The 121896-nt window shown below is 36.8% G+C and overlaps 17 protein-coding genes across 39 annotated transcripts; 15 read left to right on the top strand and 2 right to left on the bottom strand.

Annotated features, from left to right (window-relative positions):
• The first annotated feature begins 3696 nt into the window (after positions 1–3696).
• LOC113714631 (uncharacterized) lies at positions 3697–9702 on the top strand. Of its 20 annotated transcripts, none has more exons than XM_072069161.1 (4): positions 3697–6152; positions 8219–8270; positions 8791–8923; positions 9009–9702. In XM_072069161.1, exon 1 carries the CDS (start codon positions 4601–4603, stop codon positions 5957–5959), a length of 1359 nt encoding a protein of 452 aa, XP_071925262.1. In that variant the 5' UTR covers positions 3697–4600; the 3' UTR covers positions 5960–6152; positions 8219–8270; positions 8791–8923; positions 9009–9702. The 20 variants fall into 20 exon arrangements, with proteins under 20 accessions (XP_071925262.1, XP_027094385.1, XP_071925259.1 ...); XM_027238584.2 differs by having other exon boundaries at positions 8378–8923; XM_072069158.1 differs by having other exon boundaries at positions 3697–7794.
• A 2583-nt stretch (positions 9703–12285) lies between these two features.
• On the top strand, positions 12286–14102 carry LOC113713615 (ethylene-responsive transcription factor ERF011-like). The gene has a single exon (XM_027237373.2). It carries the CDS (start codon positions 13300–13302, stop codon positions 13744–13746), a length of 447 nt encoding a protein of 148 aa, XP_027093174.1. The 5' UTR covers positions 12286–13299; the 3' UTR covers positions 13747–14102.
• A 15261-nt stretch (positions 14103–29363) lies between these two features.
• On the top strand, positions 29364–30747 carry LOC113713617 (WUSCHEL-related homeobox 4-like). Its single transcript, XM_072068373.1, has 3 exons — positions 29364–29648; positions 29805–30104; positions 30405–30747. Exons 1-3 carry the CDS (start codon positions 29430–29432, stop codon positions 30549–30551), a joined length of 666 nt encoding a protein of 221 aa, XP_071924474.1. The 5' UTR covers positions 29364–29429; the 3' UTR covers positions 30552–30747.
• Positions 30748–34576: 3829 nt separating this feature from the next.
• On the top strand, positions 34577–39377 carry LOC113714569 (polyadenylate-binding protein 2-like). The gene is made up of 9 exons (XM_072068957.1): positions 34577–35178; positions 35828–35946; positions 36477–37133; positions 37278–37355; positions 37437–37526; positions 38128–38265; positions 38403–38570; positions 38646–38846; positions 38925–39377. The coding sequence occupies exons 1-9, from the start codon at positions 34890–34892 to the stop codon at positions 39159–39161; spliced, it is 1977 nt and encodes a 658-aa protein (XP_071925058.1). The 5' UTR covers positions 34577–34889; the 3' UTR covers positions 39162–39377.
• A 2972-nt stretch (positions 39378–42349) lies between these two features.
• On the top strand, positions 42350–46251 carry LOC113713308 (NAC domain-containing protein 72-like). 2 transcript variants are annotated; one of them, XR_011822456.1, is made up of 4 exons: positions 42350–43047; positions 44286–44552; positions 45325–45724; positions 45808–46251. XR_011822456.1 is itself a non-coding variant. In XM_072069337.1 (3 exons), the coding sequence occupies exons 1-3, from the start codon at positions 42580–42582 to the stop codon at positions 45397–45399; spliced, it is 810 nt and encodes a 269-aa protein (XP_071925438.1). In that variant the 5' UTR covers positions 42350–42579; the 3' UTR covers positions 45400–46251. The 2 variants fall into 2 exon arrangements, 1 of the variants encoding a protein (XP_071925438.1); XM_072069337.1 differs by having other exon boundaries at positions 45325–46251.
• A 527-nt stretch (positions 46252–46778) lies between these two features.
• LOC113713506 (uncharacterized) lies at positions 46779–51673 on the top strand. Its single transcript, XM_072069556.1, has 9 exons — positions 46779–46917; positions 47066–47251; positions 47343–47407; positions 47612–47738; positions 48420–48568; positions 48944–49051; positions 49141–49260; positions 50358–50531; positions 50990–51673. Exons 2-9 carry the CDS (start codon positions 47176–47178, stop codon positions 51089–51091), a joined length of 921 nt encoding a protein of 306 aa, XP_071925657.1. The 5' UTR covers positions 46779–46917; positions 47066–47175; the 3' UTR covers positions 51092–51673.
• A 3586-nt stretch (positions 51674–55259) lies between these two features.
• On the top strand, positions 55260–60908 carry LOC113714562 (probable E3 ubiquitin-protein ligase RHG1A). Of its 3 annotated transcripts, none has more exons than XM_072069095.1 (7): positions 55260–55396; positions 56046–56146; positions 57261–59115; positions 59468–59524; positions 60077–60175; positions 60260–60400; positions 60527–60908. In XM_072069095.1, exons 3-7 carry the CDS (start codon positions 57349–57351, stop codon positions 60656–60658), a joined length of 2196 nt encoding a protein of 731 aa, XP_071925196.1. In that variant the 5' UTR covers positions 55260–55396; positions 56046–56146; positions 57261–57348; the 3' UTR covers positions 60659–60908. The 3 variants fall into 3 exon arrangements, with proteins under 3 accessions (XP_071925196.1, XP_071925197.1, XP_027094268.2); XM_072069096.1 differs by lacking the exon at positions 55260–55396 and adding an exon at positions 55511–55892 and having other exon boundaries at positions 59471–59524; XM_027238467.2 differs by lacking the exon at positions 55260–55396 and adding an exon at positions 55511–55892.
• A 2696-nt stretch (positions 60909–63604) lies between these two features.
• Positions 63605–67319, top strand: LOC140004441 (uncharacterized). Its single transcript, XM_072069170.1, has 6 exons — positions 63605–64221; positions 64643–64735; positions 64821–64886; positions 64996–65061; positions 66569–66877; positions 66956–67319. Exons 1-6 carry the CDS (start codon positions 63892–63894, stop codon positions 67040–67042), a joined length of 951 nt encoding a protein of 316 aa, XP_071925271.1. The 5' UTR covers positions 63605–63891; the 3' UTR covers positions 67043–67319.
• A 2206-nt stretch (positions 67320–69525) lies between these two features.
• On the top strand, positions 69526–73136 carry LOC113714996 (probable serine/threonine-protein kinase At1g01540). The gene is made up of 7 exons (XM_072069169.1): positions 69526–70499; positions 70850–70954; positions 71237–71359; positions 71445–71615; positions 71704–71833; positions 71932–72141; positions 72706–73136. Exons 1-7 carry the CDS (start codon positions 69829–69831, stop codon positions 72871–72873), a joined length of 1578 nt encoding a protein of 525 aa, XP_071925270.1. The 5' UTR covers positions 69526–69828; the 3' UTR covers positions 72874–73136.
• Positions 73137–75611: 2475 nt separating this feature from the next.
• On the top strand, positions 75612–78352 carry LOC113714635 (subtilisin-like protease SBT3). The gene has a single exon (XM_027238596.2). The coding sequence runs from the start codon at positions 75972–75974 to the stop codon at positions 78264–78266; it is 2295 nt and encodes a 764-aa protein (XP_027094397.1). The 5' UTR covers positions 75612–75971; the 3' UTR covers positions 78267–78352.
• Positions 78353–80450: 2098 nt separating this feature from the next.
• LOC113714573 (subtilisin-like protease SBT3) lies at positions 80451–83588 on the top strand. Its single transcript, XM_027238481.2, has one exon. The coding sequence runs from the start codon at positions 81037–81039 to the stop codon at positions 83305–83307; it is 2271 nt and encodes a 756-aa protein (XP_027094282.1). The 5' UTR covers positions 80451–81036; the 3' UTR covers positions 83308–83588.
• A 4075-nt stretch (positions 83589–87663) lies between these two features.
• On the top strand, positions 87664–90207 carry LOC113714995 (subtilisin-like protease SBT3). The gene has a single exon (XM_027239143.2). The coding sequence runs from the start codon at positions 87749–87751 to the stop codon at positions 90008–90010; it is 2262 nt and encodes a 753-aa protein (XP_027094944.2). The 5' UTR covers positions 87664–87748; the 3' UTR covers positions 90011–90207.
• A 4730-nt stretch (positions 90208–94937) lies between these two features.
• LOC113713818 (subtilisin-like protease SBT3) lies at positions 94938–97770 on the bottom strand. Its single transcript, XM_027237605.2, has one exon. The coding sequence runs from the start codon at positions 97358–97360 to the stop codon at positions 95039–95041; it is 2322 nt and encodes a 773-aa protein (XP_027093406.2). The 5' UTR covers positions 97361–97770; the 3' UTR covers positions 94938–95038.
• On the top strand, positions 97406–100916 carry LOC113713820 (2-hydroxyisoflavanone dehydratase-like). The gene is made up of 3 exons (XM_027237606.2): positions 97406–97521; positions 99770–99818; positions 100553–100916. Exons 1-3 carry the CDS (start codon positions 97406–97408, stop codon positions 100877–100879), a joined length of 492 nt encoding a protein of 163 aa, XP_027093407.1. The 3' UTR covers positions 100880–100916.
• A 4920-nt stretch (positions 100917–105836) lies between these two features.
• LOC113714854 (uncharacterized) lies at positions 105837–107694 on the top strand. Its single transcript, XM_027238973.2, has 3 exons — positions 105837–106655; positions 107044–107229; positions 107364–107694. Exons 1-3 carry the CDS (start codon positions 106158–106160, stop codon positions 107649–107651), a joined length of 972 nt encoding a protein of 323 aa, XP_027094774.1. The 5' UTR covers positions 105837–106157; the 3' UTR covers positions 107652–107694.
• A 3213-nt stretch (positions 107695–110907) lies between these two features.
• LOC113713293 (protein RALF-like 34) lies at positions 110908–111345 on the bottom strand. Its single transcript, XM_027236986.2, has one exon. The coding sequence runs from the start codon at positions 111343–111345 to the stop codon at positions 110908–110910; it is 438 nt and encodes a 145-aa protein (XP_027092787.2).
• A 4185-nt stretch (positions 111346–115530) lies between these two features.
• On the top strand, positions 115531–117836 carry LOC113715185 (probable BOI-related E3 ubiquitin-protein ligase 2). Its single transcript, XM_027239428.2, has 4 exons — positions 115531–115701; positions 115782–115888; positions 116000–116358; positions 117268–117836. The coding sequence occupies exons 1-4, from the start codon at positions 115622–115624 to the stop codon at positions 117793–117795; spliced, it is 1074 nt and encodes a 357-aa protein (XP_027095229.1). The 5' UTR covers positions 115531–115621; the 3' UTR covers positions 117796–117836.
• The last annotated feature ends 4060 nt before the right edge of the window (positions 117837–121896 follow it).

The raw sequence follows: 121896 nt of genomic DNA, 5'->3' as shown, positions 1-121896 counted from the left end.
TAATGAAATTGATGATTGAGATAGGAAAAAGAACTAAAGATGTGAAAATTGTCATTTTTTGTTTGTTGTCACAAAATTTTTTTATAAAATGTCAATAATTATATATGGATTTCTTTCATTGGATTAGATTTTTTATTACGATTATTATGGAGGTAGAATTTATTCTCTACTTTTGAGATATTAATAATTTTAAAACTATAAGATGGTTGTAATGACGGTTTTAGGTCAGATTAGCTTGTATTGAAAAGGTATTTAGGTATTGATATATAATTTTTGGTACAACTGATTGCCAAATAGGTTTGTGTGCGTGTTTTTTTTTTTACGTGGCAAGTATTGATATTTTCTGTAATTTAGGATTTTTTGAACAACTACTTGATTTCAGAACTTATGCTTGGATGGTTGTTAGGAATTAAGCTTGTTAATTTATGTAAAGTATGGAAGAAAATGATTGAATATACTATATTTTTCTTTCTTAATTTTGTAAAAAAAAGGGCAATTTAGGATTTTTGTGAAAAAATCTATCTTATTGGACCTACATTGTTACTAAACATTAAAAGTAGGGGAGGTATATGTAATTTTTAAAACCTGAGAAGAGCTATTTGTAATTGTTAAAAATCTCGGGGAGGTTTGTGAAATTATCCCATAAAATTAACACCAACAGCAATTAAGCTGTATAAGAAATACTCCATTGCATTTATATATTTATTATTATCCTCCATTGCATTTATATGCTTTTTCCTACCGAATCTCACTCACCTTCCCTTATATTTATTTACTTTTTTTAAAAAAAAATTAATTTTATATTTATCAAAAATATAACATCTGAAACATATTTTAACGACGAGGGCACCCGTTAAATAGATCCAAGCATCAAGGTTCCAATAGTAAAGTTCATAATTTAACACTCAAACCTTCTTTCTTTTACCATATTCTTTGCAAAATTTAAAAATCTTCCTTGAAAGAGAAGGAAAAAAAAAGGATGCTTATATTACCAGATTTCTTCTTTTTTTTTCTTCACTTTGCTAAGATGGTCTTTTAGATCAACTTGTGGGTAGATGTAGATTTTTTTTAATTATTATTTTAACTTTAACGAAATGGCGTTTTAGTTCAAGTTGCGAACCAAGTTATCGCTTTTACACAGTTGCATGTAAAAGAAGCAACCGGACGACTAGGTTGAAAACCTTCAAGATAATGCGTGAAAGTATTAGTGGGGCGCCGTGGATTGTTGATTAACTTCAATTTCATTTTCAAAGGGAAGAGAAGTCAATCTATCAATTTTTGTGCGAAGCCAGCCCTTCTAGAGAACCAAACCTTGGTCAGGGTCCTCAAGGACAAGGAGAGATAGAGATATAGAGAGAGAGAGAGAGGCTGAAACATTCTTAAAAAGGCGTGGATTACTTCTAACAAAAAGGGGATGAACCGATGGAGACAAATGTTAAAAAGGGAAAAGACAAACGAGGGAAGAGCAAAGATTTATCGCAAGGGAAGATGGTTGGGTGACGGTAGTTTTTTGTCGACAGCAGTTAAATCTATTTGAGGTTAGAATAATCAATCTATTCAGGTGGTGGGGCCGGGGGGCCAGTGAAAGCAGTAATCATTTTGCTTAAGCCTGGAAACAAAAGGCGTGAATTATTCTCTGTTCTTTTTTTTAGTGCAGGGAATTTTGAAAATAGTTAGTTTTTTGTCTTGAGGCCTCACAAGTACATCAGGTCTCTTAAATTTGCATAATATTCCTCGTGAATGTGAAAGCAACTTTTTCTGGGGGAATTTAGAATTTTAGCAGATGGGTTCTTTTAGTTAATGGAGTAGTTAACATACATATGATTCTGTTTGATTAACGCATGCTGTCTACTTCAAAAAATATAAAATAAAAATCTTGGCCGATAACAATCAATAGACAGGACCGAAATATTTTACTTTATAATTTTAACGTAAGATATTTGATGCCTTTTTTTTTTGTTTTGGCAATGGTAAATATTTGCGTGCGTTTCAAGATTTGATTTGAAACATCTTAGGTTGTGTTTGGATTGCATTTTCCGTGATTTTTCATGGAAAAATTACTGTAGCGATTTGATGTATGTGAGGGAAAAAGGTAATAGGGAAATGTGATCACAGAAAACGACGTAATTTTTCGACGGAAACCGGCAATCCAAACAAGGCCTTAATCTGGAATGAATAAAGGACGCGTTGCAGCTGCCCCATTTCTTGAAGTCTTGAGTGAACCTAACTTTTTTTGTCGTTGGGTATTGCTGGTTCGCAAGAAATTTCACTTAGTTACAAAAGACAAAAAAAAGAAAAAATTAGCATCACTAGAGATTCTTGAGTATAATATTAATTATTGTCTAATCCACGTTAGGCTAGTATAAGCCTGATTTTCAAATTCAATCCTGAAAAAAATTTGGTTGACTAAAATGTGATTTAATTAAAGTAGTAATGTATTGTTGGGAGGTTAGAGAATAATGGTGGCGTCAACGCCATTCAGGATCCAGACAACCTGTAAATCCGAGAATCACAATCATAAATGATCCACATCATCTCCCACCAAATTCTCATCTACTCAAATTATTATTATTATTAATCTAACACATCATCAGTATGATATTATAAAAGCACAGAACAGTATGAAATTCTCCTCCATAGAGCACCACTATAATACACTACTGACTCATCCATCCTGCTGTCCGTCCCTTGAATAATTATCCAAAAGTAAGAAAGTGATGTCATCAAACAGTGCAATCAAAGCATTTAATTTTATTATTATTATTTTTTTGGTGAGACGGGAAACTTGCTGTGAGAATGAAAGAAGTCAAGTGAAGCGCACAGGCAAGTCCGAGCACTTGAACCAGCCAAGTGAACAACGTTATGTTATGGCAAGTTACAAATGCATTTTTTTTTTCTGATTATCATGAAAAGTTTGAGTGTGCTCGATTTCAATCATCGTTACCGATCAGAGTATATCTCTGAATCTATAGATCGCTTACAGAAATCCTTATAAATTGCACACCAACACAGTCCTCATATTGGGACCAATTTTTGTGAGGAAGTGTTACTTTTTTATTAATTGAACCAACCTGTATTGACGTCAAGTTGAAAAACAAAACTTACAAATGGTTTTGACACGCTTGCTCCCTTCCAAATGCTAGTCACTATCTCATCCAGAGCTCAGTAATTAATTGTATCACTAATTTGATATTTTTATGTATTTGATATTTTACATTAATTATGTGTGAATTCAATTAAGCAAAGGACCTCCCCTTTCACGAAGCACGACGGTAATTTTGGCTACGACAAAAGCGCTGCTCTGCTGCAAGATGAAAAAAGAAAAGGAAGAACAAGAATCCCACCAAATAAACAAATTGGATGCTGCAAGCAAAGCAAATATTGGAAACTGAGTCATATGGGGTTAAGATAAATATTACTACTACTGTGGTAGTAGTAGGCAAGCAAAACCATCTAAACAGGAGCTTGTCCATCCCATTTTGCCTCTTCCAACCGGACAAAAGTATCCCGGAGAATGATTAGAGAAGTAAGGCATGATTGAAGATTAATCTCGGACATCGCAAAAAGTATGTAGTATTTGAGATGTCACTCAACGTCACCAATGTGTCAGCAGACAGACACCTGAATAATGGGCTTTTTACATCCACTTGTTAGGTTCTACTAGTACCTACTACCTTCCTCCTTTATGCTTATGGGCTCTCTCCCACATTACCACTGGTCCATCTCAGCTCAGGACACCAACACCTCTGCTCGACTGGTAAAGTGGTAATGACTAGTTTGGACCACCGGCAAATGAAAATTGTTTGGCAGTTCTGCGCTTTTGCCCGCCCTACAATCCAGATTAAGTTCCATTCCTCCCATTCGTTGGTTGGTTCCACTCTCCAATTGTTTTGGATCTCAAATCCAAAACAAAACGGTTATGGACTTTTCAACAGCAGGAGGACGCTGGGCAGTTGAATGAATGTCGCAGAAATGTCAATAATGTTTTGGATCGTTCGTTCTAATATATGAGATGGCAGTGCATAATATGTAGGAAGTCTTTTGTCAGTAATATGATAAAACCTGCTCATCCTTTTGAGCGTAAACAATTTGAGACTTCACTTGGATTGCTACAGACTTGTGATTTGCTGACTTGAAAAACGGGAAATGCCCAAGGCAACTTGGTCGCAGCACAAAACATCGATCCCTTGAACACCATACTCACTCCTCCAAGTTCATATTCTCCCAATTTCGCAAACCTATATATGCTTTTTTTTTCCATTCAAAACCTTTATATATATATATATCATGGCGTAATCATTGAGCGTTTTTCAGCTATACATTGATCCAAGAAAAAAAAATCCCCCAAATGAAAGGCAAAGGCGCAGAACGGGTATGATATAAGACGAAGCGCGTTCATGTTGAAGACGTGATTCAGAACCAACAAGATTCGTGCACCTGCATTTCCCGAACATTCAGCTGCTGCTATTGGAGGCAGAGAATATTCTCATCTCCCTCCTGAAATTATCTCAACTTCCACAAGGTCTCCTTCCTCTTCCCTGCGACCACCTACACAATCCCGGAATCCCCCGCCAAAAACCCATAAGCTATAAAGTTTACCATGATTAACTCCCTATGCACCTCCATTGAATTCATCCACCTAAATTCTCCACCATTCTCCCACTACAGATTCCCCAAACCCCTTTTTCTCATTCCGCAATTCGCCCCCCAAAAACCCCCAAAACCCCTCTCCCTATCCGACCCCAATTCATCTGGTAAATGGGCCAACATCAGAGCCTGTGCAGCAGCAGCAGCTGCAGCCGAGAGCGAAATCGATATGGTGAGAACCAAAGAAGGCATCTACACAGCTAAGCCTAAGAAAGTAGTGGTCTTATGGGACTTAGATAACAAGCCCCCTCGCGGGCCGCCGTACCAGGCGGCGATGGCCTTAAAAAAAGTGGCCCAGCATTTCGGCGACCTGGTTGATATCTCTGCTTACGCTAATCGACACGCTTTCATTCATTTGCCTCAATGGGTTGTTGAAGAACGCCGAGAACAACGGCGTATGGACATTCTTGAGAGGAAAGGTGTTTCTACCCCTTCTGAACCGTATATTTGCTCTGTTTGCGGGAGAAAATGTAAGACACATTTGGATTTAAAGAAGCATTTTAGGCAGTTGCATGAGAGGGAGAGGCAAAAGAAGCTGAACAGAATGAGGTCATTGAAAGGTAAGAAACGACAGCGTTTTAAAGAAAGGTTTATTGATGGCAATGAGAAGTATAATGAAGCTGCAAGGACTTTGACTTCGCCGAAAGTTGGGTATGGATTAGCCTCCGAGCTTAGTCGAGCTGGGGTGTTTGTGAAAACGGTGGAGGATAAGCCACAGGCTGCTGACTGGGCATTGAAAAGGCAAATGCAGCATTCTATGAGTAGAGGGATTGATTGGTTGCTTTTGGTTTCGGATGATTCAGATTTTTCTGAGATGTTGAGGAGGGCGAGGGCGGCCAATTTGGGGACTGTTGTCATTGGCGATGGGTACAGAGCATTAGGGAGGCAAGCGGATTTATGGGTGCCATGGAATGATGTGGAGAATGGGGAGATTAAGGAGGATGATTTGGTGTCGCGGATAAAGAGGAGGAGGGAATCTGGAGGGAGGAGGACTGGGAGGTTTTCAGTCAGTGAGTTTGACGGGGGATTAAACGGGGAGGGGAGTGTAGACAGCTTGATGGATCAGCTTGTTGGGACAACGGAATTTGATGGAATGAGAATTTCGGCATTTTCTGAAGGGGAGGAGGAAGAGGATGAGGACAGGGAAGAGGAACAGGACTGGCTGAGGGAGAATCAAAGAGGTTATGTTCAGATTGGACTAAAAAATTCTATTGATGACGAGGAAGATCCTGATGAGTACACTGAGGAGGAAGATTATGTTTTAGACAGTGAGGAGGAAGGGGTAGAAGAGGATGGTTTGCAATTCTGGTAAACTGTGCTTCTGTAAATGGTTCGGTAGTGTGATATTTTTGGCATGGCCTGATATGAGATTAACGCTGATTTGTCTGCTTCATGCTAAGTATCAATTAAGGGATAATAATGGGAACAAGAGTTAATTCCTAACTGCACATGGAATTAGCTGCTCGGATTCTTGATTTGCCAGACAATTTTGTTGAACTTATCAGGTCATTTTCTGTTCTTGCTCGGGGATATTTAACTGCATTTTCCAATGCTATGTGTTTAAGACAGGACACCAACCTTGTACATGACCGTATCCTGAAGGTTGATGCTTTTGGTAGTGTACTTTTCAAATCTTCTACCGACAATATTCCACGTACCTTGCTAGACTTGCATGATCGTTTCGTAAAGATTTAATTATTTCCCACTGCGGATATGTGATTTCAAGAAAGGTTATGCTGTGCTATCTATGAAAGAGATTTTTCTGTTCCCCCCTCTATTTGCCATCAATGAGGTGTTACTTGAAATTGATGTATTTTAGCTATTTCAAGGACTGTTCTGTGTTTTATCTTCTATTTGCCATCAATGAGGTGTTACTTGAAATTGATGTATTTCAGCTGTTTCAAGGACTGTTTCTGTGTTTTATCTTGTATGTGGCTTCAAAGATCTTATTGATGTACTTTGATCCCTCAAAATAAGTGTATTTAGGCTATACTTCAAAACCTTGGCGACTTTGCTTCTTTTATGTGACTTTTGTCTAGAAATGTATAACTGTGAGCATTTTTTCCCCCTAATGCAGATTAATCAATTGATTATCTCTAATTTTTTTAAGCCATCATTTGCAAATATGCAATAGTTTTTTTCATGAATGTTGGGAGTTTTGCAATGCATTGACTCTTCTTGTCACCTGAAATCACTGTTAGACAGGTGATTGTCATTAAATTAGTAATATTGCATTTCATCAGTCATATTAACACACTAGTTGGTTATATAACACAATGTGGTGATCCACCTACATAATATGTTCTGAAGTGGAAGTGCTATGGATTTTAACCTTGATAATTGGAAAGGTTTTGCAGTCATCTCTGCCTTTGCTCCAGGCTTCTTTGGGTGACATGTAGAGGTTGTTCAGTTTGTCTTCTTCACATAGGAGGACCTGTTCTGTTAATCCACCGGTAAAAAAGATTCTTGACATGAGGATCAGCATCGCACTGACTTGAACCACATCCTCTAGAATGAAAACAAAACAGGGGTCAGAATTTTCGGACCCCACTAATGGTATGAAAACAAGGAAAAAGATGTAAGAGATAAACAACATACTTTTGCTGGTATTGTAAGACCAAGGTACAAGAAGAAGTAACTAAGTCATTAGAGACGCATCAGGCACACAGCTAAGTCATTTTTGACAAAGCTGGTTATTATGTATATTGAATGCACGTTAACTATAATAGGGAAAAATTAAAAAGAAAAACAGAGAACAAAAGAAGGAGAAGAGAAGCACACTATATGCGTAATCTAGTAACATATCAAAAATGCATCAGCCATCTTAGGAACAATTCTACCAACTGACAAGCTTTGTTGTAAAAACTTCATTAGGCTTCAGCAAAGTATATTCTTGAATATCTAGTTCTTATGTGTTTGAATTGCCTATTACTGAAATAGCTATATATATCATTCAGGACCTCTATTGGCTTTTGAAAGGTCCAATGTCTTTTCACTTGTTGCAATATAAAAGTGTTCTGTGTCTTTGTTCAAAATAGAGCAACTATTCAACATTTTATATGGGTCTTAGCCTCTTGATCTGTACAAAGAGATTATAGTAGGAAATATCTGATCATATAGGCATTAATTTCCCGGTGCCATGCTCTGGTATGCAATCTTTTTTCCTTTTTTGTTTGAATATTTACAAAGGAAAAAATTTTTTTTGGGGAGCTTACAAAGGAAGTTATATTCGTGAATAGTTGGCTTTGGGTGCTGTGATTTGAGATTATGATTGGTGTGGTTTAATGTGCTTATTTAATTTATCTGGGGTATGCATATCGAGCTTTTGCGAGTCTGTTGGCCTCTATAAATAATTACCTATGCCTTTTTCTGGAGAAATAATGTATTAATCTCTGGAGCATCCCTTGCATTTCTTTGAAAGTGGGATTACGATGGTAATAGTGGTTCTCAACTTGCATTTTTGGCTCTCCAGTGCTATTGCAGATTTGAGTCTTACTTTAGGTCCTTGATGTTGTCTTGCTTTTCCTTTCATTCTGGGATGTTGAGGATTATAGTGTCCGTCATGTTGCAGAAATGGAGGTTTATGTGTTTCATCATTTCTCACTTCTGGTCTTATGCACGAGGTTAGTTATTCTCCCATTTGATTCTATGGCATGTTGTGGCAGACAATACTTCCTCCAGTTATATTTTAGTTCATCGGCTGTCTTAGGCCCACATTTTCTCATTGCAGGTGACGCACATTAAAATCCACCACAGTTTAAGAAAGGAACTCCTAAAAGCTACGGATAGTAGTAACAGAATCTTTTCTTTCTTTAGTTGTCTTGAACATGAAAGATTTGTTGGCACAGCTGAGGGGATGATAGTTTATGATTTTTGGTCGCTACAATGTTAGATAGGATAAAGCATAATGGATTTGTTCTCACTGGTTGGCCATTAAATTATTTGCCATGACTTGGGTTTCTCATATTCTTTATTGCGGTCCATTATAGTTTGGTGAAATATGGGTTTGTCCGAAGCCATGCTAAAACTTGAATGGCTATATGTTCGTTCATTGAGGATTTCTGTTCTATGGGTTACTAATAGCTTCAAAGAAATGCTTTTGTCAAACAGAGTAAGATTCCAACACTCTTTTGTCGGATACAGAAATTTCTATGCCAACAAAATCTTCGATGGCTAGATGCGGTTGCTTTGGTGCCAACGCAGGTCTACACGGCTGCCTTAATTCATATTCGCATTAAATATCTTACCAGTTTGGACCATTAAATTTGGAGGCTGTGTAAGTAAGGAAAGTAATTCTTTTATACCACCTCTTTGAAAAGGATGCTTCTAAAGTAACTGGCTTTTGAACTCCTTGCTTGTAGTTGCGTACCTGAATGCCGGAATTGCTTTTCTTCGGTCCAGACTACTGATTTTGAGGCCACGCTGCTGAGATTTTTTTCAATCATTTGTCTGCAGTAACAACAACAGCAGCAGCAGCAGAAGAAGAAGAAGAAGATTTGCCTATTATTTGTGTGTAATGGGATATTAATGTAATTGCACAGCCAACATGGAGTACCATACCACATCGTAAAATTGTCGAGGATGGTAGTAGGTCTCTTGTCATGTTTTAATAATGCAGCAGGTTCCTATGCTTAGAGCTTCTGTATCGACACACTTGCCATATAAGGAAGGATGCATCTTCGGCTGGTCCCCTTGTGGACTCCTGCTGATGCTGAGCATGGCCTAGTTGAAAGCATGCCCATTTGCTGCCGCTATCAAGTGCGTAAAAAGGCATAAACAGATTTTTGGAGGCCAAGAAAAGGAGGCTGACGGTTGAAAGGGCGCCATCATTCTCAATAATATTAGCAGCCTGTAGTGTAGCAGCGGCTGTGGCTGCCCATAGGCCGTAGCCTTAGAATGGACCGACCTGTCGGCAACCCCTATTTTGCTTGCTGACGCAGGTGGCCAAGCTTTCAAGCTTTATCTCTAGTCAGGCTACATCCCCAAGTTTCAGCTGTTTTTCCGTTCTTGTCACTTTGTTTTACTGGTCACGTTGTGCTATTCTCTTCTATCTCATATTGGAGAAACATGCCTCTGAAACCCAAAAAAAAAAAAAAAAAAAAAAAAAAGGAGGAGGAAAATTCAATAGTGGCGTGATCGGTATAAATTGGTTCAGCACAACATCTCATCCTACCAACAAAACCTGACCAAACACAAAATTGCCGACTTAAAAATTAGGTTTTGGAAAAATTGAAGTCGTAAGACCACTAGAATAGAATAGAAATCGAACGGAATAGATGATTCTCACATCTTCAATTTCCAGTTTCTTGATTTGTTTATTGCGTGGACGGAAAGTCGTATATTCTCAATTCTCAACACACTACTGAAATTTCAATAGTCATCCACCACCGACCTACTTTTACCGTTTCTCCCTCGTCTCACCTCATGTCATCCATCATGTTTGTTTTCTGAATAAATTTCACAAAGTATAAAGTATAAACCACAAACTAATATGAATTTGTGAACCCTTTCTAACCTATACTCCTCTTAAGAGAATACGAAAAACCCAAAAAAAAAAAAAAAAATTTGTAAACCACTGTCAACATGCTGTAATCATCATCATGATCACTTGGACAAACCCCACAATTTTTTCTCAAACCAAGTTCATTGTTCCTTATACCATATAGAAGTGTGTACACACCCAAATACATACATATATGTATATGTATATGTATACGCACACCCTTTCTTGATAACATAATTCTACTCTTATACGAGTATTATTGGTAATGTTGACAAAATGAAACCAGAGGGTTACGTCATACGTGATTTGAGCTTGCGTAGTAGAAGCGGAACCCAGCCCCATCCACGTCGGCAGATAGCAAAAAGCTTCCCCCCGCTTCTACGTGGAGTAGGAAAGAAAGCAACGTAGGCCCCATACCATACAAAATCGCCCACGGTTGTGGATGACTATCATTCTGGAGAATCTAGACTTATGTTTAAGCAACATTGCACTCCCCTTGTACACAATATCATAACTGCAGCGAACGAAGATCACTCTAGACTATGTTAGGAAAGAAATAAATCCACGCATCTTGATCCTAAATCGATGAAAGGAGAGGAAAAATAGAAAATAGGTAACGAGTGGAGATCATGCAAAGGTGATCTGTGTCTTGACAACTATCATGACATGCAAATTAAATCATTTAAAAGATTGATGAGTCACGAACTGACTATAAAAAGGTTGAGCAGATTTCAATTTGACATGTTATCATGAGATCTCGATCTTGAGGTCTCAACGTGAAAAATTGTGCAAAGGTAAATAAAAGTAGTAGGTCGCCAAGGAAGAGAGGTAATGGTGATTTCGGAACCTCTATCTAAAAACTACTTTCTTTGTTGGAACTTTTCTTACTTATAATCATCAGAATTGATTCCGAGGAGATAGCCTAGCCTTCTACAGATTTTTCATCTCAAACAAATTCAAAGAGGTTCGATTATACGAGCAGGTGCAAGGTTTTACTTTTCCAATCGACGAACTTAAGTGTACATTGTCCAAGAAAAAGATGCATTTGTAAAATTGTATTCCAAATAAAAGTCATAACCCCAAGATTTTATGCGAGAAGAACACATTTTTGCCGCTTTGGTTTCCTTAAGGCCTTGTTAGCCAGTTTAGCATGGGGAAAATTGTTTAAAACGTTCTCACATTTTTTTTAAATAAATTTTTTCGTTCTTCACTTTTAAAATGCTGACTTTATGTTCTTTGCAAAATTAAGTCAGGCTAAATTTGATCCTAACTTAGGTTTTCGATTACATTTTAATCTGAATTCATCACATGACCCACATGTGATTATTTTTTTTTTAGGTGTAAAAAGATCAAGCGTCATGTTTTTAGGGGTAAAAATAGTTGTGGATAAGGTAATTTGATTAATTGCACATTTGTTAGGGACAAAAATGAACGTAGGTCGAGTAATAAGTTTAAATACAAACGGGATCTGACCTTTTTGAACCTATAAACATTATCACGTGTACATCACATGGTTGTATTTAGACTAAAAAGTAGTAAAAAACTTAGGGTGAGATCATATTTGACCTACTTAATTTTATAAGAGATGTAAAATAACATTTTAAAAGTGAAAGATAAAAAATTCATTTGTCGAAATATGAGAAATGTTTGAACGATTTTCCTAGAGTTAAAGGAAAAGAAAAGAAAGAGCAAGTTATGAGGAAAAAGGACAAAAGAGAAATGATTTTCTATATCTTTTTTTTTTCTGAGTTTTTTGAGAGTTTAACATATAAAAAACTAAAATGTTGTAATATGTTTTTACATGTTTGCCCCTTCGGTTGAGAAGATTTGACTTTTTAAAGGACAATAGTTAGGAATAAGGTGCAAGTAAATTGAGTCGAGTTCAAGCACTGTATTATTAGAGTGCAACTCAACCTAAAATACTTGAACTCTAGTTTGAAGTCAAACTATTTGAGCTCTTAAAACTTTAGTTTTAGCTCGAGTTAGATTAGATTACAAGTTATTCGTGCTCAAATTGGATCTAGCTCTACAATCGAGTTCAACTGATATAAATTAATATTTATACACTTTTAAACAAGGACATGATAGACATTTTACACTAATAAATATGAAGAATTCAAAAAAAATATACAAATTTAAAGTTTGATTGAGTTCAATTAAGTTCAATAAACTTGAATGATAAGTTTGGAACTCAAATTCTCAAACCATTCGAGCTGCTCACACTTTAATTTTGACTGCATAAACTCGTAAATAAGTCGGATTCAACTTCTGAGAGCTATATAGTTACATGGAAATATTCACTTATTGCCTTCCCTATCCTTTTCTTTACTTCCCATTCATTGTAAGAAGACACCTTCACTGTTTGGAGCGATTTGGCATCCCTCCATTTCCATTTTTTTCCCTCTAGGTTCGCCTCTCAAATGAGATAACGGATGCAACTTTCTCCCTAAATCAATTTTCAGCTCTCCAAATCTTCACCTTTCAAACGAAGCGTAGAGAATTAAAGAAAATCTAAAAGGAGAAAAAAAAAAAGGCTCTTGCATGAGGGAGGGAGAGGCGACCCTAAAATAAGGAAAAAAATAAAAAAAAAAGGGAAGGAAGTGAATGAAGCGATGGACTATGTCGGCCAAATTTGTACTTATCTTTAAGGAAGATCAATCAACGTGGCGGCCGAGCCCAGACGACAGACTAGCAGCCAAGTAAGAAATCCCCCTCTCTAATGCGTGCTGTTGATGCACTCCTTCCCCTCCTTTCCTCCTCAATCATAACTCATCATTCCTGCTTTCTTCCATTCATGATTCGCCAGTCGCCACCCCCTGAATTCATTTCTCTGTCCACGTATATATATGTATAAAAGCTCTATACAATATATATTTCATCATACTTATAATAACTGTGTCTGTATTCTCTCCCACCTCCATATAAATATGATTGGCCCTCCTAAGGCAAGCTTTTTCCTTGGACAGTTGTTATCTACCTAAAACAGAATCTTCTCCTCAATTCTTCTTTCTTTCTTTCTTTCTTTCTTTCTTTCTTTTCGGGTGAGCAGGTCACCCACAGACTGATAGCTGATTTCTTCAAGAACAAAAGAAGAAAAAGAAAAAAAAAAAGGGTTCTTTTTCTTCTTTCGTTTTTACCTATCGGGTGATATGGAAGGAGGGTGTTGTTCAAGCACAGAGAAAAGAAAGGAAAGGGAAAATCATCACCAACAGGAGAAACCCTACAGAGGAATAAGGATGAGAAAGTGGGGTAAATGGGTGGCTGAGATTAGGGAGCCTAACAAGAGGTCCAGAATATGGCTTGGCTCCTACTCTTCTCCGGTGGCAGCGGCGCGGGCTTACGACACCGCCGTCTTCTACCTTAGAGGCCCTTCGGCGAGGCTTAACTTCCCTGAATGCATAGTTGAAGATGATGAGCTGCATGACTTGTCTGCGGCTGCTATTAGAAAGAGAGCTACTGAGGTCGGAGCCAGAGTTGATGCGCTTCAACAAACTGCAGTGCATGCTTCTTCGACAAAATCCAATTCTACTCCTCCTCGCCTGGAGAAGCCTGACTTGAATGAATATCCTAGCCCGGAAACTTCTGACGACAACTGAAAAACGATGTCGAGGACAACTACTTTGATGGCTTTTCTGTTTTCTTGGCGACAAGCAAGATGATCAGGAACTAGAGATGACCTCCGAAGGGAGACATAGAGCTGTAACGGGGCGAAAAGACGATGGACTAAAAGAGAGTATGCTATATTCTTGGAGGGTAGTGCGTGTAACTTATGATTTCGCGGCTGTTAGTGAAAAGATTTCTCATTGGAATCGATGTTTTGAGATGTATAATCCAAAGGGATTATATGTTGCTTAAATTCTATTACATATAGTTGTGAAATTTTATGAGGATTAAAGATGATAAACCATCTATATAGCCTAATTAAGTCCTGAATGAATCATTTACTAATTAATTCCCTCTCTGATGAAGTTCGATTTTCGTTGTTTATTTGATCTGGGAGGTGGATCGCTTACTTACTTTTTTTTTTTTTTTAATATATATATATATAAATTCAGGACACCTGGTTCTTGAATTCTTTGACAGTTTTCATGATTTTTTGTACTGTTTCATTGAAAGTTTTTTGTATGAGGCTTGGGTGATAATATTGGAAATTAAGGAGGTGCCGAGGATGGAGACCATCGGAATAATGAGATGATAAAGGAACAGCAGCTATGGCCTACATTCAGTTGCCATACGAAAGAAAAGATAAGAAGAAGATAAGGGTACAAGCTTGGCGTCCCAAGCGCTACCTGTGACGTCCTGTGGATACTGCAGGATGCCACCAGCCACGAAAAAACACACACTTACCTAAGACTCTCTGAAAGGGTTAAAAAAAATGGGATCGATTAAGCATTGCAAGTAGTAGTGGTTTCATGTTTCAATCGCTTTCAAGAGATGGTGGAAGCTTTGAAAAGGCTTGTTTGGTAGTGGAGCATTGCATGATGGGGAGGTGGGCGGTGAGCAATTTACTAGTCTTCTTTCTTGGCTTTTTTTAATCTTAAAAAGTACAAATGGCAACTTAATATGTATGGCATTTGTTTAGATGCCTTTGGCCACCCTATGAACTGTTGTATGTATGGACCGACCACCCAAATAATAAAAAAAAAACACTAAGTTCATAATCTAATTCAACATTTAAAATTAATGAATTCAGATCTTAACATATTCAGACATTTTGATAACATCTGAATTAATTAAATGACATTAGATTTGTTAGGTAAAACTTGCTTCCAAGAAATAAGCAATAAGTTTTTCGCTTATCACTTAATGTGATATATACTCAAATATATCAGATTTCAGTTTTCAGTTTTCATGGAAACAGAAAGGAATCTGGTATTTTTGAGAGTCAAGCTACCCAAAAAAAAGAATAAGAAAAAAGGGTTGTTTAGACGTTCCCTGTTTTTGGCGGTCCTTTTCCTATGTTGGTATTTTATTACTTACTATGTTGCGCAAAGCCGCCAAGGGCGTTCCAATTAAATATTGCCGCCTTTGGTTTTATTTTATTTGGGTAAGTAAGGAGCCGGGGGTGCTTATTTTTGCTTGCTTTTGGAATTTTTTGTTTGATTTGTACGCGATCTAAGTTAGTACGACTGTTTTTGTCCGGCGGTTAGGATTTGCAGTCCCTGAACTAACTCATAAAATGAGGGAGGAAAAATCGATCTTAAAAGATTTTTGTCCAGTTGCCTGCTCAACTGGCTGGCCGGCCGGCTCCTCGGGTTGTCCTTAAAAGACTGTACACTTGGGGTTACGACCGTAGACAGTCTTTATGGAAGATAAATTCAAGGATTATTAGGATCCACACACGCGGAATTGGAAAAAAAAAAAAAATCCTAAAAAATTACAATCCAAATGGAAATCTTGAGAGTTTTGATGTCCTCGAATTTCATAGTTTTTGTGATTACACAAATCCTATGATTTAAACGTCCTATGAAAACGACAACTTCTCATTTACCAGCCCAAAGTCGAAACCAAAGGTAACCCTGCAAAAGTTGCAAATTGCTTCCAAGCAAAACTCAGAATAAGGATTGACAAAGAATCTGACACGGGTCTGTTTTCTTGCTGAAGTGATGGCCTCTAGCTTAAGCAACACCCTTCGATTTTGATTTGGTAGGTGCAATGGAGTATCCCGGGTCATTTGACCGTGGTTATGAAAGTGAAACCCTTTTTTTTTTATATATATATATATATAGTTTTTTTTTTAAAAAAAAGAAGGAGTTGAATTTAACTAAAATATTTAAGATGTGGAGATGAAATAGAGGGACATGAATCGAAGACCTTGAGTAATGACACATTCTTTTTATTATTATTATTATTGTTGTTGTCTTGTTATTAAAGAGGATGAATCCCACTTATTGAACACGTAACCCCTCAATCCCGAGAAAAAAAGTTCTATCAATTACAATGCACTTTATTGTTCATGAGAATAAGTGAATCCCACTTACTGAAATCATAGCTTTTCAATCACAGATGAAACGTCTTATCAATTACACTGTAGACTTCACTTTCAATAATAATACCTTCTTGATTATCAGGTTGCAGTAAATTCCTAGACTTGAAAGCAAACTAAGAAAGGTTTGGCGTTTTCCCACTGCTGATTTTGCATGCATTGATTGAGTCCGTCCGTTGAATATTTAAATTGGTCCTGCTCCTTGGGCGACAAAATGTGTTCCAATGCTGCCTCTCCTACTATTAAAATATGATCAAAGTGGACCCAATATTATAAATCGAAAAACACCAAGAAAATAAATTGCTTGATGGACTCAATTCAGAGCATTTAACGTTTCTGAAAATTGGTTTTGCTGGGCTTTTATAGGCACATCTTGATATTGTCTGTTGAATTACCAAATTTAATCCAATTCCCTTTGTAGGCTGTAGAAAACTGGGGAACTGATCAGCAATAAATTTGGTGGGCACATCTTCAAGAATTGAGATGAAAAGCAGATACCCGTCCCCAGGAACAACATACCAGAAGAATGGTGTAAGCTGTCCCTTTAATAAGATTCAATAACCGGGACCATCATAACTTCGAAATCCTATCTGCATTAATGTACACTGTTGCTAACGTCCTATCCCGTTCGGTCGTTTTCCAATCAATTGCTAAATCATTTGTAATATTGCTGCAGAAATAATAAGATGAAATTCCAACCAAAGATCTCCCAAAATAATTCTGTGAACTGAAGCGAGGCATTTGCCAGATAGTACTACTAGTTCAATTTGCAAATTTTTTTTTTTCGGTTCAGAGTGGTTTCTGGGCTATGATGTTCAAGATCTGATCTCATGCGCCAATCCATCGACATTGATAGAAAATGGGATACCCATGATGACTTCCTCGTTCTGAAAAGTACCCATGCTTAGTCCAATTGGCCCAAACAATTTAAGCTTTTCTTATCAAGTCCACTAAGTTTGACATAAATTAGCTCACTTGATATAATTGATATCAACTAGTACCTTTTTGTATTTTATGTTAGGGGTGGTGGCGGTGGTGGTTGTGGTGTGTGGAAAGCAACAACTTCAATTGAACCCGACAGAAATTGGTAGAGATGTAACATATCTATCTTCCTATAGATGACTGTCAAACACTTGCTTACTTTAATGGTTTGAATCGCCTCATCTCCTATAGTCACTGAATGGTGCTAAACAGACCACAAGTGGATGGATAGCTCCAAATCTTGACATTGAGAATAAACGTATCGTAGGAAAATGTACCGTAACAATTTGACGTATGTTAGATTAAAAAGTGATCAAAAAATGTGTTCACGAAAAGTCACAATCCAAACAAACAAACAAAGGTGTCATTCAGACAAGTATAAGAAATCTTATGCCAAAACTGAACATATCCTAGTTAAAGTTCCATACCCAAGATTAACAAAACCAATTATGGCTATGTTGTTATCGTTGTGGTGCCCAGTGTGCCCACCTTGATCTTCTTTTCCTAGGTTGGGCATTTAACATGTCAAACATTTGACAACCCTTCCATTTTTATGCACAGCTTCTTTTAATTTCCAAATTAATTGTGTCTTTCAGCTTCTAGTCTTCTGAATTAACATGATGACCACATATTAAAAAATAGGTGCCCCATGACGCTTGATGTGTATAGAAATGAAGGGCCACTTGACAAATGCAGTTTAACAGAAGACTGCTAGAGCACTTCTTGCTATGCAAATAAACGCATGCCACCAGAACATTCAATGTAAAAAGCGGGCAGACATCAAAATGATCCTAGTTAAAAGTACCTACAAATTCATCGTCAAGTAATCATAATCCTGTAAATGTATGATCAACATTTTGTTCTGGTGTTGAAGAAAACAGTCTCATTACCATGGTGAATGCGCTGGAATGATGGAAGGGAAAGTTGTTTTGGGTATGCTGGAGAACCACTAATTAGAACTAGTAATTTAGAAGTTTCATTTTAAGATACTAATTTTTTTTTTTTAAGGAATAAAGCGAAAGCACAGGTTCGTTCTCAAAAAAGATTGTTGTTCGTCACAGAGACTGGCAATGATCCAGAGCAAGTGATTCTGCTTTCAAACCTGCAAAATTACATCTTACGGAAAATGACACATTTGAGATCAAAAAATGGCAACCCGGGGGTGTCCAGAACTTGATCCTGGGCACTACAATACTTTGTTTTCACTCATCATCTTTTCTTTTCTCTACTTAGAGAGTAGGCAAATCAAGTGGTCGTTAAACCAGGAAGTTATCTTTGTGCATAATGTGATGCGAATACGCGTTGGTTCAATTATGAATCACTTTCTTGCAAAATATCGTATATTTAAATTTTTGTTTTTAATGTCAGAGGTGTATTAGCGGATAATCTATATATATATTCCTATAAATAATTTACGATCTATTAACATGTTGTCGCCCATAATAGTTACTGAAACTTAAACAGCTCAAACTTTTATTTTGCCAATTTGACAATTTTTAAATAGGAACCTTTTTTTGTATGTTTGTGTGTGCAACTGTGCAATATACGTGTCAACATATGTATAGGCATGTACATATGTATCAAAATTTCATTGTTCATGTACATGTATATATACTATAATGGCAGTAATATACTAATATAGATATAAATACATATATTCATATAGAGGTGTTTTTATATTCAGATAATCACATATACACAGGCCTAAAACAGACTACATTGGGCCTAATGAGGCCAGTTTCAACTTTCAACAAGTCCTTCCTAGCCCCAGAAACCCCTATTTTGTTGGCTTGGGATGGGCCCATTCAAAGTTCACGTTCTATTAGGCCCAATTATGTAGCCCATATATTTGAGCCAATCTGAATTGTTTGGAAAATAATTACACAATTTTTTACGTACGCGTTTTCAACAATTACATAAGCACAAGAAAATATCCTCATATAGTTACTATAATTAAAAAATTATTAGCAAAACGTGCCCAATTGTTTCATAAAACTTTGCTAATTTTAAACATGGATAATTATCATAATGTAAACTATTTATGTAGTATTATTAAATTGATTAATCTTTCCTGCACTGACAGTATGTACACTGTCAGTCTTGAATAAATAATAAATATGTAAAATTTGAATTTGAAATCCAACTTTTATACATATGTCATGAATCTAATGATGATAATATATACACTATTAATGTATATAAAATTTACCCTTATTAAATTGGTCGACCTTTAATTGAATTGAGCCTAGTTTGACTGTTAGTGAATTAGCTTCTTCTTTTTTTTCGGGGGGAGGAGGGGGGTGGTGTGGGTTAGAAGTTAGAACAAACATTTGACAGTGAGAAATGGAATATTCTGATATAAACGAAACCAGGATGTTTTACTAATTTTATTCACGTGCACTTCCGAGTTCCTAATCAAGAAATATGTGTGGATTCGTTTGGTTCAAGTTTAATCTTCATATCCATAAGAATATCTTTCGAATTTCTGTTTTCTTTTTGACTAACTCGGAGTAGAGTATGGGATGTTGTCTGGCTTGATGGTAAATGATGATTTATGTTGACTTCGATCATGGTGTGTTACGTTCTAGGAAAGAGCCTTGAGTTCATTTGGCGGGAAACCCTCTTTCCGAGTTTTTTTTTTTCAAAAAAAAGAAAAAGAAATAACAAATGTGATTGGAGTGTGATCTTTTCTGCACTTGGTAGAGGAGTGGGGTAGAACTTGGGAATAGCATTTCATAGTGGGAAATGAAAAGGAAGTGAAAGAGACATTTGGACTTTGTAGGGAGTCAAGATTTAACTCTTTTGAGTTTGTGCAAGCGCCACAAAGGGGTTAAAAAAAACTCAGATAGATGAATAAAGAAAAAGGCATGAAATGAAGCAGCAGCAGCAACAAAAAGCAAAGCAAAGGAAAAAAAAAAACAAGAGAGAATAAAATGAAAGAAAGGAGAGAAAAAGTTTGCATTGGGAGGATCTTTCAGTGCCATCAATTCACCAACTTAATTGTTTTTGGACTGTCATCCATTTACGCCCTTCTCCTAAGAAAAATCCCTTTCTAAGCACATTTGCGCCCACTTTCCCTTACAAGACATGACATCTGATCACTGTGCCCTCATGTTACTCATCCATCCATGAGTACACATGATACATTCTTTTTCTCTTTTTGGGGGGGAAAAAGTGGAAAGGAAGAGGAAAAAGAGGGAGAAAAGAGACTCACTCCATGGAACATTTAGGTCACGAACCAAACTCATCATATGATGAAAAGATGCCCGTGTAAAACATCTAACTTGGAATGAATTTCAATCAGAGAAATGATGCCCTCTCGCATTAACTTTATCTGGCATATACTTATGACATGATTTAGAATCAATGGTTAGTAGCAATTGCATCGGTGATTGTTTTCCATCAATTCCCAAGCTAAAAAGGTTTCCAATCAAAACGAGAACCAGGGTATGGAAATATAAAGTCATTGGCAAAAGTGACTGAAGATGGCATCCTTAAATCATTCCCTTTCTTTATTTTTTTCTTTAAAAAAAAAATTAAACTAGAATACTAATCATGTTTATGATGAGCCTTTTTTTTGTGTTAAATCTTACCGACAGCCTTGAATTACTTCAAATGGAAAAGTATATAGAATCCTGATTAAACATTAATTCGAGAATACATCATGACATGGATAAATACCGAGAGGGTTTTTCATCTGCGTATACAATATACTAAAAGGATCTGCAGTTTTTCCTGAATTTAAGTGAAGCATGTTTTGGTGGCCGGGCATGATTAGGAGCTGAATTTGATTCTCATTTCAACAAGTAAAGTTTTTACGTCTTTGTCTAAAATCTGGATAAAACCCTTAAATATTCAAGAATATCAATCAAATTGAGGGGAAGACCCTTGAAGCGGTTCTCCAGTACAATCAAGATTGAGACTGAAACTGCCACCTGCTGTCAATTCTTTTCTTTCCTCGTTCCTGATGTTGCCTCCGGTCAACCCGTCTCATAAATCAAGGGTATGCCGTAGTTCTTAAACCTCCCGAGTTATTCCATGTTCATTCAAAAGGTCCATCGTCCCTTCTACCCTTTTCAATTCTAAGTTGTAAAAATCGTCTGTTGCGTCAACCATGCATCCATCTTCCTTTTTTTTTACTCTCTCGTTTCTTTTTATAGTTTCCTTATTAGATGATCAAGAAACTCGGAAATACTTTAAAGACATTTGTATATTGGAATGCTATATAGGTCGAGACAGATCACAATCTAAAGTAGGTTAATAAGTGTGGGGTACATGTGTATCATAGATGGTCTCCTGCAGAATTCTGCATGCACTACATTCCTCAATTCTTGGTTTGTGGTGTTCGTGGCTCATCTAGAGCGTGAAACAAAAGTATCCAGACGACCATAACCTGAAAGAATGTACCGTTGATCAAATGCTACAAAAAAAAAAAACATTCTCTGTGGGATTCAGATATCCTATCATGAAAGCTGAAATCTTGACTGTAAAGCCGTTATCCGCCGTACTTAGAAACAAAAAAAAAAAATGCCTCTAGATCACATGGCATAATGTTGGTGAGACGTAACAAAGGCCTCAATACGTGTCTGATAGCACTGATGGAACCAGAAGTTGGGACTTAGGGACAGGACTGGTGAAGAGGTATACTTAGGAGGCACTCTTATATTCTTGTAAAAAAAAAAATTGGGGCTAAAATGTAATATTTACAAGGATGTAGATGAGAATTTTTAACATTTTAGACAGATATAGAAGGATTTTTGAACTATTGGAAGAACAATTGCCCTCCCCACCGGCCGTTACACTCTTTGTGTGTGTGTATGTGTGTCTATATATATATATATATATATATATATATATTCTTACGAGTATCTAGCTACTGTACTTCATAGTAATTCTTTGTAGGGGAGGTAAATTAATTTGGTATTGTCTAGTAAGTGTTTCAGCAAGTGTTAGGTGATGTTTGAATTGCTAGTTTTTGTTAAAAAAAAATGAAAATATTTCTTAACACATTTTCTAATTATCTTTTTATCTCATGCAAGGTTAAAAAACAAGTCATACTACTCAATACTCAAATCGAGTTCGCCTCGACAAGAGTTTATTCAACTAATCAAAGTAATCTTGAACAATATTTTACTTTCGATAATTTTCCAAACTCGGCTCAAGTTTGGCTCGATTAGCATAAAATTAAAATTTAAAAGTAAAATATTCAAAATATTCGAACTCAACTCCATAAAATTCGTTTGAGTTCGACTTGATAGATAAACAAACCAAGTTGCAACACAATTTCAAATTCAATAAAATAATTAAAGAAGTTTAAATACTATGGTGTTCGGTTTGATTATGTTCGTTCGTATCCCTAGTCTCACATACATCAAATTCATTATAATACATTTCTCTATAAAAAGTTCTAAAAAATAGTAAATTCAAAAAGGATCTTAGTTTTAAAAAATGTAAAATTAAATCTGATAAGTGTCTAAAGTGAAAAATGGACGTAATGCAATTGATTATATATTTCGTACTCTAAACGTACATCAAATCTTAATGGGTAAAACACTTTTTGGATGAATAACTCTAGAGTGTCGAACTGAGAGTGAGTTATCCCTGACCCCAAGTCCAACTATGACGATGGAAATCGGAGGCGGAGGCCCTACGCGGCGGTGCCAGCCGAAATGTTGGTGACCTGCTCTTTCTAGGGAGCAGGAGCAAGAATAGGATTATGAAACGGAGGACCCGATGAAGACGGGGAAGAGGAATGGGAATTAGGAATTGGGGGGGAATTGGAATGGGGAATGAAATCAAAAAAATGGTGGTCCATGGGACACGTGCAAATGATGACAATGTCCTCCCTCCCTCAATGATGGTTTTCCACCGTTTCTTCCACTGTGTGGGCTCCCACCTCATGTCATGCCACCACCCAACCCCAACTTCCAGACTTTTTCTTTGACCGACAATTAACCCCGTCAAATCACCCATTTCCTTCCCTTCATTTCGTCTTTTCTACTTAACCAAATGCTTCTTAACCATGGAAAAAAAAAAGGCTGTCAAAAATTATTTAATTTTTTTCATTTTTATAAACGAGAGGTATTGAACTTAAAACTTCCTACTCATAATCTCTTCTTATGGTCCAATCAAATCCTCCCTGCCCTGTTCAAAATTATTTGCATTTGGAGTTGGATTGCATGTTTGTTGCTAGTCTAGCATAGATCATTGCGGACTGTTTTTTCTTTGAATTTCGCGGATCAGGTTAGAAACTTGCACCACTTATATTATATGTCCACTTCAACTTTCATCGAAAACAAGTAATATTATTGATAGTGTGTCTAAAAAATAAAAATCACAAGTACTTGCTTTTCTATTTTTATTTCTTTTAATGTTTTTGAAAGAGTGTGGATATGGATCAACAGTGAAACTTTACTCATGTTTGGATAGCAAATTTTTCCAAAAATTTTTTTCGCTTGCATCATAAACACATTTTCCAATTCACTTTTTTATATTTTCAATCACCTTTTTATCTCACATACATCACATCACAAAAAGTGCTACAGTAATTATTCCAAATAATTATTTGAAATAATGCTCTATCCAAACATAAGAATGTGAGGAGCGAGGGATTATAATTAGAATATTTTTTGTTCAAAAACTCCCACTCAAAAAAAAAAAAAGAAAAAAAAAGCTCACAATCCGCATCTAATTCTGCCATTTTTTAAGTCCTTAAAAACGGCAAAAATCAAAAGCAGGTTTTCTCACGCATAATGTGAAATAGGAATCCCTAATTTTTCGGATCTTTAAATTTGTTTGTTGGTTTTTTTATTCCTCTCCTTTTGTAAAAAGCATAATACAAATTAAATTTCAGGAGAAAAGTGATACTATCATAGGGATCAAACTCGTGCAAATGAGCCCCTTTGATCATTAGGATATGTCCATGCATCCTTAGATTCTTTCTTCGCGGTTGTAATCGAAAGTTGGAATTTTTGTACAGTGGCCTGTGGTGGGCAAGATGTAAAAGAGACTCGGAACACCCAAGGTGTCATGATTTGGTTCGCAATTGAGTAGTAAAAACAGAAAATGTTCACAGTTGGAATTTGGAATCAGGTTTCTCCATCCGGTCTCAAATTTCAATATCTGATTGGTCATGGATTACAAATATTCTAGCTATTAAAGTATGGTACCTGCAAAACACCGCACATTTTAATGGAACTAGATTCCTCTCCATTGCATCGGACAGAATTTCAATCCATTATACCTCAACAAAATTAATTTAACCATTATTTTTGAAAATCAACTCCATTTATATATATATATATATATATATATATATGTAATATGTTTCAGTGCTTGTGTTAGTTATATACAAAAAGTTTTGCTGTTTGATTAATCATTGTAAATTTTGTCACAATTTTGATCCATTTTTCACCGTTCAAATGTTCCACGTAAACTCAATGTCAAAATATTCTCCAAAAAAAAAAAATCATTTTTTGGTATATTGATCCAAAAATTAAAAGAAATATAATGACACAATTGCATAATTTTATAACATTATATTAATTTGGACGGGAATAAATGGAAAGAAAAATAAAGAGAAATTCAATGAGGAGGATCGTAATTAACCGCAAAAAAATGTATTAACCGTGAAGGCCAAATGCGCGATAACGTTTGGAGCAAAATGAAATATTTTCCGAAATGAATAATTATTTTTTTCGTAGCAGCCAGCCTACCCATGACAAGTAATAACTTTTTAACCGCCAACGTGTTAAATTCAGGTAAAAATGAACAGAACAGAACAGCACAGGAATGAGAAAAATGCACCGCCGGGAAATTTATCTTACGTACGGACAAAATTGAACAGTAATTTAAAACAAAAACCATATGAAGAGAATTCAAATGGGTGGTACCGACATATCATTGGGGCGTGTTTTTGGGACCGAGGGACAGAGAGCAGAGCATAACATGCATGGACAAAGACTTCAAAAAATAGGAAATGAAAAAAAAAAAAAGAATTGGAAATGAAAATGGAAAGCCCTCCTAATTAGGTATGTATATTCATTCATGAGTATTCTCTACGTTTTGATTTTCCTAAGGCACTGGTATTGACGGTTTGGCTGGACATGGAACAAAAGCTGATTGTCCAAAACCTTTCACGTCATGGTGGAAAAAAAATGAAAGAAGAGAAAACTCATAATTCTTGCTGGAATTTCCATAATAATCATTCACTTCACTTTTTCCCCACTGGCCGGAAACATATAATTATCTCTCCCCCACGTTTTCATCTTTTATTTTCATATCTTTTTTCTCTGGGCGACTGGGACCGGAGGGCAGATGTTGGGGATGGTTGAGAAAATTTAAAACCAAAAAAAATAAAATTGGCTTCCTCATTTTTTCTTTGAAGTGCCGACGGATGTTGTCTCAAAACAGCAATTTCATCTCCTTTTCATTGGAAAACCTTCTATGAAGTCTTCGCCAATTGGCCATTTTAGAGACTTCATGCCTTAAGGTTATCAATTTGTATGTTCAACTCTTATTGTCTCATCGGTTCAACTTTTAGCGACTTTTAGTTAGCTCATGATGGATCCATTGATTCAGACTCTCCAACTTTTTCTTTTTCTTTTTTTCTAAAAAATAAATTATAGGATCTCTTCTAAACCTAAAAAACACCCTTATCCTCCGATCAGAGAACATTAAAGAAAAGTAAGCTATTGTTTAAAAACTCAATTCAGCACTTAAATGTAATATGGATTCAAATTTTAATATGTTTAGACGTGTTTAATAACCAAAAAATAGAACGCCTTAAGTGATTAACTGATTTTGATTTAATAAGTAATAAGTTGCTCACTTATCATTTAACGCAAAATACACTCAAATATTAAATACTTAATATATTTAAATTTTAAATTTCAGATTTCAGATTTCAGTTCTTAATTTTATCAAACTCACTCTAAAACGAATATGCCTACTCCTCCTCGTGCCACATCTTCTTTTGTACACTAGCATCTTTTTGTGAAGGGAATCCATCAAAACTTGAGAGCATATGTTGTAGTAATACTAAAATGCGTGCAAGATTAAAATGTTTTTTCGCTAAAGTTAAGATTGGCTTGACAAGCATTATTCTTTTTCGTGACAAGAAGTCCTAACAAACATAGACTAGGTACAGAATTATGAAGCCCTAGGAAACTAGGTTAGAGAATTTTGTAAACGACCATAAATTATCCTGTCGCGATTGAAGGTGTTAGCATTACTGTCAACTGTGATCTGCAAACTTTTGGCCGGGAACCGCAATGTCAATATTTGGCATCATAAAACCCATGAAATATGATCGGTCATGGTGTAGATTGACCTTCTGGATGCCAGGACTTGTACTAGAATACTAGAGTACTAAATTATTTTCAATCTTTAGAAGGCCCCCTCTCCCCCAGTAAATTATTCATATAGTAGTAGAGTGTCTAGTAGGTTTTCCGTTTTACGCAGTACATAATTTAATTTTCTTAAATTCTTATGCGGCTGAAAGCCAGGGTTGGAGAAAGTTTTAGTGCAGCTAGCATACAAAACCAATTTTGGTCCTCACAAGGTTTTACATAAAATTTAAGGGCAAAAAATCGCAGCGGCCACTAAACTATTGGTAAGATCATGTTTTGGCCATCAAACTATTTTTCGTCAGTAATTGGCCACTAAACAACTTAATCAGTAAATCCGTGACCATTTAGTCGATAATTGCTCTAAATTTCTGAAATTAGCAGTATACGTGACAAAGTGCGGGGTAATTTTATCCAATAACTACGCAATTCTAGGTTTTTTACCCTAAAATTAATGTAGTTTAAGTTGAACAAAGTTTTTGTGTAGGGATGACAGATTTACGGCACTTTTAACTAACTAGTTTTACTTTGTCACTGACTTCTATTTAGGCATTATGCAATATTCTTGGGATTTTAAAAGTCCGAATACTGTATACATATACGTGTTATATATATGTGTATGTGAATATGGAAACATATTTCCAACAACGACCTATAGAAGTTCGGTGCTCGTGAAGTACCGTGTTTATCTCTCCCAGATTTGGTGTTAGCTGGAAATTAAGACCCAGTTAATTTTTTTTTTTTTTTGTATATTTGTAATTGGTTAGTTCCTTTTCTCCAAAAGAAAAAAAAAAAGAAGAAGAAGAAGAGTGAAGTACAGTAGTGTTTAGAAATTGGAAAGAAAGGGATAATAAGGTGCCCTTTGCTTAATGTCAACACGCTAAGAAGTATCTTTTACAAAAAAAAAAAAAAAAAAAAGAAGAAGGATATTCCTCCATTTCAAGGCTGGCAAGGTGCAAATTCAGAACGCAATCAAATGCTTGAGATCATGAACAATTTCATACTTCCCAATCCCCACATTGCAGTGCAAGTTCGAGGGTAGGAACAAGACAGAGAAAACTTGAACATTTGATTAGACATTAAGGTCCGAGGTGTACTTGTTCCGGCCACATGTTTAGATTCTAATGGCCAATTTTGAATTATGAACACAATATTAATTTTTTTTTGTTTGTTTTGTGATTGTACCATGCCGAAGGAGATATTTAGAAGATCGAGTTTTGAAATTATACCACAAATTTGACTTAATGTCTCGTGGGCAAATCTATGCTGAGGACAAGATTGCACATGCTACTTTCAAGGATATATATATTTTTGTGAAACTCAGATCTCCATCCATTTCTTCTCTTGAAACTTTATTGACCGATCAGTCTTCTTTTGCTGCTAGAGCAGAGTGATGGTGCATTATTGAGTTTTGGATACCTGAAGCTGAAGCCGAAGCCGCTGTCATTTGATGGAAGGCATAATTAACAAGGCATGACGATATCTGCATGCACCTTAGAATTCTATACATATATATATATATATTGGTGTTTTTAGTAACATTCTAAATCTTGATCATCAATTATATATATACATATATATATTTTAGGGCAGTACGTAGAGTCCTTCCTGATCATCTGTTCACTGGACTACGTATGGGAAGAAGAAAATTGGCAAGTGTGATTAATTTAAACTAGATAGCTAATCATATCAGAGTCAAGATCAGTGGCAGACAATGATTATTCGATAGAAAATTGGCAAAGTATATATAGCAGTACGTAGTGGCTAATTAAACAAGGGTGCGAAGGTGTGTGTTTGTTTGAATCATGCATGCAAGAATTTGTGATACAACAAAAGAGGGATATAAAGTGAGTGAGATCAGAGATGGTGGTTTTATACTATTTTGGAAATTGGAACTACAGTTCCCAAAGAAAAAGAAAAGGATTTGAGTTGAGACTTGAGAGAGATGGATGGATATTGGATAGATTGATAGATATGGGGGTTATCAGAGAGATAGATAGATTTGGTTTAATATGTTTGTTTTTTCAACATGCTCTACCACTAAAAGACGGCATTCAGTTCTTCTCACACCACGACCATATCCGTATCTTAGAAAGCAAATTAGAGTTCCATTTTCAAGTTTTGGGATTGGAGGAATCTTTTTCCATTCCCTCCCTCTTCACCTTTTTTTAGTGATAAAGTTTAGAAGAGAGGCCACCGAAAAGCATACACACCTTATCATGAAAGCAAGAGAGAAAGAATACCACCCGATCGATTAGACTACCCAACACACGCATATATATATATATATATATATATATATATATATACACACATACCATCAATATCTTTAAATTTTAGGGCGCTCAGAAAATCTAAGTTAAATTAGCAATTAAAGAGCACAAGTCCTTGAAATACATGATTCTTTTGTCCTAAAATTACCAATCAATTACAGTGTGTAAATTTCGTTCTTGGAAGTGTTGATTAAAAACACCTCCTACATCTACATGGGCGTCCATCTATATGTACCATACTTCTTCAATTTTGATATGTGCCAGAATAATATAATATGGAACGACAATCATATAAATATCACCAGTCTAATTAAATTCAATATAGCCTCCCGTGGGTAACTTGGCTGAGACTGATCGTACAATCAGTCTTAAATACAGAAAATTTTCTGATACTACAAGACCAATTACAACAGCTAGCACTCATCCACACGCTCAATGCACTAATACAATGATAGCACATTTTTCTACATCACACACTCACTCTCTCTTTTTCTCTGCTCCAGATCACTTTTTCTTTCTTTTTTTGAAATGGAAATCCCAAGTCAACCTCACCTCATCATTTGGTCTTGGTTCTTCTAGGCACCACCTCATTTCCCACTTTCTTTTCTTCCTTCCTTCCTTTCTTTCTTTCTTTCTTTCTTTCCTTCATCCTTCTATATAATTGCTACACTTTCATCATCAAATTGGCACCCATGGGAAGCATGAAGGTGCATCAGTTTGCACGTGGATTTTGGGAGCATGAACCATCCCTCACGCTTGGCTGCAAGCGTTTACGCCCTCTTGCGCCCAAGCTCTCCAACACCGACAGTACTCCCACCACCGTCCCCCCTTTCGATCTCAAGAGCTTCATCAGACCTGAAAGCGGCCCCAGAAAGCTTGGATCCTCAGACGACAAGAGAGAAACTGCCCATGTAATTTAACAATTTCAGACCCTCAATTAATTCACGTACATGTATTGCATGGCAGTAACTTACAAAGGACGTCAAGCATGTAGCTAGTTTCGGCGATGAACTTGTTTAAGGATACTGGAAATATAGTTGCTGAGCTTATGATGATTTGACATGCAGGTGGATACACACCCGGGAGGGACGAGGTGGAATCCAACCCAAGAGCAAATAGGTATACTAGAAATGCTGTACAGAGGGGGCATGAGGACTCCAAATGCTCAACAAATTGAACAAATCACGGCACAGCTGGGAAAGTATGGAAAGATAGAGGGGAAAAATGTGTTTTACTGGTTCCAAAACCACAAAGCACGCGAGAGACAGAAGCAAAAGCGCAATAATCTCGGCCTTAACCATAGTCCAAGAGCTCCTGGTGTCACCACCACCACTACCATTAGTAGTTCTTTAACACACGAGTCAAGGGTACGTCTCATCTTCATAATTGATTTTGTTTTTGTTCTTAACCTTCTATATATATATATATATATATATATATATATATATATATATATATATATACTTTGGAGAGTTTGAAGTTGGTATAGTTATTTATCAAGAATTTAAGACTTTAATCTCCCTAGTCTGAAGATATATAATTCCGTACAAAAAAAAAAGTTGTCATTTTTTGGTTTTACTTCATTAGGGTATACATTATGATGTGCTGCTAGCTCAAAAAGTCAAAATGAAGTGCTTAACATGTTGAGGACATGTTAATTTGTGTAGGGAGACTTTGGGAGAGAGGAAGATAGTCCTTACAAGAGAAAGTGCAGGTCATGGACTTTTGAATGCTTGGAAGAGGACAAGAGATATTGTAGAAATGAGGGAGATAGGACCCTAGAACTCTTCCCATTGCACCCAGAGAACAGATGAAAACTTCAAGGCAAAATTCAAGAATCTTTCATCTCGGTTTCAGTTGTAATTTGCTTAATTTCATGCAGTACTTTTCTTGCTTTTTTTCTTTCTTTGTTTCGGGAAAGAAGAAAGACAAGTATTGTATCTTTGTACCCTGATCATGATCCTGATCCTCCTTATTCTGTTCCTAACCTGAAACCAAAGTGTTTCTGTCTCTCGTTGGAAAATGTTGCTACTACCACGACTCTTTTTTCCCAATATTCTGTCGCGGCTGATCGGTCCTTTTGACTATAGCGATTTTGTTTTCCTTAGCTTTTAGGTTAAAAGTTACGAAACCGTGACAGTAGGACACTGAAGTCCACGAACCTCCATCTTCCGTTCATATCCTACTCCCACTTCCCACGTAGTACTACTATTTTAGACTTCAAAACTGATAAAGATGGTTTGTGTCTTGCCTTTCATGAAACAGTATCAATCAATGAAATCTAAATTGGAATGCCAATATATACACTACTCAAGTTCAACTAGCTAGAATTGTTTTTTTTTTTTTTTTTTTTGTGCGACTTTTGCTAACCAACAAATTCATTCAGGGCCTTGCACATTTGTGTATATTTCCAGTAGTGGTTTGTGGGGTCGAAGATCAGTTATAGTTATGACATGTTGTTGGTGGGAAATTAAGGAGTTGGGAAAGGGATCCTAGAATTTAAATTACTACTAGACTAGAGAAGTCTGGTTTGTATACAGTTATCTTGGGTGGAGGGAATTACATGTCCATTTCTTTCTTCTTTAATATTTGACGTTTCATGTAAAGCTGATGTCCACAGCATGGTCGTATTTGTAGCTTTACCCTGCTGATCAAGACCGCACCTTTTATTAACTTTTTTTGTATTTTTCTTGATGATTCTTAGTCAGTTTAGCATAATTTCTGGTCGATTGGTTAATGAGGGATGGGATTAATTCGGCCCGGGTGTGGTTCTGCAACGCCGCGTATGATTATTGACTAATTCCACCTGAGACACACAAGGTTTAGTGCATGTAATCATTCATATTCTTAGCTCTAATCCTTAATGATTGGCCTATGAAATTACATTACCTTTCAAATTTGACCTAAAGTATAACTAATCATTTATTGGACGGATCGGCGCCAGCTGCTAGTCCGATTGTCATCTGAAGATGATGATGACATCTGCTTTAATAACGTTGCATGTAAAGCTTTGGTGCAACTTTTCTTTCTAAATGCATATATTAGGCTTTAAACATAATCAAATCAAATTCGTTTTGATTGAGTAAAGTTTAAACGGCCACATAGTTTAATAATTTGGGATAATATCAGAAACCTCCCTTGAGATTTTCCTTATTATCACTTGGCAACCCCCCAAGGTTTTAAAAACATCACTTACCGATTTAACAAAAGATATTTGAAGAGAAATACACTTGCACCAATTTAACTCTATATGCTCAAAACCGATTTCTTATGAACTTTTATTTTTTTTTTTCAACATCTTCTGAACCTTTGCTTAAACCATTAAATTATACCAATCATTATAAAAATCAACTCAAAATAAGCAAATAAATCATACTCCACTTTATTACAATTACAAAAAATATAAGATAAAAAATTTAATTTATTATAATTTATAAATAAAATATTGTATAGTCATCCAAAAAATGAGTAGAAAAGAATGATGGAGAAAAGAGAAAGATAAAAAAGTGACTTTTTTAAAAAAAAATTTTTGAGTTCCGTTTATTTGATATATGAATTATGTGTCAAATGGAGGTTAATACAATCTTTTTGCAATTATTAGGAGAGGTAAACGATATTTCAAAAATCTTAGGGGTATCAAGTGATATTAGGAGAAACCTCAAGGGAGGTTTCTGATATTATCCCTAATAATTGTACATCTCCATTGGTAAGTGTTAGTATACCTGAAGAAAATTAAGAATAGTTTCTTTATGGTTTTCTTCCTGTGCTCAGTTCGTTAGAGGCTATACAATGTCCTTGTTGTTCGGAAAAGCTATTTTCCACACAAAAATTTTTACGTTTTTTCATGAATACATTTATCAATCAACTTTTTACTTCACATATATTAAATCACAATAATACGATTTTTATACAAAAACTCTAGAAAATGATTCATTTTACGGTTCTTCTTCAAATGATTACTGGTAGATTAACACTTCATTGATCTACAAAACACACCATGCCTAGAGAATTCTTCATGCTTTTTGGTGGAAAACCGCTATGTTTGGATTGCAATTTTCAAAAAAAAAATTATTACATTTTTTGTGAACATATTTTTCAATCACTTTTTTTATCTTACATATATCAAATCGTTATAATAATTTTTCTACAAAAAGTCCAGAAAAAAGCAATCTAAATAAAGCCTTATACTTCAGGATCCATGCACGGCGTCCCACACCTGTTGCTAATAGATCTTGCTTTTACTACCTTTCTTTTGATAACTTAACCGCCTGCTCCATGTCCCTGTCCCTGTCCAAAAAACGTATCTGAAAACCTGATTTACTTTAAATCATACGCTAAAAGGAAAAATAAAAGGTCAAAATTGAAATTGCACTTAAGTCCATGGAAATGAGCTCAGAGACGTATATGTCAAGCTGCAATGAGTTTGTATTCATGAAGGTCGTTTAAATCATGCATGATTAGTTGATTGTCTACGGGATTTCCCTGTCTCAATACTTCTTAACACACACAATTCCAAACCATCAAAATTAATCGTCAGTTAATTAATGATCTCTGGCCAAACTAACGCAGAGACCAATTGTTAATTTATCATACTAAGCGACTTCGGAATATTAGGGCTTTTCTTCGTCCATCCATCATACCACTATACCTGTATATCAAAGTTCAGACCTGGTTATAAATAAAAAAAAAAAAAAAAGAGGGAGAAAAAAAGAAAACAAAGAAATCATCGTCTCAATCACAAGGGTACCTACTCATCACCTCGACAATATTTTGTCACAAGTGGGAATTGTGATCTCTTTTCTCCTTTTTTTTCATCTCAATAGCTTGACAGCTATTATGTCTTAGTTTGTACTCGTTCTTAAGTTACATATTAATCAAATAAAGTTTGTATGACTTATCCTTTTCAAAAGTTTCAATTCTTTTGATTTCAAAAAAAAAAATTCGATCAAGGTAGAAATTTAAAAAATCACCGGTCTTTGGGCTAGTGGCGACCATCAATGCATTAAAGCTTAGTGGGGTGGGAGGCAAATTCGCCACATTAAAAAATGGCTCTCCTAAAAAAATCCAGACGGGTGCACGGTGCGTACAGCCGTCTAGTCCGATGGTGGTTTAGTCCCCGTATTGACAGAAGAATTTGTCATGGAGTGGTTGTAACAAAAATATTCATCAATGATCAAAAGAGTGGGAAATTGAATAGTGAATTATTTACACAAATTTATTTAGTTGTATCATAAACATATTTTTTTATCACCATTTTATCTTACATATATTACATCAAAAAAATTGACATAGTATTTTTTTTCAAAAATTTATCCTAAATAATCTACTATCCAAACATTCGTGTTTATTTGGGCTTTCACTTCTCACATATAGACATTTTCATGTTCTGTCATTTCCCCCAGCAAAAACGATTGATTTTTAATACTATATATCGAAACCAAAAGATAGAAATGTTTTTCTTGAGGAAGGAAATGATAGACATGAAAATACTACGTAGTTTTCTTTCGTAGATTGTACAAAAGTGAGAGGAATACAGCCGACAGATGACATTAGCCCACGGCTAGATTCAACCACGCTACTAAAACTCCCATGCACATTTCCCCACGTGTCACAATCAAACTGAACCTGAAATGTTGATCAAAAACATCTAACGGCGTCCACAAGCAAACTGAAACCGAATCGTGAATCTATCTCACCGTTCAGTCTAAAATGTAACCGCCAAGTGGGACCCCTATTAGAATCCAACGGTGGAGACCTAACCCCGTTAGGGTTTCTCATACGTCACCACCGTTTGGGTGCTTCATTATAAACCTCACTGTTGTCTTCTCGCCTGTTGCGGTGCAGTTCCCCCTGCCCTCCCCTGCCGTAAAATCCAAAAAAAAAACCAAAATTTTTTGCCCTTTTTCTTCTTCTTCTTCATCTCCTTCTTTTTTTTTTCTTTTTCTTTTTAATACAAAATCTATTGATATATAGTAAAAATCATCTCTATCTATCCATCGTCTTCATTGTTCGTTCGGATCCTCCGACGATTTTATATTTTTGTCCCAATTTCATCACGCCCTCCGCCTTTTCTTTAATTTCCCCAAAAATTACAGTCATAGTAATTTAGGAGGGGGAAATTAAATAAGTTTTATTTTTGAGAAAAGGAAAAAATGGCGCAGATTCAGGTGCAGAATGCGGGAGTGACAGCTGGGCTGAATGGAGTGGCGGCTCCGGCTGGTGGTGCTGCTGTGGCGGCAGCAGCGGCTCCCATTGGTGGAGGGAATCAGTTTTTGTCAACCTCGCTTTACGTGGGTGACCTGGACGTCAACGTGACGGACTCCCAATTGTACGATCTGTTCAACCAGGTGGGACAAGTGGTTTCGGTAAGGGTCTGTAGGGACCTCAGCACTCGCCGCTCACTCTGCTATGGCTACGTCAACTATAGCAATCCTCAGGATGGTAAAGCTTGTTTCTTCTTTTCTGTTCTCTTTTTCCTGTATAAGTTCCCCTGGCATTTATGTATATGAATGATTTTCTACGATATAGGGACTTGCATTGTGGATTTTGTTGGAATGTATGTTTTGCATGAGGGTATTCTTTAACGTCTTATGCTTTGGTGTGTGATAATTGATGGGTAGGCATACTTCTGGATGCTTGACAAGATTGCGTGTTGTGCCTAAAGTTTAGAATTTTTAGGTTTTTGAACAACGCAAGTCAGCTGTAAGCTGGTCAGCTATTGCTGTTAATTTATTTTCAGTTTGACACTTTGATTCGGGTGTGGCTCCAATTCTGGCGATAAGTCTATCTATTAGCTTTGTTTGTAGTTTATGGATAGATGAAAAATAAATATTGCTACCCTTTCCTTTGCTTTTATAGGTTGATTTTATATCACCTTCCTTTTGCGGCTCCACACGTAGGCTGCTGCTTGTCTATTACCATCCAAATGTTAGAGAGAAGTAATGTACACTAGTCTGTGTAAATTTACTTGATATTCTTTTTACTGATTTCTTGGCGATATGATTGCATCTCTTTGTCTGTTTATTTAAGTTTTCTACCTGAAGTTCATTTCCATTAAATTTACTACCAATACCGTTTTTCTTTGTTTCAGCTACAAGGGCAATGGATGTGTTAAACTTCACTCCTATCAATGGCAAGTCGATCAGGATCATGTACTCTCATCGAGACCCTAGCATCCGTAAGAGTGGGACTGCAAATATCTTTATCAAGGTATTATCAATTGTCAACTGTCCATCATTATTCATTGATCAGGCTTGAGTATAGCACTGCCAAGGCATGTTGCTAGGGTTGCTGTGCAATTAGTATTAAATGAATAACGATGCTAAATAACTTTTCAGTTATTAGGGTTATTACTTGCCCCTATCTAATGCACCATGCGGGTCCCTTTGTTTATTCTGGGTATAGTCTCACTTGGCATGACATGGATTAAAAATTTTTTATTGTTGATAAAGCAATGAACAAATTTCAGTTTTTAGATTATTTGCTTTGTTCTAGTACACTTCAGTAGCCTCCTTTGGCCCATGAGCATCAAATCTGATTGAACTATGCTGTGCATTGTAAATTTTCTAGCCTAATTCTGTGATCTTGAAGAATTAATAAAACAGTGTTGTACAGTTCTTTCTCTCTTGAGATTTTATGCTTTATATTCTTAAAGCACCACCAGGGTTAAATGTTACTGTACTATGCCATTGTCTTATGCATGCTTTGTGTGGAGTATTGAATTGTTCTTGTCTGTGCAGAATCTGGACAAGGCAATTGACAACAAAGCTTTGCATGATACATTCTCAACCTTTGGCAACATTCTTTCATGCAAGATAGCTACTGACGGCAATGGCCAATCTAAGGGTTATGGTTTTGTTCAATTTGACCATGCAGAATCTGCTCAGACTGCCATTGATAAGTTGAATGGAATGCTTATTAACGATAAGCAAGTGTATGTTGGTCAGTTCCTTCGTAAGCAGGAGAGAGAGTCCGCCTTCAGTAGGACCAAATTTAACAATGTCTATGTGAAAAATCTATCAGAGTCTACCACAGATGATGATCTAAAGAAAATTTTTGGGGAGCATGGAGCAATCACTAGTGCAGTGGTGATGAGGGATGCAGATGGAAAATCCAAGTGTTTTGGGTTTGTCAACTTTGAGAATGCAGATGATGCTGCCAAAGCTGTTGATGCTCTTAATGGAAAAAAATATGATGACAAGGAGTGGTATGTTGGAAAAGCCCAAAAGAAGTCTGAAAGAGAGCAAGAGCTCAAGAGTCAATTTGAGCAAACGGCAAAGGAAGTGGTAGACAAATATCAAGGTTTGAATTTATATGTAAAGAACCTGGATGACAGCATTGATGATGATAAACTTAAGGAACTGTTTTCGGATTTTGGCACCATAACCTCATGCAAGGTGCATATTCAAATCTCTGTAGTTTTTTTTTTAATTGATCCTCTTGTCCTATTCTTCCTTTCCATCTCTCCATGTTGGAGTGTCCTTCAAATGTTCACCTTGGTTTGTTCATGTCCTCCTAACTACATTCTTGATTTGTTTTAGGTTATGCGGGATCCTAGTGGTATTAGCAGAGGATCAGGTTTTGTAGCTTTCACAACTCCTGAAGAAGCTTCTAGAGCTGTACGATGATAAATTAGATTATGTTTCTATTATATGGGGAATGGCGAGAAGCTAACTAGGTTGTTTCCTTCTTGTTAATAGCTTTCTGAGATGAATGGAAAGATGGTGATCAGCAAGCCACTTTATGTTGCACTGGCGCAGAGGAAAGAAGAGCGAAGAGCAAGATTACAGGTCTCGTGCTTTCAGGAGATTTCTCCTTTGCTGCTTTTATTTATGTTTTCTGGTTGCTTTTGTGGATGACATATAAGAATTCTTCGCCTGATGGCACTTAATTTAACATGCTTTCATATGGCATATTGATTTTTCCTGCATGAGACTCTCCTTGCCAAATGCTGTTATTTGCATCCTTTTGCATATTCTGGGTGTCAAATCTCTATTTTCATTGGTTATGTCAGTCATAAGAAAAAAGTGCACAATGTCTATTAGAATATGAGTGGATGGTTGATGGTTGAATTTTCTTAATAGTGCTTAAAAAGTTCAATAATTTAGTTGTCATATCCATTTAGATTTTTAGCATTCTCAGCTTACATGTATACTGGATTTTGAGCTTACCTGTTTTGCTGTATTTGTTGTTCAGTTTTGGTCTCAAATTTTCGTTTCTGAAATTTAAGGGTTCCATGGGACCTAAAGCAGAAATAGTAGTAATTATGTGCTGCAATTTGTCATAGCTGAATCGTTATGACAATGCCTTGCAGAAGCGTGTTTTGTGTGGCTTAGACTGAATGTGGTACTGTAATTCTTGACAGACTTCATCATTTTGATGTTAATGCAGGCTCAGTTTGCGCAAATGAGGCCTGTTGCAATAGGGCCAACTATTGCTCCTAGAATGCCTCTCTATCCTCCTGGTGGTCCTGCTATTGGACAACATCTATATTATGGGCAAGCTCCTCCTACTATAATCCCTCCACAGGTTATAGTTTGTCCTTTGACTGCTGTATTTGCCATTACATTTCTTCCCCTCCCCGCCTCCCCCCCCCCCTTCCTTTTGTTCTTTTTTTTTTCTTCTCTTCTTGTGGCATTACTCTTAAATGGGATAAGCATTTTTAGGCTGGATTTGGATATCAGCAGCAGCTTGTACCTGGAATGCGACCTGGTGGAGCTCCTTTGCCAAATTTCTTTGTGCCACTGGTCCAGCAAGGCCAGCGGCCTGGTGGAAGGCGTGGAGCAGGGCCAATGCAACAAGCCCAGCAGCCAGTGCCATTGATGCAGCAGCAGGTTGGTCTCTTACTGTATATGTTATGTATGTATTTTTTCGTGTAACAGAACTAAGGTCAAATATTTGTTTGTCAGATGCTACCAAGGGGACGGATGTTTAGGTATCCACCTGGCCGCAGTGTTCCTGATGTGCGAATGCCTGGTGTAGCAGGAGGCGTTCTCTCTCCATATGACATGGGTGGGACGCTTCCCCGAGAAGGTGCCATTGGTCAGCCAATGCCAGCTACCGCTCTGGCATCTGCACTTGCAAATGCATCCCCAGAACAGCAACGCACGGTAGGATATAACATTTTATATGAAGCTTCAGTAAATAGGTTTTGTCTAGATGGTTGTTAACATGTTTCTATGCGGCAGATGTTGGGTGAAAATCTGTATCCATTGGTTGATCAGCTGGAGCCTGAATATGCAGCCAAAGTTACAGGCATGCTTCTGGAGATGGACCAGACAGAGGTCTTGCATCTACTGGAATCACCAGATGCTTTAAAGGCAAAAGTTGCTGAGGCAATGGAGGTCCTGCAGAATGTTCAGCAGGCAAGCGGCCCAGCTGATCAGCTAGCCTCACTTTCCCTGAGTGACAGCATCGTTTCCTGAGCGCGTGAAGTGATGAGAATGGAAGAAATGAGTTTTTGATAGAATCAAGATTTCAATATCTTTCGTAGGGAAGGAATTAGATTCTAGAACTGAGTTTTCGAATGATAGATTGGAATTTTGAACCTGCCGGAGTTAGTTTTATTCTCATCTTATTTTTGGATATTGTTTAGAGAGTTAATGGCTGGTAATTTGTTTTTAAAACTGTTTTTGAGATGATTTCCAGGATTATAATACTAGAAGAAAACTGCTCGAGCGCTAAGGTCTCTGCAGGAACCACCCGGTACATGAGAGGAAGGCAAATCTGACCTGGGGTATCGACTAAGCCTGTATATATGTTTTTGACTTCCAACAAGATTTGTTAGATGTAGTACAGAGGGGGCCGACTTATAGAAACCTATGAGCCAGCGTGTGTTTTCGCGGTGTCTGAGTGCTCCTAAAATAAAAATTATAGAACCAGTACTGATAGTAGAGGAGTCCGACTCTCTGAGACTTGGGGGTCCATTCGAATTTTTATTTATTAGTTCCATGCAATTGCCGATAGTAGGGCTGGTTTCTCTTTAGCATTTTCGGCGGCTTTGCGAATTCATCCCTTTATTTTTTTTTTTTTGACAACCCCAACTGATTCTCCCTGGCCAGGCAAACAATAATAATATAATGCTCACCAGCACTCTATATACTACTGTATTGGTTCAAAGCATCCGAAAATTAACTCCCATGTGAACGCTTTTACCTGATTGCTGCCGTTTCCCCCAGAAGGATATACTAGTCAGTGTATAGATAAAAGAATTAAAGGGATTTACAAGATTTGACTGACCAAATCCCCCAGGGACTGGGGTTTTTCAACTTTGTGGACTGGCGCCAAGTATAGGTGGAGTAGGACTTGCGCCAAGTAGGCATTATTTAGTGCAGTTTGTCAACAGAAGGAATTTCTGAGGGAGCTGCTGCTGAGAAATGGATTGGGATGGGCAGCCTGGAAGTTGCATCAACTGGTGATCACACTGACAAAGATGCGGATTCCCTTCAAAACCACCCCTGAACCATTGCATCTGAGCTAATTCAGATCATGGCATGGCGTCTTCACACAGATGCAGAAAGGCCTCCCTTTCGCCAAGTCTCCAGAATCAAGTACGAGTAAAAACCAAATCAGAAGATGCTCAACCTCCTCCCTTTCTACCAGTCATCTTGCAACAGTGAAACAAGAAAGTCGGCCCCTCATGTGCCCCTTTATATTGATTGCACCGGCGATAACAGTCGTGGGGCTAGATTTGTTCACGCATCCATGCACTTTGACACTGGATAGATACCACAGTTTCAGTTTCACAATTCACACACGGATGTGTCCGAAATTGTAAAATCATTCTTTGGTTATGAAATACCTCACGGCCATCACCCGCGTCTTTGTACGTTGAGCAGCATTCCAGTCAATGAGTAAACCGATGTTCCCTCAACTAGGTGGACTCGTTATTTCTGGAGTTCTTGTGCTTTAATTTAGACGAAAACGAACTGTATTATGTCAGAAATCTGTAAATCACAATAATAATAATGAGTTTGTTTGGATAGAGAGAATTTGGTTTGCAAAATTTATCCTCACAAATCCCAATCACCTTTTTATCTTCCCAATCACCTTTTTATCTCACATACATCACATCACAAAAAGTGCTACAGTAAATATCTCAAATAAATCATCCAAATTCTCTCTATCCAAACAAACTCAATATGTTCTTGCAATTTCAACTTGTTCAGAATCACGAAATCAGTGCATCATGATGGACCCCTTCCGCATCTCATGCTTGAAAATTAAATGAAATGGTAATCATTTTTACTTTTAATGGGAAAGAAAGTGAAAATCAAATGATCCTTTAGTGAATGTTTGGTTTCAAGAACTACAGTGGAGAGAAACGCCAGGGGAGTTCAACCAGAAAAAGGGTCGATTATATGTTTCGCGAATTGCATGTATGATATACACACTCGGGGTGCATACTTTTACCATAAAAGAGGCAAAATGCATTTTTTTTTTTTTTTGTTTAGATTGAGAAATTTGATGAAGAATTTGAAATCCACTCAAGTTGTTCTAATTATTTGAATTGATTTAGATACATTTGAATTTATAATTCACTAATTATCAAAATATATTTTAAACACTATAATAATTTGTAATTTATAAATTTAAATACTTCTTAAATAATTTAAATAATTATAAAAATTTGAGAAGATTTCAATCTTTCATTAAATCCCGCATTCCAATCGCAACCTAGGCGTACTTAAAATTCATTCAAATGTACTTAAGAATCGGAACAAAAGTAGACAGACATCCCTCTTCAGTAAGCGCAATATTCAGAGGGCATTCCTCGTTTGTCAATGGAGTTGACTTTTCAAAAGGTGAGACATGCACCTATATAGTATAGAGTATAGACTGTGGATATGGAGTATCCCCGGAAAAGGAAAAACTTGACCAAGAAGAATTTAACTTATTATATCAATCATAATACTTTTGAATCATTTTTCAATTCCAATATAGGTAGATTTTTGTTTAATCGTATTAATTTATTCACACTTTTGCATCAATTTTCAATTCCAATTTCCAATACTGAGCAAGTTCAATTGAACGAGCACATCTACTACATTACTATCAATCCAAAAGTCTTTAATAAAATACATATTAGACAACAATTACACGATACCTAAATTGATTGATTTGAGTCATTCGATCTGCAACAGAAAAAATCTTTACTAAACAATTATAAATCCCAAGTTAAATGTATAAATTATATTTGTCATAGCTTTGATCTACCTCGAAAATTACTAAAGTTAAACTGCACTAATGGCCCGTTTAGCGTTGCAATGCGTTTACAATAAAAAAGTTTAAGCACTAAAAGTATTTGGATTAATTTTTGATACACTGGCAGTAGTGTATGCACTTTCATCATTAGATGTACGACACATTAATCTGAATTTGAATTTGAAAATCAAATTTTGCATATGTGTCGTATATCCAACCGCGATAGTGTATACATCGTCAGTGTATATAAGATTTATTTAAAGTATTTTTAGGATATTTATAAGATTTATTCAATGTATTTTTAGGGTATTTAGTAACTGATTTTCTTAACTTAAGTAGGTAAATTTAGCAGGTTATAAACAGTTTCCTTAAAAGCACTTGTATTCTTTATAAAGTCCTCGCAACCCTCCAAACGGGGTCACACAAGATTAAGCAGCAAAGCAATCAACCATTCAGCATAATCGTGGACAGACCGGCGGCTCGTACTACTGAGGAGCACGAACACTCTTTTGCGCTAGCACTACACAAGACAAAACCCCAAACAAACTTCAGGGCCACGCTTCTTGAGTCCCTGACTGCTATAAAACCCTACCTTCTGTCCCCTGTCCATGCCTTTGCTCTCGCGGAAAATTTCCACAAATGAGGGGAGAGGATCCAAAGCCCCCGGATGATCCGACGTCGTTTTGTCTTCCACCAGGTTCTCGATTCTACCCTTCCGAGCAACAGCTCGTCTGCTACTACCTTACTTCTAAAAACAACGGCACCAATTGTTATGGCAAAGACGTAATTAAAGAGTTAGACTTGTACAATTTCAACCCGTTCAACTTACCTGAATCGGGTTGCTTCCGGTTCGGCAGCGGAGGGCGGAGGCGCCACTGGTATTGTTACGTTAGGAGGGTTGTTTTGAGGGAGAGAGGGAGGAGGAGAGTCGCCGGTGGCGGGTATTGGAAAAAGAGGGGGAGGGTTAGGGATGTAATTGATGCGGGTGCAGGGAAAGTTGTGGTGGGGACGCGTAAAAGTTTTGATTTTTATTCGGGGGATTCACACGAGAATGCTGTTAGGACTCGTTGGGTCCTGTATGAATATGCTCTCATTGATCATCATATGGTATTAATCTTCTTTTATGCTTTGATCATAATTTATTAAGTTATGGGTCTGATAAAAATTTGAAGTTTTGTACCTGATATTTTGGTAGAAGTTATACATTGTTGTTGGTCTAAGCTGATTGGGTTTGACTAGATTAACTTTTTTCATAATTAGTTAACTTGACGTTAATATCTAATGGGAATTTTTTCTCCCCCAAATACTTTCATTTTCATTGCGAATTGGGTTCTGCGGTTCTTTTTTTTTTTTAATATATTTATGGAGAAAATTTTGTGGTAATTTATGCTTCCTAAATTCAAGGGTATGAAGTAGAAATTGGATTCGGAAGTAGAAATTGGATTCGGCCATGTTAAATGAATGATTGTCAGTTGGCAGTCTTGCTTATGCTGGTTTCGGGAAATGATTTTAGTGGGGTCAATGTGGATTTAATTCATTTTTTCCCTAATAAAGCTGTTAAAATTCTCTTCTACTTTATTGTACTTGGTACTAGAATTTGCACATACAGGCGCAAATAGAGACATAAAGTTTGTGATTTACCTGTTGAGCTAGATTAGTTATTTCTTATTTGGAATTAGGTTTAAGTTTGTGTTTGTTATCTTGCTATTATCAATTACGCATTATAAATAGCTTTTGGTGCCTTTTGCATTGGTGTGATGAAATCATTTTTTATAAAAGAAAGTATATTTTGTTTCAAAATGTAAAGGTGATTTTCTTAATTGATTTTAATGTTAAAGGCAAGAAGAAAAAATGCATCGTGACTATTTCCTAATAACATATTGAAATTAGTTTTGATTTGTGAAGATCCTGAACGGGAGGCCTCGGTTTAGACTTGAGATTCACTGTGTGATACCCATTGCCCTGCTGCTGGACAAGCTTTTGATCATGATTTGTTTGTGTGCGAGAAGAGGAGAAAATAGATGGTTTCTTGTTTCAAGGATCTTGATGTCAGCTTCTATTCGACAGTCCTACACTCTGAGACTAATGTGTGCACCATCTTTCATATATGACTCGGATGTTGTGTATTCTTCCTAGGGTTGTGATTTCCATTTATTTCCATCTGTGTGTACTGTGTAGATGTCAAGTATATTTTGATGATGGTTGCTTTCCCATATGATCAGATTGAATATTAAAAGATCTAGGAAATTTGGTTATTGGATTATGTTAGAAGTTTCTGCTCTAATTCATTTGGTTAAAGCTGCAACAAAATTTATTCAGAATCTCATGATTCAAAGTATATGCAGGGATCTTTTGTCCTTTGCCGAGTGTTTAACAAATCTGATCTGGGACATAACTTATCAGAGCACAATATAAGTTCCTGCGGTGAGGAAAGTGTTGCAACTGTGCGTCATATAGGTGTTCAATATGATGGAAGTGTTACATCAGTTATTGAAGAATCTAAAATGCAAGACAAGAGTACGCAAAATGATGATAATGAGGTTTTGAAGCTCCCTCCAGGACAGGGTAATGAGTTAGACGAGACCATTAGCCTCAAGCCTGTTTCTGAGCAGGTATTAAACCTGAAATCTTCTTCTTTTCAATTCAGCGAAATTTTTCCTATCAGTTATAGTTAGAAGGATCCTGCTGCTTAGACTTCTGCAGTATATTTTCAAAACAGTTGCTTTGTCTGATTGTGGAATGTCAAAGCTCAATAGCATTCTTTGTTCCTTTTGGATTGCTCTTATTCTATTCACTTTGTTGGAGGTTCACTGGCATTAGGACTTTAGTGACTGTTATATGTGTGATTTCTTGAGGAGAAACAGAGAGGTTGGTGATAAGCCTTTTTTCTTTTTTACTGTAAATTCTGTGGATAAGTTGGTAGACAGTCCTCTTAGTTGAGATTTACTTGCCATATTAGAATGAACACTTTTTCTTTGGTAAATGGGATGATGAAAACTTCTGAGTGATGGTCTTGAATTGATTGACCTGATAAGTAAGTTTGAGATTTCCAGTGAGCTTTCCTGAACAAGCAGAAATGAAGATGTTATATGTATAGAGTAATAAATGTTCCTGTTTTCCCAACATGATCTTCTTTTCCCTTCTTCAAACTTCTATCTCCTCATTCGTCTTATGGGTTGGAAATTGAATGTGGTTCCTTAAGTACTCTTTCTGAGTTTACTTACTGACGCCCTTAAGTTTATCCAGATAGATTTTGCTTTCTTATTAAAAAAGATGGAGATTGCTTTTTCTTTATGATCTGTTGAATTTGAACATGTAGAATTATACGGCCCATGGATCAATCATTACTTCCTTCCTGATGATTTGTATGATTTGGCTGTGCAGGACTTGAAAACCATTCTAGAAGGAGATTATATAGAGGTCGATGACCTTCTATGCTCGCTTCCGGGTGTCGACTGATTAACTTTAGGAGTGGTAACATTATTGTGTTTGAAAAGATACAAGAGGCAGACATCTCCGATGTCCTGCAGATTTTCCTCAGTTGGAGTCTTGATGCTCAGATTACTTCCTCAGGAAGTAATGTTATGATCTAATTTTCTCTAGGAGATATGAATTACACATATTGATAGAACTGATATCACAATGAGTTAGAAACTGAGTTGTTCAATATGGATTATGGAATGAAGAAAATGCGAAAAGGTGGAGGGGAGTACTGCCAGTAATGAGATTTACCTCAATTGTGGATTAATGATCATGTGAAGGCCAGGAAACCATGTTTCATAAGGTGGTTGTGGATGCTTGTCTTGCTTTTCCTACATCTCATCCTTGATGAAAGGCTGGTAATGGTTTTTAGTATTGAACCTGCAGATCCTCAAATATCAATTTACAGCAGGCACTGGCCCGGGTGGAGGTGGCTAAAGATGGTGAGAAAGCTGTGCAAAGATGGGAAGGTCAACGGAGTCAATTGAATGAGGTGTGTGAGCTGGTCACTGCATCGGTCATTCTCAGTGTCAAGAATGTGAAGAAGTATGAATTGAAGCGCTGTGCTGATGTATAATAGCAGATCACTAGATCCAATTAAAATAAGTCTAGTTTTTTCTGGATATGAAGGTCTCTTTTACTAGGATTTTTATCATCAACTTATTAGTATATATGTGCTTGTTGGGATGGTAGCGGTTAACTGCTGCCGCTTGAGAAGATGGAGCAGCATTTAGGACCCCGCATAAATAGTCGATTTTAATGTTCATTCGTATTTTCATATCATGTTTCCAGCAAAAAAGGAAGGAGTTTGATTGGGTCGTTTTACCTGTACACCAACGAGTCGTCATCAAAATGCTCCACTATTTTCCCATCTACAGAGTGTTATTAATTTTTGACAAGCAACCCAAAATAATTAATATCGACGAATATCTCTTCAACTTTTCACCTGAGTTTCGTGAAGCTATTTTACTCTGTTTTTTTTTTTTTTTTTTTTACTTTTCTTTTTTAAAATGGATCCGGACATGACCAGCCGATGAAATTGTGTAAAACTTATACCGGTGGGTTTTAAAATCATTGGCAATTGACTAGTAAATTTTTTTTTTTTGGACGAAAGACTAGTAAAGTTCAAAATCAGAAAATGAATGTGGGCAATGATACAAGTATGCTGATAAAGTCTAGACATTAAAATGCAGGCTAAGAAACAAATAGGCTGAAATTCCTTATAACTGTGGGAGAGAAAAGCCCACAAAACTTTTTAGCTTAGACCATAGACTGATAGACCGCATTTCTTTCCGAAGGACGTGCAAACCAAATTCATTTAACTCCGACCCGGACAACAATTCTCCCCAAAACACAGAAATAGTTACCATGGCAAAGGGTTTATGAAAGGGTTTCTTCTTCAGTAGCTGCTTCTCTTCTTCTTCTTCTTACTACTTGAGTCTCGGGGCTGTGCCATCGGAACCCTTCATCAATTCGCCTTTCTCAGTCACTTTGCTGGTATGCTTCCGCCAACAACCCCCTCCCTCAGCTGCCTAGCAATGCAAATGGGGGGAAATTTTATGATATCTCGGGCTCTGTGTTCTAATTTTTCTTCTGTTATCTGTTACTCTGGTAATCATCCATTGATAAAAATATGAACTTTCAGGTGAATCAATAAATTTTCCCAGGATGGTTTCCGTTTAGCTGGACCAGAAACAACCCTTCAAATTAAAAGGATAAAGAGTTCTTAGATTCGAGAGTTTATCATTTTGGAGCATGGCACTTTGGATTTCAAGAAGGGCTTTTCGTTCTTGGAATGGTGCATTTTCTTCGGCACTTGGTTTTTCTAGTGGTATGTTATCTTCATGCTCTTTTTGTTCTCCTGAATAACTTGACTAAAATCTGACTCTTTATTATTATTCTGGGGGAAATTTTTATTGCAGGCTTGAGCTGTCAGCGGGCTGTTAGGCACAGTGTGTTTTCTGTTGAATTATCTGCTCTTCAAAAGGTAACTGGATTAGTTATCACAATTTGCTTATACTGATCTTGCAAGAAATTAGTTAGGATTTGAAATTTGTCTTCCGTGGTTGTGCCCTTGTTTTTTATCATTTGTTTTCCGCAAAAATGAATCTTTTGTAAGAAGATGGTAGCACATTTTGTTGGTCGCATCATATTCATTAGCTTTCTTCTTGTTTCTGGTTTTTGACTGCAGAATGAGTTACTTATCGCTGCTTGTCGAGGGTTTTCAACTTCTATCTTAACTCCTGGATCATGTGAAGATGCATTTCCCTCAGATTTGTTGTCCAGGAAACGGGTTTTCCCCCCTGAGCGCACAGTTGGTATGACTTCTAATACTTGCTTTTTATTTTTTGCTTTTTCTTTAGATACGTTCTGGAAAGATTAGCATGCTTCATTATGCTCCATTTTTTTGGAAAATTTTACTGTATTAAACTTTCTTTTTCTACACTTTTTTTTTTAAAATCTAGCTCATGAATCGATGGATAAGTCAAATTTTCTGTGAGGAATGAATTGAAACAGTGTCCAATTAATGCAGTTTGAATTGCATTAGATGATTGCACACCTTAGGCTTGACTCTAAGAATTTCGTTGCATTTGGTTTATAACGATATGATTGAGTTTATAGTGATGTATGACAAGGTAGGTATGACACAATGTATTGAAGAGAGTGATACAAATTTCTCTTATTAGGTTTGTATCTTAAATCCAGAATTTTCAAGTTTTTTAAAGGCTTCTGGCTGCAAATAATAAGAGTTTGTAGTGGATTTTCAGTTTACATGAGGATATGTTTTAGTTTATCTAGGAGATTTACTTTCTGTTTCTGGGAAGGTTATAGATTGAGTTGGCCCTACCAAATGAAGTTTACTTTTGGTTTTGATTTGTTATATATTCTCTGTCTCATCCGATGAAGGTAAAATTTCTTATAGACTGGCATATTGCTACTTTGTGTTCAACTAGCGAAACATCACTTCTTTACTGTGTTGATTATTTGTGATTTCTTAGGACTTTGTCAGGACCTGGTGATTCCGGTCACAAACTTTTCCAATGAAGATAAAGGCTTGATGGTTTTGGCTGGCGATGTTTTTGATGTTCCAATTAGGAAAGATATTGTCCATCGTGTTGTAAGGTGGCAGCTTGCAAAACGACAGCAGGTAGGATGATCTTTCTTTACTTGGAAGTATGATAAATTGACAGGATAACATGTCTTAATGTTTCACGAGCCAATATTGTACCTTGTATCCTCCTCTTAAACAATTGAGTTAAGAATAGCAAATCTATTAATGTCATGCCACTGAGTGAGGTCAATATAACCTTCTGCAGTTTTTTAAACTTTCTTAACTTTTGGCATCTAGTATCTTGTTATCTTCAACATTTTTAATTGTTATTTGCATATAAGAAGAGAAGTTTTAGTTCTTGCAGTGGAGGATATTTCGTGCTCGGTGTATATTAATAGTTTCTTAATGAGCTTTAAGCTGGAGAATAATTTATTATTGTGAAATTTTCTTAGAGCAGTGAGTTTTTGTCAGGGAACTCATTCAACCAAAACCATTAGCGAGGTCAGTGGAACTGGTAGAAAACCATGGCGACAGAAGGGTACTGGTCGAGCGAGACATGGAACACTGCGAGGTCCTCAGGTGATGTACCGCTGTCTTATATTTCTGTATAGATGGTGCTTTTTGTATGACTCTGAATGGTTACTATGGATTTGCTTGCTGAATAACAGTTCAGGGGTGGTGCAACTATGCATGGTCCCAAACCACGAAGTCATGCTATCAAGCTGAATAAGAAGGTCCGTCGACTGGGGCTAAAGATTGCATTGTCAGCTAGAGCAGCAGAAGGAAAGGCGAGTTTTTGAAAGCGTACTTTGTCTTATATAATTTCCTCCTTGTTTTTCTTATCTAGAATTTGGTTGGGTTGTCTTAGAACAATGGGCAAAAATTTTGTCCTGGACCCTATGTAGCCAAAAGTTACTTCAGTCCTAGTTTCCCTTTATTTATTTGATTTATTCTTATGCTCGTGGTGTCCTGCCATAAGTTTTTCTTGGTCTGGATGATGATTTAATTGTCTGGGGAAAAAAGAACCCTTTGTCCATTTTTTTTAAAAAAGAAACCCCCAGTCTTTCAGAGCAAAGCCTATCGCTTCATGCTTTAGACTATCTGGATAATTTTATATGCCTCTTTATAATTTTCTTTCATTGTAGTGCATAAATATTTTGGCCATAACTGGATGATTTGTATCTTGTAACACCTTTGATTTCTAGGATAGAGTTCCGGCTAGAATTAGGAGTACACCAACATTAATAGTGAAAAATAGAGCTTCTTTATCATATTAATTGTTGGTACTTTATTCTGTTCTGATTGCATTATTGGACTTGTTTACCGATGATGTTTATCCCTCAAGTTGCCATATAAGTATTTTCATCTGTTAAACAGCAATTCCGTTGCAATTGTGAAGTAACTACTAGGATATACAACAGCACTAACCTGCTAAAAACCTTATTGAGGCTTTCCTCATGGATTAAGTTAGCACACACACTAGCCTTCCTTTCTGAGCACTGATACCTCGAGATATGTTAGATAAGGTAGATAGTTGTATTTGACTGAATTTGTAGAGTATTGCGAATTTTGGGAGTCTGGAAAATTGTCATTTCTACTTTTAATTAACTATTAACCTGGAAGCCCTTGAGGATTTAAGTCTCTTTCATTTGAAGATTTTATATTTTTTAAGAGATTTATCTTCTATTATAAAGCTTGTACTTCTGTTCTAGTGTGGCTACATTTATCCAGTGTTGTTTTGGCCTTTCTACCTCCCTCTCCCATGGAAATGATAACATTTATCATTTCTTTTAGGATGAGGAATAGTTTTCCAGCTTATGCTCTTTATGTTCACCCATTCATCTAATTATATTAGTTTTGACATCGTATGGTTCTTTATCCACAGCTTATGGTTTTTGAGGATTTAGAGATCCCTTCACATAAGACAAAAAATATTGTCAGCTATTATAATCTAATGGTGGATACCAAGAAACTTCTGCTGGTGGATGGAGATGCAATTAACGAAAAGCTGAAGCTTGCTACCCAAAATATACATTATGTCAATGTTCTTCCTTCAATTGTAAGTATCAACTTAGTTTTGATTTGTCCCTCGTGAGTTTGTTGTTGGATGTAATTCCTGCTGACCATTCACATCTGAAAGATGAACTGCAATTTATCAAATTTTTAAAATTTCAGATGAACTATGGAATTACTCATCAATCACGCTTTTATAATTATCTTTGCCATAACCTTTCAATGAGTTTTCAAATACTGATTCCTTTTCAAGAAGATTTAGATTATTTTTCCCGTTATGTTATTAATGAACAACCATTAGCCATTTCATGGTTTCAGTAGAGTTCAAATGTCTACCAAAAATGTGGATGGTAATTTATGTAGAAATAAATTGTATTTTTCCTTGATAATCTGCCGCCCTGTTTCAGTAGTGACAGGCTGTTTTGGATTCTATTCGAGGTGATTCTTCTCCAGCACTTAGTCTGGTTCTGATTTTTTTTTTTTTTTGACTTTTGGTTTTTGCAGGGATTGAATGTCTATAGCATTTTGTTGCACGACACTCTAGTGATGTCTCGTGATGCCGTAAATAGGATAGTTGAAAGGATGCACACACCAATTAATCGCTAAGATAACATCAGCAAGTTCAAAGGGAAAGCTTGAATTTTTGTACGTTAGCCTGAGAGATGATGTAGTTGTCATGGCTAATGATGCTTGTATTGTTGTTATTGTCAAAACTTGTGACAGTCTGAGGCCATCTTTCGTGATCCAGGACGTGGCTTGGATGTCAGATAACTTGCTTAGGATTTTACTCAGGTTGTTACTTGAACAGGGAAATTGATGCAGATCAAGATAGTATTGCCACCTTTCCTTAGGAGACCTGCAGCAGGGCAGCCACTAGTTGTCTCTCTCATGATGATAAAGAGTGAGCCAGCATTTCGGTTTCACTTAGTGACTGGCTGATGAGAGGCTTGGCTCAAGACTTGGAATCTATAAAAAAGACGCAGGAAAACATGATATACTTGCTACTGTTTTAGTATTTTGTCTGTGGAGCGGAAAGGAGCGAGCTTGAATTCCATGACCCAAGGATCATGTGAGGCGCCATTTCTTTTCTGTTCTGCCTGCTTTATGTTTTGGGTCTCTTTATCTCTTACCAAGTTGTAAGTACTTGGCTTGGCTTTTTTTGCGTCCACCCCTTTCTGGTGTTGTTTCTTACTGTGTGCCATCTTTTGATCTTTATTTTGTTTTTCCATAAAGCACGGTCAAAACAATCATTTGTCCTCCTGCAAATCACAAGCAAAAACAACAGGAAATGAGGCTTACGGAGCGGCCTTGGCCTTTGCATGATCCGCTAGTGACTGCATCATTATTGATGTTGCTGTAACATTTCCTTTCATTTCACAATGCATGCTGCACCTACAAGCAATAAATGGCGCATCCCTTCATTCGTCATCCTCTTTTCTGTCCTTTTCTCCTCCTCTTGAATTCTCAAAAGACTCTTCAGGAGTTCATACCCTTTGCCTTGTGGAGTATGTTTCTTGATCGTGTTACCACATATCATATCCCCATCTTGGGGTGGAAAAAAAACCAAAAAAGCAAAAAAAGAGAGAGGTAGGCAAATGAACGTGTCGCCTGCAGCAGATGATCTATAGAAAACCATCACATAATCACACTTTTAGCGCTTATTAAAACCATAAAAAAGTGGCCCCTTCCAAGGAGTGAGATGAACATGTTGTCATAATATGTCGCGGTGGTAGCTATAAGACACTGATGATTCCTTCAGGGGTTTTTTTTGTCATCTTTCCGCAAGTCATTATTGTTATGATTATTATTCTTGGACACCAAAATCTGATCTGTTACCCATTTTTTTGGCCGGTCGATAAGCATAACCCGCAGCTGTGTGAAATATGCAATTCCATCATCACTGCCTTCGGTTTTGAGCAGCGATATTATTATTGCCCCACCCCACCCCACCCCAAACCAAACCCGTATGCTTTTACACACGTAAAATTGGGTGGGTCATTCCAATTCTTGTGTCATTGTAGACCCAAAATTCTGAGGGTCATTACTCATAAAGCTTCTGCCATCACGATTAAATTGAGCCACCGCACCACCTACCTTTCAGACAGGAGAAATTGATAGAAGGATTGGGTCCCATGATTGTAGACCAACACAGACCCCTTTGATTTTATGACTCCTCCTACAGCACAGTGTACACAAAAAAGTCCAACTCTTGCTTAATGACCCATAGAATAGACAGATGCTCCACTCTGTGTGTGTGTGTGTGTGTGTGTTTTTTTTTTTTTCCTTTCCCGTAGAAATATATAGAATAGAGGCGTGTATCATCATTCTTACCCTATTCTTGAGTGGAAACTGCTTTTGCCCAATGAAAACGGAGCGAAATGAAAAGTTTTTGTCTTGTATTTATTGCCGTAAGGTAATAGGTAAGCAGTAAGATTTTCTTTGCTTTAAGACACAACAAATGCAATCTGTACACATACATGAACAACATAAAATGTATGGTAGGAAGAGTATTATTATGCAAAAAAAAATGGAGGATTGTTGATGGGATTAATCAGTAGATTTTGATGTTTTGCATAGGCCATAGACTCGTAGAGTAGTGTTTTGACCCAGAAAATAATGAAAATTATGTAGAGATAAAGAGAGTGATGGACGTTAGGATGTGCCACCAAATGAGATGATACCTATAGCTTGATATGGTTGGGCGCATGTCGGCACCTCAAAATTTGTCATGTACAAGTTATTCAACACTAAGCTAACAGCCTTGTCTGACCTCACAAGCATATAATCTCACGGGAAATTTCATCACATTATAGACTCTTATCCTTCTTCTGGGCAGGGAATGGAATCACACTTATCCTCTTGTAATTATGTAACACATATATTTTTATTTATTAGGCAATGGTGGTTTGAGTAGACCATTTGGAAAAAGATAGGAAGCTTGCTAATTGCCAATTGCTAATGGGCAAATGCTAATATGCTTTTCTGTCTCGTGACTTGTGACCTAAACCCAACAATACAAAACACAAAGGAAAAAGGCAAAGCAAAGCAAGCCCACCTTTGAATTTGATTGAAAGAAGAAAGAAATCAAAGACTAGAGAGGTGAGGCGGTGAGTGTGAGAGAGAAAGGAAAGAAGGAAAGGAGGATGAGCATATTTATAGAACCAAAGACTTGGAATTGGAAGAAGAATAAAGAGCCCCACTCGACTTGGATGATGCGACGTTGCTGCCGTGCCCAGCAGCTGTGTATGTTTATGCGCCCCTTGCGTGGTATGGTGAGATTATAGGAGCTGCCTTACGGCCTACTTACTTACGGGTCAAAATGAAGAGAAAATCTTATACATATTTACTTACCGACGACTATATGTACGTTATCAGCATTGAATTTACTATATATGTATATACGTAAAAGTTAAATTTTAAATTTAAATGTTACGTAGACGTCATTCATTCAGGATTAATTTTAAAATTAATTATTAAAACAAAGTTGGACCATTTATATACGTACTTGCAGGTATCTATCTTTTTTGTAATGAGACAATTTTTGCTGTGACCAAATCCTTCTGTTTACACCACTTTTCTTTCCTTCTCTTTGTTCTTTTCCTTTTGGGCTTTTATGTGTCCTTAAGACTAATTTAATTACTAATAATTGATAAGCTGACGCTTATGAATAAAAAGAAAAATAAATTTTGAGTACTTGCTAGGATGTATGTGTGCTAAAATAAATGAATAACATGGAAAATACCCCACAAATCATGGTATGCACCCTGTATTCATGTACGCTAATTTTTCGTTAAAGTGCTGGAGAAAAGAAGCTGTATAGTTGTGTTAAATTGATACTACTAGTTTGCCATGCTTTTCACGTGTTTTGAATAAAATGGACAAATTTGAATGAGCTAATTGGAGACGCATTCCATTCTTTCGTTTTCCTCTTGGGGTCATTGGAGCACCCAGCCGTTTCCTAATACTACTATTGGTTTGATTGTTCCAATACTGCAATTTGAAAGGGAAAAAGGAGACCTCCATCTCGTATTTGTTTGATTCAACTCAACTCAATCAAAGCTTGTTCAGAGTTCAAAATCTCCTGCTCAAAAAAAAAAAAAAAATTCAAAATTTCTTACTTACACCTACCTACGGGATGAATTAATATATTTCTGATACGATTAGTTGCTTTCGATAATATCGCCCATTAACATTTTGTGCGTACATTAAAAAGGAAAAGATTGCTGATTCTCACGTCTAATTGACTAAAAATTTGTATCCTCGTTGTTTATACATTTCTTATCTTTTAATTATTGCAGAGCAGGAATTAATTCAGCATTAAAATGAACAATTAAACTATGAAACAAGTATGGTAACATAATAATAGGATTCCACTAGTTTCACCAAACACTACTATTTTTAAAGAACAAAAAAAAAAAAAAGAAGAAGAAGAAAAAAAACCACTCCTCCCGCCCCCCCCCCCCCCCCCCCAACACTCCCACCAGCACAAAAACACCTCCCAAGAGAAAAGAGAGAGAAAAAAGAAAAAAAGACTGCCACAGCCCACAAGTGTGAAACCAAGAAGCAGGTTCATTAGGCCTTTAAATTTAAAGAAACGAAGTGCAAAGACGGACATGTGATTATGAGATGCCAAACAGGGGCCAGCTGCTCGGCGTGGAGATGCATTGGGGAGACACAGTTGAGTTGACAGAAAAGACCAACCAAAAAAGAAAAACATTTCAACATTCAACCAAAATATTTACTGCTCTTATTAAACTATAGTACTCGTACTATGCCCTTTAGGCTTTAGGCGTCCAGCCCTCCAACCCCTTCCTTGAAAGAAGAGCTTTAAATTTCAAGACAGCGATTAACGTTTAAGGGCAATAGAAAAAGAGAGGGGAGACATCAGACATGAGGAAAAAAAGCCATTTGGTAAGCGGCCTTTTAACCCACATATGCATGAACATGACAACTCCTCTCCTTTTTCTTCTTTTCTTTTCTTTTCAGTTTTTGGTTTTGTTTTCTACCGCTACTATTACTGCCACTGCCTTACCGAATACCGATTTCTATTAGTAGTATTTTCTTTCTCATGTCCCATTTCATTTTCCATCCTTGACATTTCTTGCATTCAATTCAGTTGCTTCTGATCGTGATTAACATGACTTTTTAATTTTCTGAAATGTCAAAAATGCATAATTGACTGAAATAGCAAAGGATTACTGTTGGTCTGGCTTTAATCAGCCTCATTATTCTACCCCCCCAATGCTAAATGCTAATAGCACACCCATCTCTCTTCCATCCTCTTTCACACCCATAACCCACCATTTCTTCCTCATCTTCTTCTTACAAAACCTTTTCTCTTTATTCTTATCTCTCTCCTTTTCTCCATCTGTATCTCTTCATCTATCACAGATTGTTCAGCAGTGAGGTCTGTCTGTTTTGGGCTTTTTTTCTTTTAATATCTTGTTTTCTTTGTGGCCGATAGAGGAAAAAGAATCTTAAATTTGGATGGAAAGATTGTTTTTTTTTTTGTTATTTTTGTTTGACAGCGCTGATTTCTGGCGGTTATTTTGCATTTCAGGTCTTGACTGTAGATCTACAGCTTAATCTGCTGCTGTTTGTCTGATAAAAATCCAGTCTTGGTTGCTGTTCGTTCTGGGCTGCTATTCTTTTTTGGTCTAGGTAATAGAATCATACCATTTTTTGGTTCATCCTCCTCTATTGATTCTTGACTTTTTGATAATTTTTATTATTTTCTAGTTTTTTTTCCTCGTTTCATTTCCTTGCATCTTTCTTGTTTCCAAATACTTCTTGTTCAGAGCAAATGCCTATAATTTTGAAAAAAAAAAGTTATGACTTTTGGTACTTGACTCATTGATGGTTGGATTGAGAGCTGATTCTGGGTGGTTTTCTTCTCTGACCAATCCATTTTGATTAATGATTTTAAGGCTTTTCCAAGAAAAATAATAATAGAATCTTCCTAGTTTTATTATCTACAAAAAATCTATTTTTGATGCAGTTTGCTTTTATTAATTTCTTCGTCTATTTACACATCGGGTGTGATCATATTGTTAAGTAACGCTTTAGTGCAATGTCATTTTATGGTTGGTGATTCTTCGTTGTGTCTTCTCTTTTGTGTAAAGATTGGGATATCAGAACAAAAAGCTTGTAAATTCATATTCGTGCTTTAAGTTGTTGCTAGGTTAGCTAAGTTTGTATCCTCATTTTTTTGCTTCAAGTTGTTGGGATGATGGAAGAATGATATATTTGCAACTTGCATTCAAGAGTTTTGGTTGTAATCAACCTTACTGTTGTTAGCAGACTAACAAACCTTTAGCACATACCTAGATATCTCAATGCTTTGCTCGAGGCCAATGAACAATGCATGCCTGCATTGCTTTTTAGGTGCGGTAAAGTTTTTATGTCATGAAAGTTAGAACATTTGGCTGGCATGCATGAAACCTTCACCGGCATGTTTCACTGTCAGTGTTCTGCAACAAATACTGAAATGGTGAGGCTGGCATTCTGATTTTGTGTTCTGTAATCTGAATGCTGATGGTAAGACTGCATGGTCATAGAATGCTGGCAGTTAAGGTCTGTAACAAACCACATTTAGTACATAATTTTTCAAAAGCATCTTAGTGGTTAGATGCATACATTTTTGTGGTGGCACTGAAAGACTTTGTATTTAACGTCATTCTGCAATACCAGTTCTGCTGTTGTATTATCTCTTATCTTTGGCTTCTCTTTTATGGCCAAATCATAATCATGTGAATTTGTTTACTGACAATCTCAGATTACCTGAAGAACTGCTTTCTGAGCTCTGTTTGCGTAAGCATTTTTTGGAGCTGTTCAGAAATCTTGAAGAAGCACATTCAGCCCTAATGCAAGGGCAAAGGAGTGCTGTTGGTTCCTTACCTGAAGTTTTAGGCATTGATCATGGATCAACATCAAGCGATACTAGCTTAGACCAGCAGGTGCACTGGAATAGCATAAGGAATTCGTCACAAAACAGGATACCTGATTATTTGATGTCGCCGACAGACACAAGTGTTGGATTTCTAAATGCAGTGAACCAACCAGGGCAGAATTTAAGTGGATGGGATTTCGGTGAAAGCAGTTCTAGAGGGGAACAAGGCGAGGTTAGTGAAACTGATCGGAAAAACGAACATGGGTGGTCATCTCCAATAAATGTTTGTGCTGGTGCAGCTCTTGGCGCAGAAGGACAGCAATATGGGCCCTCTAATATTCTTTCATTAAATAATGTTGGTGTAAATATGCACAGCAATGAAAGTGCAAGTGGGACTTTCTTTATGCAAAATTCAGGCTCTGAATCCATTCGGCAGGATCTGAATATGAACTCAGATATTATTGTAGATGAGGATGATGATTGCCAAGTTTTGGAATGTCAAAATGCGTTCAAAGCTAGTGAATCAGTGAATGAGCGGATGCCATCTGCTAGTAATTCTTCCAATCCTTTTGGGATGTCTTCTGGAACTGGTGGATTTTTGGTGGAGGAAGCTGATGGGAGGCCTGGCTGTTCATTGGATGGTCGAAGGTTTTCGTGTAAAAGAAAAACACTGGAAGGAAATGCTGGACAATCTTCTGGGAGTGGAAGTTCAAACTTGGTTCAACATGCTGAGAGCAATCTATGGCATTCAGTACCAGCTAGGCATAATGCATCCAGCAGCACAGGTATAGCTGCCCCTTCAGAAAACAACTCAACGGTCAATCTACCAGAGCAGGTAATCCCGAGACTCGGATTAAGTGTTGGACGAGCATCTTCTGATAGTCATCCTCCATTAACTGCTTCAAGAACTGCAGAGAGTTCCCGCAGAAATTTTCGCTTGAGGATAAATGCCTCACATCAACAAGATTCTTCACGCAATAATATAGTCTCCACAGAGACTGATGTTGGAAATCCTAATAGTTCATCCGCTCAGCATTCATTTAGGTTGCTCCCCCGTAATAATTCTTTGGATGTGAGACCTGCACCTACGACCGACAGTGGAAGTTCTCAAGGTCAGTCAGTTGTAGTGCATGTGTCATCTGTGCGTCGAAACCCACATTCCAGGTGGAATGGAGCATCTAGCTCAAGAACTGGAAGCTCATCTAGTTTTGCCATTTCTGGAGATATAGATGCTGTACCATATGAGGAGTCTAGTTCATCCAGTGTGGCAAGGCACATTTCAGAACATCCCATGTTTGTACCACCAACGGAGATACGAAATTCATCACAAAACCCTCCTAATTGGAGTTTAGCTGGCGGAAGTGTCAGTAATCCTGGAAACGCTGCATCAACTTCCCGCACTGGCTCTAGTGCAGTTGTCCACTCATCTACCCCTACTTGGACACCCCATCGGAATCCTTCTCAGTATCCAAGGAGACTATCAGAATTCGTTCGCAGATCTTCGTCATCTTCAGCTGATAGCGACTCTGGAGGTCACAGCAGCAATTATCCTTCACTGCGGACAGGTCCCTCGTCCTCCCAAGACATGCCACTTTCATCTGGATCTGGTAGTCAGGGTCGCCATGCAGCAAGTTCAAGGTCAGCAATATTGTTGGAGAGACACCTTGATACTGCTTTTGGATCTTATTCATTAAGAAATTTGGCTGCTGCCAGTGAAGGAAGAAACAGGCTAATGTCTGAGGTACATCATGTTGCTTTACTTTTTCGTTGTTTTCTTTTCCCGTTTGTTTTCCAATATTCTTAATTGTTAGCCATCTTTTTCCTGAAGTTTATTAGTATATCATTTAAGTCTGTTAAATGTCCTATTTTAAAACTATGGTTAACAACTCTGATATGATTTTTTTCTTTTCTGCAAGTTATCTATTGAATTTCATCTTGGCACTTAATGTTGTGATCGTATCTCCAGATAGCACTCTTGCCTTTAAGGCACTTCGTTGCAGCTGAATCATTCAAACATGATGAAGATTTCTTTATGTTTTTTGGCATATCGTCATATAAATGTCAATAATCGTGTTTTCTTTTTGGCTAATTAGCAGATACGCAATGTCTTGGATCTCATGCGCAGGGGAGGAGAGGGCTTGCGATTTGAGGTTAGATTTTGACATTAATTGAAAGCTTTTGTATTTTGACATTGCTACGATAATTTTCTAGGTATAAATAGACAAGTTTTGCCTACATTATCCAGCATTTTGTAGTGATACTCTGGTTGATTAAGTATTCATTCTCTGTCCTGTGGAAGACAGCAAATTGCAGGCTACATTGAATGTTTAATTGGATAGAAATCACCTTTGTAGTTGGTGCAAAAAATAGCACAGGACAATAACTTAGATATTTGATAGCAAAAAATTCGGAAGATTGCGCGCACTCCTTTAGATGCACACTAACAGGTGATATTTTGATACTTCAAAATGTTACTCTTGATAGATCAAAAAATAATTTGCATCAGCTTTTAGAAGGCGACTGATACCTTGTATAAAAGGGTGAGGTGTCATGAGAATAGTACTCCTGCTTCGTCCTCCTTTTTGTGGCACAGGCAAGGCAAGGCAAGCTAGTTTTTGTCTTGTCTAGTTTTTGGGCAGTAGATTGTGAGAAGCTCAACGTATTGTTTTTAGTTATTTGATGAATGTTTTTGTTTGTGACAGGATGTCATGGTTCTTGACCAATCAGTCTTTTTCGGGATGGCTGATTTTCATGATCGCCATAGGGATATGCGGCTTGATGTTGATAACATGTCATATGAGGTGACCTAGGCAGTAATTTCTTGATCTTGTATCATGAGCTTTGTGCTACACATTCTTAAAACTTCATTTCCTGCACCGTTACAGGAATTATTGGCACTAGAAGAGCGTATTGGAAATGTGAGCACTGGTTTGAGTGAAGAAACCATTTTGAAACAGTTGAAACAACGGAAGTATGTAAGCAATAAAACAGTTGAGGTTGAAACAGAGCCGTGCTGTGTATGTCAGGTAAACCATCCAAGTCTTTGCATTCTGGGTTTCTGCAAGATACGATTTTTGCTTTTGCTGTTGATTTGGCAGTTTTATGGCTCTTATAAGCGGGGCCTTAAGTTCTACCTACCTTATTATTTGCAGGAAGAATATGGTGATGGTGAAGATCTTGGTTCTCTGGACTGCGGGCATGATTTTCATGCCGAGTGTATTAAACAATGGCTTACACACAAGAATTTATGTCCCATTTGTAAAACAACGGGACTGGCTAAATGAATAAGACCAATTGTTCTGGGCAATAAAATTGCCTCCATCTGAAAGAGTTGGGGCGATTGGCTCTCAGAAGTGTTTGAGCAGATCATACATCCTCTGCCCGCTCCTTGTAAAACTTCCAGGGATGTATTTTCTTCTTATGCTACTGTGGACTGATACGATTGTTTTAGACTAAGTATAAACAGAACGAATGTTTTGACATTTTCATTAGGTATTCAATTGATTATTGGAAGTTGAAGTCTTTTTCCTTTTACGGTACAAGGCTTTTAGATTGGAATTTATCATTTCTTTTTGCTCCCACTGTTTTAGATTGTCCATCACCTGCTCAATAGGATAAGAAAAAAAATGAAGTTGCTAGGGGAACGATCTTAGCGAAGAAAATGAAGAGGGCAGAAATTATGAAAAGAGGAAATTTGTTGCTCTTCTCGTTTAAGAGGTCGGAAAGGAAAAGAAGAGGTTTGAGGCGATGATGAACACTCATTCTTTCATCATCTTCACAACCCTTCCTTCGATTTCCTTTTGGGAGATTGGTGACCTCTACTAAATGCTTTTTTTCCTTTATTCGTCTGAGAGTTTTATCAATGCATTGGTTGGAATGCCCTCCAAGAAAGTGTAACGTGCCCACAGATGCTTGGGGAGAAGGAGATGCTCCATAATTCTAAGGCTGGAGTTGGTGGAACAAAGGGCCAATTAAAATGATCAGTGCATCACAATTTTTCTCTTATTCATGACAACTAACAGACAAGTTTCGTATCAGATCATATCATTAGGGAGTGAAATTGGTTGAACAGCTCCTTCAAATTGGAGGACGCTTGTGCAATGAAGATAATTTTTCGTGGGTTCCTAAATAACCAACCACTTCATTAGCTGGGCAAAAGCAGAGAAGATCATCAGCAATACAGGGCAGGGTGGAGATTTCCATTTGTCTTGGAAGCTAGTGGAGTACTGCATTTTGCTTGTGGAGCGTGCAATTTGATAAACCATTTAAACGAAGATGCCGTTTTAGATAAGAGAAGATAAGATGGCTCGATAGATAGTCTTTGTGATGCTTTCATGAGCACATGAATTGGGAATTTCACTTTGAGCAGGAGGTGAGGTGGGAGTAGGGGGTTGGTGGTTTGTTTCCAAGAAATTGAGAATGTCAGAAATTGCATGCTTCCATTAAACAAATGGAAACTGCCTTTTCGCAACTCCAGTCGTCATTCCAATAAAAGACATAGCGCTAGTGTTTAGAAAATTCAAAGATTGGAGGGCTAACAGAACAAGCATATGGGAATATAATGGGATGGTCTATTATTATTACTTGCTATAGTATACTAATTTGCTTTGAGTGTAGAGGTTTTTCTTGGCTGTGGGGTTCAGATTTTCCACAGAAAATTCAAAGATTGGAGGGCTAACAGAACAAGCATATGGGAATATAATGGGATGGTCTATTATTATTACTTACTATAGTATACTAATTTGCTTTGAGTGTAGAGGTTTTTCTTGGCTGTGGGGTTCAGATTTTCCACACGCAACGCAACCGATCAAATACTACTACTAAAAAGAAATGAGAGAGAGAGAGAGAGGCAGAGATGTAGGAGAGAGAGACTTGACCTCGGGAATACCAAAATGTCAGTAATAAATACACTATGATTTCAGTTTCTGGCTAAGGTGGCAATCCTGCTGGATAACCCAATCTCATCAGCTTCTCAACAAAAGAAAATGAAAGAGGTGCTCTCTGACTTGGGCACTTTCGGCCAATAATAATCAAGACATCCTCCAATCTGCTCCTCTTTTTTTTTTTTTTGTAAGTTAAAAGCTTGAATGAAAACCTTGGTAAGTGGTTGGAGTATTAGATATTGCATGAAAAGTATTATTTATTTATTTATTCCCAGTCGTCTCTTTTTTATCAACAACTTGTTGGATAGCTGATGATTCAATCCTCTACTACTACTAGTAGTTAGTAGTTAGTAGTATTTGATAGCAGTAGATTCTGAAACCTCAACAGCCTGTGCAACCACACTAGCAATCATTATTTATTCATTAGGGATGAAAAAGAAAAACTTAAAAGCTGGATGTTGGAATCTAAGAAAGAATTAAATGTCATCCAAGATTCTTGTCTCCTGATTGATTGAGGAATCCTTTCATCTTTAGTTCAAGTACGGTCAATCGTCTTGTATTCCTATTTCACTTACCAAAGATTACAGGCACCAATAAGTTAAATTTAAATGCTTGTTGTGAGATTTATTACTTTTGATGAGTAAAAAGAACGGACTTGTTTCATTTTGTTAACTCCTGCCTACTTTCTCTCTAAAGTATTTAAATATAATTTCATAAGCCATGTTCACTAAAAACTCATATAATGTTAATCCCAATTCTCAATAGAGTGAAAATTTTCCATTTGAATTAGTTGTTTTTTGGAGTGTTTTTGAAAATTTTTACTGTAGCAGTGTATATGAAAAATTTTTACTATAAAAATTTTTTGAAATATTTGATATATTATATGGATGAGGTGTTTTTTGAATTATTGTGTATTACTATAGCATTGTATTTAAAAAACTTGTTTTTTAAAAAATGGCCAATCCAAACGCAGCGAATTAACGTAATAAAAAGTGGAAACACAAAAAGCTCTTATATGGCTAATTTAAATCCATTTAATTTTAATGTTTACTTGTGTGCTTATTATTATTATTTTTTATTTGGGTAGGCTACTTATGGTTATTCACTGTATATAATAAAACAAGTTTGAATACATGTAATTTCAACATCTGGATTTTTTACATATGATTTTATAGCCTCAAAATATATTTCTGTTAATGAAAAAATGGTAAATCAAACCTAAAAGAAACCACCCCCCCCCCCCCCCCCCAAACACAAAAAAAAAAAAAAAAAAAAAAAGTAGCAGTAAAATTCTTGTCATGACTATAACAAGTTTGAGGGGAACTCTGCAAACAAGAGAAAAGTCGAGGTACTTTTGGTCCGAAAACCAGAATACTACAATTAAGGCGGGAGAACAACCAAACTTGATTACCACTCTAATCAAAATCTCCCTCCCTAATCTTCCCCGGCCTTTACCCTTCAACATTACACTACTACTTCTCCCCAGCACACACACACTTGACAGTCCTAACAACACACACACACACAGACTTAAAAAACACACTCACTCACACAAGTATCACAAAACAAGAAGTTCAGTTTTGTCGAATTAATTCAATTTCCTCCGTTTAAGGAAGAAAAATTTTTTTCAATTTATGTCGGATCCGTACGGAACTGATGATCGCTCTTCGTTTGAGCCCGACTCCGAACCCGGCGGACCGCCCGAACCGGAAGATATGAATGTGTTTCTTCATAATCTTTTCCAGAATTCACCGGCGACTGCCGGAAGTAGCTCTCTTTATCGGGGCTCCGCTTCCATGATTAATTCCTCCTCCGCTGCTAGCTTCGATTTCTCCGATCCCGGCGGCTTCTTCGCCGGAGAGGTGAAAGGGAGACTTGAGAAGACTTTTTCTTTAGCTGCTGCTGGAGATTGTGGTGCTGTCACTTCTTCGATGGATAGGGGAGAATTTTCCGGTGCAAACAAGGTTATGATTGAAACATTTGCTTTTTCTTGATTTCGACGTTAAATTTGCATGTCCTTATCAGTGTGATTTGAGCTTTTTTTTAGCAGAATCGTACAAATTTGACATTTTTTTCATGAAAGTTTGCTTTTTTTTTTTTTCTCTTTCATTTGTTTAGATTAAATTAGTGTTGAATTCCTGAATTATCAGTTTCGATATTTGAATTTCTGCTATTGAAATTGATAATTTCACCCTTTCAAAAAAAAAATTTTTTTTTTGCTCCTTTACCAGCTGATCAGTATCTGTGGATGCTGAAATCTTATGGAAATTAGTCTCTTAATCTGTGTTCCTTTTTTTTTTTTTCAATTCCACCCCCCCTGCTGGTGAGGGGGTACTTCAATGAACTTCCAATATTGTGGTAGCTGACGTCTGTTTATCTTTGTAGGGATTGGAGGCTTCAGATGCAGCAATTAACGAGGCTCAACCGCGTTGCACGAAAAGGAGTAGATCAGCAGAAGTCCATAATTTGTCTGAAAAGGTTCTGCTTTAAATTAAAGTTCAAAATTTTGTTGCAAAAATGTGCAATCTTTTCGCCATTTCGACTGATTTGATTTCATTCTCAGAGGAGGAGGAGCAGAATAAATGAGAAATTGAAAGCCCTGCAGAACTTAATTCCAAATTCGAATAAAGTATCTATTACCTCGCACTGTATTGATTCCTTTTTCTTAAGCTTTAGATAACATTGCCATAGCTCTTGACTTAGCTCAGCATGATGTTTCTGGCTCATTTGTTTGATAGACAGACAAGGCATCAATGCTGGACGAAGCGATTGAATACCTTAAACAGCTTCAACTACAAGTTCAGGTTTTTACTTGTCTTGGTGCTGCTCTTTAATTAAATATCACCACTATAAATTCATGGTTACATGATACCACTTTCTTGTTGTACTGGCAGATGATTGTCATCATGTTAAAGCATGATGTGAGTTCTGACATTTAAGCATGACGATATGCAAATGCCTTTTGCATACTTAATAAGGGGAATGGAAAATGTATTGATTGTATTTGACATGTATTAAATAATGGTATTACATCTTTAATACCAAAACTTGAGCTGTGAATGTCAGTATGCTTTGACAAAAATAAAATTTCCACTTAAACTTAACATGATTTATTCAGAACTTCCTGTATGTTCAGTCAATCTGGACTATGAAATTGAGATATCTCTGCACACCATATGCTATTGTTTTTAAACTCTACTCCTAGCAAGCAAAAATATCCAAGTTTAAGAACACATAAACCAATCTAACTTCGTAAGCCAGTAGACATATTATTGTTCATGGGAAGAACTTCTAGGCCATAGTCAATTGTTACTATCATATAGGTTCTTATTAAATGGTCTTGTTTGTCTAGTGGCATGTTACTAATGAAATTTTGCTTTTGATAGCTACTTGTTTTGTCAGTAGATCATTATAGGTGGAAGTAGTTTGAAACATTTAAAGTGGACTTATGGAGTTGAACATAGGGAAAAACAAAAACGTATGGCTAGAGGTACTTAAAAGATGGGGATGAGGTAATATTCTAGGGGATGAGGTAATATTCTAGGGGATGAGGTAATATTCTAGGCTATCATTCAAGTCTCTTAGTCCCTTGAAAATCTAACTGTGCTGCTCTGGAACATTTTTTCATTGTCTCTTATCTCATGAGAAATACAACCTAATATAGGTTTCTCTGAAGGATGAGTCAGTTTTTTAAGATTTTAGGACGAGCTTTGATGAACCATTAAGTTTTGGTGGAAGTTCCTTTTGCCGTTGTAAGTCAAGCTACAGGATACAGCTGCTATACTCTTGGCTGCTAAACGAGGTTCATTATGTACTAGATGGGTCTTGCCTGTACCTCTTACTCTTAGAGAGGTTTGCGCGTGTTTAAATTGTACAGGTATGAGCTTCAAGGGTTAGCGTCCCTTCCAATATGTATGTGCAGGACTCCTGTTAATTTGTTAGCTGGCATCTGTGAAAGGGCAGTCATTCATGTACAAGTCTGTGCGGTTGTCATTGCACTTGTACACAACAGTAAAAACATCAATGGAAATCTCTGCTCTAATGAATGATTCACTATGAGGACTATGTACTCTTACAAGTGCCTATAATTTACATAGAGAATCTTTTGCTTGGGAATGCACCAATGCAGCATGCAAGATTGGTAGACTTCAGCTTTTCGTTCATGGCTTATGAACTACTCGCAGATGGATTTTTGCTTTGTTTTACGGAAACTATGCAATCTTTTCTTCTGTATCGCAGAGAAGGGTGTCATTTGGTAGCAATACACGTTACTGCTGCTACTTATAGTTTTTACTTGTCTTGGCTTTCCAGATGTTGACAATAAGAAATGGACTCAGTTTCCATCCAAACTATGTATCGGGATCCCTACAACCAATGCAGCTTCCCATGGATTTTAATGAGGGTGATGTGATGCCAAATACAAGTGGAGGAAAACATACATTATCTAGCAACCAAGAGGTTGCAATGCAAGCAGCATTTGGGGTTTCCAATCCTAAAATCTCAAGCCAGCAACTTGCTATAGCTTCAATGACAAATAATAGCAGCTCAGCATTCTCATTTGGATTGCAATCATCAGCTCAGAATAACCCTGGTGTTCCCAATTATTTGGCATCTGCAAAGGTATGTTTATCTGAATATTTTGATACACTGTAGTGTGATGCAATATATAATTGATATCAGCTTCCCCCAAATGTTTAGGATCTCTGCCGGGAGGATACTTTGATGCAGTTTCCATTAGATATTAGCCGCTCTGGGAACAATTCGTCGTCAGGTGTGTCTTCGTAGCCACGAGAATAAATGGTGTGCAAATAATCAGCTTGGTGGCAATTACAGGAAATTTTAATTATTTGAAGAACATCTCAGAAATTAGAAATGAACATTCTGAGTATACTTTAACTGTTAAATATCTAATTCTGCTGAAAACGCACATTAACATAGTGACTGTTCTTTTCCCTGATACGAGTATTCAACCCCTCCAATATTACATTCACTTGTATTGTTAGGGAAAATCCTTGTAAGTGAATTCTTCGAGCCATTTTAATACTACTAGTTTTTATTTTCATCTTGCACTTGGGAAGTGCGCTGTTAATGACAAAATACTTGCTTTTGTTGTTCAGTGGAAGAACCTAACTCCCTTAATGATGTTGAGGAAAAAATTGAGATGGTTACATACTCCCTTAATGATATTATGATCAAGCGGAGTATTTGTTAAGCAATGATTATGATTTGAAAATAGCGCCGCTTGATCTTCTCTTCGGGTTACGTCAGAATATGATTAGTTGGGTAATCTAGATAAGGCAGCCAAAGAGGCTGGGTCTACACAGGAAAAAACAGAGTAGGCTTACTATAACAAAGATTCTAAAAATTACCGTTCATTTTTTCCGAATTGTGTACACTTTGGTAGAAAAAATGATGCAAAAGTATATCCCAAAATCTCAGCCATTAAGGCCGAGAAAGGCACCATATACCAAGAACAAGAATGACTCTTGGCTCTGTGGTTGAAAGAGATAAGCTGGACCGGACAATCTAAGTCGATCTGGTGGTTCTTAACTAATGCTGGATACATATCGTACGTAGTCTCATGCTCAATTGACATGTCGGATTGTTTCTTCCTCCTTAATTGTAAGTTGGATAAAAAGATCAGCCAAAAGATAAACCTATTCTTGTCACGTAGTATACTTACTATATACTGCTTTTGGTTCTGGTGCCAGCAAGGTAAAGCAGGTACTTGCACGGAAAAAGAAAAGGAAAAAAAGGGGGGGGGGGGGCTCGAAGCTCCCAAGTTTCTTGATATCTTCCCCAGTCAATGAATGAATGTGGCCTGGACGAGCGAGATTGGCAACAGCAGGAGGAGCAGCCTGTACTGTAATCTTTCATTTGCTTTCTTTTGAAAACCGCGTTATCCCTCCACATAAATGCAATTACGAGTCCTTTTAGATCCACTACTACTAGTAAGTGGTACATAAATAAAAGGATAATTTTAGAATTGCGTTAGGTCGGTGGCCAACAATCTGAATTCTCCCACTCAATGAATGCCAGGCGGAATTTTACATTTTAGGCTTAGCTTTCATCATGTGATCAAGGCAACAAACAATCTGGAGAATTCTCAAATGTGAACATCTATAAAGCGCCAACCTGATTTCATCACTCACTGACCATAAAAACTGTGTATATATTTTTAGGGTCAATGTCGATATCCTCACAAACCTTCTTCATCTTCTCTCCCCTTTTGCTGTTTCTGTTGCGCTCTGAGTTTCCTCTGTTCATATGGGTTGGGTCATAATTGCCATCCAACGCACTGACTGACCCACCCAATCCTCCAATTGAATAAGAGACAAAATCCGTTGAGTAAAAGAAAAAAAAATTAAAAATCTCATGCTACAGAGCATATCTTCAGCATCCCATTCTATCTTCTATCTCTAAATCTGAATTAAGACAGGGGCAGGAAAAAGTTTTCGACAAAGCCATCAGAAGGTCCACGACATTGACTGGAGAGGCATCTCCCTTGGCAATAATACTACCAAAAACCACAAGAGTTTTAAAAGCCAATTAAACTAATGCCCGGTCCCCACCAAAATCCTTTTGAGTTTGATCACCCTTTCCTTTTCCATACTATTGAATTCCACATCATTAATTAGCAGTAAATGAGAGGCACCGTATCAGAAAAGGGCAAAATATGAAAATGAAACGTCTAAAGACCTTTTCCCCAAAAAAAAGCCTTTTAAAGACATGAATCAAAGGTTTGCATCAAGCCTTTGTGATTTTTTTTTTTTTTTTTTTTTTGTAGTTTTTTACAATAGGCTATACATACTTCATGCGCATAGCAGTAGCTACTTCAATTGCACTTAAACAGACTGTAATCTCTTGTTTTAAAAAAAAAATAGAGGAACTAGATTTGAAAACAGGACAAACGAAAAAACATTCGAGTATAATTGATTCTTAACAACTAACCTATACGTTAATGTAAAAAGTACTCTTACCACTTTTTTTTTATTCGTAAAATGAAAAAAAAAAAACCTCCTCAAGCAACAAAAGAAAAAAGGGAAAAGATAACGAATTTAATGTTAGTACAGTACATACTACCACCAACCAGCCGGATTCTTCAGATAATTGTGGGAATCCATCACTACACATTACGCAGCAATCGAAAGTCCAAACGAAACGATCATCACAAACACCAAAATCTTATACTACTACCAAGTTATAGCAGCTCAACCTTGGACTACAGTGTCTGCACTACATTTAACACCGCATTAATGGATTTGGCACAAGTACAAAAAATTGAAAGCATTTTACACAAGATTAAACAAGACAAGTGGGCTTTCAAGTTTCCACCATTCCCAGCGGTCCCATCATTACAGCTGCCCCCCCTTTCCTGCTTTCTCTCTTCTTCTGTCTCTACTCTACTCCCCTCCACTCTCCCACAGTCCCCACTCCCCACCTCTTCATCATCATCCCTCTTCCATTCATAAAAAAACCCATACAATTATGCTCCTCAGTCATCTTTCACCATCTTAACTTTCAATAATTCTGATGTTCTGAGCTGGGTTTTGAGAGAAATAGAGGCAGAGATGTCTGATAACAAAATAAATACTACTAACAGGGCAGCATTTTTGAACGATGAGCTATCAAAACGGACCTCAATATTCGGGTTACGGTTATGGGTCGTGCTGGGAGTATGCGTAGGAGCTGCAATTGTGCTCTTTTTGTTCATTATCTCCATCTGGTTTACTTCCAGGAGACACAGCAAGAAGTCTAGGCTTGCATCCCAGAAGAATCCCACCATTCCAAACGTGTCCAAAGAAATTCAAGAAATCCGGATCGACCCGAATAGGCCCCGGCCCGAACAGGACACCAAGCTGCTCCTCCTTCCTGCTCCAGGTCCTGACCCGTTGCCCGAGCCCGATCATGTGGTGGAGGATGAGAACGCAAATGGGCATCGGAGAATTCATGTGGAAATTGGAAAAGGACACAGAATTGCATATCCGGAGAGGGTCGGACCAGGGAGTGGCGGGTCGGGTCAAGGGAGTGGGGAGGCCCGGTCGGGTGATCAAGTGGGTATAGCTGTGCCCGAGGTATCCCATTTGGGTTGGGGCCATTGGTATACTCTGAGGGAGCTTGAAGAGTCAACTAATGGATTTGCTGATGAGAATGTGATTGGGGAAGGAGGGTATGGGATTGTTTATAAAGGTGTTTTGGAAGATAATACTAAAGTGGCTGTCAAGAATTTGCTTAACAACAGGTAAGTTGGTTGAAGTTTCGATCTTTTTGTGTTATAGGATAAGATGAATACTGGCATTGCATGTTATAAATGATTGCATGTGAACCATGCAATGTAAGATATCTGCATGTCTTGCTTTATTTGATTACTGGAGCTTCATTTGTGCCTTGTTCTTGCGGGCAATTATGTGATGTGTGAAGTGAACCTAATTTTTTCCGTTGGGTTCTTGATATTTGTTTGATCAAATATGAATTTCACAGTCAGGAGCAAATTTGGAGGTCGGTAAGAGATATTAATTTGGTTTGGGAAATAGCTGGTTTTCCTTTTCTGCCTTGTGTGTGCTTAAATGGGCATATTATATTTGTTTTCAGAGGACAAGCGGAGAGGGAATTCAAGGTTGAAGTTGAGGCAATTGGGCGAGTTCGGCATAAGAATTTGGTTAGGTTGCTTGGTTATTGCGTTGAAGGAGCTCATAGGTGATTTTAACCCCAGTGTTTCTCCTCTTAAACTATTCCGTTACATTCTATTCTATATGTTAAAGGATGGGGGAAGGGTTTCCGGTAATTAAATTTCTTCCTCTGTACTTGGAGACCTTGAGATTGAACCTGCTTTTTTCAAAGTGATGTGCTTTGTCAATTTCCATGAAAGTTTATAAATTCTTCATATCTAACAATTTGAGGACCGTGATTTTGTTATTTCTAAATTTATGCTTTTTTTGTTTGGGTGTATGGTTTTGATGTAATTGAATTACAATTCAGAATGCTGGTATATGAATACGTGGACAATGGGAACTTGGAACAGTGGCTTCATGGAGATGTAGGACCTTACAGTCCTCTTACATGGGAAATTCGAATGAACATCATACTTGGAACAGCAAAAGGGTACGTCTGCTACTATTCTTTCTGCCATTTAAACTTGGTCTTCAAATTATGTTAAGTTACCCATCTAAGCAGATGAAGCTTACAGGCTGACCTATCTGCATGAAGGACTTGAACCCAAAGTTGTACACCGCGATATCAAGTCCAGCAACATTCTGCTTGATAAGCAATGGAACCCAAAGGTATCAGATTTTGGCTTAGCGAAGCTTTTGGGGTCTGAGAGGAGTTACATAACGACTCGTGTTATGGGAACATTTGGGTCAGTAGAATCTCCAACTTTGAGTTGTTTTATCAATGCCAATTCTTGACCAAGTGAACAAATTGACAAACTTCTTGTTCTGTTGTAGTTATGTTGCTCCAGAATATGCTAGTACTGGCATGTTGAACGAAAGAAGTGATGTTTATAGTTTTGGTATTCTTCTCATGGAGATCATTACAGGGCGGAACCCAGTGGATTACAGCCGTCCTCAAGGGGAGGTTAGTACCTAATTATTATCATCAAAGGTCAATGATATTGCAAGGCAGATGTAAAAGATCATTGGATCTTGTTTTTGGTTTACACTTCAATCTTGCAGGTGAACCTGGTTGATTGGCTGAAAACTATGGTTTCCAACCGTAATGCAGAGGGAGTTTTGGATCCTAAGTTACCCGAGCAGCCTTCCTCAAGAGCGTTGAAACGTGCTCTTTTGGTAGCTTTACGTTGCGTTGACCCAAATTCTCAGAAGAGGCCCAAGATGGGGCATGTGATACACATGTTAGAGGCTGATGATTTCCCCTTTCGAGATGTAAGTTTACATTTATCTACCTAAAATTTTATTTAAATGTCCAAGGTAAAAATGGATCATGATGCGGGGGGAAGCATAGCATGCAAAATTACCTGTGCAACCTGTTCTGATATTACTTCTGTATGCATTTGTCTCTTCCTTTGCAGTAGGATTGTGGTTTCAATTGCAACATATTTGACTACTACAATCTATATGACAGAGATTACACATTTAGCCTTTTATGTGCTTATATGTCATGCCATGCTATGAGCGGGTGGATTGTAAACTTTACACTTCATTATTACATGGACACGTGAATAATACGTATGTTGGAATATCTTACTAGCATTGGATATGTGGCCATCAGATATTGTTCTGGCGACCAAACCATTTTGAAATTTATCACAGTAGTTGGTGGTAGTTATACTAGTTAAATTTACACTGCACCATTTTATATTTTGGCCGGGTAACTAGTTCATGTAAATTTTCCTGTTTGAAATTGCGATGTTCCCTCTTTGTTCTACGATCCATGTCCTGTTACCAATCAGTTATCTGATTTTTTAACTTTTCTTTGAGCTATTTCAGGAACGTAGTAGGGCTGGAAAAGAACATGCACGTACAAATCGTGACAGCCTGAAAGAGAGGATGATGGAAAAACGCATGATTGAATCAGGGGACAGTAGCGGATATGAAAGTAGCGTCCAAACGAACAGGATGCTATTGAGGAAGCAAGAAACGGATGAAGAGCAGTAGCCGTTGCGAGGTTGATTTAGTTAATCAGGTTGTAGTTTCCATTAAACTTTCATCTCTAGATTGTCCTTTGTATATATATTTGTACACCATTCCTTCACCTGTGCAGTCTTGGTTACATACAATGATAAGCCTTGTAGGTTAAGCATGAGAGCCATATCATGCTACACATTTTGATGATTCAGTTGGGCGTTCAATTTTGTCTCTTCCCACTCATAAATGACTTTCTTTATATTGAAAGAGGGAATGGCTTGGTCATTTTGTTATGCCGTATGATTGTCTGTTTCTTGAAGAAGCAGCTGACGTGAAATTATAGCAAGAACTTGAGTTCCAAGTGTACATCTATCTGAATGTTGTTGTGCTGCGGCATTTTTTCTTTGTTGTCGGTGGCTTGATCATCAGTTTGAATTCAGTTTTACTAACATTTTGTTGTCATCGAACCTTTTGTCGGCTCACCCTAGTAATGAAAATAAAACTCTGTGGACTGGACGGTACTGAAATTCTTTACAGCATGAAGAATCAAATTCCTGCAAACAAACCCTGAATCATGTGCTGACAGGTGGTGTCAAGTCCCTTTCATTGTCATTAGCTGCAGAGACTGGATGATGGTTGGATTTGGTCCAAAAGAAAAGCCTAAATGTCACCGACAAGGGATTACCTATGTTTTAGACATAGGAGGATGGATACTAAAAAAAAGAGGCTTGTTCGGCCCATAAATGTCAGTTGTGAATGGAATTTGTTCAAATGCATCTTTGATTTACGATATCAGGGACACCAGTTCCTTAATTGTTCATTAGTCAAAAGGGCAATTGACTGCTCCCAAACTTATGTTGAGAATTTGCTTGGGAGGAATGAATGATGTCGGTCCTACCATTCACATGCATCACTGCTATATCTCCAATGATTTTTTGACTGCTTAAATAAATGAGTTTCCCAGAAGAAAGATTCCCAGAGGTTGTTGCCTGTTCAGTGTTCTCTTTTTAGGGACAAACTCTGCTGATTTTTTTTCCTGAGAAATTGGTTACCACAGAGTTTTTGCTATGTATGTCATGAACAATCCCCATAAAGTTTTCATCTCCATCAACAATAGTGCCACATTAAAGTTTTGGAGGAAAATTAATTTCAAAAACAAAAAAAAATTGCTTGCATGTAAAATCTGTTAGAAAAGATCTCACAATCTAAAGTAAATTTGGACCTTTCATAGCAATCCTTTTAAATATCTTCTTGGAGTGAAATTAAATTTCAACAATTGTTCTCTCTTTAGAAAAAAAAAAAAAAAGAAAGAAAAACTATAATGTTAATATATACATTTCATGGGAAGAGTGGTAGTACAAGTGTCCAACCGTACAACAACTTTTTTGTCGTCCAGAAAATTTGGTCCCTCAACATGAAGAGGGTTAACACGTAATCGGAACGCACATGGGCAGTCGGCAGTCCGTCAGGCCCTTGAAACGTCGCTTTACAGATTGGACCTGCTCTTAATGGGCTTGCTTCTTCTTATCGGGCCAACTGGTCAGTCCGTACTATTCTTGACCTTGGAAATCTTCTCATACTTGCTTTAATGCTCCTTCCAGATCCCAACGACCTTTAGGGTTTTTTGTCAGTCCAATTCATACCTACGTGAGTCTCCTTACTGTTTTCTTAAAACTAAAAAAATCTCTTTGATTAGTCGATTTGTAATTTTTTTTCAAAAAAAAACCTCATAAACTCTATCCTACAAAGAAAACTGTTGGATTTTGTTGGTGATGTTATCAATTTTGTAGTGTCAGCCAATGGTTGTGAGACACTAATATGTACAACTTACCATTCTTGATATAGAAGATTCAAATTCATCTAACCTCATTTGGCGATTCTAAACGTCAATTATACTTTGCAATTGTACCTACACAAGTTATAAACTTTAACCTCATTCGATTCTTATATGGTAGAGTGAAAATTTTCAAACTATACAATTATTGTATACCCAACACGTGCAAATTTTTTTTTTTAAAAAAACCCCAATAAAGCTCGTTTGTGGAGTAACAAAAATTTAAAAAATAAAAATAATAAGAGAAGAAGAAGGTACTAGTTTATGTTATATCATGGAAAATTTTGAGCTGAATTATACACTTTTGGCATGACTCAAGAGGAATTTTTGAGAAAGTTGTAGCCTTTTCCCATGATGTTTGGGAGGAAGAAGAAAGAAAGATGAAGCAAATGGGACGTTTTGCCTTGGATTATCCTCTTTGGAACCTTTGATTACCAATTGTGATGTATCAGTCTTTCACACTGTTAGAAAGTTTAATGATCTACTGTGTACTAAATCTTTAAGGCAAAGAATCAGGCTTGTGATAGGCTGCAGGAGCTATCCGCTTTGAAGTTTAGTCTTTATCTTATCTTGTCCACATTGTCCCAACACGGTTTCTAATTAAATCCGACCTACTTTATGGCTCATGCGCTTCTATGGCTTTCTGCTATTGCCATAAATTCGCAAGACATTTCCTAGCATAATCAATCAAGGATTGCTGTTTTCATTATCATCCTCTAGATCAATAGCTTTGCTTGTTGGATTGAACAATGTTAGTCATCCAAAAAATTGGAAAAAAAGTTAACAATTAGAATAATTGGAGCTTATTATAGTCCAGAGGCACAAGAAGTCCATCAAATCTGTTATATATACCTCTTTTCATTACTTAACATAAACATATGCTTCTTAATTTTTTGGGATTCCTAATGTTTTTCTGATTTCCAGTTTATTAAAAAAAAAAAGAAAGAAAAGGATCCTTGCAAGTTGGCAATGATTGCAATAATTGATATCACATTAAGCAAAGATGAACAAGGCGTTTGCCTCGGTCAAGAGACTATAAAACTTTTTTTCTAGAGTGAAAATAATCGATGGAACTATCAATCATGATCTGCCTAAGCTTCTATGTCATCACTACCTTGAATTTTATTGCTATGGAGTGTGGAACTAGTCCATTGTAGGCCATATCCTTGTAGAACTTCTCAGCCCGTATTTTTTTTTTTTACAAATCTCCACCTATTCTAGCTTCTTCTCCGTGAATATATAGCAAGAAATATATACAGTTTTGTGGTGTTTTAGGTTAGAGTAATAGTTAACCATGGGGTTGACTGAAACAGTATCCTTTCTGTTGCTTGTTTGGTTTCTTTCTTCTAGTCATATTCTTGGTGCCTTAGCAGAAAGATCCATTCACATCGTCCACATTGACAAGTCCTTAATGCCTAAGGTTTTTGCCAGTCACATTTACTGGTACACCTCCATGATTGATTCCATTGGAAATGTTGGGCAGACATCCGATCATGGTTTAGCACCAAAAATTCTCTACACTTATGATGCTGCATTTCACGGTTTCAGTGCCTTGATGTCTAAAGACCATTTACAAGCTCTAAAGAAGTCGCCTGGCTTTGTTTCAGCTCATCCTGATAGATCACCTACAATTGACACCACTCACACTCCTGATTTCCTCTCGCTCAATACAGCAACAGGACTCTGGCCTGCTTCTGATTATGGCAAAGATGTGATCATCGGTGTTGTTGATGATGGCATATGGCCTGAAAATCCGAGCTTCAAAGATGATGGGATGACACCAATTCCTCCAAGGTGGAAAGGATCATGTCAGGAAGGTCAAGAATTCAATTCTTCATTGTGCAACTTGAAACTGATTGGAGCCAAGTATTTCAACAAGGCTGTTTTAGCAGCAAATCCCAACTTGAATCTCAGTATGAATTCAGCTAGAGCTACTTCAGGCCATGGAACACATGTTGCAGGCACCGCTGCTGGAAATTATGTTGAAGGAGTATCATTCTTTGGCTATGGTTCAGGAACAGCAAGAGGTATTGCGCCTCGTGCCAGGCTGGCAGCTTATAAAGTTCTCTGGGATGAAGGATCTTTTGAAGCTGATGTTCTAGCAGGCATCGATCAGGCTGTAGCTGATGGTGTTGATGTGATCTCAATTTCCTTGGGTTTTGATTTTACTCCTCCCTATGAAGAACCTATTTCAATAGCTTCTTTTGGTGCCATGGAGAAGGGAATATTCGTCTCCACTTCGGCTGGAAATAAAGGTCCAGATCTTGGTACTGTCCACAATGATATTCCCTGGGCTTTGACAGTTGCTGCAGGTTCTGTGGACCGCAAATTTTCCGGGAGTTTGGTTCTAGGAAATGGATTAACCATCATTGGATGGTCCATGTTCCCCGCAAGAGCCCTGGTTAAAGACCTGCCTATCATATACAATCAAACCATATCTGCTTGTGATTCAACTGAGTCACTATTAACTGTAACTGACATAGGTAGAAGTGTTGTTATCTGTGATGAAACTGTGCCATTCAGAGAACAAATTCGCCATGTTTATGAGGCTAATGCCCGAGCAGGTATTTTTGTTTCTGAGGAGCCTGCGATATTTAGGTCCAATTTTTTTCCTCATCCTGGTGTTGTAATTAGCCGCCAGGATGCAGCAAAGGTAATCAGGTACGCTTCAAAGGGCAGTTCTCCTACCGCAACTATCAAGTTCCAGCAGACTTTCGTGGGTACAAAGCCAGCACCAGTTGTTTCTGCTTCCTCCTCGAGGGGTCCTTCGCAAGGCTTTCCTGGTATCTTGAAACCAGATATCATGGCACCAGGAGTCCTAATCTTAGCAGCATATTATCCTGATAGTTTTGAAGCTAGTATTGGTTCCAGCATACTCTTGTCCACCGATTTCACTGCCATTTCAGGGACATCAATGTCTTGCCCTCACGCTTCTGGAATCGCTGCACTCCTGAAAGGTGCACATCCTGAATGGAGTCCAGCTGCTGTTCGGTCTGCAATGATGACCACAGCTACTACGCTGGATAATACTCGAAGCCCCATCAAAGACACAGGCCGAGATAATGAAGTCGCTACACCATTAGCAATTGGAGCAGGACATGTCGATCCAAATCGTGCACTGGATCCAGGTCTTATATACGATGCTACTCCACAAGACTACATCAACTTCATCTGCTCAATGAATTTCACTCGGATGCAGACTCTAGCAATAACAAGATCAACTAGTTATAATTGCTCAAACCCTTCATCCGATCTGAACTACCCATCATTTGTTGCTCTGTATGAGACTTCGGATCAAACAAAAAGCAAGTTGGTTAAGAAATTTCGTAGGACTCTCACGAACGTTGGGAATGGTGCGGCAACATACACAGCAAAGGTGACGGCACCAAAAGGTTCTGCAGTCACAATTTCGCCGAAAACAATTAAATTTGGAAAGAAGTATGAGAAGCAGAGTTACTCTTTGACCATTAGTTATAATGGCAATGAGAATCAAATTGTATCATCTGGTTCAGTAACATGGATAGAAGATGATGGCAATCACGTTGTCACGAGTCCCATTGTAATCTCTCCAAGAGTGGAACGTTCATGAATCTTGTTCTTATTTCATAAAATCAACCTCCTTGACTTGCAATAATCTATGGCTGAAGAGTATATTAAAATATCAAATTCTTGCTAGTTCAGCATTCTCAAAATGCAACTGATGAGCACCAGCTATAAGCTGCTCTCTACCTGTGCTTTTCACTGGAGATTTTGCCTTGTAAGCAAATGCTTCATTAGCACAAAGCAGGTCAATTTCATTCTTCAAGTTCATAAATGTATGAACAACGATTTTTGGAACAAATACAAATGTTACTTCAAGTTCATGCGGAAGTGATGATGCATGAAACTTCTCCAATAAACGGTTTGAACCTGGTAACTGACTGGTTATTTGCACATGGCAAAACTCAAAAACCTTGAGAAACCTCCACATCTATGTATTCGGGACTTTGGCTCCATGGATCTTATTTCCCACGGATACCAGTGATGGAATTTCTACCATTCGATTCACTGATACACTCGTAATCCTAATAATTTTTGAGTTTCCAAAAGAAAGATTCCCCGAGGGAGAGGTTTGTAGTTTTTTAGAGTTCTTTTGGGCAGCAAGACAAATTTGGACATGTTTGAGGATATATTTCAACATTTTCCTTTGTATAAATGTACTTCAAAATAATTAACTTTAAATTGTGCCCTCTTTCTTGTTAATTAGGCAAGTTTACCCCATTTTTCAACGGATGACTTGCTCTTGTGTCTCTGTTTCTCCATCAAATTAAATTAGTATAATTGTATAAACAAACCATATGGCCCCACTATGGGAACTTCCACATTTGCTGTCTCACTATGGTATAACTTGCATAATTATGCCACCTCAAGTTTTGAGGAAAACCATAACAACCTCCATTTCTATTATTTCGTTTCACAAGAAGTTTGTTAAAAACCAAAAAAAAAAAATTCTTATCTATACAAAAGTCAAAAATTTCGGAACACTTATTCTGAAAGACTTGTTGCATTGGTTTTGAATTGGATTTCAAGAATCATATCATATTTGACCAAAGAAAATGAACACTAGAGGTGTCAATCATAACCCAACTCAACTATGTTAATTCGCCTAAACTCGTCCAAACATGTTTATTAATTTTCAATGGGTCTAAATGGGTACTCAATTAATTGGTAGGGTAGTTGATTGATTCGACTTATCCATTTAAAAATAATTATACATTTAAACTCAACTTTTAATCAGTGTTAAGCATATAAATGTAAATTTCTTACTAAATAATAACAATAAAATATGGTTATTTCTTATCAAACAACATGCAAAAAACATAGAAAAAAATAAGCAGAGTTTCAAGTGAATCATAAATGAGGAATTAAGTATATGTATATCCATTTATTTAAATGAGTATAAATGAATTGATCTAACGACACCTAATCATGACCCGTCCAAACCCATTTGAACCATCCAATTTGGCACCTCTAATCAACATGACCGACGCTCTCGACATATTTCACCAAAGAAACTCAATACAACCGACACTTAAATTTTTTTTTCCTTTTTTTTTTTTTTGGTGGCGGCAGATACTTGCATTTTTAAAATATAATTGATCAGAAATTTGGGTCCTTCACAAGTCGCAATGAAGAGGAGCAATAGCCACGGATAGTCGCGGGCTTGGCAACTTCCACTGATATTAATTAATTATTATCCTTCGATCTTTACAGTTTAAGCATAAATCTTAACGCTTTGGAATAAGAACAATTGTCTCGTGAGCCTCGGAGTTAAAAATTTTACAAGACAGGATTCATGAAAAGGTGTGGTGTCATCACGTGTTAAGTGAAAAACCACTAAACTATTGTTACATTTTATTTAAAAAAAAAAAAAAAAAACAAATGATGCAGTCTCAGGCCAGTCAGCCAATGGTTAGAGCCGAATACAACAATTTTAGCCATGTTGCATCACATCACATGGTAAGATGGAACCAAAAAAAAAAAAAAAAACACGCGCGCGCTTGTGCGCACACACCCGGACGTCGTGGCAAGAAAGGTAACGCCAATATTTTTCTCATCTGTCACAGCCTCACATTGTCTCAACACGTCATACCTGTTTTTAATTGATAAGACCTACTTCATATACACTTCTCTGATCTTGTCATAAATTCGTAAGATCTTATCTAAAAGAATGAGACACTCAAATGCAGTTTTGCTATGGCGATCCAAGTCAAATATCTGGATTAGCTTTGTTAGACTTAGACAACGTTCGTCATTCAAAGATTTGAAAGCTTAACAAATCCACAGTTACCAATTCTGCAACGTGTGCCAATCAGTTTCAAGTCTTCGATAGCTGATGAATTGACTGAGCTTCATTTTTTCATTAGTTTTGCAATAATTTCTCTTCTGGTACGAGGGAGACTGCAGATTGCAAAGCTTGCAATTTGCAGGCGTTCTCAAAAATAGTTTACTAGTTAGAAGATCTAATGAGTGCTTTAACACTATTGATATCAGAAATCTAGGTAATAGGTTGAGTTCAAAGTAACATGAAACAAGGCTGCCGTCCTTTCCTTGCGAAGTTCTGTCACTTTTTCAAGGGGCCAACACTTGATATTTCATAAGATATGGTCTTGAATTTTGATCCAATATTTAGGTGTAAAACATTAAGGTCAAGAAATTGAGCCTGGACCATGAACAGAGGCTCAATCATTTTACAGCTTACAGTCACTGAAATGAATACTAATAAGTTACTCCCGAGCGTTACAATCTTCCGCGAGGTATATATATACATATAAGGATATGCGAATTGAAGACCTGACAGGAAAACAGTTCCAAGGAAAATGTTGAAGCTGATTTCATTTCTCTTCATGTTTGCTACCTCTCTTCTAAATTTAGCCTCTGCAGAGAGGTCTACACACATTGTCCATATGGACAAGTCATTTATGCCCAAGGCATTTGCTAGCCACCAGCATTGGTACTCAAGTACCCTCAATTCCTTGAAATCTACAAGCCCAAATTCAGATCCACAGAAACCCCTTGAGCTTCTTTACACCTACGACAATGTTTTTCACGGTTTCAGTGCAGTGCTATCCAGAGCTGAACTTGAAGCTGTTAATAAATTGCCAGGCTTTGTTTCAGCTTGTAGCGACAGAGTTGCCACGCTCGACACGACACGTTCTACTGAGTTCCTTGGTCTCAATCCTGTGACAGGACTATGGCCAGCTGCTAACTATGGCAAAGATGTCATAGTTGGTGTTCTTGACACCGGCGTTTGGCCAGAAAGCCTAAGTTACAAAGATGATGGAATGACAGATATTCCGTCAAGGTGGAAAGGATCGTGTGACGGAGGGTATGATTTCAATTCCTCATTGTGCAACAAAAAACTCATCGGAGCCAGATATTTCAACAAGGGGCTCTTGGCGGCGAACCCAGATGACAGGGACAAGAAGTATTCTGCAAGGGACACTGACGGCCATGGTACACATACCTCATCTATTGTTGCTGGGAATTATGTTGAAGATGTTTCGTTCTTTGGCTATGCAAGGGGAAGAGCAAGAGGCGTGGCGCCGCGTGCTAGGTTGGCAATATACAAGGTCAGTTTTCGGGAAGGGCGCTATGCCTCCGATGTACTTGCTGGTTTGGACCAAGCTGTTGCTGATGGTGTTGATGTCATATCCATTTCCTTTGGATTCAACTCCATTCCTTTTTATGAAGACCCAATTGCAATAGCCTCCTTTGCTGCAATGGAAAAGGGTGTATTTGTCTCGACCTCAGCAGGGAATTCTGGGGATACTCCCCGAAGATTACACAATGGAATTCCGTGGGTCCTGACGGTGGCCGCAGGTTCGATGGATCGTAGTTTTGGTGGAAGTATAACTCTAGGCAATGGATTAAACTTGAGGGGATGGTCCTTGTTTCCCGCAAAGGCCGTCGTGAAAGACTCAACTCTTGTCTACAACGAGACAATAGCTGGTTGCAATTCCACTGAGTTGCTATCTGAATTTCATGGTGGAACCATCATTTGCGATAACAGCTCCTCTTTCAGTAGTCAAATTCTTTTCATCTCTGAATCAAATGCAGATGCTGCAATCTTCATCTCGAGTGATTTTACTTACGATGAAAATTCTTTCCAATATCCTGGAGCTATCATTAGGCCTGATGAGGCTGCGAAAGTGATTGACTATGCTACGAAGGATGCAAATCCCACAGTCACTATCAAGTTCCAACAGACATTCGTGGGGACAAAGCCAGCACCAATGGTTGCAGAATACACCCGACTTGGTCCTTCACCAACCTATCCAGGAATCCTGAAACCAGATCTAATGGCACCAGGGACATTAGTTTTAGCAGCCTGGATACCAGATGACAGAGTATCCAACATTGGCTCCAACATTGGCTTGTCCAACTCAGATGACTTCAATCTTATTTCCGGTACTTCCATGGCTTGTCCTCACGGTGCTGGTATTGCAGCGCTTCTTAAAGGCGCACACCCAGATTGGAGTCCAGCAGCTATTCGCTCTTCAATGGTAACCACAGCAAACCCCTTGGACAATACTGGAAATCCAATCCGAGAGATTAATGGCTTCAATAACCCAATTGCTTCACCTCTATCCATGGGAGCAGGACAAGTCAATCCGAACAGTGCACTGGATCCTGGCCTTATATACGACGCTACAGCACAAGACTACATGGAATTGCTCTGCTCAATTAATTACACTCGGAAGCAAATTCGCACCATAACAAGATCCAGTTACAATTGTTCTAAGGCATCATCTGATCTAAACTATCCTTCCTTTGTTTCCTTGTATACATCCGGGACTAATGCATCAACTCAAAACTTTAAAAGGATTGTCACAAATGTTGGAGATGGGGCAGCAACATATAAGGCAAAAGTGACACCACCAGAGGGTTCAGTGGTCACCGTCTTCCCGGAGACATTGGTATTCAGAAAAAAGTATGAAAAGCGAATCTATTCCCTCACCATACATACTAAGATTGACGAAAATAACCAAGTTACATATGGTGCAGTTATTTGGGTTGAGGATAATGGTAAGCATAGCGTGAGGAGTCCAATTGTTGTGACACCAAAAATTTCATCTGATGATTCGTAGTAAATAAGCATTATCTGCTGCGGTCTATCCTCTGCAGGGTAGATAGGCAATGTCAAACAAAGACGCCAACAGATGGAAGTGATCAGAAATTATTTGTGAAATTAGAAGTACTTGTTTCTTTTTTTTCTTTCCTTTTTTTTGTGTTGGAGTTGGAGCCAGAATAATGGAGGTACCAGAATGCCTTCCTTTTTTTAGCTGGAATTTTCAAGCAGCCACAATGTCCGTGCCTTTTCACTCCCTGAACTTCAAACAAAGCATATTCGTTTAACGTTTCGCAGGTATTTCACTCCACCAACCTCCCTATGATGGTATCAAAGCAACCCTCTCTTGGTTTTGCTGCTGCTAAATTTTTCAAGTTAATTTAGGTATCTGTACCATAGCCTGGAATTCTATACTAAATTTTGGTATATTTTGAACCCTGTACGACGACAAAAATTAGGTTGTTGGTTTATAAGCTTTTGAGATTCCAGAGGCGCCCAGCGCCAAACAAAAGGAATGGGGCCAAAACGAAGAAAAAAAATCAAGATTGTCATCCACTAGAAGATATTCACATAAAAACTAGATTAAAAAAAAGTCCAAGGGACAGAAAGACAGGATCCAAAATAAATCAAACAGAAATGAAGGCATTTCGGTCAAAAGATGGCGCAATTTCTAATAGCCCCACCAGCTGTAGTTTCCCTTGGTACAATTCACACCTCTAATTTCCAGAAGGTGACAGATAAAAAGGAGTAGAAAAAGAATCGCGGTGGCTTTTGAAAAGATTCAATTGTCGAACGACACAGTTTTGTTGAACTCTTCCCAGTAGCATTTCTTTATCAGTTCGTCACTTGCAGCAAGTTTTTCAGCTTTTACGCATTTCACATTTAGTCCCTTAATTTTTTATCTGACTCATATTAGTCCTTCTTTTATTGAACTTTGATACCTTTGGCCTCTTCCGTTGGTGCAAATTATAGTTTGGCATTGACAATACTGGAGTCTTGCTGTTTTAGTATTACATGATAAAAATCATATGAGATTTCAATACAATTAAGTAAATTCACATTATTGAAAACAAGTTGTTTATTAGAAATTAACTCTTACTAGAGTGCAAGGGAATGTTAGATCGGATGGTAAAATGGGAGGGATTGTATGTAGAAAAACTTTGATTCAAATCCTTACACTTAAAAAAAAAAAAAAAGGTCTTACTAGAGTGCAGAGCATGAGTTTTGCCACTTGACATTCTTCTTATCTACATTACAGAAAAAAAAAATTGAGATTCAAGGGTTTATCAGTGAAAGGGATAAATTCAAATTTCACTTTTCAAATGTTGTTGGTAATATGCATGACCTCCTCTTTTCATCCAACCAATAAGAATACAACACCAATTTTCTATTGATTATTCTTAATTGGTTTAAAGTCGTTTCTCAATACAGCTAATTCTATGATTTCTTTTTATTATTCATTGCCCTTTTTTGTTGGGATAATTTCACAAACCTCTTCTCAAATTTGTCTTAGTATCGGTTAGCACCTTGTAGTTTCAAAAATCTCTTTTACCTCTCCTGTCAAATTAACAAGACAAGATTTCTCTATCATGGGTAATAAATGGACAATATTACCTTTCTGGAAATCCTTAATTGATTGACTAAAAATTGCCCAAAAAAAGAATTTGGAAAGTAAAAATATCAGGACAATAATTAACAAAATTATCGTTTATAATTGTGACTTTTTTTATCCTATAGTAATAAAAGGTAGGGAACTTCTATCATTACTATTACCTAATACATCAAATGGACATTAGAAGCAAATATAACTTATTTGGATTTCATTCGCTTTCAAAATCCTAATTGTCGTCTTCTTATTGTAATTACTAATATCGATTTTTTATATTAAATGATGTTGGTGAATTATAAAGTGTCTTTTAATAGTAGAACTTGTTATGATTTGTAATAATATCTTCTACTAATTTCCTCTTTAAGTTGCTTCTTTCGCCGTTGAACTCGTGTTTTTTATTTTGTTGTCTTGTTGTCTTTATAATCCTAGAGTTAGATGATTTGTCATTGCAAAGTTGTAATATTACTTATTTTCTGCAACTTCTTTTTATTGCACTTACATCTCTTTCAATTTGTCTTTTGCTTATTAGGTTTATTTTAATATTTATATAAAGGATAACAAATGGTACAAATGGAAATAATTGATTATCTCTTCTTATCTATGAATTTTTTAATGCACAACAGGTGACAATGTTACAAGACATGTCAATCAAAGGGAGGTAAGAGATATTTTGGAAACCATGAGGGTACTAAGTGATATTAAGGCAAACCTCATGGGAGGTTTGTGAAATTACCCCTTTTTTGTTTGGGTGGTGGGAACCGAAGGAGTTTGCAGGGCTTTTCAATTGTCATATCAACTTAGGTGACAGCCATTCGAGTAGGACTCATCACTTATACATGCGGAGTGTTAAATAAAAAAAAAAGGGGGAGGGGGAAAGAAAGAATTTGTAAGCTTTAGACAATGCTTTCCCATAAATTGCTACACCCTTTTTTTTGTTGGAAGGAATCAATTGCTACACCTAAAGACCAAAAAAATGAGTACAAAAGAAGTTACAGGCTGCAATCATTAACGTCTCAAGGCAGTCTGTATTTATTAACTGTTAGGTTCCAAGTCGTAATCGATGTATAGGTCCTGGATGGTTGAATGTCACTCCGGTTATTGTCACATTAATATTATCATGATATGAATTTATTCTGAAGCTGTAAGCAAATTAAAAGATTGCCTATGATCTCCATATTATAATAGTCTCAGTTGCTGGAATGAATTTAAATGTACATCATTATATATGAACCGAACTTAACCCAAATACAAAACTGCAGCATTGTTTATTTAATTGCTGCAATACCCCATCTGAAATCAATAAATTTATAGCAGCTAAGAATAGAAGGCGATTTCCCCAGCTGTCAATGCAGAGTGATGCTGGTTTTAGTAAATCCCTTTTCATTTATTGGGTTGTAATTGATTTAGAGGATAAGTTGATTCCCTTTGTCTTTGACTAAGCCGGATTAGTGAGTCTAAAACGCAACCTCCTTAGTCTTTAGTCTTCATTTATGGTATTAGTCTTTAGTCTTCATTTATGGTTGTTCCCATGTTCAAAAATTTCTCTCGTTGTACGTTGTACAACGAGTGTCACATGTATAGATTATCCTCTTTTCAACATTCGCTAGGACCAAGTTGAAATTGATCGTTGCATATGTCTGTCTTTTGATTTGATGATCATTGGAGACCCGTTAATTTCATAATCAATTATGCCAGTTCATAAAAATTTCCAGGACACCTTGGTAGATTTTGCAACCCTTATCCAACGATCAACTGCAGATATTGTTCATTCAAAGCCATGAAATTTCATCCAACACAAGTTTCACGGACGGCGTCTTACAGCGGGTCTTGATCTCAGCTTCTATGCTATACTCTGTAATAATTTTTTCATGCATTCCAAGCACTAAACATTCAGGCCCTCCTGTGTTCTCATGGATAAGTCTTGACTTGGAATTATCCGGCTCGAAGAATGCAACGTCTGTGTTAAGGATGTCACAGGACAGAAAGTAAACACTGGAGTCAGGACTCTTTCGTTGTTTGGCAATTGCAAGAGTAACATGCTTGATGGTGACTTCAGAAACCCGCCAAACCAGAGAAAAACATAGCTAGATGTGAAGTCACACCAAGATGCCTCTAATGTTCGAAGGAGAAAACATGGGGAGCTCACAGGAATTGAGTTGCAGAAGCAACCTGTACAAGTGATTTTTCAGTTCTTTAGTAGCTGCAGAGTTTAATTCTCCATTAGTTGCAACAGATTCGAGTAATTTCTCTTCTGCTGCGATTTCCGCCTTAACGTAGTACAATTCAAGAATGAGGGAACTGGGAGGATAGCAGGATATAAAGCAATTTGCAAAAAATCTAAACAGTACTGCATGTCCACTGCTAACACAGTTACATTTAGCAGGTCGCTATAACGAACATAACAAGTTAAAGGAAGAAATTTTTGTAACACTGAAGCTGCATTATTGGATTATGAAGACAATACAACAGACAAGGCTGTTTGCACGTAACTTATCAATGTGTCCATTTGTTGTTACTTTCTGTTATATAATTCTCGCATTGATCCTATACGCAAATGTCAAAGGTCAAGAAATCGAGCCATTGATCACAAAGTTCCATCAATAAAGTTAACAGTCTTCGCAATTTGAATAATTGGTCCGGCCCCAAGGGCAAAATAACAAAGGTTAAAGCGGTCCCAAACTTTAATGCTTATTTGAGAACCTCCGATCGCATTGTTTTATTCTTATATGTTGGGTTAATTTTTCTAGCTATTACAAGCAAGATATACTGCTAAACAAGTGTTACAGTTGTACTCTATATATACTTGCTGATTGAAGAAACTGTCAGAACCACACATTTCGTGCAAAAGAAAATGGGCATTGTTCAAGAGATGATTTTTCTCTTCCTATTCGCAGCCTTTGTTGTAAATTTGGTCTCAGCACAGAGGTCCACGTACATTGTTCATATGGATAAGTCATTCATGCCCAAGGTTTTTGCTAGCCACCAACATTGGTATTCAAGCATTCTCGATTCACTAAAATCTACAAGCCCAAATTTCCATCAGAATCCTTCTATGCTTCTTTACTCGTATGAGAATGTGCTCCATGGTTTTAGTGCATCATTATCCAAATCTGAACTGGAAGCTGTTAAGAAATCACTGGGCTTCGTGTCAGCTTACAGTGACAAAGTTGCTACACTAGATACCACACACTCTACTGAGTTCCTTTCTCTCAATCCGGTGACAGGCATATGGCCAGCTTCTGAATATGGCAAAGATGTCATAGTCGGTGTCATCGACACTGGCGTTTGGCCAGAAAGTCTGAGCTACAGAGATGATGGGATGACAGAAATTCCCTCAAGGTGGAAAGGAGCTTGTGACGGGGGATATGATTTCAATTCCTCACTGTGCAACAAAAAATTAATTGGAGCTAAATACTTCAACAAGGGAGTGTTGGCTGCTAACCCGAACAACACCAAGAAAATGTACTCCGCAAGGGACACCGAAGGCCATGGCACGCACACCTCATCCACAGTCGGTGGCAATTATGTTGAAGGTGCTTCATTTTTTGGCTATGCGTTGGGGACAGCAAGAGGGGTAGCACCTCGTGCTCGGTTGGCAATGTATAAGGTCATTTTCGAGGAAGGGCGATATGCTTCTGATGTACTTGCTGGTATGGACCAAGCCATTGCTGATGGTGTTGATGTCATATCAATCTCAATGGGATTTGACTTGGTTCCTTTGTATGAAGATCCAATTGCAATAGCCTCTTTTGGTGCAATGGAAAAGGGTGTTACTGTTTCAAGCTCAGCAGGAAATGCTGGTACAGATCTTGGAGAATTACATAATGGCATTCCATGGGTCTTAACAGTGGCTGCTGGCTCCATGGACCGTTGGTTTGCTGGAAGTTTAACTCTAGGGAATGGATTAACCATCACTGGATGGTCCGTGTTCCCTGCAAGAGCCGTTGTCCGAGAATCACCTCTTATCTACAACAAAACAATATCTGCTTGCAACTCCACCAAGTTGCTATCTGAAGTTTCTTCTGGAACAGTCATATGTGATAGCAGCGAGTCGTTCAATAATCAGCTGTATTATGTCTCCCGATCAACTCTTGATGCTGCCATCTTCATCTCCAGTGATTATACTTATGATGATAGCCTTTTTCCATATCCTGGTGTCGTCATTTCCCCTGGTGAGGGCGCTGAAGTAATTAATTATGCAGTAAATGGCGTTAATCCAACCGCTTCTATGGAGTTCCAACGGACCCTCCTGGGGACAAAGCCAGCACCTATTGTTGCAGAATATACCTCAAGAGGTCCTTCACCAAGCTATCCCGAAATTTTGAAACCGGATATAATGGCACCAGGTACATTAGTTTTGGCAGCCTGGAGACCAAATGATGCTGTTTCGATAATTGGCCCAAACATTGGGTTGTCCAATGACTTTAATCTTGCTTCTGGTACATCTATGGCTTGTCCTCACGCAGCTGGTATTGCTGCACTTCTTAAAGGTGCACACCCCGAATGGACTCCAGCAGCTATTCGGTCTGCCATGGTAACCACGGCAAACCCCCTTGACAATACTGGAACTCCTATTCGAGATGCGGGCTTCAGTTATGCAACTGCTACCCCTGTATCCATGGGTGCCGGCCAAGTCAATCCCAACAGTGCACTTGATCCAGGCCTTATATATGATGCTACGCCACAAGATTACGTATCTATTCTCTGCTCCATGAATTACACCCAGAAACAAATCCAAACAATCACAAGATCCAGCTACAACTGCTCAAAAACGTCTTCTGATTTGAATTATCCATCATTCATTGCCTTGTATCCTAACAAGACTAAGAATGCGTTGGCTAAAAAGTTCAAAAGGATAGTCACAAATGTTGGAGATGGGGCAGCAACATACAAGGTTCAAGTAACAGCACCAAAGGGTTCAGGGGTTACCGTCTACCCAGACACATTGGTGTTTGGCCAAAAATACGACAAGCAAAGCTATTCTCTCAAAATAAAGTACAAGGCTAACCAAAATAAGACCGTGACATTTGGTTCAGTTATTTGGGTTGAGGTCAATGGTAAGCATATTGTAAGGAGTCCAATTGTTGTTGCACCAATCATTCCAGTCTGGTAATGGCTTTCTGGTTCAGTGTCGTTGTGGTTCATGCTCATTACTAGGGAAGAATTGCCCGAGGTCCAACCAGACGCGAAGGCACCATAAAGTTGAAAGTAGTTGGAATTTTAATTTGAAGTAGAAGTACCCCTTTCTTGCTAAGAAAAATCAGAAGGCACAATAAAAGATTGAGGAATCCAAATGCATTGCTTTTGATCTTTCGCGCAGCTATAGCTTTTGTACGGCTTCGTCCCTTCAATGTCCCATATGATAGCCAGAAACGGGTTTTTTTTTTTTTTTTTGGGGCGGGGGGTCTACATGCTCTGCCAAGATTATAAGAGTTAACTAGGCTGCAATTTTCTCGCAAGAGAATTCGTATAACACAGTAATACTAATAAGCAAGCTACGCCAGGCCGGCAAGCAAAGGAAAATACTGAAGTTATTTTTCCCAATATTGTGTCAATTAGGATAGATAGAAAAAGGGGTGTTCGCAATTACATCCAGATTAGACTTTGTAGTAGGTATGATATTTTTCTGAGGTTTATTTGGGAAGGCCTAGAAAGAAACAGTATCAAGTTAACTTGATAGAGGAAGGACAGAACAAAGATAGAGCATTGAACCCAAATCAAAAGGGGAACCGACACATTATTAGTTTCTTTTGATTAATAATCACCAGATATTAGGTTAAACTTCTCAAAGCTGCATGTCTATTGATTGCTCCTTGAAGGTTATGGGATTGGTTTTTTCTCTTTTTGGCGCAAGGGAGTTGAATATTTTTTCAAGGGATAATTTCAGAAACCTCCCCTGAGGTTTGCCATAATATTACTCAGGTTCGCTCAATTTTTTAAAATTTCACTTACCTCCCTTGTCAGCTTGACAAGACTAAATGTTCTTATCAAAGGTCACAAATTCACAAAATTACCCTTGCTCTTAATAACTATTTAATCAAAAAACCAAAACAAAATAAAATTTTAAAAGGCGAAAAATGTAAATTACAAAAACAAATTGCTAGCTAATAATGGTCCATATTTTCTTACATTGACGTTATGGTGGAATAGCAAATGGTATGAATAAATTAAATCTAATCAAGATTAACCATTTAGGAGGATTTTAGAGAGTAATTAACACCTCAAAAAATTTTGTGCACAATTACAATTAAGGAAGTCAAGATACTTTTTGGGGAAATGTGTTTTAATTCATGGTGTAGTTTAAGTTATATTGAAAACTAAAAAAATCCCTTCATATGTATGAATTTTTCAAAGTGTAAATTTTGCTTTTGTTCCAATACAACTAAAATATATAGTTTATGTCAAGAAATTTACACCTTATAAAAATTTAGCCTTATTTTATTCTTTTATTGTTGTTATAAATTTCATAAGTAGGATAATATAAGGGTAGTATTGGAACAAAAAGTTTTATCTTTCTTGTATTTTCTCCAAAGGGGTTAAAATGTTACAAAAAAAATATCAATTTAAGGAAGGTATGTGAGATTTTAAAAACTTCAGGAGAGCTGAATGGTATTATAAGAAACCTTGGGTGAGGCTTCTGAAATTATCCCTTTTTTCAAGCTCTGCATTATGATACTATTCAAATGGGAAATTCTGGAAGTCATACCTGAGCATACATTTTATATTTGGGGCCCCTCCTGGGCAGCTCATCTGGCAGCGCACGCCTCCTTAGGAGCGCTTGCCAGGGGTTCGAGTCGTGCAGGGTTACCGTGCTTGGGGGGATGGGGCCTCTCCTCCCGGGCCGCTGGGGATTAGTCGGGCCGCCTTCGGGTCTTGACCCGGACACCTCAGTGTCGACAAAAAAAAAAAAAAAAATACATTTTATATTTGGGTTTGGCAAACTGGTGTTGTAGGCGTAATATTTAAATATTTCAGTGCACAATAATCAATAATGTTGGGAGGGAGACTGCTGATCTCCGAATTCAGGTGACAAATTTTATTATCTCAATATATTCGAAATCATTTCTAGGACTTCTTAACGATGTGTCGAAGGTAAGAAGAAGAGTTACTCATTTTTCATATTATTACGGGCATCAAATCGATCGTTGCAACAAGAAATAATTTTCAAACACTCAAAAAACACGCCTTCCAAACGGATCCAAGAATGTTAGCATCTTTAGACATGGTAATGCCAAAGGACATCAAAGCAAGCCTTAATGCATTCCCCAGCATCCTTATAACAGGTTTTGCCACAGCAGCATCAATCGAGCACACCATCAACCTCGATCCCGTGGATCGCATCCGTTTCTTGGGTCACCAAACTCATTCCTGCTACGAGGCTTGTTTGCCGGGAAGCGAAGCTCATGTATTATGTATAATTTGTCACACCTAATGATATATAAAAGGTTCATTTTTTTGGAAGAGAGGATAAAAGAGATGGTTATTGCCAAAGTAATGTGCCACTATTAATGTAATCAAGTTAAAACAAAATGTGACGTTAATTTAAAAACTCCAAGTAATTTTTTCGTTTAATTTAGGAATATATCATGATAAATTAAGCTGCCTAAATAATATATATATATATATATATTTATATTTATATTTATATGTATGTATGTAACATCTAATGACGCATTTGCAGATCTTACTTACATTACATCTATGTTGATTAGAGTGAGAAAGAAAAGAAACACGACAGATTGAAAGAAGAACCCAGGCCAAGTTTGCAGTTGCCATGGACATGAGTTGCGAAGAGAATGATGTGAAAACGTAACTGAAGAATGTGGAGATTTTATAGCAATTTTTCTTTGCTAAGGAATAAATATGACATAACAACTTTCATTAGTTGTATCTGTTTGTTTCACAATTATCTGCATGAATAAGTATGACTTGACTTGGTCGCATATACATTCCAAGCATCTCTGCCCTCCTAATAATAATATGCTCAATATTTGGATGCTTTTTCGTTGTTGTAGCCCTTTTAGGTCTGCAGTTTAAAGAAATTTGCTGTGGTTTTGAGGCGTTTCTAACTTTGCAGCTGGAGATTGCTTTAAAACCTACATGATCTGCCCTCCTATTAAATCCTACTGAAGGAAGACCCGAACATTGGACAACTATAACTTTTTTTTTTGGTTGCTTCTGTATTTTGTCGTTTTTTTTCCTGTCTCGCCATATTTCAAATGTATTATAGTACTTCTTTCTTTTGTTGGGTTGCTTTTTATGGGGTTTATGAAATGCCTCAATCCTACAATATATGCAAAATTGTTGGGTTTCGTGGGTCAATTTGAATAGTGGTAATGACAAAACCCAAAGCCCGCACATTTGACGTTGGTTGATTGTCTTGATCGAGGGTTTGTCAAATGGCTAGTAGGCACAAACATATATTTGAATAGATTAGCCCATATTAATTTGAGGGACTGTTGGCTCTCTCTGATGCGTGCAATCGAGTCGAATTGAGATCGAGTAAGACATTACTCGAACTCAACTTGAGTAAAAAAAACTTGGATTCAAACTCGAGCTCTTGAAAGTCGAGTTTAAATTCGCACTCAATTTTGTTTTGCATTATTCAAACTGGTGCTGATCGAGCCCAATTGAACTTAATTCAAACTCAATTGAGTTTAATCGAGCCTAATCAAAATTTAAAAAAATAAATAAATTTATATTTTATATAATTTTAAATAAAAAATAAAATAGATATTTTATATTAATAAATAAAAAATTAATAAAAACATATATATGTGAAACTTGATGAGTCGAGTTCAATCAAGTAGTTCGAATCGTTCGAACTTGATTTTGAATTCGATCAACGTGAATTTGAGCTCGAACTTTGATTGAATAAACTCACGAGTTACTTATTCAAGCTCATTTGCACTCCTAAAACAATACATACGTAACAAATAATTTTTTGAGACCATAAACTTCCATGCTCACGAGTCTATCATAACAGGTGAAAGAGGTCAACTGTCCACTAAGACAATTTAACGTTCTAAAGTTTTATAAAATAAAGTACTTTTGTAATTCAATCTAGGAATTTTATGAGAATAGTGTCAATAAAGCTTCAAGCACGATACGATACATGCTGAGGTAAGATGGAAAGAAAAGAAACAAAAAGGAATTAGTATAGAAATGGTAAACATAAGTTGCGTCCACAAGTAAAGATATGGTAAATATAAGTTGCGTCCACGCAAAGATGTGGCTTGCGTAGAGACTTTTGTGCAGACAGGGTAGAAGAATATGAAGATTTATATCGATTCCTCACTGACAACGGAATTCCTTTTTGGCTAATTCCTTTCCACAGCAATAAAAAGGACATAAATCGTAAATTGTTCTCGATCATATCCCATCAAACCAATCGAAACAACTAACGTTATCAACAGCAGAAATGGTCACTTGCTCGTTATTTTAATCTTACCTTGACCATTTCTGTTTGCAAATATTCTGGACACTCAAAATCTCTTTCAAATAACATTTCTTTGATGCGAAAGAGTTATCCAGATATAAGTTTAATGATAAGACCAATCCTATAAAAGCTAGGACATTATAATTTTAGATGTGGAAAAAGGTCGTTCTCTAAAATTTTCTTTGCTTTTTTGTTCGGAAATATTAGCACTGAAGGAGACTGTTATGCTTGCCATTTCAGCCTGGCAATAGCTTTCTAATCCAATTGTTGTTGCACCAATCCTTCCAGTCTGGTAATAGCTTTATAGTTCGGCACAATTGTGGTTCATGCTCCTTGTAGGGAAGAATTGCCCACGATCCAACTAGACGCGAAGGCACCATAAAGTTGAAAATAGTTAGAATTTTTGAACTTGAAGTATCTTTTTCTTGTTTTGGAATATTAGAAGGCACAATAAAAGATTGAAATATCGAAATTAAAATGTTGCACCCATGTTGATCTAAGTGAGAAAGAAAAGAAACGCAAAAGATTGCAAGAAGATCAAAGGTGAAATTTGAAGTTGCCGTGGAAATGGGCTGCGAAGAGAATGCTGTGAAACTGTAACTTAAGAATAAAGAGATTTTATAGCAATTTTTCTTTCCAAAGCAATAAATATGACATAAATCATATTTAAATATAATGAACATAGACTACAACAAAGGATGCTTAACCACAACATACTTCAATCATTGGTGCAACGGCTATAGGGCTCCGCACAATATGCTTGCCATCAACCTCTACCCAAACGATTGAACCAAATGTGATTGTCTTATTTTGATTAGCATTATACTGTATTGTCAGAACATAGCTCTGCTCCTCATATTTTTTCCCAAACACCAATATCTCTGGGTAGACAGTCACCGCTGAGCCCTTTGGTGCTGTCACTTGAGCCTTGTAGATTGCTGCCCCATTTCCAACATTTGTGACTGTCCTTTGAAATCTTTGCTTCAAGACATTCTTAGTCGTATTGTTGTACAGAGCAATGAATGATGGATAGTTCATATCAGAAGATGCATTTGAGCAACTGTAGTTGGATCTTGTGATTATTTTGATTTGTTTCCAAGTATAATTTGTTGAGCACAGAAGGTTTATGTAATCTTCTGTTGTTGCGTTATATATGAGACCCGGATTGAGTGCACTATTGGGACTGACTTCTCCTGCGCCCATGGATAAAGGGGTGGCAATTGTATTGTTGAAGCCAATATCTTGGATAGGATTTCCAGTGTTGTCAAGGGGGTTTGCTGTGGTTACCATGGCAGATCGAATAGCTGCTGGACTCCATTCAGGATGTGCACCTTTAAGAAGTGCGGCAACACCAGAAACGTGAGGACAAGCCATGGATGTACCAGAAGCGAGATTGAAATCACTAGACAATTGGATGTTGAAACCGATGCTGGCCACTGGTTTAGTTGGGTTCCAGGCTGCTAGCACTTGTGTTCCCGGCGCCATCAAATCTGGCTTCAGGATTTGCGGAAAGCTAGGAGCTGGACCTCGTGAGCTATATGAAGCAACGCCTGGGGCACGCTTTGAGTGCAAGCAAGTCTTTTGGAACTGGATACTAGCAGATGGTTGATAACTAGTTAATGCATACTTAATGACTTGTGCTGCATCAGAAGGGCTGATCACAACCCCAGGATACTCAAATGAAGCTTCTTCAAATATTTGAGGATCTGAGGAGACAAATATTGCAGCCTTTACTCTGGATTTGGACACGGAGGACATCTGAGCCAAGAAGGCGCTGAATTTAGACACATTGCAAATGACTATTCCACCAGAAAGTTTGTCAAGCAACTCAACAGGGAAGCAAGCTGAAATGGATTTGTTATAAATTAGGGGTGAGTCTTTAATGACTGCTCTTGCTGGAAAAAGGGTCCAACCATTAAGGTTAACCCCATTCCCTAAACACAAAGTTCCACAGAATCTACGATCTGTGGAGCTTGCTGCTACTGTCAAGCTCCATGGAATTCCATTATGTAAACTTCCAATGCCAAATTCACCATCATTCCCAGCTGAACATGAGACGAATACATTCTGTTGCATTGCACTAAAGGAAGCAATCGCAACTGGATCTTCATATAGACTGGCACCGCTGAAACCTAAAGACAGAGAGATTATATCAACCCCATCAGCCAGTGCTTGATCAATGCCAGCAACAACATCAGATTCATAAGGATCTTGTTCCTCCCAAGATACCTTGTATATCGCCAATCTAGCTTTTGGCGCAATCCCCCTTGCTGTACCTGTGCCATATCCGAAAAATGAAGCTTGTTTGACATAGTTTCCAGCAATAATTGATGAGATGTGTGTGCCATGTCCCTTCCCGTCTCTTGCGGTGAACTTGTTTTGTTCACCGTTCCCACCATTGGCTGCCAAGATTCCTTGGTAAAAATAACGGACTCCAATTAGCTTCTTGTTGCACAAGGAAGAATTGAAGTCTTCTGAATCTCCCCCAGCGCATCTCCCCTTCCACCTAGATGGAACTTTTGGCATTCCGCCATCTCTATAGCTGGGACTCTCCGGCCAAACTCCTGTGTCAATAACTCCTACTATTACATCATTGCCAAAGTCAGAAGCTGGCCATAGTCCATCCGCATGATTTAGCTGAAGGAATTTGTATGTGTAGGTAGTATCAAGAGTGCCAACCTTGTCCTTATAGGCTGACAAAAAACCAGGCAATTTCTTCAGATATTCCAATTCATTTGTTGATAACATCGCACTGAACCCGTGAATTGCATGGCGATATGTGTAAAGAAGTTTTGGTTGGCTCTGGTGACGGTGTGGATTGGGGTGGTTCATTGACTTGAGATTGCTCATGGCGTTCAAATACCATTGCTCCTGGTTAGAAAAAACCAGGGGCATGAGCGAATGATCCATGTGGATGATAAAAGAAGATCTTTCTGCCGACTCTAATGCCGTAGCAGAACTAAGGACTGCAACAGCTAAGAAAAGAGTAAACAGCTGGAGAAGGTAGACTTTAATAGGTTCCATTTGCTTATTAATGATCTTTGATATAAGCTTCTTTAATGGACTAATATGCAGGCTGATGATGAGAAATTCAGATGGAATCCGTGGTTACAAATAAGGGAAGCATCAAGGAAGGTAGTGGTTACACAGAAGGGAAGACTGAGGAAGATAGTAGAGAGTAACAAGTAAGGGAAATTCCAGAGTCCTGATTTGTTTCTTTCTTTCTTACTGATATATATGGTGTAGTTGGTTTAGAATTGAAAAGACAAAATTTATAGTATCTGCTAACAGAGTTTTCGCACCATGGTAAAACTTTCCGCTTAGTTTTGATGAAAAAGGCTCTTGCGGAATGCGTATAATCATGGGATGTACGTGTTGTCAGTACCATATATAAACTGTGTTGGATAGGCCTCTTGAACTCGGGTGCGATTCAAAATTAAATGCTCTATTTGTCTGGAGAATCAAATTACTTTCTTGTGAAATCAGAGTTTTTGCTAGTTTTATGATTCATCATGCGGCTGGAAAATGGGGTTGATTTTGTATTGTTGTCTCTTAGGCTCTTAGCTCCATTTATCAGTTTGCATGATTTATAGTCGATGGATAGAAAACTTTCCAGTTGGACGATGTGTTTTCATCTTCATCGAGATTTCAACACCACTTTAATTTGCTAAAGCCACTTCATAAACCGTTAAAGCTACAATCCGTAACGGCAATCAAAAGCAAATCAGTGGTGCAAAAATATGCTTTCCAAAGCAAGATGCACGTTTGATCTTCTCTTTGTAAAACCAATAGTGCTTTGTCCATGACAGCTTATTACTGTTTTTACTGAATTCTTCTTTCCAAAACTGATTTTTTTTTTTTGGGAGGTGGTTTTGCCTTCTCCTCTTTTTGGTAATAACTTTATTTGTCTTCTCTACTACAGTTATATTAATGAGGGTGTCTGGTCAAAGATAATGGTAATATGTTCTAATCTGGTTAATTTTCCCATATGTGTTTATCTGGATCTTTTCTACCAAACTAGAGAAACCATTTTCCACTTAGCAATTAATAAAGAAGAAAATGAAAAAATGGCATAGCAAGCTAGTAAAAGTTCTTTTGGTAATTAGTACAGGTTCTGCCATAACCATAAGAAGGCTCAAACCTGCCATCAATAACCCGTCCAAACCAATCCATTAATTTTAAATGGGTCTAAATGGATAGCCAACTAAATCCATTAATAGGTAGTGGGTTGATTCGACTTACCCATTTATACCAATTTAAAAAAAATAATACATTTAAACTCAACTTTTAATAAGTGTTAAACAAATAAATTTAAATTTCTTACCAATCTAATGACAATAAAATACCGTTATTTTTTGTTAAACTATGTGTGAAAAAATAGGAAAAACAATGAGTAAAATTTAAAATGACTCATAAATGGGTAAATAAGTATACCCATACCCATTTATTAATTGGGTATAAATGGGTACCATTTATACCCCATTATCTAATTATGACCCTTCCCATTTATACCCCATTATCTAATTATGACCCTTCCAAACCTGTCTAAGTACCTATTTATACCCATTACCCAATTATGACCTGTCCAAACCTGTCGAAGTCACTCATTTTGAGACATCTACTGAATATTTTTTTATACTATATAAGAATGAATTGTGGTCAAAGAAGGGTTTTGAATTTCAACCGCATGGATAGAGGCATTTTGGGAATGTGAAATGATGTGGAGTTTTTTTAAAACTTTTGGTACAACTGATGGTAGCATGTCTTTGGATATGTTTATAGAAATGTCCAAATGTTTGTACATTTAAAGCTTTTATTTATGGAGACATTTGGGTATTTTTGGAATATGAAATTATTTTGTAATCGTTTTTGCATCGGGTATAACTCATATAAGCTTATGTGTTCTTATGTGTTGGTATAATTATTGAAATGGTTTTATAGACTCATTTACTTGAATTGTAGTTTTTGTTGTGCAAATGAAATGAATACACATTGCTATTAACTAACATATTCAATTGCTTGAAGCATAATCAATTGTCTTTGCCATTTACATCTGAATTGAACTGACAAAAAGCGTGGGTATGTTAATGACTTTATGCTTGAGCATCAGTTATGTTTGTTTCAATGCCTCCTTCTTCACATTCTTCAAAAAAAAAAAAATTTGACTTTTGGGATTGAGCTATTTTTGCTGCCTTTATACTCAACATTCCAGAATGGTCTTCAGTCGAAACTATTCGTGATGGTTCAGCTTGAGATGAGTTTTGTTTCTTAATTTTATCGTTTATGTGGGTGGTTCTTATGGTGTGTAACGTCAGGTGTCTGCATCCATCGTAAAATTTGAAACTTTGGTTGTGTAATTTAGCTATAATATTATGATTTTCGCACAAATTTGATTAGCTTGTATAATTTGACAGTGTGCTTATGATGTGATAGGTTTGAAGCAACTGCAAGAAAAAGCTTTCCGGAGGATATCTGGAATAAGGTAAGTTGGAAAAATTATCTTTATTAATTCAGTTATGATGTGTTTTCTACTGCATGGAGTAAGTGATTCATATACAGAATCCATTTTTATAGTAATTTGATTGTGAAGCATTGTGAATTGATAGGTTACATGGTTTCTTGCTGATTTGAGTTTCAATTGTTTAGCCACTGATAAATTTATAAAATAAACACATATGAAAATGACTAAATTGATTTGAGTTTCAATGAGAGCTTATTATACAAGTACAAATGCTTTCTTATACGGATAAACAAAATTAAAATTTCTGCGAAAAGCTAAATAGATGAACCTAAAAGAAACAAAAAAGATGAGAAACAAAAAAGAATGAGTGTTTTGTTATCAGAAAATGAACCAAAATGATGCAAAAGAAAACCTTACACAGGACAAGAATGAGTGTAATTTTGAATTTTAACCCCAAGAACAGACATATAGCTAATGAAATTACTTGTAATCCATGAGACATAAGCTAAACAATAATCTGAAGAAAGGAAAAATTAAATGACTTGAAAAGTAAATTGCTACGATCTAAACATAAGAAATTGCGTGAATGTCTCTGCAATTCTCCAATCTAGAATATGCTTGCCATAACTATGTAAAACTCTCATTAATATGCCAAATAACTAATGTCTACCCAACCACCTTGATTTTCTATAGTTGTAGTTACGATTGCAAAAGCATTTCATCATATTTGCTTATTTTTATTCTGATTCCTGAAGCCTCAGAAGTGCTCTCTCCATTCTTCACCTTCGACTTCAACAATGGGTACAAACTCAACTGAGATACTCCATGACTTCTCTCCCACGATCCGAGTATACACGGACAGTCGGGTTGAAAGTATAGTAGGCAAAGATATTGTAGCTGCATCAGTGGATCCCGAAACTGGAGTTGAGTCTAAAGATGTCCAAATATCACTAGAACTAGACATATCTGCTAGGCTTTACCTGCCCGATACAAAGCTTCCTCTTCTGGTCTATTTCCATGGTGGGGGCTTTTGGTTGAATATGCCTTCTCTCCTACATATCATGTGCACCTTAATACAGTAGTTGCAGAGATTGGTGTTATAACAGTTTCAATTAACTATCGACTCGCCCCTGAACACCCTCTACCTACTACTTGTGAAGATTCTTAGATTGCAGTCAAATGGGTTGCCTTTCATTCGAATGGCAAGGGTCCTGAGGTATGGCTCAGGGATTATGTTGACTTTGATAGGGTGTTTTTTGGTAGGGACGGTGCTGGTGGCAACTTAGCATATAACTACGGATGGCAACGGGGGCGGGGGTGCGGCGGGGGCGGGGCGGAATTTTTTCCCCCGATTTAGAAACGGGGCGGGGGCAGGGTATACCCCGCCACCCGTTTGAAAAATATATATATGTACATAATTATATATATATAATGATATTATCAATTATACTACTAATTATACATGTCTATTAATAAAAAATATTAATTATTTATATTAAATTTATTAATACATTTATATTAAATTCCTAACCACTTAATACAATAACACTTTTTTTTCTAAAAAAAATACAATAATAATTTAGTGATTGTATTTGTATCAAAAGTGAAAACTTGATTATTTTAGTTATATTTGTTTTATCATATTAAATTGTATTCAAATAACCTTTGTTTAATTATTTTTATGAGTTTCAATTATGAAGTTACAATGAATAATAATTTGGTGATGTGTTGATATTTTAGTATTTGATTATTTGCTCAAATTTAATTATAATAAAATTATATAATAAAATTTTTTTAGCCCCGCGGGGAAAGCGGGGGGAGGCGGGGCGGGGACGGGGGGAATTAAAATGCAACGGAGTGGGGGTTGGGGGAGGTGTCCCCCGCCCCATTGCCACCCATACATATAACATGGCGTTAAGGGTTGGGCTGGAGATATTGGACGGCTTCAATCTTGATTCGATTTTTCTCCATTGTCCTTATTTTTTTGGGAAATTGCCAATTAGTATTGAGTTAATGAAATTACAAGCGAAGACCTATATTGAGGGCATCTAGCATTATGTTCATCCAAAATCTACGAGGTTGATGATCCATTACTGAATCCTGTAATGGAACCAAACCTTTCGAGGCTAGGCTGCAAGAGGGTGCTGATTTATGTTGCTGAAAAGGATATTTTGAAAGACAGGGGATGGCTTTATAAAGAGGCATTAGAGAAGAGTGAGTAGGGTGGAGATGTGGAGGTTGTGAAGGTTGCAGGGGAAGATCACGTCTTCAATTTGTTTTTTTCAAGGGGGAGAGAATGCTTTGTTGTTGTTGAAAAAGTTGGCTACTTTCATCAAGAAGAATGTTGTGTAGATGTTTAAGTGGATAATCATTTTGTTTATTCATTCTCTGAATCGTTTGTGTATTTCTTTGAAGTTCATTAGTCTTGTTAATGAAAAACTCATATACAAGTGTTTGTTTCAAAACATATGAACTGAGCAAGATAGCATCATAATTTTCTTCTCCATCTCCCAGTACACATTAGATATTGTTACTCAATGTGCATGAATTTTTTGATATTCGCTTGAACTACTAAAAATTCTCGTTTAATCACAGGCATCAAACACCCGTGTGCAATGCGCGAGCACTCCTCCCTAGTATTGTACCATAAAACGGAATACTAACCTCAGCTTAAATCTTGAACCTTCTCTTGTCAATATCTCATGTTAACCAAGAAAATGCTAAACCATCTTCTAACATCTAATCACAACGAGTTGTGAAGTTAAATACTGATTGCTTTCCCATTTTTGGTTGAAACAAAACTGGTCAGTAGAACGCATTAATTTCTGCAATTGATAGCGTTAGTTGTTTGAATTGGAATTGATGAGATGAGATTGAGTACAGTTTACGAAAATATTATACGATTTATTTTGCCAAAAAAAATGTTTTGCTTTGATAAGAAGATATCCTAAATCTTCATATTCTACTATTCTTATGCACAAAATTGTCTTCGCAACTTGCATAGATTGCAGTAACTAGATTACCATTTTTTTTTCCCTCGCAAGACTTTTTGCTTCTTTTCCTACCATCTTACCTAATCACAAATGTTGAAGCTCTATCGCCACTCCTCTCCTAAAGCTCCTAGATTAAATAAGAAAAGTAATACTAAAATTTATATCACTTTAGAACATTAAATATTCTTATTGGAATGCATTGGAGGATAAGCAAAGTGGGATCTTGCATTCCAATCCAGCCTTAAATGAAGAGTTACTAGTCAATTGTTTTCCTTTATTCCAACCTTTAACATAACCACTCACATGATATTTGTCAGATTATGTTCCTGTATGAATAAAAGCTTGATTTGCATCACAAACAATCCAAATTTTACCTGCATTTTTGCTTGAGGATTTGAGTTCATTATAATTTTTAAAAAAAATTTGAGCGCTATGCATAACCGACTCGATTATCTACCAAAAGTTTTGTTACTGAACGCAGCAGATAATCTTAGTTTATCTACATTTGAAGGCTTGTCTAAGTATATCCAAGATGCATTTTGTTCTTGAAACATATTTGCAAAAAATAATATTGTGCTTTCAGTTTACCCTAGGTAGCCTTGTCAAAAGGGATGAAATATAAACTAGTATTCTATGACATGAAATATAAACCCATAAAAAGTTAGAAAATCATTAAGCTTGAGATCTCCATAATTTGTAATTTCACTACTGTCTTCTGATAAACAAATATATTATTCCTATAAAATGCCATTTACTAAGCCAAAGTGCTGGACATTACGTGATATGTCTACATTATGGATTAATCTTTTCTACACTGACAGTGTATACACTGTCAGTCAGCGTTGGATGAATGACAAATATGCAAAATTTGAATTTAAAATTCAACTTTTGCACAAATGTCATAGATTCAATGGTGATAGTGTATACACTGTCAGTGTATATAAGATTTACTCTTACATTATTAGTTAAAGTGAAACTAGTGTGACTATAATATAATATCCATTCTAACATATATCCTCCCAATATGCATTTAAATTTTGATTTTTTTTCTAGGAGTAAAATCTACAAAGCTACAAGTTAAAAGTCAACTCAAATTGGTAATGAAACTCCCATTGTGTTCAAAAAGAAAAGAGTGAAGATTCATAATTTCTTGAAATTTTGGTTTCTAATCTCCATGATACAATACAAAATAAATAAATAAATAAAATACCAGCAATTTATGGGCATCATTTCTTAAATTCTAATAGGTTCGCCACCAAATTTGTTCATCCTTAGATAATTAGATACTAATCAGATACTAAAGAATAGTAGTTTGTTGAAAAAAAAAGGGATACTAAAGAATAGTAGTATCATGTAAATTGAGTATTAGTGATCTCTTCCTCTGTTCTTCCTAAGGTCGGAAGAAAATTGAGGTATAATTTGACTAATAAAGAAATTGAGCTGCTAAGATGACAAGATAAAAATGAGAAAGCTAGTCACCACGACTTAAAAACAGTGGAAGCATCTAAATTGCCTTGGACAGAAGAAAAATTAAAGCATTGTGGCGGAAAGATTTGATCCATAAGGCAGCCTTCCACATGGTTTCACATGTTTTCTGTGGATCCCACTTGAGTAAATCGCTCTTCCGCCTCTGTATTAATCAAGTTCCAAAAAGAGAAGGGAAAAACCCAGAAAAAAAAAAAGGAAGCCACATTATTCAATAACATAAGAGTGTTTATCATTCACACTTAATTTGACATCAAACTCCAATAATCTACTCATTTGTGTGTGTCCGAGCGAGAGAGAGAGAGAGTTGGAAATTCGATGCAAACCAAAAAAAAAAAAATGAGAACACCCTATTATACATTTTCTTTTGGGGTCTCCATTATTTAGCCATTGTGTAGTTTTAGTCCTTAAAATTTTGACAAAAACAAATCTGGTTCTCAATGTTTAGTACGTGTGTTGTTTTAGTCGCTAAAATTTTGACAAGAGCAAATCAAATTTCCAATTTAAAATAGATTCATAACATTTAAAGAATTTTTCCAATTACTAACGGATTTAGTCACCTCTAGTCATATGTCCATTAAATTACATTTCAAAATAAAGAAGCAAAATAGTACTAATTTTAAACAAGAAGAACTAATAACTCACGTGCTAACTAATTAACTAGTAAAAGGGGAAAATTTTTTGTCTAAAAAACTAAAACTAATTGAAGCACTCGGCTCATTGATTCAGATCCCTATTACCCCCAAGCAAAAAATCGTAATACTTAATTTTTTTTCATACACATGAATTTTTCTTTCTTTTGGTTTCCTAGTTAATTAGATATTGATGTCCCATCACGTGAATTATTTTTATTGTTCAAAATTATCCGCTACTTAACTTCATTCTTAAGAAATTTAATTCAATAAACGTGTGTGATTGCACGCGAATAGTTCCATCAATACTTGTGAAATCCGTCAGTTATTCTAAATCTATTTCAAATTGGTAACATTAGGAACTGACTTTGTTCTTGACGAGACTTTAAGGAATAAAATTGCACAACGTACCAAACATTGAGGACCATATTTATTTTTGCTAAAGCTTTAAAAAACCAAAATTGCACAAGTATCAAACAATGAAAACCGAAACTGGCATTTCCCACTTCTTTTGGACAAAGGATATGGGTTAGGTTTTTTTATTAATATATCTTAATCCATGGTATAACTCCCCCCAATATATCTTAATATTTAATAATAATAATGTCTTCTGCTGAGAATTGTACGATAATTTACATGTCTAGTTAGTACTCTAGTTTGCTATTGGTTGTTTAAATTAAACAATGCTATTACACTAATTTGGCGGTTTAATGCAAAACACGCTACTAATTTGCTCGGTAGACTCCAGAAGTGAAAGTTGCCAACTGTAACGCAAAGCTGTCTCTCGACCTTCCAAGATTCCCCTTTCGGTCTCCCAACCCATTCCGCCCCTCTGACAGCCCATCATATTCCTACTCGGTTTCACTACCCACTTTCCCTTCCACCGCCTCTCTCACTCTTTTTGTATCCCTAACACCACTCTCACAATTATCCCACGATTATTTCATCTCTCTCTCTCTCTCTCTTTTTTTTTTAAATCCCCCTTTTGGCATATAATCTAATATTATATGCAAAATCCCCAAGTTTAAATAAGAAAAAAGAAAAGAACAAAATCCCACTTAAACCCCATCATCCCTTCCACTTCTGTTGGTCGACTGCTAAAAGAACAACCCGCACCTCTTTTAATCAAGTACTAGTGCGATCCTTCCTTCCTTCCTTCTTTAGCCTTTACTTTTGGGTTGGGACTTGGGAAGTAAAGAGCTGAAAAAAAAAAATTCCCAATTGCAGCAAAACAGAAAATAGGAATCAAAATGCACGCAAAAACAGACTCAGAGGTTACAAGCTTAGCACCATCTTCGCCAGACCACGCAAGGCGTCCGGTTTACTACGTCCAGAGCCCATCTCGTGACTCTCACGATGGCGAGAAGACCACGACGTCGTTTCACTCGACTCCCATTCTTAGTCCGGCTGGCTCGCCACCTCACTCTCACTCCTCCGTCGGCCGTCACTCTAGGGAGTCGTCTACCAGCCGCTTCTCCGGCTCCCTCAAGCCTGGATCCAGGAAGATCAACCCAAACGACGGCGGATCGGGTGGGAATAGACACCCTGGCCATAAGGGCCAAAAACCATGGAAAGAGTGTGACGTGATTGAGGAGGAAGGATTGCTTGAAGACCAAGAGTCACGAAAGCCCCTTCCCAGGCGGTGCTATTTTCTCGCCTTCGTTGTGGGTTTTTTCCTGCTTTTTTCTCTCTTTTCACTCATCTTGTGGGGTGCTAGTAGACCTCAGAAGCCCAAGATCACCATGAAGGTTAGTTCAGTTTCGTTTCATTCGCTTTCCTTATTTGAAATTCCAAATTTTGAACTGATCATCAATTTTAGCTGAAATTTTGCTACAAGGGATTGAGTTGGCAAAAGTGTTTTCTTTCGCTTTGCTTAACCACACTTTATTCGTCAGTGTACGCATAGAAAAATGTACGAAAGTACTGGTTGATAATTGAATTACGGCTAAATTTGGTCTCAATTTGCAATTTGGTGTGAATTATTATGTGGGTTCTTGTTGAATTGCCATATGAATACGCAATTCTTGCATAATTTCGTGTGGATTTGCCTATATGTGTGTGTTTTTCTTTTAAAAAAAAAATGTCTTCTGAATTAGCGTGGATTTACCTAAATTGTGTTCTCTGTTGTCTGCACAGAGCCTTACATTTGAGAGATTTGCGATTCAAGCTGGTTCGGATGGTACGGGAGTATCTACTGATATGATCTCCATCAACTCTACCTTAAAATTCAATTTCCGAAATACTGCTACATTTTTTGGTGTGCATGCTACCTCAACCCCTGTTGATTTATCATACTTTGACCTCACCGTTGGATCCGGAACAGTAAGTCACGCCAAAAAAAAAAAAATTATTTTTGTTTATTAGGAAAGAACTCCCAATCTTTAATTTATAGTTACTACTAGAATAGAGAGCTTGTCACATTCTTGTTGATTTTGCGAAATTGGATTTTGTTGCAGATGAAGAATTTTTATCAATCGAGAAAGAGTCAGAGAACTGTAACTGTATCAGTGATCGGGAACAAGATTCCTTTGTATGGAAGTGGAGCTAGTTTGAGCACCACCCCAACAGGGACCACCAGCCAGCCAGTGCCACTGAAGTTGAACTTTGTGGTGCGATCAAGAGCTTACGTTTTGGGCAAATTGGTGAAGCCAAAGTTCTATAAGAAAATCGAATGCTCGATCGTCTTTGATCCCAAGAAACTTAATGCCCCCATCCCATTAAAGAACGATTGCACATACAATTGATGATTATGACTTTATGATGTGGAATGGATGCTTGGTTCTTTCTTTTCTTTTTCTTTTCGGTTTCTTGTCATTGAAGAGAATGGTGATTGAGGAATGAGGAATTGAGAAGACAGGGACAGCTAAGCCTACTGGCATGGGTTCCTTGGCACCGGTTTTATGACTTTCTGGGGTTTTTTTGCCATTGTACCTACCCGTGGAGCGTGAAACTGTGAATCGTGAAATACAGGCTGGATTTTGGCCGTGAACCGCGTGAAATCATTGATCACTGTCTCGAGTTCCGCCGCCTAAAAATGGGAACACAATTTGTCAGTTCTATTAATTATTTTCACAGGGAATGTTAGTGCTATGAATTAAAATGAACAATACTTGTAAGAATCATTTGGTTACTTGGAATATTACTGTATTGATAAAATAAGAATCATTAAGTTATCTGGAGTATTATATTCATAAAATAAGAACCATTAAGTTATTTTTGCAGCTTAAGCGTGTGCTAATAATTGAGTTTTGCTGGACTGGACTGTGATGATTGTGTCAGAAGACTTGATTACAGATTTGGTAGTGTTTGCGTGCGAAAGTTAAATTCGAAGTCTTTACCCGACCCTCCACTCTACCGTGGCAGCAATTTATAAGGGGTTTTCATGAAGTGTTTTGACTTTGAGAAGCCGAATGCCCTCCTTATCCATTAGGCTATTATTAGGAAGAGTTTTTCTCTCTGAAGTGGTAGTTCGAATGCAAATATTTGGTATTTTCGTTCAGCATTTTTTACAAGTACTTCTTAGGAATTGAAGCCATGGCTCAAAGTCGTGGTCACGATCACGATCCGGACCGTTTCACATCGATTTCAACATATCGACCGTGATTTTGACGAAATGTAAATTTTGAAATATTTAATATTTTAAAAATTGTGAATAATATAAAAAATATGCTAAACAAAAATAATAAAAAAATTAACAAAAAAATCGGTAAAATGTACTTTTTTGGTTGGATTCGAGTTGATTCAGAACGACTCGTTGTCATTCGGCCATTTTTATCCTTACCGGAGACTTCTCAATCGAATTTTCGGTGACTCGACCTAATTTTCGACGATTCATATATCTAAGAGTAATTCGTCTTTGTATGAAAACGGAGAGCTCCATTCCAGTGAGGAGTCGCACTCGACCGATTCTTTGAACCATGATTGAAGCCATCAAAGCATTGTCTGTCTTCGAAAGATTTGAATATAATGGAACCTACAGTCACTGCAAAAATCCTACTAGTATGTTTAAGGAAGTATTGCACATTGTTAAATTGTTTTAATAGGAAAAATAAGTGCAGATTGTGAATCAGCTGTAAAAAAATTTATAAGGATGCAAGATAGCGTGGTACATGGTGACGATGTAGTACATAATAGCTGCAGAATTTGTTACTACTCTACGGAACAAACTTTTTTTTTTCTTTCTGTTTTTTTCTTTAGCGTAAATGTAGGTTTCCAATCCGAAACTTGTTATGTATATTCCCTCCTCTTCCGTCATCCAATCCATTACTCTCCAAACTTATTGATTGCTAAATTCTACACCCCACTGACAAGTTCTCGGTAGATGGTAGAACAGCTAGATCATCATATTCATCATGTATGGCTCATGAGAATTGGCCTGATTGACTGGCTTCTTTATTTTATTTTATCCAATGTTTAGTCAATTTCTGTATTTTGGAATATAAGTAGAGGTGGCAATTTGTCTCAAGTCCCAATGGGTTACCCATGCCCATGGGGACTTTGGGCGGGATGGGTACTGAAATTTGATATTGGGTTTAAAATGAGACAAATCCCAATTGTACCTATTAATTGATGGGAAATACTTGGGTACCCATTGGACTCAAATAGCAAGGGCTCCGTTTGGATTAGTTATTTTTGTGGGGTGTTTTTGAAATATTTTATTGTAGTAGTGTATATGAAAAATTTTTACTATAAATTTTTTTTTTGAAATATTTGATATACTAATATGGATGGGATATTTTTTGAGTTATTGTATATTACTGTAATATTGTATTTGAAAAACTTATTTTTTGAAAAAATAGCCAATCCAAACGGAGTCTTAGATTCAAAAATTATCTTTAACAATTTTTATAGTCATACCAACGAATATAATCTAGTAGTATTCCTAGTCATTATCCATAAGAATTTCCAACATTTCAGTCAATTTAGACCTGTCATCCTTGGACAATGATGAGGATAAATATTCAACACCATAAGTACCTTGACCATCTTGATATATGTTGGAATATGGTTGTATATCTATTTTTTCCTTTATTTGTTAATCCAATTTTTGGTTGGAATCCTGAGTATAAAACACTTGCATGTTTATTTAATAAAACTAAAAGAAATTTAATAAATCAAAAATATTAAATTTATATAAAAAATAAAAAATGAATTAAAGGAAAAAAAATATGTAGAAAATAGATTTGGGCATTGGGCGGGATCAATCTAAACCCATCCCAAAGTGATCCCGCCCAAATTAGTCCTAAAACACATATGGGTAAGGTTGGGCCCAAACCCATATGACTCGGTTCCATCTCAAACCCAATCAAATCCCGCCCATCCCGCCCATTTTGCCACCTCTAAATATAAGTGCATTTTAAATTGTGGCCATGCACGTGACAAAGAATTGAAGAACCTCATGATGTAACTGAAAGGAATGAGGATTAGAGCAAAATGTCAAATTTGTTGCTAGAATGTGTATGATTAATCTCATCAGGCATGAGAACAAAATTCATAGACATCTGTTTCTAGGATAATTTATCATTTACTCAGACGTAGAGAAATCCATGATAATCAAATTACTTTGATAATTAATAAAGCATTTCACCGCTCATTGCATGATTAATCTCACCTAATATAGAGCATAGGGTCCGTGAAAGAGAAGATGACAAGATTTATACCAAAGTAACCAATTTTTGACAAATTTCCAAACCTGATATCCATCCGGGGACTGACCCCATGAACTTAAGGCTTCATCTTCAGGTAATTAGAGAAACTGCAAGGCTAAAAATATTCCAGACAGACTTTAACTTATATTCGACAAACAAGAATTAAACAAGAAATATTCAATGATGCATACTAATAGCATATTGTACCTGGTCTTTATTTTGCATATCCAGCTTTCTTTCCCATGACAAGGAAGTTTGTTGATGAAGTAGATAAAGTATAACAAAATTGAATACATTAAAAAAAAAAAAAAAAAAAAAAAGCGATGCTGAATCTGAGTGAATTTCAGTAAATTCATCTCCTGCAACGGGTGATAGCGGAACATCCTCTGGAATAGGGGTTGACTGGGCGACGTGTTCTGTAACAGTGGTGGGTATAGTAAGACCTTCCAGAGCGAGGCGGGCAGGGGATTCTGTTGGCAGCTAATGCCCCATAAGAAATGTAATAACGCCTTGGCCTGCTTGATCTGTAGTAGTAGTAGAGTAGTGTCCTCCCATGATCACCAACCTCACCGCCACCATCTTCTTCTTCTTCTTCTTCATCTTCAAGACCATCTTCGCCGGGGTCGAAGAATGTGCTGTTGTTCAAAGGCCAGCCAATAGTTTCAGTTGCAGACATGTGCTGAAGGCTGCTGTGATCATTTTGGGCACTCACATTTGGATTGATAGTTTGGAAGAAAATGAGTAGCAAAAAGAGGGAGCTCAGAACTAGTGCAGGTTTGGGACGTGCCATGGTAAACTGGGCTTGATTTTGGTAGGGCTATTCCAAGTAGAAGTGCAGCAATTGAGGGGTTCTTGAATGTAACAGTTGAGATTGAGAATACAATAATTTCTATGGCAGATTCTGGTGGTGAGTTTGAAAGAAGTATGGAAAGAGGCGTGGAGGGGAGGGGAGGAGAGGTGGTCACATGGAGTATATGAAATCCAAGCGCCGACTGCTAAATTGGTAATTGAGGCGCTTGCTTGCTCGTCTGTCTGCAACTCTGCATGGCACGTTCTAATGTTGTTCCTTGATTGACGCCCCGTATTCCTTTTATTTATTACTAATATATTTTGTCCCGGTTTGTTTGACTAGGGGTCCATTTGATAAGATTGAAGTTTAAAATATGAAATTTAAGTAAAGAAAGTATTAAGTTGCTAAATTGATTAAGTTATATTTGTTTGATAATTAACTAAATTATAATACTAAATTGAAATATCGCAAAAATATTATACTTCTATTTTTTTTTATATAAAAAAAGTAGTATTTAGAGAGAAAGAAAAGATTGTGTGTATGTATGATAGACAAATAATGAAACAATTCAAAAACATTACAATTTAATTCTTGTTTGAGTTTTTCTCAAATAGCAAATTGAGTTTAACTAACTCTTCATAAATCTCAAGAATATTTATGTCGGAAAAGAGGAAATACATGTTTGGCATCAATTACTTACTTGTTTGGCGTCAATTACTTGAGCTTGACAGTAACATGAATCCGAAGTGATTAATTAATAGAGCAAAGCAAATTGAAATCAGAAATTCTATGACGACGTTCAATTCTCGTTGGCTAATCCTAATCCCAAACCAAATGGACCAATTGGGCAAATATAATTATTTGTCTTTACTTGGTTGATCATTCTATGAATTGATTTTTTTTGTTGATCTGATCTAGGGATGTACGCGAGTCGAGCTACTCGCAAATAGCTCGGTCAATGGCTTCGAGCTGAGTCTCGAACTACTCGATTGTTATTCGAGTCGAGTTTTGAGCCAATATTTTGAGGCTCGTGGCTTGTCGATCTACTCGTCGAGTCGGGCTGTATTTAAATAATATATATTATAATTATAAAATGACCGTTATGGGTATAATTTATATTGAATTTACAATATACTCTTCTTTATAATAAAATTCTATAAGGCAGAAGTGTACATTTTTCGAGTCGAGTCAAGAAGCTTGATTAGACTCGACTTGATAAGGTTTGCCTAAAGGTCGAGCCTTATCGAGTCGAGTCTCAAGTTTAAAGGGAGTTCCTCGAGTCAAGTCTTGAGTATCGATTTTTTGGGCTCGATCGAGCTCGAGCCTAGGTACATATGAGTCGAGCTCGACTTGCCTCGATTACATCCCTAATCTGATCTGATAAACACCTAAGTAATGTACAAGACTGCAAACACAACATGGCATGCAATATCCATTAACATCCGTGAGGCAATGGAATGATCCTTGCTTCTTCGAGTAAACCTCATAAGATTACATTCCTGTTAATATTTAATTTGTGATTTTACAAACAATTTGCTAAAGGATCGCCTTATAATCCCAACCAAAACTGCTATAACCAAGATAGCAAATTCGAGTTGATGACAAAATATGAGAATATATAGAACTAAAGCCAAATGTATGCGAATTCTGTTTACTCAAAAAAAAAAAGACAAAGAAAGAGATCTTCGACATATGCAATCTAACAAATTTTCTCATTCAAAGATTAGACAGACATGTAGTATGAACAACTAATTGGTATTGCTTAGATTCGGCTTACTGGCTGAACCACTGGATTTTCTGGTATATCTTGACATATATTCTGGAAATCCCCTCAAACATCCACAAAAGTTATTGCGGCAAGGGTGGAACTTAAAAAGTGAAAAAGGGATGTGAAGATTTAAATCCAAAATTTCTAATTTTAGAATCTCGACTTTAATTATTAGATCAACATCTTCAACATCTTCTCGCTAGTGAAGCTGATATTTCACAAATGGTATTTCATCTCAATCTCTGCTTCCTTATTAAATTACACGTCTTTGATTAACCATTCAATGCTAGATAGAAAGCAACTCTCTCAATTAATTCTATACCTTGAGGTAGGTAGTAGGTACTCGACCTCTTTCTTATTTTACTATTTGGGTTTTGGGTCAAAACGTCTGACTCTTTCTACCGTTTGATAGATTTATAAGGACTAGATACAGTGTGGTGATCTTTGCCATACAATGTAATCCTTTAATTCGTAAGGGAAAAAAACTGCAAAAAGGTGACAAACAAGAAACAAAAATTCTAATCAATTCATCAAGAGCAAGTTGGCCACCGAAAGGGATATAGATGGTCATAAAAAAAATACGTAGATTCCTTCTTTAAGTTTTGGATTATGAGTTCAAATTAAAGCCAAAAAAGTGTGTGTTAGTGCCATCAAGCATGGCGGAACCAAGACCTAGAGTTAGGGTCCGTTTGATAACATTAAAAAGTGTTGAAACTGAACTTTTTCAGACATTCAGATATTTTGAATGTTTGATAAATAAAAATCCATCTACTAAACTTGTTAAGCAATGCTAAAGTTGTGTGTATTTTTTTTAGTACAAGAATCCTAACTGAATGCTTAATTCTGATAAGAATTAATAGAATTACTTCAACTACCTTATCTTATCTACCAAATATACCCTTATTTGTTAATTATGTTCAAAATTCTTATCTAATTAAACAACATAATATTCTCTATTTAGGGGTTTTCTATTTCTCTTTTCTCCCTTTTTAATGACTTTCACACTTCTCCGTACTCCTCATATAATATATTTCATCTTTTTTATTAATTTGATTTAAAAATAAATATTGTCATTTTCATGCCTAACAATTTTAAGTTAATTAGATCATAGGTTTTATTTCTTTTTTGGATGAAAAGATATCAGGGCAAAATTGTCAAATTTAACTTATTAAGCATTCAGTTATAAATGTTTATCAAACAGTATAAATAGGTTTAGCATTAAAATTCAGACATTTATATATTTTTTTTCAGTACTTAAAATTCAGCAAATTAATTGTTTCATTATTCAAATTTCAGAATTTAGACTTCAGAATTCAGATTCAGTTTTATGAAATGAAACCTTAGGGAGTGTAACCATCAACTTATGAGCAAGTTAAGGATAGGATTTACAAACAATTACATTAATAGTAATAGTTGGAGTCGGTCGAGGGTTGATACTGCATTGTTAACTAGTAGTTAAATTGATATACTAATCCCAATACTTTTAATGGAGTCAATAATTTTTCAGGCACCCAAATATAATTTAGTAAAATTCTCATATATGTATTTCCATGAAAAAGAAATTAGAACTTAGCATTTTCACTTATTTTATTAATTAGATGAATAATTATCACTGGTATTTCACAAAATGATATGTTTAATTTAGTCAAGTATTAAATCTCAGAGCATTTAATACCAAAATAAGTTATACAGTTACAAATCATCGAATAGTTAGTGACTTGATTATCAACCAAACAAAAGACTAATAATAAAAGGTAATTCAAATTCAACAAAGAAAGAAATATTCAAAATATATTTTGTAATACACTATCGGATTTATCTCTTTCATTTTGCACTCTTTTCTCTTAATTCATTTTTCTTCTATCTCCATAATCGGCTTTTTTCTTCCTTAAATAGATTAATTGTATTTGGTTATACCTTCTATATTATTCTCAATCTAAAAGGGTAATATTTTGTCTTTTTGTGTATGATAAGTCTTCATATCCTAATTTTTGGTTTTGCTTCACTTGTTTCTCATTGTGTAGTGGGTTTTGATTGACTTAAATTTTAAGTAAGCACCCCCTAATTTTGGACTTAATTTTCTAATCCCTTGGATAACCAGTAAGGTTCCTCGTTCCCCTCGGGCTAGCAAAGTACAGGCATTGTCATTTGTTAAACAAGCAAAAATCATAAGATTCATGCCCATATTTTTCACAAAAATTTTGAAAAAAATTAATTTATGGCCTTGGTGAAGGGTACAAGAATCCAAAGCTGAATTTATTATATTGCTGCGGTCCATCCCACAAAACTCCCCCTCTTTCCCCACGGCCCAATCCAACAAGTCCAACGAAAGATCCCTTATTTCATACCACTCCACATGATAAACTTCCGTTTCAAAATTCCTCGAAACTACAAGGGCCAAAAGGCAAATAAAAGAAGAATCTTCCTCCGCCGAACCACCTCCAGAATATTTCCCAAACAACCCCCCTCTACTCCCAACTTCCTTCTCTCTCATCTTTCTCGCCAGCTATGGCTTTTCCTCATCACCATTTCCAACAACACCACCACCACCTCCAGCAACCACCGCCCAAGCAGCAGCAATCTTTAAGGTAAAAATTTTCTGGGTCCCCTTAAATTCTCTTATATCTCTCTATCTCTCCGCAAATCCTCATTTCTTTTTATTTTTCAGGGACATTTACAGCAACATGGAAGCCGCCCAGATTTCACCGCCGGTGGCCTTCTTCAATGGGATGAATCTCCCTGATCAATCCAACCACCCTCCTTATGTCCCTCCTTGTAATTATCATCTCTCAACTATTAACCTTTGGATCACATTTTTAGAATAATCTGCAATTTTCTGACCAAAAAATTTGGTCTTTTTGTACTTTGTTTGTTTGTTGAGCCCAGTTCAAGTTGTGGGCTTAGCTCCGGCGACGGTGGAGGAGCAAGGAGGAGGGCTGGAATTGCAGTGGAATTACGGGTTCGAGCCGAAGAAAAAGAGGCCCAAAGAGCAGGATTTTCTTGATAATAATCACCATAATAACAACAATAATAATTCGCAGATGTCTTCTGTGGATTTCTTACAGGCTCGATCAGTGTCAACCGGGCTGGGCTTGTCTTTGGATAATACCAACAACAACAATACTAATAATAAAACCTGGTTGGCTTCTTCTGGTGACTCAGCTTTTCTAGGGATTGTTGGTGATGAACTTGATCTTGAGTTCCACAGGCAAGATGCTGAAATTGAAAGATTCTTAAAGATTCAGGTAACTTTAATCCTTTTCACGAGTATCTAAAGTTTATAATTTAGGAAAGCTGAGATTTTTATTGTTTATTTTACCTGGTTTGGCATTGTATTACTATGATTTCTGTTACTGTTTCAGTGCAAAGTTGTTTTTGCCCAAGAAGTGAGATAAACTATAAAGTTAATGTCATGGGTTGCCTTCTTTTTTGTCCTCCTTTTTTTCTTTTTCCTTTTTTTTGTGTTGGGGGTTGGGGGGGGGGGTGGGTGGGTGGGTTTGGTTTAGTTCCTGAGTGGTTTGACTGATAACATTGTGCTTTGCAAAGTAGTCTTGTGTCGATGGGGGTTTTAAGATTTGGTAGCAGATAGTGGCTCAGTGGCTGAAGTAGGAAATGTGGTTCTTCAATGGCAGAAAGATTATTATTCCTTTTTTGTTTCAATATTATTTGCCTTTTTGTCACTAATCGTTTAGGGTGTTTTGCCATCGATGCTGTTGAGAGTTTTTTGTTACCATGCACCTGTGTTTCAAGCATATGGAAAGCGAATTACTGATGGCCCTGATCTTCTAAGGGAAAGGTTGGTTGTGGTCTCCAATGAGCTTTCGTATGCAGTTTAACACCTTGCTGCCAAATAAAGTGCTTTACTATGGCAGTGTGGCATCAGGGTTTAGGTGATAGTGAGGACCACTGTTGTCTGAGCGGGTCTTGATTTTGTGACTCGAAGTTCAGTTTGTATGTTTAACTAACTAATAGGATTGCTGAATTATCTTTCCAACCTGAGCTTCTCCATTGTTAGGTTATCTCAAATAATACTAATTGGACTAGGCAGATTTGACTTAGATAAATTATTTGTATTGATTAACTTGACTATAAATGGTCATGTGCTTTCTTGGGACCTAGCTATAATTTGATTACAAAACATTTAATGCTCTCAGGGTGACCGATTGAGGCAAGCTATTTTGGAGAAGGTTCAGACAAACCAGCTCCAAACCATCTCGTACGTTGAAGAGAAAGTCCTGCAGAAACTCCGTGAGAAAGAGGCAGAGGTGGAAGACATTAACAAGAAGAACATTGAACTGGAGCTAAGAATGGAACAGTTGTCCCTTGAGGCAAATGCATGGCAACAGCGTGCTCAGTACAATGAAAACATGGTCAAAACTCTTACACTGAACATACAACAAGTCTTTGCACAAAGTAGAGATAGTAAAGAAGGTTGTGGTGATAGTGAGGTAGATGATACTGCCTCTTGCTGCAATGGTCGAACGCTTGATTTTCACCTGCTACGCAAAGATGGTAATGAGATGAAGGACTTGATGAATTGCAAGGTTTGTAGAGTTAATGAGGTGTGCATGCTTTTATTACCTTGCAAGCATCTCTGTCTGTGTAAAGACTGTGAAAGTAAGGTTAGTGTTTGTCCCTTGTGTCGTTGCGCTAAGCAAGTTGGAATGCAGGTTTTTATGTAATTGGATCACATGAAGCTAATGTAACATCCATCTTATGCGTATCTGCGGACTGTTTCTTCCATATTAAACGTGCTTTGTACATTTCCACTGCGTCTTAGACTTCTGCATTCAGTGCCTCTTTTAGTGACATGGTCGCATATATCTGTTTGTGCTCTTGGTAAGAAGGCTTACATGCTAAACACAGTGTTGTTGTAAGTACTGTTTTTTTTTTTTTTAACTTCTTTCTCAATTCCCGGGTTCTCACAGAGTAAATGAAGGGAATCAAATCCAATTGCTCCAACACTCTGTTACAGGACTGTCAAGTAGATGGGAAATGGTCATGGATTACATTATTATTATCATTTATTAGGTATACAAGAAACGAAACACTCCCGCCACCCCCTCCTCTCTTTCGCTGTAGCTTGTGGTTCCTTAGGTTGAGACCCCAGGCAGTGTAAAACTTTGAATTACAATTTTTAGAAATGTGTAGATTATGAAATTCCATGAGTGAGGCATTAAGCTCAGGGACGGAATTTCTTTTTGGCCAGTGGAGGCGTGAACTCAATTTTGGGTATAGAAATTTTTAAAGATTTCTTTGATGTACTCTGATTGACAGAAGAAAAAGATAATGTATGATGTAGTTGGTAGATTCAAAACAATTTTGTTTTTTACAACTCAATAATTTGTAGAAAGTGAATACATGCCTTTTAAGGCCCTGTCGGGTTTCTATCCCACATCGGCTTTGAGGGGGTTGGGGTTTGGGTAGTTAAGTCCCTGGGAGCAATTCAAGAGTTGCCGGCTTTTGGGTTGACTTCTGGGATTAGGTTTAATTGGTCAAAATTCGTTTCTCGAAAGAAGAATACATGCCTTTTAAGTGGTTAGATAATAACTCTTCGTAAAAGAAATCAGTAAAAGAAAATGTATCATATTGATGATAACTATTAAGTACAAGTTAATAATGAAGGAAAATGCTCTAGATCATTACGGTAACTAAACTGGTTTTACCTTGCAAGCCTTGGGACTCTTCAAAAGCACCCTGCAGTTTTGGAGCGGCAACTAAACTCAAAAGGTAGCGAGATTGACTGCAATTGCAAGAATAACGACAGGGTATCACACTTTTAGTGATCATTTGATAGAAAATAAGGAAGTAAATTTCTCATTGAAAATAGTAAGTTAACGTAATAAATTAGTACTTTTTTCTCTCAAAAGGTAAATTAGAATAAATATGAAACTTACTTTTTAAAGGAATAAATTGGTACTTTATATCCTAAACTTACGTTTTAGAAAGTAAGTTTAGTTCAAGTGCTAGTAAATTTTTATAGATAATAGTAATTCTTACTGAAAACATAGTAAATTTGATTAATGATCAAAATTTACTAATTCATGCCTATTTTACTTAAAAACTTATATCAAACTAGTACTATTAGGAAGTTTATTTGAAATAATAATAAGATTTTTGATTAATAATTGAAATTTAGTACTCTAGTTAGTAATTATTCATAATATACTTGTATAATACATGATTATATGTATAATTTAAAAATCATTTTGTATTTATACATTTTAAAATACTATGAAAAATATTTTGACTTTTCACATAACATTATAAAATATGTAATAAATTTTTATTGTATTATAATTTTTAATTATTTTTTCAATTTTTGAAAAGTTTGGATAACAATAGCAACAAATTTTCCTAGTTATATATAGAATGTCACTTGTCTATCTCTCACAATTTCCATAATTTAATACCTATAAATATAATAAAGCGATAAAGTTTTAATAAATTTGTTGTCTGGGACACAAGAATTAATAAGAGTTAAACTTGCATTAACAAGATGAGTTTTTTTTTAAACAAAAATTATTTTTATTTATTTAAACATTTTATGATGAACTCGAATGGCATGTGTTCTTTCAAGTGGTTGGATCTTCTTCTTTTTTTTTTTTTTGGAACATTTCCCTATCAAGTTTTAGTTCTATTAAATCCTAGTTTGTTCCCTTTTAGGAACTCACATTTTTGGTTATTGTTTTACATTAGACCGTTCTTGCACATCTGAGTTAACGCTTTTATAGTACCTCTTTTCGTGTTTACCCATTTTCTGAGTCCACGAAAAAATCGTCCATATTGGTGTTCCAGTTTTATGTAGAAAATGCCCATGTAGATGGTCAAGTCTATAATCAATATCAGCAGGTCTCGATGGATGGATGCCAAATATGCAAAACTTAAAATTCAAATTCAAATTAAAAATAGCCGTCACACATCACTCCATGTCAACCATGGTTACAGTGATTCGGGCCTGAACCCAGGCCGATTTTAATGATGAGCTTGACGTTCAACATGGATCAATCTATTGGAATTGAGCTTGCATGTAATGGCTTCAGCATTAGTCCAACAAGATTCGACCCAATTAAATTAAACCCAGAAAGCAAATCCGAGGAGAAAAGAAACGTGCCACATGATTGCCAATGGGTCCAGCTTCCAAAAAGGAAGCAACCGGAAAGCGTACATATACCTAAATATTCCCCATGCATTCATGCAAATACACGTACTACTGGAAGCAGATGGCTCCATTCCAAAATTACTTATGTACAATCACAGGGCCACATTATGAAGATCAAATGTAGATATTCTTGTGACTAGAAAAGGCAATGCATGTACCAGAACAGAAAAACACCAATGGACTGCGACGTGAAAACTTAATAAATATGGAAGTAGGAGTAGTATAATTCTTCTAGAGCTGCTGCTGTTAAAAGTGAAACCAAGCAGAGGAGGGTCGTCAGGGGCCCCTATCGTAATTTATCCATGAGGTTAGAGTTTTAATTTGCCAGATGAACTGTACTTGATTGTTTGGATTGTAATTTTTATATTTTTTGTAAACACATTTTTCAATCATTTTTTTTTTTACTTTAAATATATGAAGTCGCTACAACACTTTTTTTTTTTTTTTAAATAAAAACTTCTAAAAATAACAATTCAAAAGGCTCTTTTTCTTTGTTGTTTTTTATTAAAAAAAAAAAAAATTTTTTTTAGAGCTTTCAATTTCTTCTCTAATTTTCTTTGATTAATGCGTCTGTTGGAAGCTAGCTTCAAATGTACGTGCTACACGCATCAAGTAAGGAAATCAAACCCCTGCATGTGTAAATTCTAGTGCATAAATACGTAGTAAAGGTTCCCAAATTCTTTGATTAATAATACTGCATCACTTTTGTGATGAAATGCACGTTAGATAAAAAGATTATTGAAATATCATAAGGTTATATGATTCAATAATTGATGCAATAATTTGTTTTTTTTTCTTTTTACAACACTTTCTGTCACGATAGTTTTTGATTACATATCCAACATCATGATAATTCAGATTATAATTTAGTAATAATGGTATAAGTTGGTGAGAAATGCACTCCAAACCTTCGTGTGCAAATGTGTTTAGTTATAAGTGGCAGTAATTTCTCCTCTCATCGAAGCCATAATACCTGGGCAGAAGTACAATAATAGTACCAGTCAAAATTCTATTTTAACCAAAAAAATTTTTGACCAGACTGAACATCACTAACGTTCTAAATTTGACTGCTCTAGGTGCAAATAATTCAGGCATGGAACAAATTAATCTACAAGACATCATAACGCACCAAGTTAGTTGAACAGCCTTTTGTGCTTTTGCACCAGGCCCTATGATGAGAAACCAAAAATTGATCAGCGAGAAAAACAAAATGCAAGAGGACTGTTTTCTTTTTATTTATACTTTGATTTTACGGTATAACTGGATTCTGAAAATTACTATTTACCACTAGTGACTAGTGTAACTATAAATTGATGTGGATTCAGCCTTTTGGATTAAAGCCTAAAGGGTCTTCAGATCATGCAGGAGAATGTATGTACACTTATCTGGACCTACAAAGGAAGGAGAGGGATCATGAAAGGAAGTAGTACCGGTTACCTTTGGCAGAGATCTAGTATGTAAAACGCATATTTGGGTTCCAGAACAAAATCCACATTTGTCCAACTCCCAACATCCCTACTCCTATGGGTGAAAAAGACATGCAAAGTGGAAGTTTAGAAGGGCAGAGACCCCACGAACTCAGCAACAAAGAGAAAAGGAGAGAAGAAAGGAAAAGAACAGC

Source organism: Coffea arabica, chromosome 10c (genome assembly GCF_036785885.1).
Source record: "Coffea arabica cultivar ET-39 chromosome 10c, Coffea Arabica ET-39 HiFi, whole genome shotgun sequence".
NCBI classification, from domain to species: domain Eukaryota; kingdom Viridiplantae; phylum Streptophyta; class Magnoliopsida; order Gentianales; family Rubiaceae; genus Coffea; species Coffea arabica.
Note: the sequence above shows the minus strand (reverse complement) of the source record. Positions and strands in the feature narration are given on the sequence as shown.

What these genes read in the sequence shown, in the direction of transcription:
- LOC113714631 (XM_072069164.1), top strand. Translation starts at nt 4,601, where the DNA reads ATGATTAACTCCCTATGCACCTCCATTGAATTCATCCACCTAAATTCT.
- LOC113713615 (XM_027237373.2), top strand. Translation starts at nt 13,300, where the DNA reads ATGGAAGGAGGGTGTTGTTCAAGCACAGAGAAAAGAAAGGAAAGGGAA.
- LOC113713617 (XM_072068373.1), top strand. Translation starts at nt 29,430, where the DNA reads ATGGGAAGCATGAAGGTGCATCAGTTTGCACGTGGATTTTGGGAGCAT. An exon ending in ACAAGAGAGAAACTGCCCAT is followed by an intron (nt 29,649 to 29,804) that starts GTAATTTAACAA and finishes TTTGACATGCAG; the next exon opens with GTGGATACACACCCGGGAGG. An exon ending in CTTTAACACACGAGTCAAGG is followed by an intron (nt 30,105 to 30,404) that starts GTACGTCTCATC and finishes TAATTTGTGTAG; the next exon opens with GGAGACTTTGGGAGAGAGGA.
- LOC113714569 (XM_072068957.1), top strand. Translation starts at nt 34,890, where the DNA reads ATGGCGCAGATTCAGGTGCAGAATGCGGGAGTGACAGCTGGGCTGAAT. An exon ending in CTGCAAATATCTTTATCAAG is followed by an intron (nt 35,947 to 36,476) that starts GTATTATCAATT and finishes TTGTCTGTGCAG; the next exon opens with AATCTGGACAAGGCAATTGA. An exon ending in AGCGAAGAGCAAGATTACAG is followed by an intron (nt 37,527 to 38,127) that starts GTCTCGTGCTTT and finishes ATGTTAATGCAG; the next exon opens with GCTCAGTTTGCGCAAATGAG.
- LOC113713308 (XM_072069337.1), top strand. Translation starts at nt 42,580, where the DNA reads ATGAGGGGAGAGGATCCAAAGCCCCCGGATGATCCGACGTCGTTTTGT. An exon ending in CTCTCATTGATCATCATATG is followed by an intron (nt 43,048 to 44,285) that starts GTATTAATCTTC and finishes AAGTATATGCAG; the next exon opens with GGATCTTTTGTCCTTTGCCG. An exon ending in TCAAGCCTGTTTCTGAGCAG is followed by an intron (nt 44,553 to 45,324) that starts GTATTAAACCTG and finishes TTGGCTGTGCAG; the next exon opens with GACTTGAAAACCATTCTAGA.
- LOC113713506 (XM_072069556.1), top strand. Translation starts at nt 47,176, where the DNA reads ATGGCACTTTGGATTTCAAGAAGGGCTTTTCGTTCTTGGAATGGTGCA. An exon ending in AGCTTGCAAAACGACAGCAG is followed by an intron (nt 48,569 to 48,943) that starts GTAGGATGATCT and finishes AGTTTTTGTCAG; the next exon opens with GGAACTCATTCAACCAAAAC. An exon ending in TCAATGTTCTTCCTTCAATT is followed by an intron (nt 50,532 to 50,989) that starts GTAAGTATCAAC and finishes TGGTTTTTGCAG; the next exon opens with GGATTGAATGTCTATAGCAT.
- LOC113714562 (XM_072069095.1), top strand. Translation starts at nt 57,349, where the DNA reads ATGCAAGGGCAAAGGAGTGCTGTTGGTTCCTTACCTGAAGTTTTAGGC. An exon ending in TTGATAACATGTCATATGAG is followed by an intron (nt 60,176 to 60,259) that starts GTGACCTAGGCA and finishes GCACCGTTACAG; the next exon opens with GAATTATTGGCACTAGAAGA. An exon ending in AGCCGTGCTGTGTATGTCAG is followed by an intron (nt 60,401 to 60,526) that starts GTAAACCATCCA and finishes TATTATTTGCAG; the next exon opens with GAAGAATATGGTGATGGTGA.
- LOC140004441 (XM_072069170.1), top strand. Translation starts at nt 63,892, where the DNA reads ATGTCGGATCCGTACGGAACTGATGATCGCTCTTCGTTTGAGCCCGAC. An exon ending in AATTTTCCGGTGCAAACAAG is followed by an intron (nt 64,222 to 64,642) that starts GTTATGATTGAA and finishes TTATCTTTGTAG; the next exon opens with GGATTGGAGGCTTCAGATGC. An exon ending in TCCATAATTTGTCTGAAAAG is followed by an intron (nt 64,736 to 64,820) that starts GTTCTGCTTTAA and finishes TTTCATTCTCAG; the next exon opens with AGGAGGAGGAGCAGAATAAA.
- LOC113714996 (XM_072069169.1), top strand. Translation starts at nt 69,829, where the DNA reads ATGTCTGATAACAAAATAAATACTACTAACAGGGCAGCATTTTTGAAC. An exon ending in TGCGTTGAAGGAGCTCATAG is followed by an intron (nt 70,955 to 71,236) that starts GTGATTTTAACC and finishes ATTACAATTCAG; the next exon opens with AATGCTGGTATATGAATACG. An exon ending in ATACTTGGAACAGCAAAAGG is followed by an intron (nt 71,360 to 71,444) that starts GTACGTCTGCTA and finishes TGAAGCTTACAG; the next exon opens with GCTGACCTATCTGCATGAAG.
- LOC113714635 (XM_027238596.2), top strand. Translation starts at nt 75,972, where the DNA reads ATGGGGTTGACTGAAACAGTATCCTTTCTGTTGCTTGTTTGGTTTCTT.
- LOC113714573 (XM_027238481.2), top strand. Translation starts at nt 81,037, where the DNA reads ATGTTGAAGCTGATTTCATTTCTCTTCATGTTTGCTACCTCTCTTCTA.
- LOC113714995 (XM_027239143.2), top strand. Translation starts at nt 87,749, where the DNA reads ATGGGCATTGTTCAAGAGATGATTTTTCTCTTCCTATTCGCAGCCTTT.
- LOC113713818 (XM_027237605.2), bottom strand. Translation starts at nt 97,360, where the DNA reads ATGGAACCTATTAAAGTCTACCTTCTCCAGCTGTTTACTCTTTTCTTA.
- LOC113713820 (XM_027237606.2), top strand. Translation starts at nt 97,406, where the DNA reads ATGCAGGCTGATGATGAGAAATTCAGATGGAATCCGTGGTTACAAATA. An exon ending in AAGATAGTAGAGAGTAACAA is followed by an intron (nt 97,522 to 99,769) that starts GTAAGGGAAATT and finishes ATGATGTGATAG; the next exon opens with GTTTGAAGCAACTGCAAGAA. An exon ending in CGGAGGATATCTGGAATAAG is followed by an intron (nt 99,819 to 100,552) that starts GTAAGTTGGAAA and finishes TGATTCCTGAAG; the next exon opens with CCTCAGAAGTGCTCTCTCCA.
- LOC113714854 (XM_027238973.2), top strand. Translation starts at nt 106,158, where the DNA reads ATGCACGCAAAAACAGACTCAGAGGTTACAAGCTTAGCACCATCTTCG. An exon ending in AGCCCAAGATCACCATGAAG is followed by an intron (nt 106,656 to 107,043) that starts GTTAGTTCAGTT and finishes TTGTCTGCACAG; the next exon opens with AGCCTTACATTTGAGAGATT. An exon ending in TCACCGTTGGATCCGGAACA is followed by an intron (nt 107,230 to 107,363) that starts GTAAGTCACGCC and finishes ATTTTGTTGCAG; the next exon opens with ATGAAGAATTTTTATCAATC.
- LOC113713293 (XM_027236986.2), bottom strand. Translation starts at nt 111,345, where the DNA reads ATGGCACGTCCCAAACCTGCACTAGTTCTGAGCTCCCTCTTTTTGCTA.
- LOC113715185 (XM_027239428.2), top strand. Translation starts at nt 115,622, where the DNA reads ATGGCTTTTCCTCATCACCATTTCCAACAACACCACCACCACCTCCAG. An exon ending in CCCTCCTTATGTCCCTCCTT is followed by an intron (nt 115,889 to 115,999) that starts GTAATTATCATC and finishes TGTTGAGCCCAG; the next exon opens with TTCAAGTTGTGGGCTTAGCT. An exon ending in AAAGATTCTTAAAGATTCAG is followed by an intron (nt 116,359 to 117,267) that starts GTAACTTTAATC and finishes TAATGCTCTCAG; the next exon opens with GGTGACCGATTGAGGCAAGC.